Source organism: Pipistrellus hanaki (genome assembly GCF_964339955.1).
Source record: "Pipistrellus hanaki genome assembly, chromosome: 1".
In the NCBI taxonomy this organism is placed as follows: domain Eukaryota; kingdom Metazoa; phylum Chordata; class Mammalia; order Chiroptera; family Vespertilionidae; genus Pipistrellus; species Pipistrellus hanaki.
This window is the reverse complement of record NC_140503.1, coordinates 8820418-8964596: the sequence shown is the minus strand read 5'-3', so window position 1 is coordinate 8964596 and position 144179 is coordinate 8820418. Positions and strand designations below refer to the sequence as shown.

General features: G+C 44.2%; 2 protein-coding genes across 7 annotated transcripts in view; both read left to right on the top strand.

The window, feature by feature from the left end:
- The window catches only part of FBLN5 (fibulin 5), a 69898-nt gene extending 26981 nt beyond the window's left edge, over positions 1-42917 (top strand). For both annotated transcript variants that reach the window (XM_084879326.1, XM_084879327.1), the window contains exons 5-11: positions 20130-20252; positions 23787-23903; positions 27486-27605; positions 31462-31584; positions 32917-33043; positions 35726-35921; positions 42108-42917. In XM_084879326.1, the coding sequence (XP_084735452.1) occupies positions 20130-20252; positions 23787-23903; positions 27486-27605; positions 31462-31584; positions 32917-33043; positions 35726-35921; positions 42108-42269 (968 nt within the window). In that variant the 3' untranslated portion in view covers positions 42270-42917. The remainder of the gene's footprint in view (positions 1-20129; positions 20253-23786; positions 23904-27485; positions 27606-31461; positions 31585-32916; positions 33044-35725; positions 35922-42107) is intronic.
- A 21857-nt stretch (positions 42918-64774) lies between these two features.
- On the top strand, positions 64775-143856 carry TC2N (tandem C2 domains, nuclear). 5 transcript variants are annotated; one of them, XM_084873807.1, is made up of 14 exons: positions 64793-64961; positions 76433-76506; positions 80247-80369; positions 81280-81507; positions 88992-89159; positions 91176-91267; positions 92435-92510; positions 94039-94139; positions 94349-94465; positions 98442-98633; positions 101305-101419; positions 102625-102824; positions 105079-106553; positions 106618-109139. In XM_084873807.1, exons 3-13 carry the CDS (start codon positions 80303-80305, stop codon positions 105187-105189), a joined length of 1467 nt encoding a protein of 488 aa, XP_084729933.1. In that variant the 5' UTR covers positions 64793-64961; positions 76433-76506; positions 80247-80302; the 3' UTR covers positions 105190-106553; positions 106618-109139. The 5 variants fall into 5 exon arrangements, with proteins under 5 accessions (XP_084729934.1, XP_084729932.1, XP_084729936.1 ...); XM_084873808.1 differs by lacking the exon at positions 76433-76506 and having other exon boundaries at positions 64775-64893; XM_084873806.1 differs by lacking the exon at positions 76433-76506 and having other exon boundaries at positions 64790-64961.
- Positions 143857-144179: the final 323 nt, after the last annotated feature.

The following is a 144179-nucleotide window of genomic DNA, read 5'->3' as shown; positions in this document are numbered from 1 at the left end:
CTCTCCGGGTAAGTGAATTAAATTTTTATGACTGGCTTGCACTTCTCATAATCCCCCGAGTGATATTTTCAGAACTCTGGAGTGTCTGAGGCCTCTGGCGCCTAGTCCGACTCTTTGGTTTTGAAAGAACAAAGTTGAGACTTTTGCCGGACTGGAATTGGGTTTTAGCTGTAAAATTTCATCTCTCCTGGCAAGGGGGAGTTGAAGATAAAATCTGGGGTGATTATAGGTCCCCCGCAGCTATTACCGTGGCCAAGGAGTGTTGAGGGTGAGCTTAGACAAAACCAGTTGACACGGCCTTCTCCAGTTGGGGATACAGCTCCCTCAAGGACTCATAGGATATGGAGCATGTGTGTACATGTGTGTACATGTGTGAGGGTGTGGGGGGGGGCAAGGTGCCAACTCTTGTGGAGACCACCTCATGGCCACCATGGACTAAGTATCATGGGAGCAACCAATTCTGCCCATGAGAGTGAGGGCAGCCCACACAGAGAAGGGACAGTCACAGTTCAGTTGGGAAAGCTGATGAGATGTAATTTGCCCAAGGTCACCTCAGAGGTCATTTGCAGAGCTGGGATCCCGCTCACAGTCTCTGGATTCTTAATCCCAAGAAGACAGGCTGGATTCAGAAGCAAGTCACGGCTTCGCTGTGGGCTTTGCAGAGGAGGACGGTTCATCAGATTAGCTTAGAGACTCATCCGGGTGAGGTAAGGTGAGGCTACAGATGAACAGCACAGGATCTCAGATTGGCAATTCTGAGATCTTTGCTTCTGTTGCCCATGTGCATTTTTATTGATTCTAAGCAGCTTGGTCAGGCTGGTGATGGTCAGGATAAGGGGAGTCCGGGCAGTCAGCGGAGGTGTCTTTTTAAAGTGGACTCAGGTCTTCAAGGAGGCTCTGGTTTTACAGGAATCCTCCCCAAACCCAGCCACGGGGCCAGGCCACCTTCGGTCTTCTCTCCAGTCAGAGCTCTGTCTTCCCACACTTAAGCCCCAGGAAGAGCTGTAAGCAGAATCAATTTGGCTGCTAGCATTACCGCTTTCTGAGGATGAGAAATAAGCAAACAAACAAAACCGAGGCAGACCCTGGTACTTCAGCCGGCAGACGAGCCACAGAAGGGTTAATAAGACAGGAAGTGGAGGAGACCATAGGAGCTGGTGCACCTTGGCTTCTAGCTGTGAGGGGGAGGGCAGGCTGGCCACCACCCAGGACAGTGTTCCAGGCAGGCTGCTGACCCTCCGGATCTGAGGAAGCGTGTGTGTGGTTCTAGAATCAGGCGCATGAGCCACACACATGCTAATAACGGCGCTGAGTCCAGATGGGGGTGGTGGGAGGTCAGGGTGTTCACTCCCCCCTGGAAGGTTGGGTGGCCGTCCCCAGGGTGGCAGGTGCGGGGTGGGGGGGGGGGCACCCAGAAGGTGTAAGTCTACGTGGGTTGCCATAACAAGCACTGCAGACACAGGGCTTAGACAAGACATTCATTGTCTCAGAGGACTGGGGGGCTGGAAGCATAGAGATCAAGGAGTCAGCGAAGCTGGAGCTTCTGAGGGCCGCGAGGGAGGGAGCTGTTCCCAGCTTCCTCCTTGGCTGTGGAAGGCTGTCTGCACGTGGTCTTCCCTTGAAGCATCTGTGTGTCTGAACTTCCTCTTAGGAGAATACCAGTCCCATTGGATGCAGATACAACTACTCACCTCACTTCAACTCAAGTACCTTATCAAAGGTGTCTAACTATCTCTAAAGAATCACATTCTGCGGTACTAGAGATCTGACTTCAACATATGAATTTGGGGGGAGGATACAGTTCAGCCCACAGCGAGGACACAGTCCTGTTCCTCCAGCAGGGACCCTTCTAAGTCCTGAGACACGGGAAATGCCATTCTTTTTTCTCATCCTTAACAACCCAGGCCATGTGCGATGTCTCCTTGGAGGCCTTCTTAGATCTTCATCACCCCATCCCAAGCTCGTTGGAATTCTCTCCTCGCCCCTCACCCAGTTCCCCAAACACTTGGCTTGTTCCTTTGCTGGCCACTTACCATCTACCTTAGACTTAATGAGAAACATGTCTGTGCTCCGGCACATGAGAGCTTCATGTCTTAGGTGCTTGTATCTCTCTCTCACTTCCCTTACCTCCTGGGCGCACATAGAGAAGCAGGTTTGATGCTTGTTGGCTTGTTGATGGGCCGGCCACCTAGGAAAGTTGGGTGATAGGTGCCAGGTAACCAGGGGGAGGCAGCTGTTAATAAGATGGCAATAACAAGGTGCCTGTCCTTCAGTTCTCTGTACCCACCACCGACAGCGTTCACCTCCTGGCTTTATAGAGCAGAGAAGCTCTTTTTCATCGTCTATCCTTGTTTGACCACAACGGGTCAATGGAAGAATCTGCACACTGGACGCTCAGCATTCTTCCACCCCCCAGAGTTCAAAGAGAATGACTCCCTTGGCCAGTCTTGAAGAAACTCCTCAATCATTTCTTGAATAATGGCATTCTCTTGGCGCAGCTCTATGGCTGCTCCTCCCTCCACCCCCAGTCCGGTGACCTTCCGCCCCTTTGTTTCTTGGCTGGAAGTCTGGGTCTGCTGCAGAGAGCAAAAGCAGTTTCAGCCAAGCGAGGGGTCCTTCCCACAGAGCCAGAGCCACCCGCCCCAGAAAGCCTGACTGTGCAGAAACAGCTGGCTCTTGGCAGACCGATTTTGAGAAACAATGCTAACAATGTACAAGCACTTCGTTCCAGCCTGGTGTATGGAGCATAAAGAACGCACTGTCGGGTAGAGCAGGTCACCCATCTTGTTAAGAGGAGACCCACTTGAGGATTTGCTCCCAAACACATCCCCTCACCTTCCCCTTCCTCTAGTAACGCCACTCACCCGGCACCTGGGAGAGAGGTATGGCTGGGGATTGGTTGGCTCTTGGGATGGTTGGTAGGGCCCTGGGATGCCTGAGTCCTTGAACCAATCACCTCTGCTCTCTCCATTGTGCCTTACACACTTCTAGAATTTTCTGTGTGTTTGCCTCGACGTGGGAAAGGTTGGGAAAGACTATTTTAGACTGATGTGTTCTGTGGAGATTCCTAGGAGCACAGAGCAGGTTTCTCGATATTTACCTTTTAAAATGAAACATATTCACTTATTGCTCTTGGTGCTCTGACTTGGGCCAAGTGAAGGCCACCATCAGGACGCTAGGTTTCAATAAAACTGTGGGGTGCTTCTCTTACACTCAGCATATTTATCATTAGGACTCTAAGTTGCAAGTAATGGAGACCCAGCTCAAAGCAAAAATTAAGACTAAAACAACAAAACACAAGAGTTAAGAAAAACGACATGCCCACATTATTTATTTTTATAACTGAAAAGTCCATGAGTGGAATTAGCTTTAGCTATGGCTGGATGCAAGGGCTCCAGTGGTATCGTTTGGACTTGTTTTTCTCTCTCTCCATCTGGTACCGACGGTGTCTTCATTCTCAAGGCAGGCTCTCTCAAGAAATGGCCCTGGCAGCTCCAGGAGGATTTCTCTTACCAGTTGACCATCCCGGAGAGAATGTCTCGGTCGCTAGAGCTCCAGCAAAAGGCTGTGTTCGGGTTCTGGTAGCCAGCTCAGGTCATAGGCCCATCCCTGAGCTCATGGGTTGGCCACATGGGGTTTTTGACTTAGCAAGCCTATGTCACAAGTCCATGCCTGGAGCTAATAGTGGTTCTAACACCACCTGGAACACATGCACTCCGTGTGGGGAAAGGTGTTCCCTCGAAGGAAAATTGGGTGCTGTTACCGAGTGGAGGAAGTTTAGATGTTGAATGGGTAAGAGCTATACCTGGGATCCCCCTCCACATGGAAAAGGAAGAAACAGAAGCACCCGAGTTTATTCTGAGTCAGCAGCCAGATGACAATGGACGTGCTCACTGCCAATCCAGTGCACATGGTGTACACGCCCTCCCTGACATCGGAGGATCACCAGCACGACAGGAAGAGCCTGGAGCCTTCATCTCTGCTGCACACCTGTCCTCAGGTGTGCCGGTACCCACACTGCACCAAGACAACGAATACTGTTTTTCATTATACACCGAGTGGCCAGATTATTATGCATTCAGAGATTATAATCATCTGGCCACTCAGTGTATTTGTATCTCCAATGGGTACCAAAAATATTCTAGACTTTTGCTGGAGATCAACCACCTATTTGCCCTGAGCTTTCTATCAGCCAGTGCAAAGGAGAAAACTGATCAGGTGCACAATTTATAGTATCTTTGATATCAAATAAATGAGGTACTCAAGAGAAGTACACTGAGTGGCCAGATTATTATGCATTCAGAGATCATAATAATCTGGCCACTCAGTGGAAATTGTCAGGGGAATAATACCATGAATTCTCTTTATAGAAATATTAAGCTGTTAAAATGAAGAAATGTCTAGCCCGGATGGTGTGGCTCAGTGGTTGAGTGTTGACCTATGAACCAGTAGATCACGGTTTGATTCTCAGTCAGGGCACATGTCTGGTTTTTTGAGCTTGATCCCCAGTAGGGGATATGCAGGAGCTAGCCAATAGAAGATTCTCTCTCATCTTTGATGTTTCTATTTCTTTTTCCTTCTCCCTTGCTCTCTGAAATCAATTTTTTTAAAAAGAAGAAAGGTCTAGTGTCTTGCTTGAATCTTTTGTGCTGCTGTCTTTCTCATTCTGCCTTAGGAAAAGCAAAAAATGGTAGGTTGTTACCAAGTATAGCCACCATCATCACTATCATCCCCACACCAAAGAACCTGTGCTTATCTGCTCCCATTTTATTGTACTGTGTTTCCCCTGGTCATGCCCTCTGACTGCCTCCACTCACATGTGCAGAGCTGTTGGTCCTTCTTTGTCTCCTGGCCCTTTATCATAGTGAATCTTGGAAATGGCCTTGGTTTTATTATCTGTAATATGAGGATAATGCCTATCTCATAAATATTTCTATGAGGATTAAAAGAATGTGTACGACGCATGTGACCTTAGAAGGTGCTCAGTAAAATGTATAGCTATATATATATCACCCTAAGACATGTGCCATGAAAGTAAGTAACTTCTTTCCTTAAAAAAAAAAAGTCCCATTGGTCACTTACAAAGTGAATGAGAGCTAGTTCTAAGAGCTTGTGAACTGGAATGATAGTCCAGAGGTACACCACTCCCCTAGGCCCAAGAAAGAAAATCTTAAGCAATTGGATAACACTATTCTGAAAATTGACCAGATATCATTCTAGACCACATTAGACTCTACCCTGCAAGTATTTAATAGAGGAACGTCTATAGAAAATCCTCCGGCCCAGGCCCAGGATCTCAGAGTTGGATGCCAGCTCAGCCTCTCACTAACTGTGTGATCTTGGACAGATGTCTTAATCTATGAATCTCAGTGTTCTCATCTCTTAAAGGGGATAACAATTCATTGTCTGCTGACTCCACAGGATTATTAGGGATGCAGTAGAGCCTTTAGTGCCTATAAAGTCTGCAGGACTAATTGTTTCCAGAGCTTTTTAAAGATTGCTCCATTCTGTTATTTATGAGTATGTTGTAGCTGTTGTCAGTCTGCCTTAGTCAACCAGGCGCTGAACTGTGGAAAGGATTTGTGCAATATTTGGTATATACCAAAATGATATGTAACATATGCAAGCAGAAGCTTATTAATGATGCACATGGGAGAACCCAGCACCCAACCCAAGAACCCGTGACTTCTCCATGGTGGCACCGTGTTTTTCCAACATCTTCTGAGACTTGCTCATCCCATTCAACATTATGTTTCTAAGATTCTGACCCATGTTGTTGTGTTTAGCTGTAGTTCATTTTTTCAAGTACTTTCCCACTCTGAGACTACACTATAGCACAATTTATTGATTCATTATTTTGACAAAAGACATTGGATTGCTTTAGGTGTTTGGCTGTTAGAAAGAACAATGCTATAAATATTCTCTCGAGTGCCATAGAGCTGTGCTATAGGTAGGGAAATGTCAATTTCCCAAAATAATGTTTTTTTAATTTTCCAGAATACCAGTTTGCACTCTAATCAGCAATGATTAAGAGTTTCTGTTGGTCTACAATCTCTCTAGCATTTGGTATCGGTGGAATTCTTAATTTTTGCTAATCTAGTAATTAAAATGTTTTTTTTTTCTCATTCTTTTTTTAAAATGTATTTTTATTGATTTCAGAGAGGAAGGAAGAGGGAAAGATATAAATATCAATGATGAGAGAATCATTGATCTGCTGCCTCCTGCATGCCCCCTACTGGGGATCAAGTCCACAACATGGGCATGTGTCTTTGACTGGAATTGAACCTGGGACCCTTCAGTCCAATTGAACCTGTTGCTCTATCCACTGAGCCAAACCAGCCAGGGTCGGGGCCCTTTTTAAACAATTACTCTTGCTAGGTTTGGTATCAGTGTCACTCAGTGTTCACTATCCCAGGCTTATAATAAGTCTTATTAAATAAGCCAGGGTTCTTTATTTTCTTCTCCGGGAATGTCTTGGATATTCTTGGGCCAAGTGCCTTTGAAAAACAATAAACAAAACAAACCTTGTTGGGATTTTGATTATAATTCCTTGAGTATTTAGATAAATGTGAAGAAAACTGACATCATCATTTTATTGATTTTTTTTACATCCTTGAACATTAAATTTCTCCCCCTTTTAAGGTCTTCTTTAAATATCTTTCAATAAGGTTTCATTATTTTCTCCAAACAAGTCTTGCAGTATTTGTCTAGATTCATTCCTAGAAAGCTTATATATTTTTTGTTTCTATATTAATAGCATTTAAAAAAAATTTAGTGTTCCTTTTGTTGCTGGTTTATAGAAATGCAATTTATTTTGAATATTGATCTTGTATCCTGATGGCTTGTGAAATTCTCTTATTATTTCCAATACTTAGTCTGTAGAATCTTTTTAAAAAAATATATTTTATTGATTTTTTACAGAGAGGAAGGGAGAGATATAGAGAGCTAGAAACATCGATGAGAGAGAAACATCGACCAGCTGCCTCTTGCACACCCCCTACTGGGGATGTGCCCGCAACCCAAGTACATGCCTTTGACTGGAATCGAACCCGGGACCTTTCAGTCCGCAGACCGACGCTCTACCACTGAGCCAAACCGGTTTTGGCAGTCTGTAGAATCTTTTGGGTTATTCTGACAGTCACACTATCTGTGAATAGTGAGATTTTTGTTCTCTAATTTTTGTACCTCTTATTCATTTCTCTTGTTTTACCATATTGGCTAATATCCATAAAATAATATTGAATATAGGTGGTGAGAGTAGGCATCCTTGTCTTTTTCCTGATGGCAAAAGAACTGTGTCTAATGTTACCTCATTAAGAATGAGTTTTGCTAAGTTTTCTTTCTTTTTTTTTTTAATATTAGCTAGTATTGAATTTTATCAAATGCTTTTTATACAACTATTGAGATAATGATATGTCTAAAAAATCTGCTTATGTGGGAAATTACATTGACAGATTTTTCTTATTAAACCATCTTTCATTCATTCCTAGGATAACCAACTTGGTCATGATGTAGTCTAATTTGTTTGGATAATATATTTTTTTTTTTTTAGATTTTTGACTTTGTTGATCTCTCTTGTTTTATTTTTTATTTTATTAATTTTTGTTCTTATCTTTATTATTCTTTCTAATTTTTTAAATTTTTGTATCTTTCCTAATTTCTTAAGCAGAATGCTTAGCTCATTCATCGCAAAGCTTTCTTTTTTCTTAACATTAGCATTTAAGACTATACGTTTCTCTCTGTGTCCTACAAGTTTGGATATGTAGCCTTTTCACTGTCATTAAGTCTTAAGAATTGTCTGATTTATTGTGGTTATTTCTATGGCCCATGATTTATTTAGTGACGAGTTTAAAATTGTACACATTAATGGAAGTTTATCTTTCTGTTATTGACTTCTATTTAATTGCCTTATCACCAAGGGATACCGATTCTATGAAATTTGATTGGAACATGATTTGTTCCCTTTGGTATCCACATCGCCTAGCATAAATGCCAAGAATGTAGAAGCAGTTTGGTACGGGTTTGCCAATCTAATGAATGACAGATGAATGAATGTCTAGTGACCAGACATCAGAGGAATTGTCTCTTTCTGTCCAGCCAAGTTGTCCAATCTTTCCAGCTACATCATATTCCAAAATTGCCTTGCAAATGAACACCAGTAATAAAGTGGTTCTCCAAAATTGTCTTCTTGCCTGCTCACCCCATTCCTCCTTTTGGCCTGGGAAGCAGACACTGAGTGTGTGGGTGAGAGGCTAGTTACAAAACCGGTAGGTGAGACCATCAGGCCCAGTCTCACTAGGACACGTAATAGAATTAGATCATTGTTTTCCAGTACTTCTGTGTGACCTGGAGAATGCTGATAGTTTCTAAGAATACATGAGGGTGGCATTTCTTCCAAAGGAAACTCTTATCTCATTGAATCCCTGAAAGGAACCAGGCACGAGGCCTTTCCCCCACCCCCTTTCAAAAAAGTGGGAAACTTGACTTAAACCTATTTAGTGGTGACGTTGGTGGAGTTCCTGATCTGTGCTTTATATTCTGTACACGAACCTTCTTCACCTCATTTTTGTCACTTACCATAGCAGGGTGGTTAGTAACATCGTAGACTTGCCCAAGAGAATATAAAGGTAGGTAAACACATTTGACTGATTTCTGCTTGTAAAGGGCATTTGAAGACAAAGAATGAAAAACATATCCCTTCTGCATGAGTCAATGCATATTGATTAAGTGAGGGGGTGACTGAATGACCGGCCCTTATTTTGATGAGTATATTTTCTCCTTTTTGAATCAATACCATGTGGGCACGTGAAGGAGAAAAGAGTGACTTGTTAGCTCCTCTGTCTTTTCCTACGCCCCTGAGAAGCGCCTTTGGGAGATGCCTGTTACATAGGACATGGAAGAGATCCAGGTCATTCTTATTTCCGAGTCCCAGGAGAGGTGGCAGCGTTTATACATTATAACAGCATTTAATATTGCAACAACATTCATTTGGTATAACCATGTTCATAGGCTGTTCATAGGTCACTAACATAATGACCAAGTTAGTTATCCTAAGAATGAATGGAAGATGGTTTAATAAGAATGTCAATGTCTGTATGTTATAGTAGACACTGGACATGGAGTTCACCAGACAGGACGGAACTTCATGGTGCTCCATGACACTTTTTAAAGTGGTGTCAGGCAGGAAGCCCCTCCCGTTCAGGTCACCCTCTTACCTTAGGTCTTCTCCCTGCTTTGTGATGAGAGTCTCGTCTGCCAGATCATGTCCTCACTGTCATGCAGAGGCCAATTGTGGGCATCTCCCAGCCACGTTACGTCTTTTCCTCCTATGTCCTCCAGGGGGCCTCCTTGGCCCTGCCCGGGGCGGAGGTGTGGGCGGTGAGTGACGCGGGGAGGAAAGCATCTGGAGCACGAAGGATTCGGGTCCATCTACCTTCCCAGGTAGAAGAGACCCAGTCCTCGTTTTTCAGAGGAGGAAACAGGCTGCGAAGGACTTGCCTGGAGGTCACCAATGAGCTAGTAGAAGGTTCTGGATTAGAATTGGGCGTCCAGCTCCCTCCCCCCCCCCCCTTCTTTTTTTCTTTTAGGAGTGAGTTTCACACCGGCTGCCTGCCTTCTCTTCCTCTTGCTTCTTGGTATGAAGCTGTAACAGTCAGACTAGACCGAGGGCCATTTTTGTGCCCGGCGTGATCTCAAGACTTGATTTACAGGCGATCCTCATAAAACCCCATGACTTATACAACATCATGAACACCTTTTACAAATGAGGAAACCAAGGCTTTTAGTGGCTAAAACAAAAAACAACAACAAAAAACTTGCAGGAAAAAAAGTGTGTGTGAGGGGAGGGGGGCGCGGGGGGTGGGGGGTGGTGGTGGCAGGATTTGAAACAGGCCTAACTCCAAAGCTTGAGTTCCCACCAACCTGTGTGGCCTTTGAACCAAATTTCCAGAAGCTCAAGATGCCCATAGTCCAGACCTCTTCCTTCCTGCTTCCCTTCTCTCCTCCCCAACTTTCTACACCTTCCTTGTTCTCCCCACCATTCATTTTCTCCCCGATCCTCTGCTCCCATCTGGGGATCCTCGAGTCTTAATTCTGTGGTGGAGAAGGGGCAGCCGAGGAGTGCGGGCTGTTTGGGCAGACCTACACCCGTCGGGAGCTCAGGAGGTTGCTGTTCGCTTGCTCACTAGGATTTTTGCTTCAGACCTCAGGTTGATGCTGTCTCTGGGTAGGAACAATTCATAAATTTAGAAAGGAATTCGGTGACGATGTATGCTTTGACTTACATATATTAACTTTTATTATTTTGGTAAGAAAACACAGGTAACATGAAATTTATCATCTTAACCATTTTCCAGTGTTCCGCTCAGTAGTGTTAAGTACATTCATATTGTGGTGCATCCAAACTGTTTCTTCTTACAAAACTAACACTCTAAACCCATTCAACACTAATTCCCATTTTGTTCTCCCAGCCCCTGGCCACCACCATTCTTTCTGTTTCTGAGTTCGACTATTGGGGATGTCTCCTATAAGTGAAGTCATGCAAAATTTGTCTTTCTGTGACTGGCTTATTTCACTTAGTGTAATGTCTTTAAAAATTCATCCACGTGGTAGCATGTGTCAGAATCTCCTTCCTTTTTAAGGCTGAATGGCATTCCGTTGTGTATGTATGTGGTACATTGTACTTATCCATTCATCTGTTGGTGGACATGACAGAGGATGGCATCATGGAAGTCTACTGAACAGTCTTTATTTTACTTATTTATTTGTTAATCTTCACCTGAGGATATTTTTCCATTGACTTTTAGGCAGAGTAGAGGAGAGAAGGAAAGACAGAGAGAAACATTGATTGGTTTGCCTCCTGCATGAGCCCCAACCACGGCCTAAGCTGGGAAGGAGTCTGCAACCAAGGTGCATGCCCTTGACCGGAATCAAACCTGGGACCCTTTGGTCCTCAGACACTCTATTCACTGAGCCAAACCAGCTAGGATGAACAACGTTTAGGACAGCCTCCAGATGTGGGACACTCCCAGTTCCGTGTCTGCAGTGCCCTCCACACACTCACTGTGCCCACAGCTGTCTTCCCCAGGGGCCTGTGAGCCTAGGAAGGCAGGGGACGGTCGCCTCATTTCAGCCACAAGGAGGCAGGTGCAGAAAGTCAGTGGCATTCACCAGGTGACCCTGTTGCTTAGTGATGGAGTCAGAGAGGCGGCAGGGCTTTCTGACCCCGGGGGTGGGAAGAGAACAGGTGCTGATCTCGTGGGACGTTTGTTCTCGACCGTGGCCCGACTGATTGCTGGCGGTGAATTTGCACACCTGGCTCTTCTCACAGCCGGCACCAGGCTGCGGGGCTGTCCTGAGCCTGAGACATGGGCCGTGTTTCCTGGCGCTGCCCTAAGACAGTGGTTGGCAAACTCCTTAGTCAACAGAGCCAAATATCAATCGTGCGACGATTGAAGTTTCTTTTGAGAGCCACACTTTTTAAACTTCAACTATATAGGTAGGTATATTGTTATTAACTTAATTAGGGAGCTCCTAAGCTGGCCTTTGCTAAAAACTCAAGGGGCCAAAGAGCTGCATGAGGCTCGAGAGCCGCAGTTGGCCGGCCACTGTCCTAAGAGGTCCTGTGGCTGCGTTCTCAGGCCAGGCAGAGGGCGTGCCTTCCCCTCCACTGATGCCCCCTCCTGGATTGCTTCGTTTTAAAATGAAGCTTATTCCATGCCAAAACCAGTTTGGCTCAGCGGTAGAGCGTCAGTCTGCGGACTGAAGGGTCCCGGGTTCAATTCTGGTCAAGGGCATGTGCATTGGTTGTGGGCACATCCCCAGTAGGGGGTGTGCAAGAGTCAGCTGGTCGATGTTTCTCTCTCATCGACGTTTCTAGCTCTCTATCTCTCTCCCTTCCTCTCTGTAAAAAAAAAAAAAAAAAAAAAAAAAAAAAAAAAAAAAATCAATAAAATATAATTTTTTAAAAAATGAAGCTTATTCCTGATGATTATCTGGGTAGCTCTGTGCCCTAGGCATTCGTGATTTTGGATAGCTGTCTCTAAAAGTAGAAAATGCCACATTACATTGAGAGAATGTAAATAAAACATTTAAAAAGAAAAAAGAAAAAAGAAAAAAAGAGGGAGGGGGCAATGTTAAAATATGTACACAGATAATAATTTAAAAAAAAAAAAAGAATGAGCTTCGTCCTTGTCTGGGAGGAAAGAGGACGCAGCTCCTCCAGGCCCAGCACGAGGTGTGACGAGCCTCTGGGGGGAGGACCCTCACATCCGCCCAGGGATGGGAGGAAGGCCCCAGGCCCTGCAAGCTGGGGCCCGAGGCTCCTGGGGCCAGAGCTGCCTCTGTCACATCCTTCATCGCAGGGGAGCCCGATACGGGCCACGGGCCACCAAAGAGGTGGGTGGCTGAACTGCTTCCTCCAACGTCCGTGGCTTCCTCGCCTTCCCCTCTGGCTCTCAGGAAAGCCCAAGGACAAAGTACCCTCATTCCCAATGACGTTCACTTCTGCGCTCTGTCCTGCCAGGCTCCGTTCGCTGCTGAGGGTACAGGTGTGAGCATGAAGCATAGTCACCTCCATCGTGTATAAAAACCTGCTGTTTGCAACTCTCTGCTGTTGTTAGAGAGTCCCTGGTCCTGTAAACTCTTGTCATTATAAACTCCGTCACTTTAAGGCAGTCTGTTATTCTGTAAAATGTCTTTGGGTTGTTTTTTTTTTGTTTTTGTTCAAATAATAGGAAAATATTAACTTAACCGTCTGACCTTGCAAGCTAGCCATCCAATGTTATAGACTAAAATAGACTCGTACTGATAACCATTCCAAGTCCTAACCCATTATGTACTCAAGGTTACAGACTAACTGTAACAATAACGTACACGGAGGTCTTTGTGAAACCTGCAAACAAAGATGCTCAAAAGGTATAAATACAAGACACTTCCTCTATGTCAGGGCTCAGAGATTTGGAAAAAGACGCCTCCCTCTGGGCCGTGAGCAATAAACGACTCACTAAGGCATCTTGGATCTCATGCGACATTTACAATACAACAGGCAAGCCCCAGTTCCTGCGTTCTGGGAGCTCACTGTGGAGTGCGGGAGCGGAGCCGCACACCACGAGCCACATGCCATGGTGTGAAGCGCTGGGAAATGGCGTGTGCTTAGCGTGTGCGTGTATGTGCGAGTGTGAAGGCCGCCTCGACGTGCTGCGTGGCCCAGGAGCCAGAGCCCTGAGCTTCCCAAAGAGGCGACACATGGTCTGAGAGCCACACCATCTCAGATGGTTCTGTGTTTAGTGCACTTTCTGGGGGAGACACTGGAGACCAGCAGACGAGGAGCCAAGTGATTTCAATCATTTGCAGTGTTTCCCAAAGTGTGGTACGCGTACCCCCAGGGGTACGGGAAGAGTTTGGTGGGGATATGCACTGCACCGTGCTTAGCTGCACCTAATTCTACGTTCTCATGAGTATGAGGGGTACTCAGCGTTACGAAAATTATAGAAGGGTACACATATGTCAAACGTTGGGAAACACTGATTTAGAGGAAAGTCAGGCCTAGGAGTCTTTGGGGGTGGGGAGAAGAAGAGGGACATTTGCAAGGTTTTCTGAGGAACCGCATGAGGGCAGGGAGCATGGGGAGGGGCAGTGTGAGGGTGACTGAAGCGCAGTGGCGCCGTTACCTGAGACGGCATGGAGAAGAGGGTGTGGGGCCGGGGCCGGGGCCTCACAGGCCGGGACATGAGAACGGAGCCCGGCGGTCGGGCTGTGGGGGAGGCGTGGGCTCCGAGGGAAGGAGGGAGGACCCTGTAGGGAAGTGGCAAGATTGGAGAGCTGGAGCTTTGCAGACTGCAGGGCTCATGAGACTTCTAGTTCTCCCTCCAAAAGGGATGGTCTGTTTGCTCTGCAGTCACGATTCTGACCAGAGCCCCACGCCCTTTCAATAAAAAAAAAAAAAAAATGCCAGGTCTGGATCAGCACGGAGCAGCCCGTCCTCCTGCCCTCGGGGCTCTGGCGGGTGATGCTCAAGAAGGAATCTGTCTGTCAGCTCCCTCTCGCCACGCCCGCCGCGGCCGTTCACACAGCGAGGCCCAGCGGGCCAGCACGCCGCTGCCCGGCAGAGAGACAGAGAGCGCGGCAGAGTCAGCTGATGTTTACCAAGCACTCGCCGAAAACCATTACTCAGGAACCAGCAATGTGATCCCCATTAGCGGCCGCGTCTGTTCCCATAGAAGGCCAGGGCGGGAAGGGGCCCTTCAGCCCCCGCGCCAGGCTCCCCCTTTCTCACGGCGAGCTGGGGACCTGCATTCCGGCCGGGTTGTCTTGTTGTTGGTTGGAAAATGGACCCCCTACGTGCTGCCCAAATGGAGGCTCACAACCAGCAAGCTGTGTATCCCATGCGTACTGCCAGGCGCTGGGAAAACGCCGTAAACACAGAATGGTCCGGCTCCTGACGGTCGCCCGGGGCCCGCGGACACATGGAGCGCAGATGTCCCGGGAACCCATCGAGCGAGGTCTGGAACGCTGGGGTCTCCCATTAAGCAGGTGTTTGGGAAGAGGCCCTGTGTGGCTTCCAGCCTTGGCTGGGCTTGTCTCCTGAAGAATGGCCCCGACCCAGCTCAGCAGCAGGAGAGACTGGCTTCGGCTGCCTGGAGACGCAGGAATGCGCCCATTGTTATGTTCTCCTCGCTTATCAAGCCCATTAGCCGGGGCGAGGAAGGAGCCCAGGAACCGAATCAGGCTGGGAAAACATGTTGTTTCACTGGGTAAAAATTTAGTACCCAGGAAATGGTGGTTGCCGTGTCCCGAAAAGGGCCCGCGGAGGCCTTGGGAAGGGTTAGCGGGCCACATCCTCGGGGCCGTTCCTCCCAGCGCCGCCCCATGAGCATGGTTCCTTCGGGCAGACGGCAGAGATGTCCAGCCGAGGCTGCGGACATGGGCTCACACAGTCCGCCCATTGGCTGTTCCCAGGGGAAGAGGACACACGGGAACGGGGAGAGTCACAGACGGCAAAGGGCGATCCTGTTCGGCTGTGGAGTTCAGTCAGGCTTTCGGATCAGACCCTTGTGGGGCCATAGATGGATCCAGAGATGCCGCAGTGCAGTGGGGACCCCGAGACCCCGGGAGGGAATGCTCCTTCCTTTGTGCACGCCTTGTCCCAGCCTCCTGACACGTGCCTGGGCTGGTGGGGGAGATAGCTCTGGTGGAGCCACAGAGCGGATCACGTCTGTCATTGTGGTGTTTTTGGTGAATTGCAGAATAAGAGCCTGCAGGAGGCGGCAGCCCTGCTGCCCCAATCTCTCTCAGGTGCTAGAAACAGCCCCGCCCGGGGAAGGGAACACAGTTTTCCGGGCACCGCCTGTGTGCCAGGCAGTGGTGGTGGGACCTGGGAACACATTCCTGGATGACCGAAGAGGCAGGCCGCCCCGGCTCTCTCTGCGGGACGCGGGAGAGGTCAGGGGATGCCGCTGGGGAAGACGTAGTTACTGCGGGCAGGAGCCTGGCGGCACACCCAGCTCTGCCTGCCCTCGAAGTTCTGGTTTTCTCGCCCACCAGTCCTTTCTGGGGAGCCTCGGCCCTTTGTTTGTTTCCTCTTGTGCTTTGGTGCTGGGCGCGTGGCCTAGGGAGTGTTGTCTCCGGGGCCATGAGGGGACCATTCCTTCTTGCTTTGTTGTGCTTTGCCTTATAGTTTTTGAAGGACACTTTATTTCTATTAGAATTGATGCTAGGAAGTCAGTGTAAGTGTTTTCCTTTCAACTTATAGGTATAAATGATGGAATATAAATTCAGATGTGCATATATACACATTCAAATACACTGAGTGGCCAGATTATGATGATCTCTGAACGCATAATCACGTGGCCACTCAGTGTACTTATGGATAAGGGAAAGGTTGCAAATTTTGATGTCAAGGGACCAGGAAATAGTGGCCCCCAGCCTCTGGCTAGTAAGTCCTCTGCTTCTTTCTAACTACCCACAATGCAGTTCTTATCCATAGAAAAAACCTTATTTTAAAATCCCAACTCTGTGGTCAGTCTACATTGAGTGGCCAGATGCTTATGTGTTTAGAGATCATCATAATCTGGCCAGTCAGTGTATAATGAATAGCTGGCATACATACACAAATGATTTAAAGTCCAACATATTTATGTCAGCACATTCATTGTTACGCCTCCCTGTGGAGATGTGGATATAATAACCCACGAGTTAGCCCTGGGATTGTCCGCGGAACCCTCCGTTTTACACGGGACAGGGAAGTGGGTGGCAGGCTGTATCCTCAGAACCTGCCCACTCCCAGGAAGGACATGAGACGTGGTACCACAAGGTCCCTAGAGTTTATCCGACAGATGGATGCCTGTCACCACTCACTTCCCTCAGACACCTGTTCTGAGGTGTCTCTGTGGCCCATGGCCCTCCCCCTGCCCCTCTGGTCAGCCTGGAAGACAAGTCGTTTGTTGTCCCAGGTTGCTGGGCAGTGTGTCCTCATGACCGGAGGCCAGTCCCTCCATCTGGTGCCTCTGTGACGCCGTGACTGGACTGGAGGTTGTTCTTTATTCCCCCGCCTCCATGCACCTGCCCGCATGAAGCTGCTGTCTGGCGGGGACGTGGGACCCAGCTGGTGGCATGTCCCTGATGGGTGGCCTGCTATCCCGAGGCCCAGAGCCCACTTCTACCCGCAGCCTCCTGGGCCGTCGAGGACGAGGTGGGCCGGGGTCGATGACTCAGCCAGCAGTTGTTTTCACGGATGGGGCGTCGGCACAAGGGTGATGGCTCAGACACAGCCGCTGGGCCCTCAGAGCTGGCTGCTCGCGCCTGGAGCTTCGTTCTTGGGCGGGTGCAGTGCTGGGCGCTCGCAGCTGCAGGTTCTGGAGGAGTCAGCAGGCTCCTTCCTCCAGCGGCCTGGGGGCAGGGAGCAGGCAGAAGCGCCCTCAGCGAAGTCTGCTCTGGGGACTAGTCCAGATGGAGGGCTGTACTGGATGCCAGCTCTCCCTACTGACCTGGAGGTCTGGGAGGACACACACACACACACACACACACACACACACACACACACACATATACACACACACACACACACAGTAGAGCACGAAGACTGTGTGAGAGCCGGAGTGAGCAGATGACTGAATGAACCCAGCATGCTTTTCCCTTCGGAGACTCTTCCGAAATATCCCACAGAAAGGAAAAGGAACAGCAGGCTGACGACACTTCCTCGGGCTGCCGCCGCGTGTGCTTTTCCACTGTGAGGAGCGGACGCTTTGCCAAAGAATGTCCTTGGAGTGATCCGACGTGTTTTCCCTTCTGTTATTTAAGTCAAATGTATTTAATGTAAGTGATTCGGCTGTGAGCTGGAATGTGTGGTGGGTCCTCCAGCCCCGCGTGGAGCCCTCCGCGTGGCCGCCCCTCGGGGACGTGGCGGCCGGTGGTTTTCCGAGGGGCTGGTGGTGTTTCCAGTCCACACACCAGAACGGTCTTGTTAGCCAGTTGTCTGGGACACGTGTGTCTGGGGCTGGAGGCAGTGATGTTTGCAGGTCATGTGTTCAGTCATCCTCGCACCCAGTGGTCACCGAGTGTTTACTGTGGACACAGCGTGATACCACGTGTGTTTTGAGGATACCAAGAGGGGATGCACCTTCCACCCAAAACTCCAGGGCAAGCATGTCAAACTCATGGCTGGTGGGCTGCATACCTCATTTAAATAATGAGGCATGTGGCCCGCTGGGACCGCGAGTTTGACACCCTTGCTCCAGGGACTTCAGTTCTCAAAATACGTTTATATTGACAGTCCATTCAATCAGGTAGCGAACGTTACACGTTCGTTTCTTGAGCATGCATCAACAGAAATGAGTTAATTCTTTAACGCAGTAAAAATGGTAGAGTTTTTTTTTTTAAATGAACTTTAAAGATTTTTGTGTCTTGGTTGGATTGCCTTGCCTGTGCCTGTGCCTGTGCGTGCGTGCGTTTGTGTGTGCGCGCGCGTGTGTGTGCCTGTGCACATAACATGTACAAACACACACGTGCACTTATAGGCCCCTGCCTGCCCTTCTGAGCCCAGTCGGGTCCACTCGCATGTGTTTGGTCTCCTCTGAGGGGCCCTGCGGGCACATGGCGTGTGTGTGAGTGACACAGACAGAGCCTGGGAATGGGCGGTCACCCAGGCTCCCTAATGGCTCTGCTCGCCTTGGGTCTCTCTCACCGCGCATTCCCCTCCAGGCAGGAAAAAGCACACATTCCTAAGGCAGTGTTGTTCCCAGGGTACAATTGCCATCCATCACTCCCCTCCGGAAAAATGTAAATATGCTCGGGCCGATAGTGGCATTATTTATTATCCTAGGCCTCAGCGTGGATGGAGCAGGCGCGGCTGCTGGCCAAGCCTTGTTCGCGGTTCCCCTGGGAGGCGCGGCTAGGTGGGCAGAGCTGGGGGTGGGAGGTGGGGAGCCGGAGGCAGGAGCTCCTGCAGCTGAGAACAGAGCTGGTCCTCGCCACCGAGGCTGGAGCGGAGGCGGCCCCCGCCTTGGAACCAGGTTCTTGGAGTCTGTCCATGTTTAGAGAATGGAGGCTGGCTCCACGGGGTCCCAGACACACGGTTCCTGGAGGGTGGGAACCGATCGGCTTCTTGGTGTTTGAGTTGTGGCGGCCGGTGGATTGTGCGGGTGTCACTGGAACCCAAGACGCTGTTGCTCACCCAACCGAATGTTTCCCTGAATCAGCCATGCTCGCTCCCTGAGGTCGCAGCCGAACAGGCCTGTCATGGAAGTCCCCTGTTCTCAGGGAGCTTCCACTGCGGGGCCCCTAGTGCCCCCACTCCCACCACGGTCTGCAACAGGCAGCATTCGGAGGCAGACAGTCTTCCAGGAGAGGCAGGAGAAGGCAGCGACAGCCCAGTGCGGTCCCCCAGCCAGGTGTGCCAGCTCCCTCCCGGCCCTGCCAGGCCCAGGGGCGGAGTGACCGCTGTTATCCCAACCGGGGTGGATGTGGATCAGGGAGGCCTGGGCTAGGCTGGTGAGCTCCTTCAGTGCAGTTTTCCCGTCTGTAGGATGGGGATGACAAGCCCATCAGCAGGGCGAGTGTGAGGGTACACACACTAACGTCTGTGAGGGCCCGGCACACGACACAGCTCAGAGAACTGCTGCTTCTGATGTTATTTCCAGCTCTGCGATGGCCCGCTGCGGGAGGCAGGAGGCGGAAGGAACTGCAGTGAGGAGCGGACAGAAGGGGCAGAGGGCGAGGGCAGCATGGGCAGGAGGGAAGACGTTGGGAGCAGGCCAGGCGGAGCCAGGGCTTGAGGTCAAAGGGAGAGAGGGCAGGGTCAGGAGGTCCCATTATAGGATCTGAATGCTCTCCCTGTAACACAGCACAGGAGACAGGAAAGAAAGATTCATTTCAGTTGAAACCGTTTTGAGGCTGAATGTGTGCACTGGATGTCTTGAGAACTATGACTACAGCCTGGTCTGTATGCTTTGTCGCTCTCAATGAAGACGGGACTGCCTTGGACACAAGTGACTACAGCCAGCCAGCCAGCCAGCCAGGGATGGGCATGAAGCGGTGTAGACCAGCCCGGTGTGGGCAGTGGGCACAGAGGTCAGCCACAGGAGAGGAGGGAGCGCCGGGGGCTCCATGAAGCGTCTCTAAGGGGCAGGAACCTCAGATTGAGAGATGTTCGTGGATGGATCCAATCCAGTGACTCGATGCCAGCCTTCCTTTGGCAGGGGCACCTCTTTTCCTTCTCTTCTCTCCTCAGAGGTGCCGTAGCTCTGTGCATACAACAGAGACCCCAAAAGACCCCCCACGTAACGGGCGAAAGGAGAAACCTAAACAAAATGCATTTCTAAATCAAGTGATGGTCATTGTCAAGGTGCCCTGCTTCCAGGAAACCACGGGCTAGGGTGGCGGAACGGAGCCCACGGGTGTGAGTTCTCTTCTCGGCCACTTCCCTCGGTGGGTTTCTGGGCAGCAGTCTGGCTCCATGAAAGGCCAGTGTCCCCCAGGGGCACCCATCTGGAGGTGGCTCCGTGTCTTTGGCTAGAACCCAGGCATGCGATCGACTGCCTCCCAGCCAGACAAGCAAGCCGCTGGCACCTCTGGTGGCTCCGGGGCCCTCTGCTGATGGAGGTGACATTCTTCGGAATATGTTTGTGTTGCAGATGTGGACGAGTGTGCGACGGATTCCCACCAGTGCAACCCCACCCAGATCTGCATCAACACCGAGGGAGGGTACACCTGCTCCTGCACCGAAGGCTACTGGCTCCTGGAAGGCCAGTGCTTAGGTAACAGCTCTCGGGGCCGCACAGGGACTCTTGGAAGTTAATGGCTTCCAGGGTCATTGTGAAGTGGGCATCGCTGGGTGGCCTTTGCAGGGGGGCGGGGGGGGGGTACAAGGCTATGCACCTACATGTTTCAATACCTCTCTGTTTCTCCTTGTTGTTAATCCTCACCTGAGGATATTTTCCCATTTACTTTTACAGAGAATGGAAGGGAGGGAGGCCAGGGGGAGGGGGAGAAGAGAAAGAAGAGAGAGAGAGAGGGAGGGAGGGAGAGAAGCATTGATGTGTGAGAGACCCATTGATTGGTTGCCTCCTGCATGCTCCCTGACTGGGGCCAGGGAATGAACCCACAACCGAGGTAAGTACCCTTGAGCAGGAATTGAACCAGCGACCCTTTGGTGTGCAGGCCCACACTCTCACCACGGAGCACACCAGCCAGGGCCACACCACCTTTTAAAATCAGTTGTCACCATCTCCGCCATGCCATCGTCTGAATTTTTAAATTTATTTGCAAGGCTCCTGTTGGGTTTTACCTATAGCTTCTTCCCGCCTTCAGGACGCTCATCGCCAAGGCAGGGGAGGGCGGAGGTGAGAGCTAACCTGTCCTCGTTAGAACTCGTGCTGAGAGAAGGGCACGCTTTGCTCGGCCACAGAGAAGTCCCAGCTCTCCCGTGTGGGTCAGCAGATTCTGCGCTAACCCCGTCTCCTCCCAACCCCCCATCATGCCCACCCCGCAGGCTGGCTTTCTTTTTCCAGCTCAGGAGCCAGCCGTCCCAATTGAGAGTTTTGTTTCTGCAGCTGGCATCTGCTCTATGATCGCCCTGTTTATTTTCACTGGAGGGTGATTTTCCTTTCTTCCCCTGTAGTGTTCGGTCTCGCCAAGTGAATGAATTCATAGCCCTCTCTCGCTGTCAGTTCAATTTCTATTCTGGGGTGTGATTGCTGTGCTGTCTTCTCGGGGCGGCCCTGCCAGTTTCAGTTCTCTGAGACGCGGTCCCATTGCCCCAGAGTCAGCCCTGGAGGAGCTGAGAAACAAACCCACACGACATCATGGAAACATAAAAAGAAGGTTCTCTTTTCCAAGTCTCTCTGATTGAGACTGCGTTGAGGTTGGCCCCAGGGCCCTGTCTGCGGCCTCCTGGGGGCCCGATAAGCCAGCCTAGACTTGGCGCGGGTCCCCTGTCCAGACATGCACCAAAGCGCTGGCTGCACACGGGCGTTTGTGAATGTGATGGTCGCTGTGCATTTCAACCAACCTCCGCTATGATGGAAAATTTGATGCCGCTGCTTTGAACATAAGCACAGCATTGTGAGTTATTTGTGCAGGAACTTAATATGTAGGATTTCGGCACTGGAAGGGATGTTAGATATTATGTCATTCAACTTTTATGGAGTTGGAAACGGAGACTCAAAAGAGGAGGGACATTTTGGACCAAGTGAATGAGGTCTGAAACCCATCTCCTGTTCTTCGGTCCAGTTACTTCCCACCACAAGGGGGCGCAAGGGAGGATCAGGTGCGGGGGACACACAGGCTGGGCTGATTATACAGAGGAAACCCCTCTGATCCGAGGGTGGCCAGACACTGGGACATTCCTCCACCTGGGAGAGAGGTCCCTGGCTCCCAAGGGTGCAGCTTTGGGAGGGGCTTCCCTGGAGTGGAGGTGGCCCCCACCTTGGAGTCTGTCCATGGTTCCCCAGGAGGCTCCGGGTTTGCCTGGTGCCACATGCACTTTACGTCCTAACGGTGGCTGAACGCTTGCCATCCTCAGGCCAAACTTCTCTTTCTCTTTAAGAACACAGTGACTGCCGAAACCGGTTTGGCTCAGTGGTAGAGCGTTGATCTGCGGACTGAAAGGTCCCAGGTTCGATTCCGGTCAAGGGCATGTATATTGGTTGCGGGCACATCCCCGGTAGGGGGTGTGCAAGAGGCAGCTGGTCGATATTTCTCTCTCATGGACGTTTCTAACTCTCTCTCCCTCTCCCTTCCTCTCTGTAAAAAATCAATAAAATATATTAAAAAAAAAAAAAAAGAACACAGTGACCCCAGTGACCCCAGTTCCATAGCCGTGACCGCCCCCCGCTCTGGGCTCCTTTGGAGGCATTGTTTTTGGAGAAAAAGAAGGGGCTGGGGGCTGCCTTTCCTCCAAGGGCCCCTAAGATGCCCTCTCCTTTCCCTGCTGCCTCCCTGTCCTTGGTGATGTGTCCAACTGCACCCTGGGAAGAGGTGCGCCGGCCACTGTACAAGTCCGTGTGCTTGCTAAGCAGGAGCTGCCAAGCACCCAGTGGGCAGGGGGTGTGCCAGGGTGGAAGTAGCTGGGACTCAGAGGTCAAACAGAAGCACAGGGGCAAGGCACAGCCCCTGAGGAAGGTTAGACCAGTGGTCAGCAAACCGTGGCTCGAGAGCCGTGGTTTGCTGCTCTGTTGACTAATGAGTTTGCTGACCACTGGGTTGACAATGGGTGAGGTGGACGTGGGGTCCTTTCTGGCAGCAGGTGATAGGAACTAGACACAAGGACTGAGGTTCATAATTGGCCTCTGGAGTACCAGATGGACCCTGGGAACTAGGGTGCCAGGGAGGGATGTGGTTCATTTAGGGCAGCGGTGGGCAAACTCATTAGTCAACTGAGCGGCAAACCGAGGCTCGCAAGCCACAGTTTGACGACCACAGGAGCTGAGGTAAGAACCAGTTACAGCTACAGTCAGATCAGTCACAGCAGGTGCCTGTATAGGTGAGGACTCTGTCTCTACCTGTAGGCTTCGTTCAAGACATCCTATCTCAAAGGAGTGAATTTTCCAGCCCATCAACTTGGAGTGAGGGGTCGAGAAGTGCTTCCCGGGTGACCCCAGGCTCCCCATGGCTGGTCCACGTTGGCAGGGAGGTCAGATGGCTGACTCTGCTAAAAAGGATCCATTCGTTTGCAGAGCGGCTTGCTCAGGAAAGACCAGCCATGGCTTGGAAGAGGTGTGTTTAGCTGGAGTTGTATGTCCGCTCTAGTGCAAGGAGGAGATCGCCGGTGAGCTCCAGGGTCCTGGTGTTACTGGATCCGTGGGTCTCCAGACTGTAGTGTAACCGGCTCGTCCTCCTCAACACTTGTTCTTGTTCCTGACCCCTGGGCATGGGCATGGTGGACGGAGCTGATGAGGAGTCTATTGGAGCGAGGCTATAGATTCTTCTCGTACTTTGAGCTAGTCCCTTCCTAGGCAAGGAAACATTTATATACAATCGTAAACTGGACTCTCACTGTGGATAAAATCTTAGAGGCCATCTTGCCCACTCTAAGCAAAATTTTCCTCTACAACTTTCAAGATAGGTTCAGGTGTTCATGGGACCAAGATGGGTCGGGGGGGATTATAGGGAGATTGAGCCTTGGAATCCAGAGAGTATCACCAGCCCTGACACATAGTAGGTCTGGTCTTGGCGTTGGTTCTCCTTGGCTTCCCTTCGAGTTCTCTCTCCAGAAGGGATGGGCTGTACTGACGCTCGGGGGGCATTATGATGGAGAAGAACTGTCTTACCTTGCGTGTTTCTGTTTCCAGACATTGATGAATGCCGCTATGGCTACTGCCAGCAGCTGTGCGCGAATGTTCCTGGATCCTATTCCTGCACATGCAACCCCGGCTTTACCCTCAACGAGGATGGAAGGTCTTGCCAAGGTATGCGACGTGAGCGGGAACGCGAACACGCCGTGAAACACGAGAGGCTGTCCTCTGCCGAGCCTGACAGCGCCTCTGGCCGCCCTGGGAGCGCGTTCCCACCCAGTGTCCCTGCCCGAGTATCTCCTTGCTGACAGAAACCCGAGACCTGAGCTGAGGCTGCATGGTGCATGTCAAGGAGGGCTCTGGGCATCGCTGGAGTGAGAACCGCAGTCATCCGTCAGCTGGGAGCTACGGTTTCACGGGCTGGCGTCTCTGTCTGCTGTCCAGCAGCAGCCTCGCCGGCTCTCTTGGCTCCTCAGCCACGTTCTTGCATATCCTGCAGCCTCAGTCCAATTCCTGGGCCCGAGGGGGGTGGTCGGAAAGAGCGCCTGGCCTGACCCTGGATGAAGGGCGAGATAAACACGCACACGCTATGCAGGGCTTTCACGGGCACGTTCGGAGCCTCTGGTTACAGTTTCCCTCCAGCCTACGCCAGGAGGGCCTGTTACTTAGCAGAGAGTCTGGTGGTGGCGGTCACTTCCCCTACCACTCAGCATTCCTCACAGAAACAAGACGCAACGGAGGCATTTTCTGGTTTTCACATGATCGCTTCAAGCACTGATAAGTAAGGAAAACAATCCCGGTGCCTATTGTGGTTTCCATCTGCAGGTTTCTCGTGCTCAGGAAATGAATGGGGGATTTAAGATTCGAGGAATTAGCGCAGGTCCCGCCCGGCCTGGCCGCCCGCCCCAGCCCCCGGCCGGGCCTCCGGGCCCTGGCAGCTGCTCCGGCCAGGGTGGAGGCAGTGCCGGGACTCAGAATGAGGTCTTTGTCTGGAGCTGCCACCAGCGTTCGCAGGGCCCATTTCCTTGTCACACCACCAGAGGCCTGGCTGGCGGGCTCCCGGCCAGCTGGTTGGAGGATATTATGTCTCCATTTAATCGTATCTAAATCGTTGGGTAAACAGGAAGGCATCAGCCTGAAAAGAGCGCGATCCTGGCCTCTTTGGAAGGCTCCCCTCCAGAGCTGGCTCTGCTGATTGTTCCAGCAAGTCTCCTCTCGCCAGCAGAGGTCATTTTCTGCTGGGAGTGGAGACGGGGCGGTCCAGGGGCCGATAGAGCAAGGCCCTTCCTTGTCCCTGGAGCAGGAGCAGGCGCCTGGCTCCCTCGCTGCTGTGATAAGCAGCTCAGGGCAGATGCAGGCGTCTCCATGCCAAGGCTGGGGTTTGGACGTGCCAGCCCAGGTCTCCCATTCTCCCCCCCTCCTCCCCTTAGAGTCTGGCTTGGTGCACCCGACACCCCCTGAGGAACAGCCCGGCGCAGCAGAGGCCAAAGTGCCATGTGTCCTGAGCCTCTCAGGGCCGGGCCTGTGACCAGGAGCAGATAATACGCCTGGCGGTGCCAAGTCTGGCAGCAGGCACAGCACCCAGGCCTGGGCACGGGCACTGGGCCACTGGGATGTTGCATCAGCTGGGCCCGCTGGTGACACGAATGTTCCGAACTGCACGGGACATTGTCCCATCTGTTCATTTCACTGAATCCCAGCACTGGCCTTAACGAGGGAGACAGGGCAGGTGTTTGTGGCTCTCTGCACCGACAAGGAAATCAAGGAGCCAAGAGGTGAAGCAATTTGGCCGGTGCCACAGCCAGGTGGTGGCGGAGTTGAGCAGAGACCAAGGGCCCGGCCCTCCCGTCCAGCAGTGGAGCGGGTGCAGTCTGTTCCCCCGGGACCCAGAGGGCTTAGGACACATGTGGCTCCCGGGCCGGCAGGAGAGGGCAGCCAGGGCTCCGGGGCAGGATCCCTTGGGTCCTGCTGCTCCGCAGAAACAGCTGAGAGGGAGGGTGGGACTGACGCCTGCTCATCTCCATGTGCCCAGCGTCTGGCTGGAAGCCACGAGCGCCAGCCCTCGTGCTCCCCAGCGCCGTCCTGCCCGGACCTGCCCTCCACAGCCTGGCGCCACCACGTTTTCCTGGGCCCCCAGGCGGAGAGCCTCCAAACCCCCGTGGGCACCAGGGGACACGCATCTCACTGGACCCACCCTGCATGGCCAACTATTATTTTTCTTTCTCTAAAATGCTCCAAGGGGTTCCAGGAAGCAGGAAGTATCTGGGCATGGGATTATCCCTCCCCTTTAAGAAAAGCTGCTCAAAGCTACTCACTGTGAAGGCTTTTGACTCTGAAAACACTCAAATCTCTATTCAGAGTCTTAAGAGGGTTGCCGGGACGTTTGAGGAGGACAGAAGTTCCCTCGGCTGGAACTCTGGTCACTGGCGTAAGGAGGATGGGAGAGAGTGAGCTTTAAGCGGGGCAGGCAAGGCTAGTGCGGGAGGGGGCTCCCCAGTCCCCCTCCCCGACTCCATCAGCTGTGCAGAAGGAATCTCGGGTTTATGGAAAGACCTTTAACTCCTGTTCCAGTTACAATTGCACCCTTGTTAGCCTGGGTATTTGGGTACATCTCTCAGCCTTAAAACAAACGTGAGCATCTTGTATAATTGACGCACAGTGAACTGCACGGTTCGAAGAACGTGATTTTATGAACTTTGACACATGTATACACCCGTGAACCCATCACCTCACTCAAGATAATGAACATCCCATCATCCCTAACAGTTTTCTTACGCCTCTTGTGGTCCTCTCTGTAACCTACTGAACTTGTAACGCGGGGCCGTGGTCCTAAAGCAGCTTTGTTGTGAGGATTCAGTGAATGTGAGGTCCCGTTATTATCCGTGATGTTATTTATGCATCATTGTCTCAGCCGACGCGGGCGGACACAGTATCATAGATTGGGGGACTTGAACAACAGAACTTTATTTTCTCACAGGTCCCAAGGCTGGACATATAAGATCAGGGGCCAGCATGGCCAGGGGCTTTCATGGGCTTTCTTCCTGGCTTGTGGCTGGCTAACTTCTCTCTGAATCCTCACCTGGCAGAAAGAGCAAGAGCAAGAGCAAGTCTCTGGTGTCTCCTTCTATAAGGGCACTAATTCCCTCAGGAGGTCCCCACCCTTAGGGCCTCATTTACACTTAAGGACTTCCCAAAGGTCCCAGCTCCCAAAGCCATGGCATAGGAAGTTAGGGCTTCAATGTGAACTTGGCCGGAGGGAAAGGGGCAGTGGGGGGAGAGGGGAAGGGGCACAGTTTGTTCCATAGCAATAATAAGTAGAGTCATCATTAGAATTGTCACAGCCACTTGTGTGTTTACTTGAAATGTCCATGTCAGAGGGGATGAGGGGAGAGTTCTGGGAATGGAATGTGGCATGTAGTAGGAAAGAGCAGAGGTTGCCTAGAAATTCCTGTTGGTGACCTTGGAGAGTGGACTTCCTAGGAGGCATAAATATGTACATGTACACACGTGTGTAGGACATCTATATGTGTTGTTTCTATCCCTCCCTCTGCGGGACTCCAGAGGGACATATGGATGGAGCCCCTGATTCCTCAGTGAACACGTTGGGGGGGCTGACTTCTCAGCCTGACAGGTCCCAGGTGGAGAGCCTCGCTGCCTGTAGACCTGGCCTCCCAGGCACAGGAGCTTGTGTTGCCATTTGATCTGCCCTGTGTTGTGGTTTGGGAACGGTCAGTGATGCGCTCTGGCTTTCCACAGACGTGAACGAGTGTGCGTCGGAGAACCCCTGTGTGCAGACCTGCGTCAACACCTACGGCTCTTTCATCTGCCGCTGTGACCCGGGATACGAACTGGAGGATGACGGAGTGCGCTGCAGCGGTAATGGGTTTTCTTTAGTCCCGGAGGTCTCCACCTGTGCTAGGGGCGCAGGGGTCGGGGGGTGGAGGTCCAGGGCTTCCTCCCCAGCTGTTTCCTCTCCTTTCCCAGAAACATCTCCAGTTTGGGACACAACCACCCCACACAGGGATGAGTCACTTCTGGAAAGGTGGCCGTGAGGCCAAACGCAAAAACCAATGGAGCCACCTTTTAGAGTCTGAGATGGGGGTGCAGAGGGAGAGGGGGCACCCAGTTTTGAGGTCTCTGTCCTCACCCGGCACTGAACTCAAGCCCCAGGGATAGCACAGACGGTGCTGACAGAGGGCAGTGACCTGGGAACAGCAGTATATCTCATATGGTCGTGTCAGAAGGGGTGTGTGGGGAGAATGAAATCATGTATGTAAGGGCAAACACTGTGAAATTCTAAAATCTCTACAGATAGCCAGTGCCCAGCTCCAGGCCTGGCACCCAGCAAGCATGAAATAAGTAGTTGTCAAATCAATGCATGAATGACTGAAGAGTAAATGAATGAGCCTTTAACTTGTGAGAACATAGATGTGGCGGCTTAGTTGAGCCTTTTATAAATTCCTTCCAAGCTCGAGAAGCTGATTCTCTGCCCATGCTAGACTGTGGATTCTGTCCTAATTCTCTTCTTATTTCTTGTAATAAGAAACTTGTAAACTCTTGTCAACTCCTTGAAAACAGGAACCACATCGAACTCCAATTCATTAGTGTCCTGCACAGAGCCATGCACAGCTCTTCCTTTTGTTCTTCCTTCTTTTCCGTCCCCCACCCTCATTTTTGTTGTTGTTGTTTTTGTTGTTTGGTAAATGTTGAATTAAGCTCCAACACTTTTGGCATCATCATTACTTGTAAATGAGCACAGGTCGAATTCATGATGCTTCTCTGTATTTTTCAAAACAAGTGGCTGCCATGCCCTGGGGCAGTGGTCGGCAAACTGTGGCTCGTGAGCTATGTGCGGCTCTTTGGCCCCTTGAGTTTTTAGCAGAGGCCAGCTTAGGAGTACCCTAATAACTTAATTACCTAGATAGTTTAAGTTTAAAAAATGTGGCTCTCAAAAGAAATTTCAATCGTTGTACTGTTGATATTTGGCTCTGTCGATATTTGGTTTGCCAACCACTGGTCTAGGGTGTGAAAGCCTTTCTGTCTGGCAGGATGGAGCGTTTCCTAATCCTGGGTCTCACTGTGACAGGAGCTGACCCAGGTCGTGATGGGACCGTGTGAGAACTCCACTCAGACTGCAGTGTTTGGGGACAGAGTTCCCTGGAAAAACGAGTACCTCTCCCAGGGGCCAGGAAAGCCAGGGCAGGGACAGGGAGCCTTCCATGGATTAAATGTCAGCTCAGAAGTGGTAATAAAATACCCTCGGGTGTGACAAGCTGCTTTCTTCCTAGATTTCAGTTTCCCGCATGGCACTCTTTGGGGCATCAGGGCCAAGGAACTAATTGGTGGGAAGGTTAGCATCGGGAGATGGGGCCATTTGTGTCTCTAGAATTGCTTGCACGTCCACAGAGGTGTATTCCCACCCACAGAGGTGGTGTGATGGAGCCAGACAGAGCCGAGTTCAAATTTTGGCTCTATTGTGTAGTGCTTTCCCTGGCCGGGCCACTCCCTGAGCCTCAGTTTCCTCATTCATTGAAAAACAAACGCCCTCATGGGGTGGTCGCCAGGATGAGATATGTCGGTGTGGCTAAGTGTCATTACAGGTTCACGTGTTTCTCTGAGCGTCTTTTCCAGCACTTGACCCCCTCAGTGGTTTGGCAGGGATTGTCTGTTGCCTAGCTTCACCTAAAATGGCCAACTTCTTCAGACTTAGAGAGACCGTGACCCCTGGACACTGAGGGCTTTAGGGCTGGGTTCGGATAGCATGTGACATGGAATTTATGTCCCGTCTCTTCCACTTACCCCCTTTCTCTGCCAAACACTCTCCCCAGGAAACGTTACCCTCACTGTCACCACAGCTAGTGTGGCCCCTCCATGCGGCTCCAGTCCCTTCCTATCCATGTCCCTCGTCCCTCGGGGATCGGGGAAGCCCAGCTGGTCCCGGAAACCATAGTGGGTTTTCAGGTGGATGAGTGAAAAGGGCCTCATGCATGCTCCCTGCCAGAAACTGGGCTTGTATTTCAGCTCTTCGGCCTGGGGATTGCAGACCCTAAGATACCCTGAGTGTGTCTGTTACGGCCCCTTGCTGCCCCGGGGAAGCTCACCCTGCTTGTGGGATATCCTCCAACCTCAGGACTCTCCACATCCGTCCATCCTAAGTCCCCAGTATGATCGACTCAGGGAGACCTTACAGGATGGTGTTGACAAGTATAGGATCTGGAGGCTGGCTGGGTTCAGATCCTCACTACACTGGTTGGTCATTATCTGGAAATTGAGTTAAGTTACCGAACCTCCATTTTTTTTTCTCTGTAAAACATGGCTACTATAGTATCACCTTCATAGGCTGAGGTGAGGACGAAATCAGATGAGGCAGGTAAAGCATTTCATTTGGTGCCTGGTACATAATATTGTAGCAAGTCTCAGGAACCGCCAGGGGCTGCTACTGCTTCTACTGAAGGTCTGCACCAAGTCTACACACCGACCCATTTTCAGCCTCCTTGGGCCTGCCTCACCCCAACACCCCCAAGTGACAAATCTCCACAGCACTGCTGGCCATAGAGACAGAATGGGGGCCACAAATGGGAGCCATGTACGCAGTCCAGGAGCCTGTGAAGAGTGAGCACCCACTTTGTTCTGATGGGCGGGGCCAAAGACAGGACTCCACTAGGACAAGGCTCCCCGGGAGCGGGAGGGGCCATGGCAGAAGCGCATCTGCCTGCACATGCGTTAGCGTTCAGATCAGCATCCCAGTGCTGCTGGCTCCTAACCCGTCACCTGAAGATCCCGGGAGAGACTGGGAGGCCGTGAGAGGCATCAGGCATGTAACACCCGGATTCTCCGATGGTGGAGAAGGCTCCTCATTGGCTGACAGCCGCTCGGGGTGATTCCAGCCATCAGCGGCCTGGGAGTTCCAGAGCAATCCGAGGACATGTCACAGGGGGAAACGCGTGAAAGCAAGTTTTCGGGAAACAACAAATGAAATGAAAACATGTTTTCTTTGGCCTGTTGATTGAATGACGCCCAAACAGGGGCTTCGCTGCCAAACTCCGTGTGTGACCAAGAGCTGGCTGCGCTGCAGTGCCTGCGTCGGCAGCCACCGCCACCGCCTCCGGTTCAGAGGCCCGAGGCCCCCGAGGGAGGCCGGCCGGCCGCCCCCCCAAGCCACTCGAGCGTTTTCTCTCTCAAGGAGGCTTCTGGACATGGTGAAGTTTTGATATAATGGACACTCCCTGGCTTTCTGGATGTGTCCCTTTTAGTTGTGATTTTAGGAATAAAGCTATTTCTCAACTTGGGACAATTAATCAAGTTGGCCTTCTAAAGACCAGGCCCAGGGAGTGATGCTTGGGCTCTGAGGAAGAGCTCTGTAATCAGAAAACCCCTTCGAGCAGACAGAGATGGAGGGTAGATCTACCCACAGGGCACAAGGAGCCAGCCGCGTAGCGGGGCCAGAGGCAGAGGGAGTGGGAAGCTCGATGGAGAGAGAGTTCACCTCCCTGCCGGAAATCCTTTCCTAACAGAGCTGTCCGTCTATCAATGGGCCGCCTCAGTGGGTAGCCAGCTCCCCGTCACCAGAAGTATTCAAGAAGCAAATTGGCAGCTTCTTAGCAGTAAGGCTGTCATGTGTCCGGGAGTGTGGAAGCGGGAGTAGACGGCCACCGAGCTCCCACCTCCAGGGAGTCTGTGATTATAACAGCAGGTGTAACTTGTCTCTCCCCCCCCCCTCCCCCTTTCCCAGACATGGATGAGTGCAGCTTCTCCGAGTTCCTCTGCCAGCACGAGTGTGTGAACCAGCCCGGCACGTACTTCTGCTCCTGCCCGCCTGGCTACATCCTGCTGGACGACAACCGGAGCTGCCAGGGTAAGGCCGGCCAGAGGGGCCTGGTGGAGGGGGGTGTGCGGTGGGGCTGGCTCAGATGTCTTCCCCTGGGGACTTGGTGCGGCTTTGGGAAGGTGTCAGGGGTGAGAGCATGAGCGGGTGTTGGTGGCTCCCAGAGGGGCACTTTCTGGGCAGGGTGCCTGGGCTGGTGCCTTCCTGCCCTGGGACGCATCCTTTGGCCTCAGAAAGCACATGACCACTCTCACGTCTGTAAGTGAACTCTGCGGATAGAGGTGGCACCCACCAAGGGCTGGTCCTGTCTCCCTGGGCAGATCTGCGGCCCCCCCGAGGGCTGCTCCCGACCTAATGAGGACATTTTGTGACCTGAGCAGCCCGAGCCCAGGCTTTCTCACGGCCCCTGGGGGCCTCCTGGCCAACCTTTCTGTACTGACTTCCTAGAGAGTGGATGCCAGGGAGACCTCACACATCTGACTGCTAGGTCCCCAAAGGGCCAGCACCCCGTGCTGAGTCGGGAGTGGGTCTTGTTCAGATCCTGCACTTGCCCAATGTCCAGCCCCATGCTCCACCCACTGGGGCCGGTGCGGGAGGTGGGTAGCTGAGTGGCTGACCCACTTCAGCCTTCTGGAACCACCCTTGCCCCAACACCAGCAAGAACTCTCCATCGCAGTGCCAAGCAATGCAGATACATGAGCTACAAATGGGAGCCAGGCATGTGATTTAAATTTCTCCAGGAGTCACATTGAAAGAGTGAAAAGAGCCCTAACCGGTTGGGCTCAGTGGCTAGAGCATTGGCCTGCAGACTGAAGGGTCCCAGGTTCAATTCCGGTCAAGGGCTCTTTGATTGCAGGTACTTTGGTTGAAGGCACATCTCCAGTGGGGGGTGTGCAGGAGGCAGCTGGTCGATGTTTCTCTCTCATCAATGTTTCTAACTCTCTATCCCTCTCCCTCCCTCTCTATAAAAAAATCAATAAAATATATTTAAAAAAATAAAAGAGTGAACAGAAACAGGTTAAATGAATTTTAAGACTACATTTGATGTAATGCAATATATCCAAAATGTTCCCACATGTGCTCCAAATACAAGTTATTAGTAGACAGTTTACGTTCTTTTGTACTATAATAAGTTGTCGGAGTCTCGTGTTTCTTTTCCACTGACCAGGGCACATCTCCACGTGGCCCAGCCACATTCTGAGTGCTCAGTAGCCCCAGGGGGCCAGGGGCTGCCCTCCAGGCCAGGGCAGCTCTGCAGTCAGACCCAGGCAGCCCCCACCCTCAGGGACCCCTCCCCCTGGCCCAGGGCCAGCACCTGGGAACACCGCCCTGCTTCAGCCTCTCCTCCGCCCTGCCTTTCAGACATCAACGAGTGCGAGCACAGAAACCACACGTGCACCCTGCAGCAGACCTGCTACAATCTGCAAGGGGGGTTCAAGTGCATCGACCCCATCCGCTGTGAGGAGCCGTACATTCAGATCAGCGACAAGTGAGTCGTGGCTTCCCCTGGGAAATGGGGACGTGGGTGAGGGGCCTGGTCCGGGGGTGCCAGTGCGGCGGGAATGCACCTGCCAGGGGATCGGACCTGTGCCTCCCCCCGCCCCCCAGCCGCACACACAGCACACAGCCCTCACTCACTCCCCCACACATGCCAGAGCTACAGGAAGATTCCTGGGGCTGACCAAGAGGAGAGGCAGAGAACTCTCTTTCCCTTTGACAGCTTGGCTCTGGATCCACGGGATTCTTGCTTGGGCTTCTCCGATGTCTTGTGCGTTGGACCCACTGGTGGTCATGGTAGAGGGCAGGCCCCCACTCAGTGGGCTCGGGGTGGCCTGAGGGCCTGGCTTTCCAACAAGGTCCCAGGGGAGATGGGCAGTCTCCCTGGACTGTGCTGTGAGCAGCGAGGAGCAGGCCTTGTCACCAGAAAGTTCTCAGCACCCGGGTACTTAGCGTCCTTTAATCGCGTTCCCAGTGTCGTGATGTTCGCTGTTCACTAGCTCGCCAGATGCAAACACTAGAGCTGGGGCTGGAACTAAAGGGAAGACCACCTCTACAGCTGACAGCACAAGACAGCGGTTTTCTGTGTGTGTGTATTGGCTCCTCGGAGTTCCTTCTCTTTTAGTCCCCATTTAACTGTCCCAGTTCCTCCTCAGGAACACACACACACACACACACACACACACACACAGGCATGCGCATCTTCTGTCCTCCTCTCTGCTGGTGACATGTTTACCACCCTGAGCCACGCCCGGCCCTAACCCTGGGATGCCCTGGGCACGCCCATGGTGCAGCATCTCAGAGGAGGCCCTGGCTTAGCAGTGTGCTTCCCTCTCTGATCGACACTGACAAAAGAAAGAAGCCAGGCAGAGAAAGATAAATACCACATGATCTCACTCATTAGTGGAATATAATGAACAACATCCACTGATGAACCAAAACAGATCCAGAGACAGGGAAGCATCAATTAGACCGTCCAAACTCAGAGGGAAGGCAGGGGAGGGTTGGGGGAAGGGGGAGAGATCAACCAAAGGACTTGCATGCATGCGTATAAGCCTAACCATTGGACACTGACACCAGGGGGGTGAGGGCATGAGTGAGGGGCTGTGGGGGGGAGGGGGAGGAGGAGGGGATAAGGATTTGTAATACCTTAATCAATAAAGAAAAAAAAATTTTGTAAAAAGAACAAAAGAAGACAAAGCAGGGACAGGCTCCTTTCCAGCAACTGGAGAGGATTGACCACGTTCTCACATGATCCCCCTTGTTGCTCAGAGCTGTGCTTCTAAGCAGCCCTCTGCAGAGGAGTCTCGTACTTCTGGTCCCAGAGCCCTTTGCGGCAGAGCTGAGCTCGGGTTACTTACTCCTACAGCCTTCCGTTCCCGGTTCTCCCCGGGCTTCTCCAGGCTGCCCTTGTCTGTGGCCTGGAAATGGACCGGGTTCAGCTGGCCGCCCTGAGCTGGTGTGGCGGTGGGGCCCCCAGCGGGCCACCACTAATGCCCAGTGACCCCTGCCTCCACGTCCCCGCGCAGTCAGACCCCGGCCACCTCTTCCAGGTCCTTTCCTTGCCCAGGCGTCCTGTTCTCCTGCCAGCCTGAACAGGGCACGCTCTCACCTCTGCCCCGGCTTTCCCGCCTCCCGGCCTTCACGCACACATTGTCTGCACACGGAAGGCGTCGCTGCCATTGCCACGCAGACGGATCTGCCCCGCCTGTCAGATCTCCGCTCCGTGCCGCCGCTCCCAGCTGTTTGTGGTTCTCTTCAGCTGGGACCCATCCCTTCCTCCTCCCAGCGTCTTCCAGGAAACCGTTCTTCGTGTGACACGTGACATTTTAATGTGGCCGTGAGGCACCGGGGACACTTGACTTGGCAATTTCGATGCAGCCTCAAAGAACAAAACGTTAAAAATGCTTCCACACATTCATTTAGGTGCTAGTTGAGATCCTGTTGTGAGCCAGACAGAGCGCTGGGTGCCCTGGGTTTTGCTCTTCGCGTAGAGGAGGAGAGAGACGTTAGACGACTTATCACACAGGCGTGCACTATTGCAGGCTGCGACAGGTGCTATGACGGGGAGGGGAGACAGTGGGGAAATGGAAGACCAGGTTGGACCCGGTCTAGACTGGGAGCTTACACGCCCTTCTGAGGAAATGACGTTGGAGTTGGAATGGGAAGGTGAGGGGATGTTCACGGGACAGAGAGTGGAAGAGCAGAAGGAACAGCATGTGCAGAGGCTACAAGGCTGGAGTGGCCTTGGTTTCTTCACTATGAGAATTCCTTGTTTTCTGTACAGAAACAAGAAGTAACATTCCCAGTGAGTGTTATGGCTGGGACGTGAAGGGCTGTGCCATGGTGGCACATTTCCCTGACCGAACACATTGACAGATGCGAGTTGCATTTGAGAATGGTCCAGTACTCCGAAAACCAGACACCTCCGGGTTATACCGCCCGTCACAAGACTATCTGATTGGCCAGAACGGGCCATTCTCTAGGAAACAGAGCGCTCGCCTACACGCCGGAGAGGTTTTAAATGCGAGGCAGGGACAGCGGCGTCTACAGTTACCACGTTTGGGAGACAAAGACGGGGCGGCCTCCTTTTCGCGTTTTAAATGGGGAAGTAGTTCCAACCAGCCCCGGGGAAGGATTGGCCGCGTTCTCACACGATCCACCCTCTCCACAGCCGCTGCATGTGTCCCGCCGAGAACACCGGCTGCAGAGACCAGCCCTTCACCATCCTGTACCGGGACATGGACGTGGTGTCCGTGCGCTCCGTTCCTGCCGACATCTTCCAAATGCAAGCCACGACCCGCTACCCCGGCGCTTACTACATTTTCCAGATCAAGTCTGGGAATGAGGGCAGAGAATTCTATATGCGGGTAAGAGGGGTGGTGAGCCAAGGTCACTATCTATTTAAAATACATATATATATTTATTTTTATTGATTTCAGAGAGGAAGAGAGAGAGAGAGAGAAACATCAATGAGGAGAGAGAAACATGGATCCGTTACCTCCTGCACATGCCATACTGGGGATCGAGCCCACAACCCGGGCATGGGCCCCAACTGGGAATCAAACCGTGACCTCCTGGTTCATGGGTTGATGCTCAATGCCAGCCGGGCAGATGGTCACTGTCTTCAGCCATACAACCTGTCATCTAGCCTGGCACGTGCTTCTAGAGACAGGTCAGCGTGCAGCTAGGAGGGGCTGGGGTAGAGGGGGAAGAGGAGAGGGGAGTGGAGTTAGGCCTTCAAGGTGCTGTTCCAGTAGCTTTCTGTATGGCCTCGCGAGAGCCACTTCTCCCCCGTGAGCCTCAGCATCCTCATCTGGGCCACGAGAAACTAGGCCACGATGCAACCTTCCGCCTCTTTCCTCCCACAATTCCATGGAAGAGGCATTTGCATATCCTCTTATCCATCTCATTTGACAAACGCTTATCAAGTGCCCACTACGCACAACTAGAAACTGGGAATAGGGGAGTTTGTAAAGCATCCCGCCTTCTGCTACCTACGCTGCAGTGAATAGAAAGGCATGCCCAGCGGAGGTGGGCTCTGCCTGCGTCTCCGGCACAGTAGCCACTGTCTCTTTAAATTTAAACCCATGAAGATGAAATAAGATGATAAATCAGGTTCTTCCATGGCAGTAGCCGTATTTCAAGTGCCCAGTAACCCCATGGGGCTGCCGTATTAGCTGAGAGAGAGAGAGAGAGAGAGAGAGAGAGAGAGAGAGAGAGAGAGCAGCTCTACCTCCGGCCACCTGGGGTGGCACCTCTTAGAGCCCACGGCTCAGCTGTTTTTCTCATTTCTGTGATAATTGGGACACTGGCCCAAAAAGTGGGTTCCAGAAAATCTGGAATCACCTGAATTATCCAGAATAATCCGAAATATGGTGGCCGAGGCCTGGAAGGCCAGTTTCCAGTGGCTGCTTTAAGAAATTGCCAAAAACTTGGTGGCCCAAAACAATAGAAATTTATTTGCACTCTGTTCAGGAGCCAAAAGCCTGAAACCGCTTCCACTGAGCAGACAGGGCGTGTTGGCCAAGCCGTGTTCCCTCCGGGGCTCCAGGCGAGAATGTCTTCCGTCCCTCCTCCAGTGTCCGGTGGCTGCTGGCATCGCTGATCTCGCAGCCACATCACTCCAGCCTCTGGGTAACACTCTGTCTCTCACAGAGACACTTGTGTTTGGGTTTAGGGCTACCCAGCGAATCCAGGATAATCGCTCTGTGGCAAGATCCTTATCTTCATCACACCCGCAGTTTCCTTTTCCTTATACAGTAATATTTACAGGTTCCAGGGCTTAGCACCTGATATCATTTTTTTTTTTTGGGGGGGGGGGGAGCAGCACCCCCCAGGTATCTGCATTTCTTTTTTAAAAAAATATATTTTATTGATTTTTCACAGAAAGGAAGGGAGAGGGATAGAGAGTTAGAAACATCCATGAGAGAGAAACATTGATCAGCTGCCTCCTGCACACCTCCTACTGGGGATGTGCCTGCAACCAAGGTACATGCCCTTGACCGGAATCGAACCTGGGACCCTTCAGTCTGCAGGCCAACGCGCTATCCACTGAGCCAAATCGGTTTCGGCAGGAATCTGCATTTCTAACAGATACAGCAGGTGGTCCCCCAGAGTCACTGTGGGCAGCGATCCTCAGAAAGAGAGGCCGTGAGAGCTTACCCACTTTTAGGCCAGATGGTCCAGGGCCTGCAAGAGGGCCATGTGCCTGAGCTCTCTCCCTCTCCTCTCCCGAGTCCTGGCAGCCCCTCCCAATCCTTGCCTCTGGGGATGCGACAACGAAAGCAGGGAGGCCTCAGACACAGAGGCTACAACCAACCGACCAACCGATTAGAAAAGGTCCCAGGTCCTGGCGTCCTGCCTGCCTCCTCACTCACATGATTTTGGCAAGACCCTAAGAGGGCCAGGTCACGTGAGATCACAGGGCCTGTGAAGCCAACATCTGTAGTCCCGTGTAGCAAGGTCAAGGGGAGGAGGGGAGGAGAGAGGCGCTTCTGCAAGGTGAAAAAGACGGAGCTGTGTTTATGTCTGCCCTTCCCCGGCAACCGTGAGCTACAGCTGCCCACCAGAAACCACAGCTGTGAGCTTCCGTGGGCAGCCTCGCCCACGGGCATTCTCCAGCCTGGCCTCTCTCATCTGGACAGACACCGGGGCCCCAATCAGAGGACACACCGATGCTTCTCTTGGGGAGTTAAAATACCTTCGTGGACACCACCTGCCTCCCTATTTCCTTTCCCAACAGAACAGCAGACCTGCAGAAGGCGGTCTTGTCTAGGCCAGATTGGGCTCCCCAGGATGCCGCCCCCTGAAACCCCCCTAGACCCAGAGGTTCCTTGTGGCTGACTTGTGAGCCTGATGGTGGGAAGAAGGTTATCCTGCAGGCGGAGTGGACAGGGGGGAGGGCTTCTTCCCGGCAGCCCCCTCTGCTGCCTGGTTTGTCGCAGTAACTAAGGGCCCCTTGGAACTCACTCAGCTGAGCTGTACGGAGCTGTGCCCTCTCGGAGGACGTTGAGAAGGGCCCTCGTTCTTTAGTATTTACTCAGAGGGTGCTGAGGGGAGGAGGGGACGCAGGCCTGCTCTGAGAGTGGCTGGAAGCGCTGAGGGCCTGGGAGGTGGCTCTTGGCTGGGAAGGTCCCGAGGGCTGAATACAGGCTCAGTGCAGGGAGCCTGTGCCGAGGCCGCGGGCGTGGGAGGAGGAAGACGGACAAGGCGGCTTACTCGTGTCCAAGCTGTCCAGCAGGTAGCTCCCTCCTCAGGAGGCCACGCGCTGCTGCTCTCTTTAAAACTTTGTTTTCATTTTTATATGACTTTGTTTTTACATATTTATGGAAGAAAAACGAGAGTATACGGACAAACCAGAAAGTGACAGCGTAGTCACTCCAGCGCGGGCTCTGGAGCCAGGCCGACCGCCTCCTTGGCGTCCTGCACTTGGCCACCCTCATGACCTTGGGCCTGTTACCTAACCTGCTGGGCCTCCGCTTCCTCGTCTGGGAAGACGGACGACGGCAGTGTTTACTCTGGGATCAGATGAGATCATGCACTTAGCGCGGGGCCTGGGACACGGGGTGACGGTTTTTTATCAGACAGCTGGGCTGGGCGAGGGTGAAACGGCCGGGAGCGCTCTCTTCTCGCCCCGCTGTCTGGAGCCCGGCTCCCCGGGGCCACCTCTCGGGTGGATCGGGGGATTCCCAGGTGCTCTCGGTTCCTGTGGATCCTGTGGAACCGTCTCCTCCTCCCGCAGCAGAAGTCCGAGCTGGTTTAAGGGGAACCTTCAGCCGCTCAGCCTCTCATTCAGTGTCCAGGGCCAACTCCGTTCTGTAACTCGCTCCTTCTTCTCCCGACACCAACATTAATTCAGCACCACCATGCGTGTGGCTTTGTGTCAGGCTGGACAGCTCAGGAGCAAACAGGATGTAGCCTCTGCCCTTGAGGAGCCCACACTGAGGGGGAGGCACAACGAGGCAAACATTTACAATGCCAAGTGGCGATTCTCAAGTAGGGTAAGTGCTGTGAGGCGGCAGGAAATGGAGAGGTCCCGAGACCTCATCACTGAGCAGAGTGGCCAGAGAAGGACTTGGTGAGTCAGGCTCTCCAGTGCCATGTGCAAGTTTTGTAACCTTAATTAGTGTACTTGACCTACTTACACTGCAGGGTTAGGAGGACCAAATAAGAGATGTATGAAAGGTCATAGCCTGATCTGCATAGTATCAACCAAATAAGAGATGTATGAAAGGTCATAGCCTGATCTGCATAGTACCACCTCTACCCACCACCACCTCCACCCACCACCCCCTTTACCATTGTCACCATTATCACCACCACCACCACCACCACCCCCATCATCATTTTCCAGTGACCACCAAGCCCATCGATAACCTGAGGCTTTCAGAGGGCCTGACTCTGCCCTAAAAGCCTACAGGGGAGTGTAGGGGGCTGTTCTCTGCTCTCCTGGCAGGCCCTTGAGTCCTCCCTTGTCCTGGAGGCTGGCCTTTCTCAGGCTGCTGCAGGTCTGAGCTGGGGGCAGATAGGACTTGCTGATCTCTATAGTTACTTCCAAATTGGAGGCTTTGCCTGGGAAAGCCCCAAGGAACAACTTAAGGGTCCAGTAGTTCCATTCCCCCTCCCAGGCTCTGCAGCTCTCCCTCCAGATAGCTCAGGGCTCTCAGCCCTCGGCCTTTGTTCATGCAAACAATAAAAGCCAGTGAGATATTTGCGTATGTAAAGGCTGCATTTCCCTGTGTGGCTGTGCCGGCTGAAGTCCTGGCCCAGGGCACCCAGGTTTTGCAAGAGCTGACAAGGAAGTCTGAGCCATCCTCTGCATGAGCAGGTGCCAGTTGTGCCGAGATGCTGACGTGAACAGAGGGAGCTGATGCCAAGAGGAAGTTGCACAGTAGACAGTGGAGGTCCCAGTACCCAGCTGGCACCGGTCTGCCAGCCCCACCCTTGACATGCCTGTGGAGCGCTTGGAGATGTCCAGAACTTTATAGGAGACCGATAAAACGCCGGGTGTGGCCAAGCTTCTTGGTTTTGCAGAGACGGTTGCTTTCAGTTGCTGGGCTCTGCAGCTCGCAGGAAGCGATTGTCCAGCATATCCTTGCGTCCTCCCAGGGGCCCACCGTGTGGCCATTCACTGACTCCTGAGCATCTTTCCTGCAGGGGAGACAAAGTGGTACCCACCAGTCTCTTCTGTGATTGTGCAGTGAAACAGGTCTGGAGATGGCAGTCAGAAGCACCTGAGTGAAATCCCTCAGCTCTGCCCCTGACTAGTTGGGTGACCCTGAGCAATCATTTAACCTCACTGGGCCTCAGTTTGCTTTTTATAAAATGGGGAAATAATGAGACCCCTTTAATATGGTAGCCAGGGTCTGTGCCTTCAGATGGGCACTTCCCAGTTGGTGTGCCCGTGAGTCACCTGGGGGTTGTGGGAAGCTACAGATCCTGGCTCAGGAGGTCACCGGTGGGACCCGAGGTCCTGCCTCTCTAACAAGCTCCTGGAGGATGCCGATGCTGCTGGTCCAGGGACCACCACCCTCTGAGGAGCAAGGCCTGTCAGGGTTCCCATGAGGGTTACATAAGCACATGTGCATCTAAGTGGCCTCACGCATGGTGAGTGCTCGATTGATGTGGGGCTGCTGTCCCTCCCTCCTCAGGACTTTCAGAAAAAGATTCAGTGGAGGAGAACAGTTCAGGTGACATTTTTAGGACCACAGCAAGAGTCCCCGAATGGTAAAGCTGGGGGTGAGGACGGTGTCTAGACAGGAGCCACAGCAGGGCTGTGCACGGAAACCACCCCGAGGCTCATAAACAGATGACAGGTGCCCCAGGCAACATGGACAGTCCACGGAGGCAGAAGACCTGAGAGTCCAAGGTGCTCTGGGGGCTATTGACTTAGGAGCTGGGCCCCAAGAGGTGAAGTGACAGCTTTGGATCACTCTGTTTCATCAATCACCTGTTCTTACATTCAAGACATGTTTACTGAACACCTACCGTGTGGCCGGCACCACAGTGGCGGTTAGGGGATTCAGTGGTGACAAACCTAGCCCTGTAGATCTGAACTCTACAGAGCTCCTGGTCTAATGGGGACCTGGACGTCGGAGGTGGTCCAAGGAAAGAGTGTGGATGATGACGCGTGGTGATGAATACTTCCCATTCTATGCAAAGTAGCAGGTGCAATGGCAGAGGGTCCAGAGGGTGAGTAGGAGGGGTGACTTCGATTGAGGAAAGCAGGCAAGGCTTCTCCCAGGAAGAGATGTTTCTCGGTGAGACCCTAAGAGTTAGCAGGAAAGAGCCAGGTGGCGCGTGGGCAAAGCCAGGCAGAGCGTGGGGGTTCCAGTGTGACAGGAGCGGGCGAGGGGAGCACCCTGATTGGGGCTGCAGGATCGAGCTGCGGCCAGACCACCCAGCCTTCTGTGGGGATCATGTGGGAAGCCACGTGTCCCAACGGACAGCTCTGCTTTCCTCACCACCTCTGCTGTGTCTGAGGACCAGCTCTCCCAGCCCCCTTTAGGCTGGCCAGGGCCTTCTCTAACAAATGTCCCCAATTCTGTCCGCAGCAAACAGGCCCCATCAGTGCCACCTTGGTGATGACACGCCCCATCAAAGGACCCCGGGACATACAGCTGGACTTGGAAATGATCACTGTCAACACCGTCATCAACTTCAGAGGCAGTTCCGTGATCCGGCTGCGGATATACGTGTCGCAGTACCCGTTCTGAGCCGGGGCCGGAGCCTCCGACACCGCCTCTCCACAGCGCCGCGGGCCAGGAGACGGGGAGCGACGAGAGGGAGAATGAGAGGGAGACCGCCGCCCGCCTTTCCTGCTGAACGTCCCCCGGAGTCAGCCCCGCCGGCCTGGCCACGCCGATGGGAGGACACGCTTCCTACAATTCCCCAGTTCCTACAACGCAGTTATCCCAAAGTATTATCCTGGGCACCCTGGCCCGGGGTGCACGGCGATTTTCCCAGGCCTTCAGTTTATCTCCCTATCTTTCAAAGAAATAGATTAGGGTCGCTGGGGTCTGGGTCCATGTTCAAAGACTGGGAACAGAGTTCTCCCCCCTCCTCCGTGCCTTCTCTCCCCCGCACGCTGCTGACTGCCGCTTTGCAAAGGCCCGAGGGCTCCTGGGGGCGCTGTGTGTAGCTAGCCCGCTTCCCGTGTGCACGGAGACGGCCACGGGGAGAAGCCACTGCAGGGCCGAAGGGTTCCTCAAGAGTCCGTGCCCAAACCATGGTATCTGCCGCCTAAAAGGAGTTTTAGAGTTGTCCTGAAACTTGTATAACTGTTTCACCCTTTTATTTTTGTGCATTTTGAGTTTTCGTGTTTTGTTTTGTTTTTAATTAAAAAAAAAAAAAAAAAAAAAAAAGAGTAAGTGGTAGAATTCCTTCCAAAGGCCTTCAGGCACCTGATCTGTTCTGTCTTCCCAAGCCCAGTCTCCTCCCCATGGGAGCCCCAGGTGTCATTTGAGGACCCCTGAGTCACTGCTTGCTTTCCAATTTTTACCTACCTGGGTTGGAAGGCAGAGGTCTCCAAACCCATTGAATGTCTGAGGAGAGTCTGAGTTTGGTTCATGTGGACACAGTAGGGCATTCGGGAGCTTGGTCATCATCCTTCAGGCACCTGGTGGGGAGCAAAAATGAGGAGAAGAAGTCGGGAGAAGCATAATCCCCAATCCTATTCATTCAATTAGAAAACTACCAAGTCCTCTGTTCCGGGGATTATTTCCAGGGACTCTTCCAGAACAGGAATCTACTCAAGTCACTTTAAATCAGTGGCCCTCACCCTGGACTGCCTGGGAGAATCAGAAGGGGGCTTTTAAGAAAAAGACTGGTTCCTGGGTGGCCCTTCCAGAGATTCTGATTAGGTTGGGCCCAGGCACGGCAAATTTTAAGAACTCTAATAAGCGGTCAGAGTTGAGAACACCTGGTTAGAAACCCTGTAAAGAGAGGGAGACAAATGTGGCCCATGTCCTGGCCGCCTGGCCCTCAGTACCTTTTTCAGTTCCTTTTCCTGATCAAGGGCTCTGCATTTCCCCGGGTGTCAGAAGCCCAGGCAGGGGCAGAGAGGCAGCAGTGCCTGTTCCCGGTGAGAGGACAGGTGGGGGCCGCTGGCCTGGGGTCCCACCTGCAGGAGCTTCAGGAGAAAGAGGTGTGCGGGGATCCCTGGTGTCCCAAGATGCATCTGTAGGGTAGATCTGTGGTGCTCCCATCCTACCCATTAGGATATATTTATTAAAACCCTACTGCATGCCGCGAACTGTGCCCTGGGTTCTTAGGGTGGAGAGGGGTTTCATAGAGCCTTAGGAGCTGGTGCTTCAGTGGAAGGAATAGCATGTTGGGCTTCCGTACCCAGAGAGCATTTCTCCTATTTTTCACACCCCCATCGCACACCTAGCTCTGTTTTATTCTCCCAAACCAATCCCATTTAAACCATTTCCCACTGCGCTCCCTCAGGTTCACGTGATTTTAATAACATTCACAACAAATGGCTCAGAACACCGTCCTTCAGCTGGAGAGAAAGGGCGATTTCCTGCAGGCTTGTGGGCTCAGGGGCCCAGCTTAGCTCTCGCCCCTGAGCAACCACCAGAAGGGGCCCTGAGCCGGGCCGTGCTTGCTCCTGCGCTGGGTCGGAGGCTGAGGCCTCGGGAATGGGCGAGGAGTCGGGGCTGCTGAAGGTTGATGTGAGTGAGCTCTGCATGGAGCAGCTCTGAATTCCTGCTCCACGTTCACCCCTGCACACGGTAAGGCTTCCTTGAACTTCTGCAAGACAGAGAAGGGAAGCTCTGTCTTGGTGACTCGAGGAACCCTTGGTTTCAGAGGTGCCACATTTGGAACTAGACCGAGACACTTGTCTGGGATGGCATTTTGTTTGTCTGTGTTCAAAGGTGGCTGCCTGCTCCTAAGGAAACAAGCCCAGCGACTCATAGAAGCCGGCTCCTTGGGGAAAGTGACCAGACAGTCCCGATTTTTAACAATTTATCCCGCGTCTCGCGGCGTCTTGAAAAAGTCCCGATTTTAATCTTTCAAAAAAAAAAAAAAATTGGGACTTTTTTTAAAATGCCACAGGACGCAGGACAAATTGTTAAAAATCAGGACTGTCCCGCCAAAAGCAGGATGTCTGGTCACCTTATCCTTGGGCCCCAGGTCGCTCTTTCCAAACGTGACCTGATGAATTTCGTGTCCATGAGTCAGAAGCATGTGGGATCCATTTACCTTAAAATACCCTTGGGCCTAAACATCAAGGGGGAAACACTCAGGGGCAAAACATGTACCCGAAGGCCAGACCCCAGACATTTGGGAAGCAGTTCCAGAGGCTTCCAAAACCCGAAAAGCTGTTTGCTTCACCCACCCCTTGAGAAGAGACAAATGTTAATTCTTTTTGCAAGATTGCGGCTAAGCCTGCTCTGAGCCACACGGCATCACGCTCCCCCCGCCAGCGTCTATGGGGCTGGCTGTTGTACGGACACTCAAAATATTATATTTGGGCATTCGGCACCTGTCCCTTCTCAGCTGGGTGAGGGCTTGTCCTAGACCCCTGCTCTGTCTGCTCCAGCAGGTCCTGCAGGATGAAGGGTTCTCTGGTGGATGAAGAGCAGGGACACCTGCAAATGTCCCCTTGTTACCGCCTGATCCGGGTTCACTAAGGACCCACACTTCCACTCAGCGCCCTCTCATTCTCAAGTTCTGTGATTCCCTGAGACGCGCTCTGGGCACGGCAGCCAGCATTTCCTTTAAACCGTGCTTTGCCAATCACAACTCTCTCTGACCGGTGTGGGATCCGTGCACCTGTGGCCTCTCAGGCCTGGGTAACGTCTTAGAGGTTCTCTTAGGTAACTGGCTTGGCCCTTGCGACGGTGTTTTTCCAGACGGGGGAACATTTCAATAGGTGTGATGACCTCATTTTCAGTGGTTTCAATGTGGTTTTGTGGGCTGTTTATTGTAAGGTGCACAAGTTCTTCCTGAACCATGAGAGAGACAGAACATGACAAAGGAGCAACTGTCCTTGACTCCCCTCTCCGCTCATGCAATCCTGTTGGCAAAGCTTTTGTCCTGGGGGGGGGGGGGGGAGAGGGGGGAACGCGCCGTGGTTGAAGGCTCTCCCACCCACCCAGCTTTGGCTGAGCCAGATTCTGGATTCAGAGAAATAACCAAGATGGATTCCGGTTTGTTGGCAAAGACATGTATCCAGGGTGTATGCAGCCTGTGAGACAAAACTAGGATACAGTGTGATAGGAGCATGTTAGGCGCGCAAAGAAATGATGTGAGTTAGATTTTAATAGTCATTGATCTTACACTACAAAATCCTTATGAACCTCCATAGACACATTCTTAAAATTTAGAATAAGATGCCTCTTGCTTAGAACTATTAAATGCATTGAAAGGGAACACAAAACCAACGTGAGATGAAAAGTTTCACTCTTTTTGGCCGAAGCCGGTTTGGCTCAGTGGTAGAGCGTCGGACTGCAGACTGAAAAGTCCCAGGTTCGATTCCGGTCAAGGGCATGTACATTGGTTGCGGGCACATCCCCGGTAGTGGGTGTGCAAGAGGCAGCTGGTCGATGTTTCTCTCTCATTGACGTTTCTAGCTCTCTATCTCTCTCCCTTCCTCCTCTCTGTGAAATATAAATAAAATATATTTAAAAAAAAAAGAAAAGTTTCACTCTTTTTGATACAGTATGTATGTACTGGTAATGCATTCTTTTCTAGGAAAAAAAAAGTCCACGTTTAGTAAAGCTCATTATATTGAAATTGCCAGTGCTCATCAACTATAAACCAATATACAAATCGTTCCTTGTTGATATTTTTGTTTTCAAATCTTTGGATCTTTACTCAGCATATGACTATCTCCATTAGAATTCCAGAAAACTAACATATATTCAAAAAGATAACTAAGAGGCTTCAGGACAAGGGGGATAAATGCATAGAAGTGAGATGTATTACCTGGGCAGCCCTGAGTTAGAATCTTTGACTTTCTAATAATGAACCTTCCCCAGTAGCCACCGGTGAAGTATGCCATCAGGGAGAGAAAAGAGTTGTCAACATAGGAATGATCTATTAATTTTTCATTAATGGTGTTCTCTCACCGTGGTAATTACATGTATATTACATGGTGATTATAGGCAGTGACAAACAGGCCATGACAAACTTTTATTTGGGAATTTGGAATATTCTTGAACAATAATGTAAAAAAAGGCAAGAGTAGATTGTATATCTAGATAAACACCAAGGTCATTAGGATACTCATTTATCAAGGTCTCATAGATTATTAATTAACTAATACCGATTTAGGGCCAAAGAGTCATTGGATAGCTTGATGCCACTTAAGGGTAGGTTTTGTTTGGGGAGGATTGGTTTGGTTTCAACCTAGCCTTTTTTTCCACATTCTTACTATCTACCCTGCTATGTGAAAGGCATTCGACGTTGCAGAACTGGCTTGTATCACACGGTAGTGGCTGTACCTGAAAACAGGTGCCTTGGGTTCTTCTGAAGTTTTTTTCTTTAAAATTAAATTTGTTGGGCCCAGCCAGTGTGGCTCAGTGGTTGAGTGAGACCCCCTTCCCTCCTGCTTGTTTTCCTGTCGGAACTTTGGAATCTACTAGGGCAACTGTGGAGATGGAGCAGCACCTGGAGGAGCAGTTGTTGTTCTTCCCAGCCAATACTCAGCTGACACTCTGCTAATACTCAGCTCATACATACTTTGCCCTTTACGCTCATTCCCTTCAGCCCCATGCTTCCATCTTGGGAGAATCCCCTCAAGGCTGCCCTTCTTAGTTTTCACCACATCCCACTCAGCCCCACGCTACTCCTTTGTTGGTTCTTCAACCACCTGTGGAGGGCTGAGGAGGGAGAGGAGGAGGGGGGGAGCTGAGGCTAGAGTTGGTGCTCTTGATGCCTCCACCCCCTGCCGAGGTGGAACTCTGCTTCCTCACTTCTGAGCAAGGTCATGGGCTTGAGAGAGTCCTTCACCCCCTCCTCTTCCTCTTCTTATGTCTTCCCTTTCTTCTCTTCTCTAGCTTCTTTCCTTCTCTGCACTGTCTCCCCAACCCCACCTGATCTCCATCCCAAGACTGGAAGCCAGTAGTTGGGGATGGGACCTGTCCAGTGAAGGCAGAGCTGGGTCCATGGGACAAAGTACAAGCTGTTTGTGAGCTTTGACCCCTTCTCCCTCCAGCTCCTCTTCTCTCCTAGGCATCATTCTTCTCCTGTTGTCCCTGCTCAAAAAGAAAGCATCTGTCTATAGTCACTGACACCGGTATTCCCGGTGGCTGTTCATGAGGACTCTCCCAGGGTTCCTTCTGATCTCATCTCTCCATTCCAGGTCGGCTTCTATCATCCCAACCCCCTGACTCCCCGGGCCAGGCTACCCCCGCTCATTCCCCAAATGCACTTTAATAATCTGTCCAGCACTCCCTTTGTCCCTTGTCCTTCATGGTATTGTTATGCCCAGACTTCGTGATCCTCAAGGACCACCAGGGAGCCAAGGCCAATGCAATAAACAAAAGAGCCTTTTCCATGCTACCATGGGCTCTGTCCCACTCACGCCGGCAGCATGGCGGAAGAGAGAGCGAATTTCGCCCAGTCCAGGGGTTTTACTCCGGTCGGTGGTGATGTCACTGCCTCAGCTAACCCCGATTGGGCTGAGTCCAGTTACAAAATGGAGGATAACTCCACCCTGCCCCACAGTGGAGTCAGGAGCTCATCCTCGCCCCGCCCTGCCCTCTCAGTATCTAGTGGCTTGCCGTGCTATAGATATCCTTCTCGTAATCTGGATCAGACAGGTTGGGTAAAACTGGGGTCCCTTTAAATACGGACAGTGCTCAGTCTCTAGAGACCAGATTCTCTTTGGCAGTAACAATCCTTACCCTTTCTTTGTAAACTGTAGGCTTGCACGCTCCACAGATTACAGAGTTATTCACCCAGATGATTCCCAAACAGTGCATACACTGTAGCCTTCATTCAGCTTAACCTATAACTGCAACTTTCACCCATGCACAACCTGGCACAGTTGATATCTGGCCCTGATTTCAAGGATGGTTAGGAATTCCTGGAGCCTCAGGAGGGAAGGGCATGGAGAAGGCCAGCGTGGTGGGGCAGAGGACACAGGGCATGCGTGTAGCAGGGAGGGACAGAAGTCAAGGCCAGGTTTCAGGGGAGGGTCACAGAACTGAGTTGGGACTGTATTGCAGAGGCCGCCATTTCACAGAACACCAGCCCCGGGGAGATGCGGAAGTGCTCCAAGAGCAAAGAGCTCACTTACGTCATAGATTGGGGAATCTGAATTCAGAATCCCCTTTTTAAAGATCCACAACTGGCATTAGACAATTAAAGCCTCTGAGAAGTCCTTCGATGAAAAGGAAGCCTGTTTAATTTTGCATAAATGTTAAACTTATTTGCAAGGGAAATTCTCTAGCCCCCCTCTCTCCTCCCCCGCCCCGCCCCGCCCAAGAACAAAAGAATTATCAGCATCGCCAGCAGTAGTTTTCCTTAGAGTCTGGGAATTGCTGCTGTCCGCTCAGAGGAGTTATGGTAGGGCTGTTATTTTGTTGTGTTTTGTTTTTTAATTAAAGAAGAGACATGGCCTTATTTTTAGGAAGACCCCTTCGGAAGTGGTGTGTGAAAATGGGAGCCAAGAAAAGTATTGCAGTTGTTCACATGAGAGATAATTCTCCCTAAACAGAGTAAGGCCCACTAGCTCCCTCTTAAAGCTCTCCTAACATCCCCTCTGCCTACCGGTTAAGGTTCAAACTCCCAAACACGATTGACAAAGCCTTCCTCGGTCTGGTTCTTGTCTACTGCTCCAGCCCCAGCTCCAACCCTTTCCCCTGCTTTATAATGAATTCTCAAACAACTCCCCCACCTGAAAGGCTTATATATTCCCTTCAGGTGTTCTTGCTGGAGCTCTTCTCATTGGCAGTTCTTCTCTGTGTCCACCAGGCAATGCCCATTCACTCACAACATTTCTCTGGGAGGGCAGCACCTCTAGGAGCCTTCCGGAACCACCCTTGACACCCTCCGCCTGCGTTGCCCACCCTGTTTCCCACTCCCATGTACAGCGATTTGCTCCTTCTGTGGTACCTGTGCTTCTGTGATTGTGGTGACCACGTGGAGTTCTAAAATGCTACCTCCTTCAAGACACTATTTATCTGTTGCTCATACTATAGACTTAAGGACTCATATAGGGCCTGTCATGAAGTACATGGTCATTTGAGTGACTGTGATGATGGGGAGTGACAAGAGAAGATGGAGGGAAGGGGAAAGATTCAAGAGAGCTGTCGGAGAGGGAATCAGTAGATCTTGGGGATTTATTGGGTGTGGAGGCTTAGGGAACTAAGGGCACCCTAAACTGAGCTGAAGAATACTTCAGAAGGATGAGTTTTAGTAGCGGGGGAAATGAATTTCATTCTAAATGTGCACTCCTTTTTAAAAAATATATATTTTATTGATTTTTTATAGAGAGGAAGTAAGAGGAATAGAGAATTAGAACCATCGATGAGAGAGAAACATCTATCAGCTGCCTCCTGCACACTCCCTACTGGGTATGTGCCCACAACCAAGGTACATACCCTTGACTGGAATTGTACCTGGAACCCTTCAGTCCGCATGCTGACACTCTATCCACTGAGTCATACTGGTTAGGGCAATGTACACCTCATAAAACATTTTTTGAGGTATAATTTACATATAGTGAAATGCGTAGATTTAATTACACAGTTCCATACCTTTGGGCAAAGAGAATATCTGAATTGGAGGCAACGGTGAGACATTGGGTGGGTTGGGTAGTGAGGATGGTCAGCAGCATGAGTTCAGTGGGAGAGTTTGGGGCCAGGAACCGAGCCCTGGGGATCCTTGTGAGAAGTGGATCTGTGGAAGCAGACCTGGTGGTTACTTGGGGCTGCGGAACTGGAGGACGCAATCTTTGATCAAAATGACCAAATATACTCACCAGAGCAGTCATCCCTTCTGAGGGAGTCAGCCAATTGCTTCCTGACTGCCAGGGATCCTATCCCCACTGATTGTGATCAGCAAACACCACACATAAAGAAAAAATGCTAAGATAAACAAAAATGACTCAGAGCCTAATATGAAAACCGAAAATTGCATTAACCATGCTCTCTATTAGCTTCCTGAAACAGCAAAGTCTTTTTCTAATTAACCCACTAGGCAAATAGATGATCTTGGTTGGAGGCTAGCATTCATTCCCCTCCAAGGATACTGCATTGACCTAAATGTATAAGGAGATTTCTGGTCACCTTAGGAGGCATGGTGACACAATGGGAAGATCTCTAGTCTGGGAGCCTATGCATCTCTGGTTCTTTTTCCCTCTCTCTCTGGAGAAGGAGAGACGTTTTTTAGTCTCTTGACCTTGGGCAAGTCACTTGGCCTTGCTGAGCCTCAGGTCCTTTTTTTGTAACCTGAATCCGGTATTTACTCAACTCTTGAACAAGTATTTTTCAAGTTTCTACTCTGTTCCTGGCTCTGGGCTGGTGAAGAATCCCTGCTCTGAAAATACTTTGCTCTGGACGTTGGCCAGGTAGCCATCACTCTCAATTCCAAAGCATGCCTGTGTTCCCTAAGCTGGAGATCAGAAAAATGAGCTGTGCACCCTCTGGTCCCTTAAAGGAATTCTGTTCTGGCTCAGACAACGGGGCTATTAGTGCCAATCTGGGGAGGCAGAGGGAACACTGGGATTGGAGTTGGATAGTCCTGGATTTGGATCCCAGTTCTGCCATTTACTAGTTTGTGATCTGGAATAAGTTGGTTAGGTTCTCTGAGCTCATTTTTCCTCATCTATCAAATGGGGTAAAGATAGCCCTTCGTTGTTTTGAGAAATAAGATGTGTGTGGAAATGCTCTCTTTCCCTATTATCCTGGCAAGTAGCAATGGCCCCGGGCCTTTCTCAACCTCAAATGTTCCAAACAACAAAGCCATTCACCTGAGTCACAGCTCGGTTTATAAATAGTTCCTGGAACTTGCAGAACCCAAGTGGCCCCACTTCCCTCAGCACATTCTCAGCAATTTCCTTCTCACTCCATTCCATTTCATTTCATTGTGTTTTGTTTCACTGAGACTTGAAATTAGGTCATTTCCTCTCCACTTTCTACAAACTGGGAATGTGGCTCCGAGCCACATTTTCACTCTTCCAGCACGCTATGGCTGTACCAGGGAGGTCGTTGTAATGGAATTTTATTGATAATGCCTCCATATAGACCATGATAGATCAAAGGATCTAAAATTATGTCACAAGGTCCAATCACCTGTTTATAATGAGGAATCTGAGGCTGGGGAGAGGGAGTGGACTAGCTACAGGTCACCCGGTGGTAGACTGACATATAGGTTTCTTGATTCCTGGTCTAGCTCACTTTCCTCTAAACCACAGAATCTTTCCAGTTCTAAACCCTATTAGCTGTTTGCATCTCAAGTGGTCGGAGAACTATTTGCTCAATCTTTGCCCTTTTGTGCAGAAGGACACCCATCAATTTAGAACACTTCCATGGAAATTCAGTAAGGTCACCCATGGCACTAAGATGAACACCAAAAACCACAAAGAGGCCAGAAGTATGTGGCAAGTCAAAGCAGAGTAGAGAGAGAATGTCCATTATTGGAAAAGGGAAGACTTCAGAGGTTGTAGGGGGAAATGAATTGCTGCCTCTGCAATCTAAAGACCTGGGAGAGAAGTAGAAAGGGTTCCCACATGGTGCTCCAGTCTTTGAAGTTCATTAGGATCATGAGGAAGCACTCATAGGATGGATAGCTCTGGGTGAGAGTAGAGGCAATTTTTGGTGACACTGCATGGATAACTACTGTTCACCCCACCACTAGAATGCTCGAGGTATGGATTGTGGAGATTGAGAGGAATGTGTCCATCTGTCAGTCAGTGGATGCTGCCCTTTGGGGAGATAATAAAGGAGTACAAGAGGTCTTCCCACCCTTGAGGAACATTCCAGAAGACCATCCTTAGCTTTTCTTTAAAAGTTTTGTTCAGGCTACCAATGAATGCATGAATAAGTGAAACAATCTCTCTCTCTCTCTCTCTCTCTCTCTCTCTCTCTCTCTCTCTCTCTCTCTCTCTCTCTCTTTTCTTTCTTCTCTCTCTAAAATCCATGGGGGTGGGAGGACTTTGTTCAGGCCCTGTCCAGGTAGTTCAGTTGGTAAGAGTGTTGTCTCAATATACCAAGGTTGTGACTTCTATCTTTGGTCAGGGCACATACAAGAAGCAACCAATGAATGTATAAATAAGTGGAACAGCAAATCAATGTTCTTCTCTCTCCAATCAATCAATAAAAAGAATTAAAAAAATTTAAAAGCCTTATTCAGCTTGTTTGGTCTTTCCCGTCTTGCAATAACAATCTCTTCCATTCCAATCCTCCTCCTCCCTCCTTGTATTTCCTCCTCTTCTATATGTCTATAGGTGCAGAGCTTTTAAACATTCTGTCACCTTATTTCTATTTTCTATGCTTGTGAATTCCTAAGACCTGTGGAGCAATATTGTTCTTTCCATCTTTTATAGGTAAAAAGCAAATCAAACCCAGAGATACATGAAATTGCTGAAGATCATCTACATTGAAGTGACAGAGCTTGTCCTAAACTGCAGGCAGCGCCCTGCCTGCAAATCCAAGGCCTCTCTTGGAGGGGCTGGGAGCGTCAGCCCGTAGCCTGGAAAAATCCACTTCATTTGGACTCACTGTCTTGTCAGAGTACACGCTCTGGCTACTTAAGTTCATTCCATTTAGATACCACTTTGGTTTTAGGGCCTGATTTTGAGCCTGGTAATTGTTTACTAACGGGTTTGAAGAACTCTGGATATTTACTCTGGCCTCAGAGAAATGTTCTTACTAGGTTACACGACTATTTTGAAACCCAGTCCTTACTCTTTTTTTTTTTTAACTTAATAAAAGTTTGCGCAAACAATGCATCCCACAGGAGAAACTTGTGCCAGATTCCAGATGTTTAACACGTTTGCTTCAGATATTGGAGTTCATGGCCTCTTGCATTTGTTAAACCAAAAAATGTACGACCATAGAAATAATCTTTCATATCTGGGAGTTCTGTGAGGTCAGGCTGGATTCTGGGCACCTGTGGCCTTTCAACAAACTTTTTGATCACAGGCTTTCCTGTGTGTGGTGTGTGTGTTGGTGGTGGTGGTGTGTGTGTATGTGTGTAATTTTTAAAATAGCCCAAACAGACAGTTCAATGAGGGGGAGCATTGAGCTCTTTCATTTTGCCTCAATTCCAGTTCATTTTGTTTGATGTATGCCAAATGTTCAAAAAGTTTCTTTTCTAATCCTGATGTTGACTCTCCACCTTGTAATCACTCACCTGGGTCTGCCATTCCACCAACCAATCAGTTCTTTAAATATATATATATATATATATATATATATATATATATATATATATATATATTATTGATTTTTCACAGATAGGAAGGGCGAGAAATAGAGTTAGAAACATCGATGAGAGAGATACATCGACCAGCTTCCCAACCAATGTACATGCCCTTGACGGAATCGAACCTGGGACCTTCTGGCTCTATCCACTGAGCCAAACTGGTTTCGGCCAACCAATCAATTCTTGATGAGTCTTGGGATTCAGAATGCTGGACCTCCAATACGAGCCAGCATCTACTGGGGATGATGGTTTCTTTGCATTCGTTATATCATTGAACCTGTCACCTTTACTACCACCATCTTGGTCCCAGCCACCCTTCTCTCTGCCTCCATTATGGGCAGTGGCTAGCCAGTGGCTTCCACATTTGCTGCTCCCAGCAGTTTATCCTCAATGCAACATGTTAAATCGGTTCAGGCCATTCCTCTACTCCATACCTTCTAACAGCTTCTCGGCCTGTTAGTAAAAGCAAATAACAATGGCCTACACTATCTCCTTCACCCTGACCCCCATTCTGTGCTCCTCTGGCCTCAATTTCTACCCCTCCCCCTCTCTTTCTTTTGCTCCTGTTGTTCTGACCCTCTTATCATTCCTCAAGTGTGCCAGGCAGACTGGCCAGCATGGCTCAGTGGTTGAGTGTCGACCTATGGACCAGGAGGCCACGGTTCGATTCCCAGTCTGGGCACATGCCTGGGTTGTGGGCTCGATCCTCAGTAGGAATCAGTAGCCAATGATGTTTCTATCTCTCCTACCTCCTTCGTGATCTATACAAAGTTAAATCCTGTACAGCTTAAGCAGGATAGTCCCAATCTTGTGAATCTTCTCCCACTTATTATATACCCAGGCTGGTCACACGCTGAGGGTTTTCCCATTCACCTGACTTTCTTTTCAAATGTCTTTCACCAGTGAAGTGTCTTTTCCAATATCTATTCTATCCCATAAGCAGCAATATTGTTTGGTAAATTAATCTCAACTGAAGGGTTAGGTAGGCCTGATTAGTCAAAACATGATCTAATCCTCTTTGCCAGTTATTTATTCAAGAATGAGCATGTGACCCAGTTCTGGCCAAAAAGATATGAGGAGAGGTTTGCTGGCTTTTGGAAAAGTTTCTCTCTTGAGAATAGTCCAGGGGAATTCATTCTAACCCCTCACCTGAACTGAAAGAGGCAGTTGTGACAGCCCCTGGTCACCATTCTACAAAGACAAGGCAACTAGATTTAGGATGAAGCTTGCATAACCTGGGACAGAGCAAAAGGAAGGAAACATTCCACAATAAAGTGGTTGAACTGCTGGATCAATGACTCTGAAATCTCATCTACTTGGGACTTCCTTTTAGACTAGTCATGTCAGTTATCAGTTGCTGTAATAACAAACCTTCCCTAAAACTAGTAGCTTAAAACAACATTTTGTCTTAGTTCAGGAATCTGCAATATGGGCAGGGCTCAGTGGGGAAGGCTTGTCTCTGTTCCACAAGGTGTCATCTGGGGTCTGGAGGATCCACTTCCCAGATGGCTCACCCGCAAATGGGGAAAGTTGGCACGGACGGGCTCAGTCAGATCTCAGAGTCATTACCCTTGGTTCCTCTTCATGTGGGCCTCTCCACAAACTGCTTACGCTTCCTCAGAGCATGGTGGCTGGATTCCCAGCGTGAGCATCCAAAGAGAACCAAGCAGAAATGGTATTGTTTTTTTATGACCTGGCCTTGGATGTCATATTCCAATAGTTCCACATTCTGTCATTTCCACAGCACTCTCCTGGTCAACCAGGCACAATGGTTAGCCTACATACAGGAGAGGGGACATCCCAATCTTTGAAGAGAGGAAATTCCAAGAATTATGAACATGATTGAAACCACCACACTTCCTAATACATGTTCTTACTTTTATGACCGTTTGAGTTGGGCATTTTATTTGTGGCTGAAAACATCCTTATTGATGTAGTTGGTGTCATCTCGGCTGTGGGCAACAAGAATGTCATAAATGAACAGTTTTCAACAACAATGCCAATAGTAACAGGGTTGCTAGTAATTTCCTAGTATATTAAATTCCCAAGGTATTGTAACTATTTACTTTTTTTTTCTCTTGAAAATGAGAACAGAATCAAGCTTCCCACTATAATAGCATACAAGTCATTTATCTTAATACTAGTAGATTTCTCTAAATGGGTAATAAAGGGATGGGATCAGAGCAAGAATATGGTGTCTAGGAATATGTGTCCAGGTTTGGAGCTTTTGGCTGGATGCTTCTTTTAGTAAGAGCTGGAAGGTACTTCAGAGTTCATGTGCTCAGGGTCAAATTCTTTTCCTTCTCACATATGAGGTTAAAGACTTGTGGATCACATGCGACGTTCTCTTTGTAGTTCTGCTGGTCTTTCTGTGGACGAGGGAAAGAATAAAGAAATTCTTCTTGATCGTCTGCATTGTCCTGCCCCATGATGAACTTTGTCTAGTAAAACAAGTCATTTGTAAATGACCACTGTGTTCTTAGCACTCAGCCAAGCATTGCAGAAATAATGACCTGAATATGTGGTTCTCTAAGAACCTAGAAAATAAATAAAAATGCAGTTGAAGAGCAGTTGGGGCTACTTAAAATGAAGGGCTACACCAGGTATATAAATCAGCCCTCTAAAGGAAAGGGGAGTGAATGAGAGCTGAATATTGACTAGAATTTCAAGGTGCTTCCCCACCCACAGGGACAGCAGCAGATCACTTGATCCTCTCCTTCCCAGCTACCTCTGTCTGGCCCACGGTGGACTTCGGGGAGCCCAACCATAGACCAGACCAGCAACTGTGCCTCTTGTGGTCCAACTAAAAAATATAAGCTGAGCCCGTTGGATTCTGCTCCTAGGAGTCTGGAAAGTGACAGCAGTTATTACCCTTAGGTAGAAGGCCCTGAGCTCAAAGGTCCGGTAGATTTGCAGTAGAGGAAGTCATTGCAGAATTGGGGGCAGACTGCTGCTCTGAGGGACCAGGGACTCAGAGAAGCTGGTTGAGATGTGCAGGTGTGCAGAGAAATGTGGCGCCTTTGAGATGAGAGGCTGGGAGGTGCCTGGGCTGCCTCCGGGGCTGTGCCCTTCCTAATGCCCACTTGTTCAAATTCCTGCATTCCTGGATGCTGGACTGCTTCCCCTCCCATGTCAGGGCTGGGATGAGAATGCCATGCTGTGCCTTTTACTTGAACTCATTTCAGTAGGTTTCTGTTACTTATAACCATCAGAGTTCCGTTCAGAACAAGCCAAGAATTCACAGGAGAGATGATTTCAATCAGCCCTGAGAAATGAATTGAGTTTATGTAGTAACAACTGCTGTGATTCAACGAAAGAAGCTTGACCTTGAGAGTCACACAGGGCCTTGGGTTCAAATCCTGGCTCCTTGATCGTTACTCCTCTGTAAAGTTTATCACTATCTGGTAGATAATGATATCTACCAGAATTAAAGAAGTACGTATGTATGGACCATGAACGCAGTGCTTGGCATGTGATAGGCCAATGAAGAATGAATGCCGTTATCATGCCAAGCATATTTGGATGGGAGGAAGGAAGTAATTCTCAACCCTGTTTCCAGTAAAGTGAAATGGTTTTGATTGAGGCATTTCGTATTTCTCAACACTTTGAAAGTGGCTCTGTGTGTTTGGGGTGTGGGGGATGTGGGGGTGTGCGCATGCGTGTTGTTTGGCGAGGGTATTGTTTGTCTCTCCTAGCCCCCTTTCCTCTAGAAGCTGTATTCACTCTGTTCTTGGACTCGCTGTTGTTATTAATCAGGCATGCAGTGTGAGATGAACAGGGGTGATGAGTTGGTCAGACTGCCAAGCAAGTCCATGTTGTGCAGGAAAAGCCAAATTGTTTCCTGAGGGGATGTTTTTCAGAAATGAAAGGGTGTGCTTCGCTGGCCCCCATCGACCCTGTCCCATCCCTGGAGCGCTGTCACCTTGGAGGGTGATGCGACAGCTCATTCAACGCCAGGGCATGGGGTGCTGTGGAGTGGAGCTGGGAGAGGGCTGCACTGTTGTTGTTGGTTTGTTCTTCTCGTAAATGAAGCCCATGTCGAGTAGGAAATGGACTGCAGACTTCCCACATTTCCTGAAAAAAATATCCCAACATCATCAATCCCTCGCAAACTGGAAGGGTGGGGGAAGCCAGGGAAAGGCAGGGAGCGGTGGGGGAAAGAAGGAATGTCTAAACAAACAGGATTATACAATGTTTTGAGGACCCCACTCCCAACAATGCCTCTAATTCCTATAAAGACCAATGCGTACTTCAAACTAACAGATTAAGATACAATTGTCATAAAACTATGTCTTTAGACATTTGATTCATCTGCCAACCACATGTATCCATGACTTCTCCTGATGGGCTTGGAGCAGATTTGAAGAGAGGGGAAGAACATCTTGGCATCCTAAGCTGCCTGGGGATTTTGTTGGGTGTATTAGTTTTTCTAAAACTCTGATAAAAGCAAAAAGCACCAATGATAGATTTCAGATTTATGTGCGTGTGTTTTTTCAGATAGTGATTTAGAATTGTATTTGCCAATGGCCCTTAATATTCAGAAGTAGCCTTCTGAAGAGTTGTGTGTTTTTTTAAAAATCTTTCCTCTGCTGCAACAATATTTAGATTTTATATCTAATCAAAAAGGATAGAAAAGCTCAACCAGAATTTTACTGAGGTTCCAAAGATGACCCTCTAACTTACCATTGGTGCCTCCTAGTGATTCGGCGGGAGAATCCTGGGCCACAAACTCTGGGGCCACAGTGGGGTAAGAGCACCTCTCCCATCATCCCAGAAAATCATAATTGGAGAGTATCTCTGGTTAGCTACCACTGCATATCAAACAGTCCCAAAATACCATGGCATAAAATAATACTCATCTATTCCTTCTCACCTGTGTGCTGATCAGCTGCGGTCATGCTGATCTAGTCTGGGCTGATCTGGGATGACACTGTTCCATGCCCCTCATCCTTCCTGGACCAGCTGGCTGGCCCAGGCAAACTCTTCTTACGGCGTTGGCAAAAGCACAGGAGGGCAAGCAGAGATATGTGAGGCCCAAGCTCAGAACTTTAACACTGTTCCTTCTATCTCATTCTATTGGCCAAAGCAAGTCACATGTCTGAAGTCATAATCAAGGGGTAGAGGAATACACTCCATTTCTTGAGTGAAAGAAATTTCAAAGTCATGGCAAAGGGTATGGATACAGTAAGAGATGAAGCACTGGGCCAATACTGTAATCTACTTCAGAGAAGAAGGCCTATGGCTATGACTGTACCTTTGGTGAATGGAGCCACACACTTGTCTACATCTGTGACAGGCCAGTTTGTTCTGTGGGGTTGATATGTCTATCATAACTTGATGCTATTCATCACTCAGTATTCCTCTTAACTCTTCTAATTTTGATAACATATTCCTCCTCAGCAACCTGATTATCATTTAGCTTCCTGTATGGTTATTTCTACATGTGTAGGGCTTTGAAGAGACAAATGTCTGGGACCTGCAACAATTCTTTTTCTCATGCTATATTAACAGGCCCTGTTAATAGACCTTATTGTCTCCTTCAGTGTCTACTGAGCCTGACTGAGTCTTCTTCAATAGAGTTTAACTAGTATGCTAAAGGGGGGGAGGAAGCAAGTTTCTTAGCTTGGAAAGCTGAGAATCAGTTTTCATTCTATAGTAAGTTCACAGTAGGAAGCCACCCCCTCTTGGAGAGACCTCTATCAAGTAGTACTTGGAGCTCACATTTCTGTAGTTCTCATCTATAACCTTTTCCTTTATTAGTAGAAGGGAAGAAAGGTAGAGGTCACCTAATCTTCCTTTTGGGCATCCAAGCACATGCAAGGTGAATCCGAGGGCTTTGATCAGAGAAGATGAACCATTAGAGTATTCCTGACATAAGAATATAAAAATTGTGGTAGAAACTGGGAAAGTAAAGTCCTGGAAGTTGGACTGACGGATCAGAGAAAAGTCACTACCCAGCTCCCATCAAGCCCTGGTAGATGGATCTACAGGGTCAGAACTTGGGTTGGATCTAGGAAGCCGGGCAGCTGTAGGTGCTGGAGTGGCATCCAGGAGAGCTGTGGAAAGTCTATGGATCACTCACCTCTGTATGCCTTTAGTCAGCTCAGGATGCAGGCCTGGTGCTCTAGTGCTCTGCAGGACCAGCGATTGGGAGGAAGAGCTAGACACAAGAGGCAAGGACACACTAGAATCTGGCAGTGTGTCTGTGTTTGTGCGCCACTGTGCATGGTTATGAGGATTTTCAGAGAGCAATAGCTCTGTTTCACGTCTACCTTCCAAGTCTTGTCCAAATTCCTCTTTTTGGTCAACCCAACATAGAACCACACAGGGAAAGAAATGTTGGGAAGGGTTGTTCCGGCTTAAGCAAGTTGACACAGTTTAAACCCCTGTAAAAGGAGTCCAGAAAAATGCAGTTGTTTATTTCAGATTTGAATCATTTCTTCCAATTCAGGAATTCTGTGCTTTATTCATTGAGTTGGGGGGTCTTTGTTCTAAAATCCTGGGACAGTTTTACACTGTGTGCTCCATGTAGGTCTCATCCTCTTTGGACCAGCTTCCCGGCCTGGGTGAGTTGATTTTGTACTTGGTAGAAAACACTCTTTTTCTTTCTTACTTTCTTCCCCCTTTCCCCCCCAAATTCTCTCTTTCTCCTTTACAACCTTCCTTTGATCCTACTGGTGCTATTGCCTCCTGTTCTAGGGGCTGAATGTTTTTCGTTTAGATCTCCATGAAGCTATCTGCCTTTTGGTGCTATGAAGTTTCATTGATTAATGGGGTTTGGAGCAGGGAAGATATTGTGGGGTGAGGGCATTGAGAAATGAGGCCCTTGGTGAAGTATCTATGACCAACCATTTTTCCATTGTTACCTTAGCTTTAGTGGGTTCTAGTCACTTAGGAAAGAATATGGTGGAGAAGGGGAGGGGGAGGGAGGGAGAGAGAGAGAGAGAACTCATCTCACCACAAATAGTCTCTAGTTTATTCAACTTCTGTGTCCTGTAGACTCCTTAGTAAGACATTCACGAGCCTATAGGGCCTCTCTTCTCACTCCTAGTACTTGGTTTGGTGCATCATGATTCTGCTGAAATGTCACGTTCTCTCTGAAGCAAGTGCTTAGGACTGTACCTGGTATACTATGGACACTCAGAAATGTTTGTTGAGCAAGTAAATGAATGAATGAATAAATGCCTATGCATAAATTTGGCTGTTGTTTTTCTGAGACAGAAAATGGGCAGGGGATCATTTGAGGGGACTCTGTCTCTCCCCCACTCCCTGCATTGTGGTCACACAACCATTTATATTTGCGGAATTATCCCCATTTTACAAGCACTCCAGGAATTCATATTCTTTTTGTTTGTCCTTCATTCAATAAATGTTTTAGTGGTTTCTATGTGTCAGGTGCTAAGCTATGTGTCCAGGAAACAGGTGGAAATTATGGCTCCTGTCTGTGGGTAACTCACATGGAGTGAGTTTAGTGGCAAGATGGGCAAGAAGGCAATCACCACAGTTATTGTACAGGTGGCATGATTGAGATATGGATGGATTGTGGTGGGAACATTGAGGAAGGACACTTAATTCATCCTGGGATGAGTGTTGTAGAATTTCATCTTCAGAAGAAGAGATACTTCAATTGAATAAACATGAATTTGCCTGTTGGTACCCATAAAATAGGAGTTAAGGGGAACAGTAGTACAAATTTGGCAATTTAAGGAGCTACAGTTGATTCAAAATGTGTGGTGGGGAGTAGTGGCAGGGCTGGACTGAGCCACAAATCATTTACAAACTGCACCAAGTGAAGGAAGAAAGACAAGGGATTAGAATGGGGATTAAGTGATTTGTGTCTACCAAATGAAAGAATCAATATGCACAACAAAATCTAAGCAGCACTGTTACCCACAGCATCCCAAGTCTTTTTTTTTTTTTTTTGCCTTAGATCTGCCTCAAATAATATGACATTACTATTAAAACATTAATGTTTAACATTAAAAACCCAACAAACAAAAAACAAAAGCCTATGCAGAATGTTGCACAACCGTCTTTTTGTGGGAAGAGATCACACACTGGGACACAAAGAAAGGTGTATGTACAAAACCACCATTTCTACCCATGTGGCTGCACCTCTGAACGCGGAACAGGAAGGAGGCCCTTTTCAAGGAAAATAAAAGAAGTGGTTTCACTGTTTCCAAAGAACTATTTCTGCCAACAGAGTGGATTCTTCTGAGGAATCCTTTTTAGACGGAAGATGGAAGAAAACTGAGAACAATTGGGGAGCTCTTGCTCTTGGGACTTCTGCATTATGAAGGCTGTCCAGTTAGGGCAGAGGTTGGCAAACTGTGGCTCTCCAGCCACATGCGGCTCTTTGGCCCCTTGAGTTTTTAGCAAAGGCCAGGTTAGAAGTTCCCTAATTAAGTTAATAACAATGTACCTACCTATATAGTTTAAGTTTAAAATTGGCTCTCAAAAGAAATTTCAATTGTTGTGTTGTTGATATTTGGCTCTGTTGACTAATGGAGTTAGGGCACTGAGTTAGGGCACCAAGGACTCAGTCCCACTCAGTAAGCATCGTTAGGCATTCATGCATTCATTCATTTATTCATTCATTCTTCAGCACATTGGCATGACACTTTTGAGTGAACTATGATGTCCGGTGCCATTGCGAGTAAAAGATAAAGGTTCTTGTCCTTTTCTCTCCCCCCGCCCCCTTCTGCCCCCCACCTTCTGACACTTAAACAGAGCCCATCGTACACCTTTCAAAGGCCTTCCAGTCTGAAGCCCAGAGTCAATCTTGACTCTGTACATTGGGCAGCCACTGTTTGATCCTCAATACCTACAACTGTGAAATGAGGATAATCACAGTTACAGTATACCATCCGTGTGAGGATAAGATGAGATGACTTAGGCAAATATTTGTAATAAGGTGAAAATTTATTCAAGGTGAATGTCCTTGGGCTTTAAAGAAGAATGGATCAAAGTGTGTTGGTTGGAACACTAATACCCCGGGATTGTAACAGGCATTTCTCAAGAAGAGAGTTGTGTGGTCTCTTGGGAAGGTACAACTCAACCCTCTTAGGGTTCCTGACTAGGAATTAGAATTAAATTTAAACAGACAGATGAGCGAGAGCAAAGCATACAGGTCTTTATGTACAGGGGAGCAGCCATAGGAAATTGGAGGCCCAAAGAAGCAGTTAGAGCTGGACATTTATATACTAAGGTGGACAAAGAGTAGTACGTAGTGAAAATGCAACAAGAAAGGGGCTTCAGTTCTGGTAGTTAACACATTGCGGACCAATAGTTTCATTGCTAGCTTTACCCAGTGGCCGGGTAAGTTTCTATCGAAAAACGTTTTACATAAATGTTAAAGGCATGCTTTAAAATTAAGCACCCACTGCATTTGAAGTTATTTATTACATGTCCTTACAAGCTAATATCTTTTTAAAGTATGATACTTTGTAAAACACTGTGTAATAGGAAGCGAGAATCTCGTGATTTGTCCGCAATGTGTTAATTGTGAAGTGGCTAGGAATATAAGGGTCAGTTTAACAAGGTCTCTATAGATTTCCTTCATCCTTGACTTCCTTCTCCGGCGGTCAGATGTTTCTCTCCTTCAGGTGTATGGAGGCCATCATTCACACAGGAGTCTCAGTTGCCTTCAGGAAGAAAAAGGAAGCATCTGAAGTTTCATAAGTGCTTTTAACTCCAAGTAATTCTTGTGCCACCGTGGCATGCTTTGGGTTGGCACGCTCTGCCACCCTTCAGGCCAAATACATTTGGGAAACGCAGGATGACACAAAGTCAGACACAGTTTTCAGTCCTGTAAATGCTTCATCTGTTTCAAGGAGAGCAACTATATTGTGTTTTTTTCCCCCCTTGGTCAGTGGTCAGCAAACTCATTAGTCAACAGAACCAAATATCAACAGGACAACGATTGAAATTCCTTTTGAGAGCCAAATTTTTTAAACTGAAACTTCTTCTAACGCCACTTCTTCAAAATAGACTCGCCCAGGCCGTGGTATTTTGTGGAAGAGCCACACTCAAGGGGCCAAAAAGCCGCATGTGGCTCACGAGCCACAGTTTGCCGACCACTGCCCTGGGTCAATCTGACTTTGGATTCTATACCCACCCCACCTCACCCCACCCCAGCATCTCTAGGACCTCGAGATGAACAGAACCCACTTTGGAAAAGCCTGCTGCTCAGGGAGAAAAGTATTACCTTTACTTCAAGTTATAATCCATTGGCCTCTCAAAGAGCTGAGCTTTTCGCCTACAGATAATCTAGGAATTCCTTCACCAACGTTACAGGTAGAGTTAAGATCCCCACTACGGGAGGCAAAAAGGACAAGGGCCAGTCAGTTCCTCACCAGGGCGCTAGAGTCCAGCGTAGAATGGGGGACAGGGCCATTGTAGGGGAGACCTTTAGTATTCCGTTCAGCGTACCCCCCTGCTGAAACCACAAAACCACACAAGCGAAGAGATGCGGCGGATCCTCCAGACTTTATAGTTGGGAATAAACACTAAGTCTAGTAACTGAGAACAGGTTCTGGGCTCCCAAGAAAAAGGTGCAGAAGCATCTCTGACAAGAGAGACTGCTCCTCCCTTCACTTTTCAAAGAGGTTCATCAGGCCAGTGCGGTGCCTCTAGTCCCCTCCAGGCTTTTCTCTTGGTCCTGACCCCTCAAAACTCTCCCAGCTCTGCCTGGCTTCCTCTTAGACCTTCCCAAAGGGAGTGGCTGGGAGTTGGGGCTTGAAGAGGCCAAGAGGTAATGAGTGGACAGCGCAGGCGCAGCGCTCAGGTGCCCGGGCCGCACCTCCCGGCCCCGCCCCCGGCGCACCTCGCAGGGGAGGGAGGGGAGGGAGGAGAGGGGAGAGGAAGGGAGGGGAGCACCGGGGAACCGCCGGGACCTGGGGCGCTGGGTGACCGGAGTCACAGTCCCTCCAGGCGGAGCCCACGCCGGAGCAGGTAACGGCCGGGGCGGCGGAGAGGGCGCCCGAGCCTCCGGAGACGCCGCGGCGGAGGGAGCGGCGCAGGTGCGCTTCGCGGGGAGCGGCGGGGTCCCCGGGGCGGGCTCGCGGGGTTTGGGGGCCCACGGCCCAGCGGGCAGACCCCTCGCCCCCTGCCCCGCCGGCTGAGTGTGCCGCCACGGCTGTTGTGCACGTTTTCTTCCGTCTCTAACTTTTCCCCCCTTTCAATGTCGCCTTCTTTGGGGGCCGGTGACTGTTCCTGAGTCTCCAGCGGAGGCCGGGGTTGGGGTTCAGGGGGAAGCGGGGAGCCGGGATCACGTGGCCTGGCGGCACCGGCTCCGGGAGCGGGGTGAGCCGTGGGGTCCCCGGGCTGGGGGGAGGGAGGGAGGAAGGGAGACCCCAGCCCGGCCCTTTCTGAAGCCGAGAAGGGGTGTTGAAATGCCACTTTCCTATGGTTTTTGCAAAACAGGAGTTATCTACCCAGCCAGGGTTTAGATTTGTCTGCCAGTTCTTCGCCTGGTTTTCTTTGCTGACACTGTGGATGGGTTGTGGGGTGTAACACAGACGTCAGGTACAGTAGGTAAGATAGATGCCAAGTCAAAAAAAGTTTAGGATATTTAAAATACAGCACGAGAAAGGACTGCATTTGTATCTAAACTATTACACCGATTCTAACTCCAGGTGTCAGTTAATGGAGTTGGGGGGGTGGGGGCAGCTTGAAAATATTGAGAGTTAATAACAACACTCCTATTTACCAATTTAATATTTTGTGATGTTACATTATAATTGTTTAAGAAAAATTTTTAGGAGGAAATGTTGATTTTATTTGCTTTTGAGAGCGGGAATTCGACATTTGCTTTTTAAATTATCTTGTATTTTGTAGTGTTTGCTAATGGCAATGAGTTGCCTTCATAACCGAAGGAAAAGACATCATAAAAAATTTGCTCTTTGTTAACCCTTTAAGAAAAAAATTTTAAGTGTCTTTTTTTTTTTTGGCTCCTCTTGAGTTATAATAAATAATTAATTTTATAAATTTAATTTACAAATAAGCCTACCACATTAATTCAGGTTGAGAGACAATGAGTTTGAGGTTCTTGCAAGATATCTGGTATTGCTGTCCAGCGGGCATCCTATATAACAAAGAGCTAAGGAGCTGATTAGACAGAACAGCAGGACCACCAGCCAGACAACCTTCCCAACAAAGCCAGGGCTGTGAGGGCCCAGCCCCTCGCATAAATTCGTGCACTGGGCATCTAGTTTTAATAGGTTGGTGTGGGGGTTTTCTGAATCCAGGAGCAGAGCTGTAGAAGTTGGAAGCATCTGGATTGTGGATATTAATTCTGTGGGAGTGGAAGAAAGCATTCAAATAAGCAGAAGTAAGAAGAGAGGAAGATCGAGGAGGGGGAGGTATTGAGATTTAAGTGATAGACAGACAGTGGAGGAAACTGAGGAGCCGTCAGGGAAGGAGTGAAACTAGCCACAGAGGCGTCATAGAAACCGGGAGAGGGACGAGGTTTAATGAGAGGAATCTCAGAGTCAAATGAAAAGAATCAGGGAGATAGGAGCTGATAAAGGGCCCTTTGGCTTTGCTAGGAAGGAGGGGGTCACCGACCTCAGCAAACACAATTTCAATGAGACGATGCGGATGGAAGCCGCATTTGAATGAATTTGAGGAGTAAATAGAAGATGAAATAAAGATAGAGAATATCAAGTCCTTATGTTGAGAAACAAAGATTAGAAGTGACGGAGTGGTAGAAGGCAGTTTATAGTCAGATTGGACAGAATAGAAGGAAAATGCCTTTATGTTAACGTGTGCCTCACAGCACTGTTCCTCTCTCATGGCGAAGTAGCGAGCACACTGATAGAACTGCAGTGCTTATAAGACCCTGTTTTATTTCATGTGGTGAACACTATGTTAGTGGTGTTTTGGTCTGTTGGGTGCAAATGCTGTTGTCAGTGTTCAAGTCATATTGTAGCCAACTATTGGGTACTATTTCACCTGAGCACATGGATACTCCCAATTACTTTTTTAAATGTTATTGTTGACATTGTTACAGATGTCCACCATTTTCCCCTCCTTTGCCCAACTTACTTTTAAAAAAATATTATGCCCTAGCCAGTTTGGCTCAGTCGATAGAGAGTCGGCCTTTGGACTCAGGGGTCCCAGGTTCAATTCCGGTCAAGGGCATGTACCTTGGTTGCAGGCATATCCCCAGAGAGGAAGGCAGAGGGATAGAGAGAGATAGGAACATCAGTAATGAGAGAGAATCATTGATCAGCTGCCTCTTGCACGCCCCTTACTGAGGATTGAGCCCACAACTCAGGCACGCCCCGACCAGGATCGAACCATAAACTTCCAGTTCATAGATCAGTGCTCGACCACTGAGCCATGCCAGCTGAGCTGCCCAACTAACTTTTAACTCATGTGACTCTTCCATGTATATCTCAGTGACTCTCCTAAAATTCTTAACGAAGAAATCATGTTTTTACTAAGTCAGAATCCATGAGGTATACATCAGTTAGGGCCCTTGCTTCAATAATTATTATATTATACATTCAAGAGAAAAATGCTCTCTGATTAAAATGTCTTTGTAAAGGGTTCCACTTCAGTCTCCTGTGAACGTTTAATTTTTTTTGTTATTCAGACAGGTAGTTTGATGAGTATCTTACTTAGGAAGATGAAAAAAGTGGTTCAAGTGGAAAAGGCCAATAATGAAGGGTCACAACAAGGTTGTAGAGCAACTGGAACGCTCAGACTCTGCCAGTAGCAGTGTGAATTGGTACAGCCATTTTACAGAACTTTCTGGCAGAGTCTACTAAAGCGAAATATATGCATAAATGATGCCCAAAATATACCTGGTCAAATGCCAATTAATGTAAAGTATAGAAAACAGACCAGTGGTTACTCAGGTACAGGGGTAAGGGAAAGGGAGGCGGAATGGGTAGAAAAGGGGCGTGAGGAAACGGGGACAGTGGATGTATTCATTTTCTTGATTGTGAAGATGCCTTCATCAATGTATACGTAATGTCTGACTCACGTAATTGTACATTTTAAATGTGTGCAATTTACTGTAAGTCCATTGTACCTCAATAAAGCTATAAAGAAGAGTAAATAAAAAGAAGAGAATGGAAGAAAACACACCATTTAAGAAGAAATAGACAGTTGGCCCATGAACAAAGTGGGGCTTAGCAGGGCCCACGGCTCCTGCAGTTAAAAATCCAGATATAAATTTGACCCCTCCAAAACTTACCTGCTAATAGCCTACTGTTGCCTTATTGGTAACATAAACAGTAAATTAACAAACACATGTATGTTATGTGTATTAGATACTGTATTCTTATACTAAAGTTAGCTGGAAAACAAATTTTATGAAGAAAATCATAAGGAAAATACATTACAGTATTATTGAAAAAAATCCACGTATAAGTGAACTCACGCCATTCAAAACCGGTGTTGTTCAAGGGTCAGTTGTCTTTATTTCTTTTAAATATTGTAGTCATTTCAGAATAATGGAATTACTGATATTTTTCATTTCCTTTATATAGTCCTCTATATTTTTCATATTTTCTACCACAGCCATGTATCTACTTAATTTTTAAATGAGAACTTTCACCCACGGACTTAGAGAATACAAATAAAATAAAATTCCTTGTACCCATATTATACTTTAGAAATAATGCAGAGTTGATATTTTTAAAGAACTGATTGTCTCTTTCCACGCTCCCTGATGTAGTATTTAGTTGTCTATTCTACCACTTTGGGGGGGCACACATTTGTGAGATTCATCTATGTTGATGTGTTTGTTTACTTTTTACTGCTGCATGTCATTCATTGTATGACTGCACCACTGTTTTATCCATCCTCCTGTTATGGAGATTTGGGGGGAGTTCTCGGCGGAGGTCTTTTTTAAATTTAATTTTTTTTTGTCGTTAAAAGCTGACTTGTCATTACCATTCTAATTCATGTCTCTGTGTCCACCCACAAGCATTTCCCTCGCTTTTTGCCTAGGAGTGGAGTCGTGGCTCCCCAGTTTTGCTAGATAATACCGGACTGTTTTATAAAGTGGCTGTGCCAGTTTACCCTCCCTCAGCGGGGTAAGTGCTTGCTTTGTTCCCTTTCTCAGCCACACTGAGACAATGCGCAGTTTGTGCAGTATTTGTACTTAACCTGCTTTTTCTTCTTCTCAGCAACCTGGTGGGTAAGAAATGGTACCAATTGGGAGTTTAATTTATATTTCTTTAATTACTAACGATACTGATCCTTTTGTAATTCCTCTCCTGTGGGACATCCATATAGGTCTTTTGCGTAGTTTTTAAAAATCTTTTAAAAATTGATTTCTAGAAGTCTCTTTATATGTATATTTTTTATATAGATGCCAGAGGCCCGATGCACAAAATTGGTGCAAGAGTAGGCCTGCCTTCCCCGGCTGCTAGCACGGGCTTCCCTCGGCACCAGGCTTCCCTCACAGCCCGGCTTCGTCCAGTCCAATTAGCATATCACCCTTTTATTATTATAGATTCTAGGTACTTATTATAGATTCTAGGTACTAATCCCTTGTCACTTATACATGTGGCAAATACCTCTTTCCTAGTAAGTGGCCTGTCTTCCTTCTTTCTTTATATTGGTTTTCGATGGGCATATTCAGTGGTTTCATGGAGCTGAATATGTCGTCTTTCTCCTTACGTTTAGTGCTCTTGGCATCTTAACACACCTTTCCTTTCCCTGAGGTCATAAAAAATACTCTGATATTTTCTTCTAAAAGCTTTAAAATGTTCCTGTTCATATTCATGTCCTTAATTGTGTGAACATGATTTTTATATAATGTGAAGTGGAGGGATCTAGTTTACTTAATTTTTATTTTTTGCCATATGGCTAATCTTTTTACCAGTATTTTTAAATTGAATATTTTTTTAATTGATCTTTGTCATATGTCAAGTTTCCATATGTGTGTATGTTTCTGCTGGTTTTCCCCCTTAGGTTTCCTTGTGTACCTTTGCTGCAGTCTTACTTACTTTAGTTGTATAAAGATCCTCGCTACCTAAGAGAACAAATCACCTACCCATACCTCTTTTAAACTTTTTATCGTAGTATAATGTGTTATTTAAGTCTTAAGTATCCCTACAGTAATCCCCCAGAGCTCACAAGTAATACTGAAGTTATTCTATCAGACTGTCTTTAGTTTTTGCAAATCCTGTCCTAACTCATGAGAGTTAATTTTAACTTGAAAAGGATTTTCACTTTTGGGGGCATATAGTTAAGATACTTGGAAAAACGTTCTTACTGGTAATAGCCAAGAATGCTGTATTTTAAAAAAATGTAAATGGTAGTTAGGAAATGATCTCTCAAAACCTAAGAGAAAGCTGAAACTCTGAAAGACTAGAGGGTGTTTGCTGAACTGGGTGGCTTTGGGGAGCAGGTGGTGGTGGTGGTGGGGAATAACTTGAGAAGAACTTGGTGGATTTGCAGGATCGGAGGCATACTTAGAAGTCAGCACAGGGCTCAGTCAAGGTTCGCTAACCAGAGACTGTCTGCCCATAATCCTAGGGCCCCAATTGTCTGTGCTTTCATGGAAAGGATGAAAACTCAGCCTACCTCCTTCAAGGATTTCAGTGAAAGCTGCCTTGATGCCCAGCAAATCAGAGGGATAAGAAGCCCGTCCTTAGGAAATTGCAACCACCAGACCATGGGAGACATTTACAGCCCAGTGGTGGTCATAAAAACTGTCAAAATGTGAATTTTTAAAATTCATGTTTTTGGGAGATAAAATGTCCATACCATAGAATTCATACCATAAAAGTGTACAATTTAGTGGATTTTCTACCCATAAACCTGTGCAGACATCACCGCTATCTGATTCCAAAACATTTTCATCACCCTGGAAAGAAACCATGTACCCATGAGCAGTCACTCATTTCTTCCCTTCCCCCAAGCCCCAGGCAGTCACTGATCAACATTCTGTCTCTGGATTCGCTCATTCTGGGCATCTCCTATGAATGAAATCATACAATACGTGGTCTTTTGTTTCTTGCTTTGTTCACTTAGTGTAATGTTTTTGAGGTTTATTCATGTTGTTGCATGAATCAGTACTTTATTCCTTTTTATACCTGAATAATATTCCATTGTATAAATATACTACTTTTTTTCCCTCTATTCATTAGAAATGGACAGTTGGGTTGTATCTACTCTTTGGCTATTATGAGTAATGTGCTGTGAACATTTCTGTGGAAATACATTTTTCAATCTCATAGGTATATTTAGGAGTGGAATTCCTGGGTCAAATGGTAACACTGTGTTTAAGTTTTAGAGACACTATCAAACTGTTTTTCTTTTATTATGTATTTAAAATTTCTACTTAATTTTATTTTCAAATCTTGAATTTCTTCCAATTCCTCAGAATTATTTTTTCCTTTTAATTGAATTTATTGGGGTGACACTGGCTAACAAAAGTATACAAGCTTCAGGTGCACAATTCTACAACATGTCCTCTGTACACTGTTCTGTGTGTTCACCACCCCAAGCCAAGCCTCCATCCATCACCAGCTACCAAATTGTTTTTCCAAAGCAGCTGCACCAGTTTTCATTCCCACCAACAATGTGTGAGGGTTCCAGTTTCCGCACATCCTTGCCAACACTATCTTTTTTAATATATCCATCCTGGCATGTGTCAAGAGATATCTCATTGTGTTTCTGATTTGTATTTTCCTAATGACCAATAATGTTGAGACCTTTTCGTGTGTTTGTTGGCCATTTGTCCATCTTCTTTGAAGAAAAGTCTATTCACATCCTTTGCCCATTTTAAAACTGGGTTATTTGTGAAATCATGAAGTTAAAATCATCTGTAACCAAAGGCAAATATTCTCTATAGGAGTATACTTGCATTTTTTATTTAAAGTTTTGAAGTCAATGAATAATTTATTGTCAAAGATAACCAAGTACACAAGGAAATAAGACAACCTGAGCAAGAATCAGCAGAAACAATAGGTAATTAGAAGTAAACTTTAGGTATTGGAATTACCATTCACAGATTATTAAAACAACTACAGTGGCTATTTTATATATATAATAGACAAGTTTAAAAAAACAGATGCAGGGAGCAGGAGGCTTAAAAGTGACAGAGATGCAGAGATGGTTAAAAAAAGAACAGTGTAATTGCTATTCATGAAAAAATGCAATAATAAAAAATCAAAATTCATTTGTCAAGTTTAACCATTGATTAGGCAATTAATCAAACCCCAAGAACCAATGAACTAGAATATAGGTCAGAATAAATAATTCAGAATACAGCTCAAAAAGACAAATGGAAAAGAGAAAAATTAAGAGACATGGAAATTAGAATGATCAGAATGAGAAACTATAGTGAGAAAGTCTAATAAGTTGGGAGTAGGCAAAGCAATATTTAAAAAGAGAATGAATGAAGATTTTTAGTATTGGAAAATCTACCAGTACTGGTGGAAAGACATCAATCCACAGATAGGTTATTCCTTGGTTACTGAGTAGCATTTCATTGGATAGATTTTATATAATTTGTTTATCACCTGTTGATGGAGATGTGATAGCTTTTTACTATTTCAAATAGAGCTGCTATATGAGCAGCAGTGTACACGTCTTTGTGTGGATATAGGATTTCTTTTCCATTGAGTATATTTACTCAAGGAATTGAATGCCCAGATCATATGGTAGATGTATGTTTAAGTTAAGAAACTGCCAAACCATTTTATATTGCCACCCTTGGAATATGAGAGTTTGCTTGTTCTGCACAGTTGTAAGCATTTGAAAGCATAGCTAGGCTTTGCAATTTTATCCTTTTTAATAAGGGTATGGCACTATCTCATTGTAGTTTTAATTTGCATTTTCCTAATGACTAAGAAGTGTTGAACATACTTTCTTGAGCTATTTGGTGCTATTTTGTCTACTTATATATTTCTTTGGAGAAGTGTCTATTTAAATTCTTTGCCTATTTAAAAATTTTGATTTTTTAAAATTAGTATTGAGTTGTATTAGGCCTTTATATATTCTGGATATAAGCTCGTTCTTGGATTTATGATTTGCAAGTATTTTCTCCCAGTCTTTGAGTTGCTTTTCTCTTCCTTGATGGTGTTGTTTGAAGCACAAAGTTTTAAATTCTGATTACATTTAATATATCAAAATTTTCTTTTATTGCTGTGCTTTTGGTGTCATATCTAAGAAATCAGTGCTTAATCTATGTTTACAAAGAATAATTACTTCTGTGTTTTCTTCTAGGAATTTTGTAATTGTAGCTCATATATATAGGCAATCAGTTTTTTTAAAATAAATTTTTATTGTTCAGATTATTACAATTGTTCCTCTTTTTTCCCCCCATAACTCCCCTCCACCAGGTTCCCACCCCACCTTCTGCCCTTACCCCCTCCCACTGTTCTCATCCATAGGTGTATGATTTTTGTCCAGTTTCTTCCCACACCCTCCACACCCTTTTCCCCCTGAGAATTGTCAATCCACTCCCTTTCTATGCCCCTGATTCTGTTATATTCACCAGTTTATTCTGTTCATCAGATTTTTTTATTCCCTTGATTTTTAGATTCACTTGTTGATAGATATGTATTTGTTGTTCATAATTTTTATCTTTACCTTTTTCTTCTCCCTCTTCTTTTTTTTTCTTTTTTTTTTTCTTCCTCTTCTTAAAGAATACCTTTCAGCATTTCATATAATACAGGTTTGGCGGTGATGAACTCCTTTAGCTTTTTCTTATCTGTGAAGCTCTTTATCTGACCTTCAATTCTGAATGATAGCTTTGCTGGGTAGAGTAATCTTGGTTGTAGGTTCTTGCTATTCATCACTTTGAATATATTTCTTGCCACTCCCATCTGGCCTGCATAGTTTCTGTTGAGAAATCAGCTGACAATCATATGGGTGCTCCCTTGTAGGTAACTAACTGTTTTTCTCTTGCTGCTTTTAATATTCTCTCTTTGTCTTTTGCTCTTAGCATTTTAATTATGATGTGTCTTGGTGTGGTCCTCTTTGGATTTTTTTTATTTGGGGTTCTGTGTACTTCCTGGACTTGTAAGTTTATTTCTTTCACCTGGTGGGGAAGTTTTCTGTCATTTCTTCAAATAGATTTTCAGTATCTTGCTCTCTCTCTTCTTTTGGCACCCCCATAATTTGGATGTTGGTAGACTTGAAGTTGTCCCAGAGCCTCCTTACACTATCTTCATATTTTTGGATTCTCTTTTTTCTTTTTGCGTTTCTGTTTGGGTGTTTTTGCTTGTTCATATTTCAAATCTTTGACTTGATTCTTGCAATCCACTAGTCTGCTGTTGGACCTCTGTATATTATTTTTAATTTCAGTCAGTGGGTGCTTAATTTCTAGTTGGTTCTTTTTCATATCCTTGAGGGTCTCACTAAATTTATTGGTGGTTTCTAGAAACTCCTTGAAAAACCTCATAACTGTGGTTTTGAACTCTATATCCAGTAGTTTGCTTTCCTCCATTTCTGTCTTTTGTGACCTGTTTCTTTAGTCTCCGCATTTTGGCTGCTTCCCTGAGTTGATAGAGTGGCTTTGTATGCTAGGTGTCCTATAGGGCCCAGAGGCTCAGCCTCCTCAGTTACCTGAGCTGGACACTCCTGATGTACCCCTTTCTGGGTTGTGTGAACAGTCTTGTAGTTAAGCCTTGATTGTTGTCGGTATCACTGGGAGGAAATGACCTCCAGGCCAATTGGCTGTGAGAATCAGCTGTATCTACAATGGGAGAACTTCTGTGCTGGAGACACCCTTATGAGACAAGACTTGCTTCAGTGGGGCTTTGGTGCTCACTGAGTCTGCTTCCTGAGTGTGTCCCTTATGAATCTGAGGAGTTGCAATCTGGATGGTCCCACTCTGACTCCTGGGTACACTTGCTCTTGGATCTCCAGGGAAGTGCTAATTTAGCTCTGCCTGAGGCCACTCCACAGGAGCTATGGAGAGATCTTCAGATTCCTCTTTTTGTTTGGGTTTTGGAGGTGCTCAGATGAGGCCCAGCTATGAAACAATGCAAGCTGCAGTGGGGTCTTGGGGCTTCTTTTGGATGTTCTGGGTTTCACTGACTCCGCTGCAGTTTGTTATGTAAGTTTTGAATTCAAAGGACCAGACCATTCATATGCAAAAGTCTCTGCGCTCAGCTTGGATGGGGCGGAGTCTCAGGGCAGAGCAAATAGCAATGGCTTCGTGGGGCAGGATCTCAAGCTGGAGCAAACAGCAATGGCTTCTTATCAGCCCTGCCCTAAGAGGCCCCCTGGATCTCAGTGTCCAGTGGTAATTGCTGCAAGCACCTCTGAGAGAAAGCTGCCCTCGAGTTTCACCCACTGCCAGACAGCCCAGTTTCTCCCCATATGAATCTGGGTCCCCAGAGTCTCGCCCAGAACTGGAGTTCAGAGCAGTCGGGAGCTTGTGTCTTCCTCCTTCTTGAAAAAGACAGCCACATACTCAGTTGCCAGCCCTCTTTGTGCATGTGTGCCTCTGTACCTCTGCCTTCTGCAGCTCCTGTGAGTCTCTGTGTGCTTTTCTTTTTCCTTCTAGTTGTAGAATTTCCACTCAGCCAGCCTTCCTGTGGTTCTGGATGATGTCCGTTTGTCTTTTAGTTGTAGTTTTGAAAAGTTTGTGTGAGGCAGCAGTTCAGGTGTTTACCTATGCCGCCATCTTGGTTTCGTCTAGGCAATCAGTTTTGAGTTAATTTTTATGTGCAGTATGTGGTAGTTATCCAGTTTCTTTCTTTACTTTTTTTGTTGTTTGCCAGCACCATCTGTTATAAAGACTCTTCTTTTCTCTTTAAAATTTCTTGGCATCTTGTTAAAAATTGATTGACCATAAATGTAAGGGTTTATTTTTAGGCTCTCATTTTTATTTCATTGATTCATATGTCCTCCTTATTCCAATATCACAGCCTTAGTTATTTTAGCTTTGTAGTAAATTTTGAGAAATATATCTTCCAAATTTGTTCTTTTTTCCCCCCCAAGATTGTTTTGGCTGCTCTGTGTCTTTTGCATTTCCATATGAATTTTAGGATCTCTTTCTAGAAAGAAGCTGGCAGGGATTGTGTTAAATCTGTAGAAAATTTGGGGAGTGTTGCCATCTTTGGGTTACCAACCTGTGAACATGGGGTATCTTTTCATTTATTGATGGCTTCTTTAATATCTTTCAATAATATTTTATATTTTTCAGTGTACAAGTTTTTCACTTCTCTTTTTAACACATTCCTAAATATATTCCTAAATGTTTTTATGATTGGAATGGGTTTCTTCATTTCAATTTTAGATTGTTCATTTTTAGTATATAGAAATACAGGTTGGGGCAAAAGTAGGTTTACAGTTCATATGGAAAATAATACAATAAATAATAATACAAGAATAAATTTTGTGTTTCACAAACAAATGTAAGCCTACTTTTGCCTCACCCTTATGCTTTGAAAACTACAAGTAACTTGTTTATTGCTTCTACTAGTTTTTGGTGGATTCCTTTGCTCTTTTTATTTGCAAGGTCAAGTTGTCTGTAAATAAAGAATTTTATTTCTTTGTTTATTTCTAGTATGTATGCTCTTTACATCTCTCTAGTCTAATTGTGCTGGCTGTAATCCACAGGACAGTGTGGAACAGAAGTTGGTGAGTAGACATCCTTGTCTTGTGCCTAGGCTCAGAGGGAAAGCATTCAGTCTTTCAGCAGCTACTGTGATGTTAGCTGTAGGTTTTTCATAGATGCTCTTTATTTTGTTGAAAAGATTCTCTTCTGTTCCTTGTTTGACCAGTGTGCATTTGTTCGTCCTTCCTTCCTTCCTTCCTTCCTTCCTTCCTTCCTTCCTTCCTTCCTTCCTTCCTTCCTTCTTTCCTTCCTTCCTTCCTTCCAGCATGAAAGAGTATTGGAATTTTCAGATTTTTTTTTAATCTGTTGAAATGATCATGTAGTTTTTGTTGATTACTTTATAATGTAACTAGAGACTGGTGCATGCAATTCATGCATGGGGGGATGGGTCCCTCAGGCCAACCTGCACCCTCTCCAATCCAGGACCCCTGATGGCTTAGGCCCACTCCCTGAGATTCTCTGCTCTCTGCAGGTCCTGGCCACTCTGTACCTGCTGCCCAGAGGCTCTCCATGGCCCAGAGGTCCTCTGCGACTGGGGCAGGACGCTTCCTGCTCTCAGTGGCTGCCTCCCTCCTCCCCCCCAGGATTTGTGGCTATGGGCACCACCATATTTATGATGGAGTGATGGTTAATTTGCATATTACCCTTTTATTAGATAGTATGTATTACATGAATTGATATTCAGATGTTAAGACAGCCTTGCAATCATAGGATAAGTCTTGCTTGGTTATGATGTATAATTTTACTTATAGTAGAGGCCTGGTGCACGAAATTTCATGCACAGGTATGGTCCCTAGGCCTGGCCTGCGATTAGGGCCATCTTCCCTGGCTGCTGGCAGCTGGCCCCCTCCTGCCACCCTGACCCCTGGTTTCCCGTTCATCATCAGGCGATTGGAGCCTGCTGGCTGGGGGAAGGGACTGAGAGATTGGCCAGTAGCTCCTGTGTTGAGGGTGTGCCTCCTGGTGGTCAGTGTGCATCATAGAAACCAGTCATTCTGCCATTCGGTCAGTTTGCATATTACCCTTTTATTACCGTATTTTTCGGACCATAAGATGCACTTTTTTTCCCCCAGAAGTGGGGGGAAAAGTCCCTGCGTCTTATGGTCCAAATATAGCCTACACATATACTGTAAAAAAAAAGTTTTTTTACTTGCCCGGCTCTGTGTGGTCTCTGTGTGCTTGCCCGGCTCTAAAATGGTTCTAAATGCTGCTGTTTACTTTACAGGGTTGATTACATGTGTTTATGACTGTGATGTTGCGTTTTAATGCACATAAAATATTTTAGGACACTATTTGTTTCAGAATCTTTTTTTCTTCATTTCCCTTCTCTAAAAACTGGTGCATCTTATGGTCCGGTGCGTCTTATGGTCCAAAAAATACGGTATATAGGATGTTTCTGGATTCAGTTTGCTAGTATTTTGTTGAGAATTTTTGTGTCTATATTCATGAGGGATATCCATCCTTTTACTATAAAATTATTTTTGTCTATATTTAAAGTATATTTCTTAAAGAATATACTTGGGTCATGCTTTTTGATCCAGTCTTAACAATCTCTGCCTTTTAATTGGCATATTTAAAGCATTTACACTTAATGTGATTATTGACAGTTAGGTTTAAATGTATCATTTTGCTATTTCCTATTCATCCCACGTGTTTTTGTGTTCCACCTGCTGTATAATCTTGCTATTTGTTTACTGTTCACCCCAGTTAATTTTTGACTCCTCCCCTTTTTTCTGCTTTCTGTTACATTTCAAAATATATTTTATTGATTTTATACAGAGAGGAAGGGAGAGAGATAGAGAGTTAGAAACATCGATGAGAGAGAGTCATCAATCAGCTGCCTCTTGCACACCCCCTACTGGGGATATGCCCGCAACCACGGTACATGCCCTTGACCGGAATTAAACCTGGGACCCTTCAGTCCCCAAGCCGACGCTCTATCCATTGACCCAAACCGGTCCCGGCTGCTTTCTGTTACATTTAAAAAAATTTTCTATAATTCCATTTGATCAGCTTTTTGGCTTACTAGTTAAACCACTCTTTTCTTATTTAGTGGTTGCTTTACGGCAGTGTTTTTCAACCTTTTTTGGGCAAAGGCACACTTATTTCATGAAAAAAATCATGAGGCACACCACCATTAGAAAATGTTAAAAAATTTAACTCTGTGCCTATATTGACTATATATAAAGTAATTCTCTTGAATAGGAATCAAATAAACACAAAGAAAGTATTTTATAATTATTTTATTATGAAATATTAAGTAAACAAAATAGTGAAAAATTATAAAATTCTTGTCTTGTCTGCACCTACGGCACACCAGGCAACATCTCGCGGCACACAAAACGCTGCTTTACGGTTTGCAGGGCATATCTTCAGCTTTGCAGACTGTTGTAGACATACTGTGTGCACAGATGCTGGCTGAGGCCGCCCACAGGTGTGGCAGGGCAGAATCAGCTTTGGAGAGGTCATCAGGGAGATGCTGGGGGACGAACAGTATTCGGAAGGTTAACGGAGAGGCAGAAATGGCGCCTGCCAGCATCAGACCAGTTAGATGGAAAGAGAGCAAAAAAATGGGGGGGAGTGGCCCCCACCAGCACTTCGGACTCCGGGGAAAAATGCCTGCCCCTCCAGCACATGCCTTAAAGCTGGTGAATGTTATCTATCATTTTCGTATATGACACAGGTGCTTTTCAAACTGCTGCCTCTGTGCAGGATCTCAGAAAGAGCACACATGGGTTTCCCACAGCCCTGTGGCTCACCCAGAATAAGTCTTTCCGGTTTGCAAAGCCAGATGCTATAGCAGCTCCTCTTACTGGTGCGGTCCCCCAGGCTGAGGCGTGGACCCCTCGCTCCTGGTGGGAGACCTCTGTAGCTGTGATATCCCTCCCACTGGGAGCCACCACACGGGGAAGGGGATGAGGGTGGGCCCTGACTAGACTGAGCCTCTGCCCCTCCTACCCGTCTCAGTGTGGCTTTTCCTTTATATGCGTCCGGAGGAAATCTGTTCTGCTAGTCCTCAGGTCATTTTCCGAGATAGCTGTTCTGTGTGTAGTTGTAGTTTTGGTGTCAATGAGAGGAGGTGAGCTCAGGATCTTCCTGATTTGCCATCTAGGAGCCAAAAGCCAGAGGGAGTCTTGTTCTTGAATGCCAACTTAACTTGTCCATGAAATGTGTCTTGTGATTGGTGCACTGTTCCTACAACAAATGTGTCTCCTTATTCCGCTTACATGTCTGGTACATTTAACAGACTCCCTTTACTTTCAACATACCTTATTTGTGACTTAGATGGTTGCATGTATGTGTTACAGTGTGTAAGGTATATTTTCCTGTTAGGGTAATCCTGAGCATTAAGCTAACTCATAAAGTATGAAATTATTTGTTTATTGGCCCCCATTATAAAGTCTTTGGGTTACTAAAAGAATTGATTTGCAGCAAGTGAATTTTTTTTTCACACTTTTTTTTTTTTTTATGAGGGCCATTTTATGTTTCAAATTTTGCTTGGGCATCACTTTAGATATATGAGGCTTAAAGAGAAAATTGAGAGTGGGGATTTTCTTTTCTTTTTTTTTCATATTTAACATTGAGACAATTCCATTTTTATTAACTTATAAGGAGTCCAGGTTATAAAAGTTACAAATAGGAAGAAAAATCTGCCTTCCTCTAAATATTTGATCATCTTAGAAGACAGATAATTTGATTTATTTAGTGATACCTAATGGCATTATGCACGATTATTTTAACTTGTTTTCTTTTCTACCAACAGATTAATATTAAAGTTGGAAGTGTGCATCTTTTGCTGGATATTGGAAATTGAGTGTAATGGCAACAGAATTTATAAAGAGTTGCTGTAGAGGATGTTTCTATGGTGAAACAGAAAAGCACAACTGTGAGTTTCGTTTTATGACTTCAACAAACACTTATTTAATGTCTCCTTACTTGTGGAATTTTGTAATATAAAAATAAATGAGACATATTTCCTAACTGCAGAGGGAGGTAGAAACAGAAATATAAGGCACGCTAGGTAAATATTAAAATACCCGGGCAAAGAGGGGAGAGATGAATTCAACCCAGGAGGCACTCAGGGACAGTCCCACAAAGGTGGCGGCATTTGGTATGGGAGTATGGAGAGGGTGTTAGCAAGCTGAGTGGGAAGAAGGAAGTAAGGGAAGAGGAGGGTTGGACATGAGTATCACCATTGGATTAACTCTGGGTGTCCCTTACCTCCCTCCTAACTCACTCGTTTTAGGAATCAAGTATCGTTCTGTCGAACAGAGTGGGTCAGAGAAGCTAGCACCAGGAGAGTTGCTGACATGTTAGGGTCAGTGTACTGGCATATTTTATTTTGTGATTTGGTGAAGAGACCTACATTTAGGCTTTTCAGAATTGCTATATGTATTTAAGACTGCTGTAACCATTAGTATTGACAAGAAGAATTGCTTTGTTGAGAGTAGTTTTAAATGACTAGATTTTACTTGAAAGTATTGTGCAATTAACTTCAGAATAAACTTGTTTTTCCATTATGACTCTCATGGGAACGAGTCTTTAAAACCTCCTTTAACCATTCCAATGTTAATATACTTTGGCAGTAGTATATTAATTGCTTAAATATTGGCTGGACAGAATTTAATGTAGAGTCCAGAAGTGCTTGGTAGGACCCAAGAGTAGTTTATGTATCAGCCGTTTCTTCTGAAATGATTGAATGAGTACCAAAGCATGTTAGGTTTAGATTTTGATATATAAATCTGAATACATATTTGTGATTATTTTCCTTTTTCCTTCCCTTCTTTTCTCTGCAGTGGAAACTGACTTTAAAACAGGAGTCTCTAATAGTCAAAATGCTACCATCTGTGTACCTCCACTGGCTTCTGTATGTGTAAAGCCGCAGGTTGGCTGTACTGAGGATTATTTACTTTCCAAGTTACCATCTGATGGCAAACAAGTACCATTTGTGGTGCCCAAGTTCAAGTTATCTTATATTCAGCCCAGGACGCAAGGAACTCCTTCACATCTAGAAGAACTTGAAGGTAAACAAGAAAATGCCAGGGTTTAAAAATCAGCATGTAACCGTTCAATGTTGTTATTGCTCTATTTAACATAAAGGTATATCTTTTACACGCAAATTTTACATTTTGCTTTTTGTGTTTTGCTCTTTCTGTAGAGGAATTTAATGTATAGTGTTTTTGAAAGCTTTCATTATGAAATCTGACCATAGTACAACACATTTGTATCTATAATTGGCCTTTTTTAAAGGAGTAATTTCTATATATAAAAGGCTAAGTGACCAACTCTACATACATCCAACCAACCAACTTGGACACGCTCTAGACATATAAAGTTCTCACTGGCTCCAATTGCACATGACTGACCTGACCATCTGGTACATATGGTGCACAATGGCAATTTAAAAATAAATGTTGACTTGTGCATACGCGATATATATTAAAATATTTTGTATTTTAATTTTATAATACTACTAGAGGCCTGGTGCACTAAATTTGTGCATGGGGGTGGGGGGGTCCCTCAGCCCAGCCTGCACCGTCTCCAATCTGGGACCCCTTGAAGGATGTCCGACTGCCCATTTAGGCCTGATCCTGGCTCCCAACTGCTCACTTGCCTGCCTGCCTGCCTGCCTGCCTGATTGCCCCTAAACACTTCTGCCTGCCTGCCTGATCACCCCCTAACATTACCCTGCCAGCCTGATTGACACCTAACTGTTCCCCTGCCAGCCCAATTGCCCCTAACTGCCCTCCCCTGCCAGCCTGGTCACCCCTAACTGCCCTCCCTTGCTGGATTGGTTACCCCTAATTGTCCACTCCTGCAGGCCTGGTACTGCCCCAGTTGCCCCCCCCCCCCCCCCCGCAAGTCTGGTCACTCCCAACTGCCCTCCCCTGAAGACCTGGGTCCCCCGCAACTGTCCTCCTCTGCAGGCCTGGTCTCCCCCAACTTCTCTCCTCTGCCAGCCCAGTCACCCCTAACTGCCCTCCTCTGCAGGCCTGATTGCCCCCAAATGCCCTCCCTTGTAGGCCTGATCCTTCCCAACTACCCATCCCTGCTGGCTTGATCGCCCACAACTGCCCTCCCCTGCTGGCCATCTGTGGCAGCCATCTTGTGTCCACATTGGGGCGGCCATCTTGTATGTTGGAATGATGATCAATTTGCATATTACCTCTTTATTATATAGGATATTATGTATACTATTTTGACATGTAATTTTTTGCAGTAATGTAATTTCCACACGAATCTTTCTTTCTAATTAATTTCCTTTCAATGTGTACAAATCGTGCACTGGGCCACTAGTATAATCATAATCAGATGTCCTTCATATGTCTAGAAGGAAAAATATAGAGGAATTATTCTGGATTTGATCAGTAAATAGAGAAAACATTCTGTCTACTGTTTCCTGAAGTTTGGTGTAAAGAGAAATAAGGAAGCAATGAAATAATCTTTCTTCCTTCCCATTGTTCTTCACCACTGTGCTCCCCAGTCTATAAATAACACTTGCCAGTCTAAATAGCTGCTGAATGAGGTAGATTCATTGGCTTGAATTTTGGCTGATATTGTAGAGGTCAATGGACTAATGAAGAGGAAACAACATGTAACTCTTGTATTTTAAAAATAATTTGTTCTAGTGGATTGAAACAGTCACAATGATTATTTTTTTCTCAAAATTTTATGAAAAGTTTTCAAACATACAGAAAAATTGAAAGAATGTAATGCTAAAAACCTCTACTTATATACCACATAGATTTTTACATTTTAGTATACTTCCTGTCACATATATTCATCTATTCATTTCTCTGAGCATTATTAATACTTGTGGAGGAGGATGCATGTCAGAGTAAATTATGGACATTAGTAGACTTTCCTCTAAATATTTAAGCATTTATATCATTTACTAGAGTTCAGTATTCTTCTTTCAACATAAACTTTACATTCAGTGAGCTGCCCAAGTTTTAAGTGTGTAATTTTTGAGTTTGACAAATGCATATACTAATGTAATAAATACTCCTATCAAGACCTAGAATAGCCGGGACCGGTTTGGCTCAATGGATAGAGCGTCAGCTTGGGGACTGAAGGGTCCCGGGTTCGATTCCGGTCAAGGGCATGTACCTTGGTTGCGGGCATATCCCCAGTAGGGGATGTGCAAGAGGCAGCTGATCGATGACTCTCTCTCATCGATGTTTCTAACTCTCTATCTCTCTCCCTTCCTCTCTGTATAAAATCAATAAAATATATTAAAAAAAAAAAAAAAGACCTAGAATATTTCCTCAAATATTTTTTCTCTTCCTGTTTTCCAATTACACACGTGTAGGACTCTTTGATGTTGTTTTATGTGTTTCTGAGACTTCTTCTCCTCCGCCCCCCGATCTTTTTTCTCTCTTTCTAGTCTTAATATTGGGATAATATTGATCTACCTTCAAGTTATTTGTCTCTTTCCTTTGTTATCTCCATTCAGTTGTTAAGCCTATCCACTGAATTTTCTGTTTTAGACATATATTTTTCATTATTGTGAGCCATTTTCTTTTATATTTTTGAATTTCACGTTTGTCTAAAAATTCTCACATAGAGGTCATCTAGGTTTGAGTTCGGTGTATTGTCTTTTTGTTTGAGAATGGGTCATATTCTCCCGTTTCTTTGTGTTTGGTAACTTTGGATTGTATTCCGGATGTTGGATATTATATTTTAGGGATTCAAATCTGTTATATTACTCAGAGGGTTATTTTTTTTTCTTTCCTTTCCTTTTTTTTTCAGCAGGCAATTAACTTTGTTGGATTCAGCAACTTGGTAGTGGCAGCTCTTACCTCAGCTTAGTTTTATTATCCTTAGCTGGAGTCTGTCCCACACATGTGTGGTTCAGGGATCAGCCAGGTATTTGAGCAGACTTTATTCACATAATCTGGGGTTTTCGCCTTTCCAAGATTCCCACCTTACCTTCTAGCTGCTGTGATTGCTCTGAACTTTGCCTTCTGGTTCTTTAGGCCGGAAAGACTGGATTTTCTATTGGAGTTTTACCCGCCCTGCTCAGCGCCAACTTTGGCCTGCCCTGAGGCTAAAAGTTATTAAAAACAGATAACTAATTTCATACTGTTCTCTTTTTATTCCAACAGTCAAATCCTGTCCAGAATCTGCATTGCTTTTATTCACGCTCCAGTGCCTTTGGGTTTTTAGTGTTATCTATAAGCAAAGAAGGTCTAGTAGGAGTGATTTTTTTTTTTTTTTTTAAAGAAACAAAGAAAGATGAACTTTGTCTTGTTTTTCGTATATCTTAAAAAAATAGTTTTTAAAATCTCTGGCTCACAGGATACCATGATTAATTGATTTTTCTCTTTTCTCATACCTGTTCAACAATATTGGGATTAAGCCATGTAAACAGCCTTGCAATTTATAATATTCGCATCATATATTATGAACATGTTTTCATATCCATTACTTTTTAATGGCTTTATAGTATTAAATTATATGGATGTACCACAATTTATAAATTATCTATTCTTAGACATTTAAAGTATTTTCTGGGGGTGGGAGAGACGGTTGTAATCAGAAAATAAGTAAGAAATACCTAACCTGGCAATATGTGGTTATTTTTCTTTTCATTGTGTCGTTAATAAATATTACATTTTTAGTTGACTAAGAAATTGACTTACACTTAGATTATAGGCTCACTGAGTATGTGGTGAAGCCATCTGATTTTTAGCATATTGGAGAGAGAATTACTTTATATAACGAAAGTCAGGAAAGTATTCTCGGTACCTAATTATAGAAATAAAATATGTGTAAGCTGTATGTGCAAACACATGTGTGAGTGATGGGCTGATATGGAGATTTTGAGAAGATAGAGCAGGCCAATATCAATTGTGACTTAAATTATGTTTCAAATATTTGAAATTTGTTTTGTTGCTTTACTCACTTGCTAGTAAGTCTGATTACAACTATAGCTTCCTGCTTTGATAGAAGACAGATTTATCATTAAATTTTTACTGTGCTGGCTTTTTCACCTACCTACCTATCGATTCAGAGGTTACAATTTGAATTAATATTGAAATTTCAAATAGGGCTTTTGAGATGTGTTGGCAATTATGTAACCTTACAACAGTATGGCTCTATAAATTGAGAGAAATTCCTCTTGAACTTAAAAACTGATATCACTGTGTACTGTTTGAGGGGAAAATTGGAATTCTGAAGTGGCTTACTTATAAAGGAAAAATGGAATCAGAATATTCCTTTTTAGGTATAGCCTATAAAGGTAGTGAGTGAGTCATACTCCGGACAGTGCCGTTCTGTTACCACAGACGTTCGTGGTTGTTTATGTGTTGAAGGAGTCAAGTGTTAGCTCACGGGCTGCACGCTCTTTAGCTCTCTGGCGTCCTCGCTCCCTCTTGGCGCCCCTCTGACCATGCGCTGTGCTAGGATTGTATACGTAGTGTTTTTGGAAACAGGATGAGGATAGAATCTCACCTCATAACCTCTTATTTTTCTTTTCTGAACTCAATGTCAAGCTACCTGTTTTATTGTTTAGCTTAATTCAGAAAATACTACTCTATACTGTGGGTTCTGTTTTAAATGGAACAAGAAGAGTGAAAACATGGTGATAATTTAAACATTTAAAACACTTTATGTGTTTATATTATTTCCAATGTGATTATGAGCTCTGAATAAAATTTCATCTAAATATAAAACACATGTAGAAAACAGGAACAAAGAAATCCATAGTGCAGTGATTTATTACAAAGCAAATTGTGTGCCTAGTCACCACTCAAAAACATGTGTCTAGTCACCACCCAAAGCTTCCATCTTTCCCTTTCCAGTCACTTCAGAATAATCAGTATCGGTTTTTTGCTTTTCTTACTTTTTACCACTTAAGTGCATATCCCTAAATGTTATGGTTAGTTTTTTGTATGTTTTCTGACCTTTATATAAATGAAATAACATATTCAGTGTATATTCTTTTGTTTGTGGGTTCTTTCAGTCTGCATTATGTTTGTGAAATTTACTCAAATTATTGTTATTAAGGTTCAGTTTGTTTTTATATCCGTACAGAGAGTGTATTTATCTATTGTTTTCTAATGGATGAGATACAGAAGTGTTTCTGTGTAGCATACTATAAGACACCGGTCACCAACCTTTCAGACTCGACGGACTACTGGTGGTCTGTGGACCACCGATTGGTGACCACTGCATAAGGTATTTTCATGTAACAAGTATATACTCCAGTTCATCTATTTTTACTGTTGATGGGCATTTGAGTCTTTTCCAGTTTTTGGCAATAATGTATGATGAACATTCTTGACTTACCTCTCGGTGCACATGTACAAGCATTTCAGTTGTGTATATGTCCCAGAATGGCATTTTGGGATTGTAGGTTATAAATATTGTTAGCTTTAGTAGAAGTTAGCAAACTTATCAGTTTACATTTTCATCAGCAGAGTATGATCATTCGCATTGCTCTGCTCTCTTGTCAGCACTTGCTATTGTCAGCTTTTTAATTTTAACCATTCTGATGAGCATGTAGTGGTATCTTATTAAAGTTTTAATTTCCCTCATGGCCAATAAGATTGAGCACCAGATCATGTTTATTGACTGTTTGAATAGACTCTCTTCTGAAGTGTCTGCTTCAGTCTTAAGCTAATTTACATATAGGCTTGCTTGTTTTTTCCGTATTGATTTGTGGGAGTTCCTCATAAGTTCTGGATATAAGCCCTTTGTTAGTTATATTCATTGCACACATCTTCTCCCCTCTGTCCGTTACCTCTTTACTTTTTAAAATAGTCTTTTGACAAATGGAAAATTTCAAATTTAATGTAGTTGAGTTTATTAAAAATTTGTAATGATTAAGGCTATGTTCCCTTTAAGAAGTGCTTCTCTGCCCTAAGGCTGTGAAGACTTTCTGATAAATGTACTTAATGTAGAAGTTTTATTGGTTTGCCTTTAACATTATTTTAGAGCTATAACCCACAATAAATTAATTTTTGTGAATATACTTAGCTGGGATGAAGGTTGTTGTCTTCTCTATATTAATATTTAGTTGTCTTACCCCTTTTCTATTGTGCAGTGCCACACTGATTATAAATCCAGCATCCATAAAATGCATGTCTCTTTTTGGACCTTCTATTTTGCTCCACTGATCTTATCATTGGTGCCCGTATTCCTTTCTTAATACTCAGTAGAGCAAATCTTTCAATCTTGTTTTTTTTTTAAAAAAAATATTACCTTTTTTATTTTATTATTTTTGGTCCTTTATGTTTCAATATAAATATTTCCTATCTGTTTCGCTATTTGATTTCTAACTTTGTAGCGTTGGTGTTAGAGAACATACTCTATGATTTCAGTCCTTTATAATTTGTTGAGACCGGCTCTGTGTATCTCAGCATATGGTCAGTTTCTTTTCTTATTTAATAACGTTTTATTTTTCAAAATGTGCAGTTTGCTCGTGCATCTTCTCCAGCAGTTGGGCTATCCCCCCGCTTGGTGTTTCCGGGGTAAATTACTCGAGCCAGTTTAGAAAGTCCCTGGCTGAGGAAGCTCTGTCTTCAATCTCTCAGCGACAGCAGCTGGGCTCATCAGCTTATAGTTGGGAACTTCTTTACAGAGTTTGTCCTGTGATGCTTGTCAAACAAGACTAGGCTATCGAGCTTTCCAGAGTTTGCCTTTGGACCACGACTTCTTTTTGGTCTTGCCTCCAGATTTGTTTGCTGGGTCTTTGTCTTTCTTAGCTGACTTTCTGGCATCATTCTTCTTCCTGTCATGCTTGGGCAGTGTAGTGACCTTGAAGAGCAGCTGCTACCACTGATGTCTTGATAAGATGTCATACAAAGCCCTGACTGCTGTCCTCAGTGGTTAGATTATTGGCCTGCACACTGAAGAGTCAATTCCTGGTCTAGGGAGTGTGCCTGGGTTGCAGATTCAATCCCCGGCCCCCGTCAGGGTGTGGGGGGGAGACAGTCAATTGATATGTCTCTCTTTCACATTGATGTTTCTCTCTCTCTCTCCCTCTCCCTTCTCCTCTCCTCCTCTCCCCACCCCCCCCCCCCCATCCCTTCCACTCTCTCTGAAAAACAATGAGGATTAACAACAACAAAAAGATGCCAGACAAAAAGTAGCTGGTGGTCAGTTTTTATAAATGTTATGGTCTTCATGAAAAGAGCACATTTCTAAAAGGAGATCATTTTTTTTACTTAAAAGATGTTCTTGTAAGTAGAAAAATAAAAGGAAACTCCAATCACAAAATACTGAATTGTCCACAACATTTTGGAATAGTGTTCTTAGGGGCAAAGAAAAATGTCAAAAATTTACCAGACTGTGTTGAGAGCAGGGTTCATGGCTGATCCCTGGCAGAATACTCCATATGCTTAGAGTTTAGGAAAAGTGTGCTTATTTTTTTAGATATCAAACACATGTGAGTTAATATTACTCGAAACAAATTTTTTTTCTTTTGCCTTGAATGCACCAGTTGTTGGCTAATAACTCCAAGGAAAGGATGTCATAAAACTTTAGAAACATTTGCTTTCAGGATCTGCCAGAGCATCTTTTGGGGATCGCAAGGCAGAACTTTCCGGCTCCTCCCACCCGGGGTCCAGCTATGACGTATACAACCCGTTCTACATGTATCAGCACATTTCACCAGATTTGAGTCGGCGCTTTCCTCCTACTTCAGAAGTGACAAGACTATATGGATCAGGTTTGAAATTTTTTTATATGTTTTCCTCCTTGTAGCTTTCTTTTTTTCAGAGTTCAGCTTTTTATTGAACATGTTACAAAAGAGGTTTAGTCAAAAAGACCAAAGCCCAGCCGAGACCGGTTTGGCTGAATGGATAGAGCGTCTGCTTGGGGATTGAAGGGTCCTGGATTTTATTCCGGTCAAGGGCATGTACCTTGGTTGCGGGCATATACCCAGTAGGGGGTGTGCAAGAGGCAGCTGATCGATGACTCTCTCTCATCGATGTTTCTAACTCTCTCTCTCCCTTCCTCTCTGTACAAAATCAATAAAAAATATATATATATAAAAAAAAAAGTCCAAAGCCCATCAGACTCCCCAAATCCTTCTTTCTTTGCTCCTACTTTCTCCTCCTCAGCTGGGGCAGCAGTGCCGGCTCTCTGTGTTTCTCTTTTAGCAAATGTACAAGTCAGATTAGACCAGAGATCCTGGAAGAGATGATTCTTATTATGGAAAACAATCTATATATATAAAAGCCTAAGTGACCGTTCCACCAGTAGCTATGATGCACACTGACCACCAGGAGGCAGACACAAACCAGTAGGTTAGCTTGCTGCTGGGGTCCAGCCTATTGGGACTGGGCAAGTCAGGCTGGACATGCCCTGGAGCCCTCCCGTGATCCCTCTCTGGCTCCGATTGTGCACCAGTGGGGTCCCTCGGCCTGGCCTGCGCCCTCTTGCAACCCGGGGCCCCTTGGGGGATATCGGGGAGCTGGTTTTGGCCCAATCCCCACAGTCCAGGCTGAGGGACCGCACCAGTGCATGAATCCATACACTGGGCCTCTAGTTTACAAATAAGGAAAAAGTGATGAGATAAGCATCCTGACCTCTTTGTGGCATTATATCTAATATAAAAATGGAAAGACTAAAAGTTGTATGTGTTAGTGAGTTCTAAATTCCATTTTATTTGTCCTTTTTTGAAAAAATTTTTTATTTACAGATTATTTTTATATATTTTATATATAATTTATCCATTCATAAATTTTACAACAGATATTTACCAGCTTTTTCCTTTTCTGCTTTATTTGGTAAAAATGATATATTTAGAAACATGATATGTTTACAAATGTAAACAAAGAAAATAGAAAATGCCTAAATGATTTTTAGAACATTCTTAGTTTCATAGTTGAAACTGCATCAGTTATAGTCTATCTAGTACATATCTGATTCACAAATTTATCACTGTTCTTCTGGTCATGTATTTGTCTCAACCTTGAATTCAGGTACTAAAAATAAAGCAGAAATATTCATTTAAGTATTTATTTATTGCAGTTCTGGACTAGCATACACATTGAAAAAAGAGTTCTATTCTTCCCGGACCTTACAGTTCAGGAGGGAAACTAGCAATACAGGATCAACTGGGACTCCGTATTGATTTTTAAAAAATAAGTGCTCATGCCAAACGGCTCAGTGGTAGAGCGTCGGTCTGCAGACTGAAAGGTCCCAGGTTCGATTCCAGTCAAGGGCATGTACATTGGTTGCGGGCACATCCCTGGTAGGGGGTGTGCAGGAGGCAGCTGGTCGATGTTTCTCTCTCATTGACGTTTCTAGCTCTCTATTCCTCTCTCCTCCTCTCTGTAAAAAATCAATAAAATATATTTTTTTAAAAATAAATAAAAATAAAAATAAAAAATAAAAAATAAGTGCTCATTAAAAAGTTGAATTGCATTTAGTGCAGAGTACTTACCTCTTCTTTGATGATTCTTACGAGATGAAGAATTGAGGAATGTAGCAAAAAGAATGAATTTTTCCCTGCTTGATATTTGATGTGGATGTAAAAATGTATTGTTTGATTTTTATTGGTTTCTGTTTCAAACAAAGTAAAATAATGGAAAAAAATTTGTTATAAAGTTTTATCTTGTAAGTAGGTTTGTGCATAATATTCTTGATGTATTCCTAAAAAGATTTAATTCATTGTAATTAAGTAGAATTTCTTCTTTTTTACTATAAGAATAAGTAATTTACTCACATCTTTTTATAGTTTGTGATTTAAGGACCAACAAACTCCCTGGCTCCCCTGGGCTAAGCAAGTCTATGTTTGATCTTACAAGTTCATCTCAGAAGTTCATGCAGGTAAATTATTTATATAAATTTAATTATATTCCATAATTTCTTTTCAAGCTAAAAATTAAGAAGCGTGTACGTTACATTAGGAACAACATGTTTTGCATCTTATGTAGATATATCTATTCTCATACTTCTTAGGATAAACACTTGATATTTCCCATTTGCATTATTTTAGCTTTCAAGTGAATAAAAAAGGCAGCAGTTGTTTTTTGTTTTGTTTTGTTGTTTTTTTTATGAATCTTACATCTCTCATTTGACATGCACTCAGATACTTGGAATTTAAATGGTATGTATTTAGAAGTGCTTATTGATTTTACTTTCTTTAATAAACATAACTAGTTAATAAAAAGTAGTATTTCTATTGAGATGTGGAACTTTATTCATTTATATTAAAATACTGTCCTATGTTTCAAATAAAATTGACAAATTTCTGACAATTAAAAAGATGTTTATTTTTTTTAATACAAGTGAACTGTGATTATTACTTAAAACGTAGGAAGTAGAATTAAGCAAAGTAAAAAGACAAATCACCTATATTCCTATAACTGAGTGAAAATATCGTTTTTACATATTTGTGGACTTTTTTCATGTGAATATATATTAATTAAAATGAAGTGTATTCTAAATAATCTTTAATAATCCCAGTTGAATTAAGTCTTTGCAAACTTAATTCTTTACAGCACCAGTTCTTTAACACGCACTGGAATTGTGTAGAGAGCTTGTTAGAATACAGGATGCCAGGCCTCACCCCCAGAGCTTCTGCTTTAGTAGCTCTGCAGTGAGTTTGTATTTCTAAAGGTTTCCCAGGTGATGCTGCACCTCCCGGTCCAGAGGGAACATGCTGTAATAACTTGCTTTACAGGTTGTTAGGTATCAGGGCACTTGCAAATATATTCAGATTTTTATTAGTACCTTTAAATCTGAAACGTAGCCATATCTCTTCATCCTTATTACCAAACCAAACCGAACAGCAAAGGCTTTCCCCTATATTATCTAGTAAGATATGTGAGATTTTCCTGATAACACACACAGAAATCTTTTCCATCTAAACGTGGGAAGTTCTGATCAGTAACTGGCCAAATAGTTAGCATGCATTTGGGTAGTAGGGTAGGTATTATTTCAGACTCCTTCAAGTTTGATATGTAGTTTCTGACTAAAGCATTCTATTTGTAGAGACATGACTCACTGTCCAGTGTGCCTAGCAGCTCTTCCTCGAGGAAAAATTCTCAGGGGAGCAACAGAAGCTTGGGTAAGGAACAAAGTGCCCTATTTTTATATTCTGAAGGGAATCATTTCTACCCAATAGTAATGTTAAAGCATATATGCTACAGGGAGAGAATCCATGGGTCCTCGGGTTACTCTGGAGATCCATCCCTCCAATGTGACGTAATGCAATTTTTACTGTAAGTCAGAACCCACCTATATAAGCAGCTATGTCACTCACGTGTAGTAAGGAAGTGAAACAGTAAAAAAAATTTATAAAGAACAATTCCTGACCTTTACTTGTGGTAAATACAGTAAATAATAAAAGACATAAAGTACATATGTACATACATAAAAATGATTGAACTTTTTTTATATAAATAAATGGGAAATGGCGACGTAACTACAAAAAGACATACCTGAGGACTGCCTGTGTGTGTGTGTGTGTGTGTGTGTGTGTGTATAGTATTTATATTATTATTACAATATTTTGTATATATAAAAGCCTAACAACTGGAATGACTGGTTGATCAGTCGCTATGATGCACACTGACCACCAGGGAACAGACGCTCAATGCAGGAGCTGCCCCCTGGTGGTCAGTGCGCTCCTGCAGCGGAACGTAGCTCAGCCAGAAGCCGGGCTCATAGCCGGCAAGCACAGCTGCAGCATTGTGAGCCTCTCCTGCCTCCACGAGGCAGCAGGTGTAGCAAGGCCAGGGTGAGACGCCCTGGCTGGGGCTCCTTCCCGGCCGCTTGCCGCGTTGGCACTGCCACATGCCCCCAGGGGTTCAGGATTGCAAGAAGGGCACAGACCAGGCTGAGGGACCCCATCAGTGCAGGAATCCATGCACCAGGCCTCTAGTTACATATGTGTTGGCAGTATTACCTATGTATAAATATACATATCAGATGGACTCTGTTTTAGTGTTCAGACATGAATACATCTTTTTAAAAGTGGAGCAGTTAAATAGCCATTGTTGGTTTGTTTTAAAGTATATTAATAAGGACCTTGCTGAAGTATAGAGTATTAAGGCCATATTAATATTATTTGGGAAAGTTTTTGTTTTAACTTAAATTTCTCAGGTTATAATTGGGTTACTTCTCTGTTTGTTGCATTACTTTTCTGTTTGTTTGTTAATCCTCACCCAAGGATATTTTGTTTTTTAGAGAGAGTGGAAGGACAGGAAGAAGGGGAAGAGGGAGATGGAGGGAGGGAGGGAGAGAGAGAGAGGCATACAGAAAGAAAGAGAGAGACACACACATCAGTTGGTTGCCTGCCACACTAGCCCCTAACAGGGGTCCGGGGATCAAACCTGCAACTCTGCGGTGCATGGGTGACACTCTAACCACTAACCCACATGAGCCAGGGCCCATGTATTATTTTTTTATAGTTTATCTTCCCCTAGCGCTTTAGTAAAGCATTAAAGGGTGATGTTTGTTTTATTAAATTGTCAACTTTAAAAAATAATTATAGCATTTTTCTATTTTGTCTTTAAAATTGAATTGTATCAAAGCTTAATTGGGTTAGAAAGATTGCATAGTATCTCAAACATCTTTGTCCTTTTACACTTCAGATACTATCACTCTGTCAGGAGATGAAAGAGATTTGGGGAGATTGAATGTGAAGGTGTTTTATAATTCTTCAGCAGAGCAAATCTGGATCACAGTATTACAGGTACATTATTACAGTGAATGCCAAGTTTTCTTAGAGATATTGATGTGATGTTTAGAACATTAAATGTCAAATTATTTTAATGTAGATGAAACAGGAGGTTTCAGTAAGTTTACAGTTTGAATCTAAAGTCATTAACTCAAAAAATACATAAAATGTTTGTATTGTCAGTGTCCTTTGTAAAATTCAAGCTGTATTTTTAATTATTTTAGTGCAAAGATTTAAGTTGGCCCTCCAGTTGCGGTAACACGCCTGCTGTCTCTATAAAAGGAGTCCTGACATTGCCCAAACCAGTGCATTTCAAATCTTTGGCCAAGGAAGGCTCCAGTGTAAGTGGCTGTTTGTGTTTGAATTTCTTTTTATGTTTTTCTCATGTTTGTCACTTTAACTCATGTGAGGAATTGGAATAAAAAAGTGTTTTATTTTAGGAAAACTACAAATTATGTACCCCTTGTTTTTTAATGATGATTTTGAGTCTTACTAGTAAAAGTACTTGATATTTCATTGTCCAATATTAAGGTGCATTTAAAAAGGAAATTTTAATTGCTAAAATACATAGAAGATGAACAATATATAAGAAAACTATTTGTATTTCTCTTATGACAGGGAAATAAATGTCTATTTTTTCATCCTCTCCCCCCATATGGCTTTGAGAAATAATTGTATTATTGCAATTGATTCCTTTTAAATATTTTCCTTTATTATCCTGAATTTGGTTTATAGGCTCTAGATTTCACATTAACTTATCTTCATCTTTGTCTTTGGATATGGGTTCAAAGGTTAGTGTTTTCCCATGCAAGTGAAAGGTAACTACTGCAAAAACATCATTTAAAAATAAGGTAATTCAGATGTCTAAAGAACATGAAATTACATATTGGTTTCTCTTTATTTTCTGTCTTTTTTGTTATTATAAGTAGAAAAAATTTTACAAGACTCTAGAACATAAAACTTTCTGAAAGTTATTTTAATGACAATACACATCAAACCTTAAGTTATGTATACTTTTTAATATAGTTATTCTACTTGGAATCTGTTCCATAGAAATAATCTAATATACATGTAAAATACATATATAGGGTGGGGCAAAAGTAGGCTTACAATTGTTTATATGGAAGAAGACATGTGGGCTATGATTATTACAATAGCTTTTCTAACTCAAAAGCATGTCACAATGGCACAGTGCACTTGAGTACAATCTTGTAAGAGCTCAAATTGCCAATCTTCATTATTTACACACTAGAGGCCCAGTGCACAAAAATTCACGCACTCGGGGAAGGAGAAATGTCCCTCAGCCCAGCCTGTGCCTCCTCACAGTCCAGGACCGCTCGGATGTGCTGGCTTCAGCCCATCCCCAGGGGATTGAGTCTAAGCTGACAGTCAGACATCCCTCTGGCAGCCTGGGACCCGTAGGGGGATGTCCAATTGATGACTTACTACCATTCCTGGGGAGCAGGCCTGAGCCGCCATAGGACATCCTTAGCGCTGCCACCATTCCTGCGCTCAGAGCTGTTAGCCCGCTTGTGGCTGAGCAGAGCTCCTGCATTGAGCATCTGCCCCCTGATGATGGTCAGTGCACGTCACAGTAACCGGTGGTTCCTGGCCGTTCTGCTGTTAGGGTCAATTTGCATATTGCCCTTTTATTATATAGGATTATATAGGATTCTTGTACTCTACTTGCTATACTCAACCACACTTTGGCACAGAGTTCTTTATTGTCATCAATTTGTCAACACGCTTCTCCAGCATTGCCTAAAAGATAAAGCATATGAAATAATAGCAATAATAATAAGAAGAAAACAAATGATACAAATAAATAATAGAATAATCTAGAATAATAAAAGGATAATATGCTAATTAGACCAGATATCCTCTGGACAAAGCTGGGTCCCGGGTGCCTGCTGGCAGCTGGAGCAAAGTCCGGGTCCTGGGTACTGAGGGAAGCCAGCGCCAGCAGCCGAGGGGAGGAAAGCCTACTCTTGCACAAATTTCGTGCATCAGGCCTCTAGTTAATAAGCAATAGAATCAATTCTGTTTCATGTACTCATAACTGTAAACCTACTTTTGCCTATCCTGTGTGTGTGTGTGTGTGTGTGTGTGTGTGTGTGTGTGTGTAGTATCCATAGTGGAAAAGTTGGAAACAATCTCAATATCTCATATAGGGGAACGACTGAGAAAACTCATGGAATACCATATGTTATTACATTTGGGGGGGGGGGGGTTTTGCTTAGAACAATAGAAATTGATCTCTCACAGTTTGGAGGAAGTCTATCTCAGGATCTCAGCAGCGTTGGTTCCTTTTCTGGGAGAAGATCTGTCCCAGGCTCTCTTAGTTCTGGTGATGGCCAGCAATCCCTGGCATTCCTTGCCTTCACTCTGATCGCAGCTTCCATCTGCATATGGCATCCTCCCTGCCTCTCTGTGTCTTTTCACGGCCATTTCCTCACAAGGATACCAGTCAGTCTCTCTACTCTAGTATGACCTCATCTTAATTTCACTAATTACATCCTCAATGACCTTATTTCCAAATAAGCTCACATTCTGAGTCACATTCAGAGTTAGGACTTCAACATACTTTTTTGGGAGGACACAGTTCAAACCATAATGCCATGTGATAGAATACTAGAAAGCTGTGAGAAATAATGTTTAGGGAGAGTTTTTAAGGTTATGGGAAAATGTTCTTAATAAGTGAGAAGGCAGAAATCAAAAGTGATATATATGTAGTAGGATATTCCTTTATGAAAATATAGATTATAGGACGTCTAAATGAAAATGACTTATCTCTGGCTATAATCCTGACACTTACCGTGTTTCCCCGAAAATAAGACATTCCCTGAAAATAAGACCTAGCACAACTTTGGGAGAAAAAATTAATATAAGACAATGTCTTATTTTGGGGGAAACATGGTACTTATTTCACATTTTAATTTTCAAATAAAATGAAGTAAACTTAGGAAAAATTAGGGGGGAAAAGAAAGCTTAAGTGGTTCAGAGGTTCTCAGAAACACAATTCTGATACATAAACATAAAAATTACAATAAAAGAGAAAAGTTGAGCATAATATATAAAATATATTGTTAGTTGCCCAGATATCTTGCCTTTTCTTTTTAAAAAAAATATATTTTATTGATTTTTATACAGAGAGGAAGGGAGAGAGTTAGAGAGTTAGAAACATCGATGAGAGAGAGTCATCGATCAGCTGCCTCTTGCACACCCCCTACCGGGGATATGCCCGCAACCAAGGTACATGCCCTTGACTGGAATCGAACCCGGGACCCTTCAGTCCCCAAGCCGACGCTCTATCCATTGAGCCAAACCGGTCCTGGCATATCTTGCCTTTTCAAAAGAACAAAAACAACTCGTTTTTCAAAGGGATGCATTAAAAATGGAAAGAAGGGAGTGTGAACAGTCTAGTGTCAAGAAAATGTTAGCCCATGGTAAGACAAGGTTTAAAAATATTAAAAGTAAGTGGGAGATAATCAACCAAAGACCTTGGATGCATATATACATAACCATGGACAGCAGACAGTGAGGTGGTGAGGGCCTGGGTGGGGGTTGAGGATGGGCTGGAAGGGGCCAATGGGGGACATATGTAATACTCTCAACAATAAAGATTAAAAAACACATATTAAAAGTAACGAACATTTGACATTTTTTCAAGCATGGAAAACACGGGCTTGCTGCACAGGGTAAATGCTTAGTGAGAAGGTATAACTTAACCCTCACGTTTTTCTTTGTCTTCTCTGTTAAGGAGATTGATTTTCAGATTGGAAAGATTGGAACAAACATTACCAAAAGAGGAATTGGATCCCAATAGATGGGAAGAACATTAGACAAACAATCGCTCCCTTAAAGAAATAATTCAAGCCTTGTAATGTGAGCCAGTTAGATTTTGGGTACCGAGAGAGCTCACCTGAGATTCTTAAGCCACTCTTACTTGCTGTGGAAGAATTGTAAAGAGCAGAACCAAAGATGAAAAACAACCCCATTTTCAAAAAGGGAAAAAGCTATATATATATATATTCTGGTATGCTTGGTGTTGATATTGACCTGAATTACTGACTAAGTAATTAAAAGGATGATTTGGGAAAATTAAGAAAGGCAGTATCTAGGATAAATTCTGGAAAAGCAAGTCATGGTCATTCTCATTTTTGTTTGCATTAAAAAATATTTTTAATTGTTGTAAAAAATCAAATCTACCTTTCCTAAATTAAAATATGTTATTTTTATTTATTTTATGTTGGCATATCACCCTTTTTCAGTCCTTTTATTTATATACTTTATATTTTCTTTTTTTTTTTTTTTTAGACAATTGAGTTTATGGAAACTTTTGTGTTTGCTATTAAACTCCAGAGTCTGCAAAGTGTAAGGCTTGTGTTTAAGGTTCAAATCCAGACTCCCAGGAAGAAGACCATTGGCGAATGCTCACTGTCACTCAGGACTCTGAGCACACAGGAAATGGATTACTCTTTGGATATAGCACCACCTTCAAAAATTTCTGTAAGTGACAATAATACATAAATAACCCTTAAGTATGAGTAACTTTAAATTATCAATTTTATAAAAAGTTTTGTTAGTAGCTGATAAGAAAAGCAGGAAAGAATCATAAACTGTAAGCTCAATCAGAGATTGCCTTCAGATAGATTGGGAAAGTTGTTTTTAATCCTCAGTAAGCTATATATCTGTCCATAAATTTGGCAGAAACAAGGTTCTGACAGCTGGTGTTTTTTGTAAAGAACTTGATTATCTTTGAAACTTGACATTTGCTTCTCTCAACTAGCCAGCTGGACACTTAGAGTGTTTAGAAATCTCTAATAATTTAATTATATAGTTTCTATGTCAGGATAACATTTATAGAAATCAGCCATAAGCTTTTAAAAGGTCAAACCTTATATGATTTTAAATTTATGTAAGTCTTATATTTCTCCTACTTTTCAAAAATATTTACGATGACATAAAGTGGCTCTTAACCCTGAGTACACATTAGAATCACCTAGGGAGCTTTAAAAACATGCCCACACCTCAACCAATTAAATCAGGATATTTGGGGGGCCAGAGGCATCTGTACTTATTTATTCCATGTCTATTATTTTCTGTTCCAGCCCCAATGTGTTTTTTACAGTATTTATTACAACTAAGCATTATTTAAGTTACTTGTTTTGAACAAAACAAGGCTTGAGTTTTCATCTGTTTTCTTTATATTTTACAGTGCTCTTAGCAACAGCCTGTCATGTTCTTTGAATTGCATACTTGCATGTAGATGGATATGAGAGAATAAATGATGAATGAAAGAGTGCAAAATTAGATTATTGTGTTAAAATATGTTTAAATACATTTGTTTTATAGCTGTGATGGGAGTTCATTAATTGCATTTTTGAAACTAGCTTAGTAGACAATAATATGCAACCCTGGTTTAAAGAAGGCTCAGTTATTCAAAATGATAATTCACATATTAAAACTTAAATTAGTGAGACTAGGAGAGTACATCAGACTCAGCAAAAGTATTTTCTGGGGAATGAGACATTGGAATCTTACCTGCCTGGGAGAACCTGGATGAACGATTATGGTTCCATTTCTACCAAATTATGTATCGGAGGTCTTGTATCAGCAAAGGTGTCATTTTATGTCTGGCTACAGATTTAGTTCATGTGAAAAGGTTTATTAATCCAATTTTATTCTGATTGAAAGCAAAAGCAGTACATTCACTTATTTATTAAAATCTGTTTCTTTCTGCCAAAATAGACAAGTTTTATCATCACTTCATTCATTTCACAGGGGAGTTTAACTTCTCAACAGTTGAGTTTATGCTTTTAAGTGATTCACATTTCAATGTTTATCTCTTGATTTCTTAGAGCATGACCAGTTTCTTTCTATTTATTTTTGTTGTTCCTCACCTGAGGATATTTTTCCCATTGATTTCTATAGAGAAATGGGTGCTAGAGGCAGAGAAACATCAATGTGAGAGAGACACACAGCGATTGGTGCCTCCCGAGGCACCCCAACCAGAGCGAGTGATAGAACCTGCTACCCAGGTAGATGCCCTTGCCTGGGAATCAAACCCGTGACCCTTTGGTGCGAGGGCTGAGCACCACCGGCCAGGGCGTGGCATTACGAAGTTCTAAAACGGGAATCACGTTTCAAGAAAATGCCCAGGATTCAGCCAATGGAATGTCCTTTTTCAGTGAGCCAGGAGCCAATCATTGCTGGGCGATCAGATAGAAAGCTCATCACCAAGCCTCACAGGCTATAGCTTTGTTGGCATTAATATCAGCGAAGACCTTTGTGTCTGTCTGTGCTGAGCCCTGTGAGATCTCTTAACGTTACGTTCTCGCTTCATTTCCATACCCACTCTTTTCAGCATGTGAAGAGAAATGTTTTTGTGTTTGGACAACTTCATGTTTCTCTTTTTTCACTCCAAGGATGTTGGAAGCCAGAGAAGTAGGCTGGGCCGCGCTCTGTTTCACAAACAAGTTACCAGCTTCATTCTGCTGTTAGTCAGCAATACTGCAGAGCACATTCTTTCTCCCCGTCTCCACTTATTGTTTGCCTCAGGTTTTCTTTGACCTTTCCCTTATTATTTACTGCCTCGTAACTTTCACCAGCTCCCTTCCTGCCAGCGCTGTCCCTGGCTGGCTTCCATACAGCAGAGTAATTCAGCTCCCAACCCACAAATCTCTTCATTGTAGCAATCCGTTGTCTTCTGATTTTGCTAGCACCTACTCTGATTTCTACATTGAGAAGAAAAAGAATGATGATTCTCATATATAGCACTTTCAAATCATGTTTCCTATGTTCTCAAAAAACAATTCAAATGACTACATTTAAGTCTTTGGACATATGCTTGTTCTTTCGGTGTTTATTTCACTGACATTGTCTCTAGTAAAACTGCTTAGGATTTAAGTTGCTTTTGATGTGAATTGTCTTTTGGTCTCCCTGACTTGGGAGAATCAGTATGTCGCTGTAACTTGCTGTTTCAGAATCCATGAAAGTGAATAGCTCATATGTACAGAACCCATGACACTTACGTCCAAACCTTCTCCTCTGACATGTAATTCTGTGTGTCGATAAAAGCAGTGATGATAAGATTACTCATCTTAGTTCTTTAATTTTGAATTTTTGAAATATCCCAGAACTATTCTTTATTACCAAATGACACTTTTGTGCCATGCAGGTGTGCCATGCAGAACTGGAGCTGGGGACTTGTTTCCAAGCCGTGAACAGCAGGATTCAGTTACAAATTCTAGAGGCACAGTGCCTTCCAAGCTCATCAACACCTCTGACTTTGAGTAAGTATATAGTGGCCCAAAGTGGAATCTAAAGACTGTATTAGCAAAAGATCAGTTTTTCCCTACATTTCCTACAGTGGAGATTTAAATTCTAGTAACTTTTATTACTTAATGCGAATACTTACCTTTTAACTTAGAATCACTTTATTGGGTTTCAAATGTTAACCCTTGTGACTACCTGAATCCATTGGTCTCTTGATTCATATCCAGTTGTGACCTCTGCATTTGAGGCTGTTCCTTAGTCGGCTCCTTAGTTACTGTAGCTTGAGTGTCCAGAAGACTGCCAGATGTTTCTTCAGCCTAGATGATTTGTCTTATGCAAGCTTTGTTGGATACTCTGCTAATGGGAAACTTAATTTAAAAAAACAACACCACACACACAAAAATGTCAAACACAACCCTTGCCACTGGTTTTCCTCCCACCCTTTGGACCCAGCCAGGGATTCTGATACTTTGGGTGCATAGGCCAGGTTCACAGGGCCGCCCCGAGAGCTGGAGGTTGAGGTCAGTCCCACCCAAAGGGCTAAGAGTGGGGTCAGAGTACTCCTTGTTTCTACTGGAAGAAGAGGAGATATCTGAAGCAGACACAAGTAATGAATGTCCACTGTAAGCAATGAGACTAAAAAACTACAGCCACGCATTCAACTCACAAAGCTAAAAAAACAGCACACGCCAAGGAAAGAAGTAAGGAATTGGAGCCAAAGTTGAAGTTGATCATAAATATTGAGGCAACAATAAGTAATAAAACGGAAAGCTTTTTCTTCGAAAAGATCATTAAAATTGACAAACCTATGGTAGGTTGGATCAAGCAACAAATAGAACATAAACAAGGGGGAGAATGTAATTTCAAATTCAGAACAGATTCAACAACAATAAGACAGTACCATTTATAATAACGTATTCATTTGAACATCTATGTAAAATAAATGATTTTCTAAGGAAAATTGTTCAAGTTCCCCAAAGAAGAGTGAAAATCGGAATAAAACAATAACTGTGTAAAGGCAGTTGAAGAACCTTATCTAATACAAGCACAGGCCAAGATGATTTCACCGGCAGATTGTACCAGAAGATGCTTTCTGTTATGGCAGTAGCTCATCGGATCTTGAAAAGCGGCTTCTTTATATTTTTTACAACAAACGTATAGGTACAGATTTTTATATGGTGTTTTAAATACAATTTTATATATCAAACATTCTATGCTTCAGGTTTTTTTGTGAAGGTGGCGATGTTCAGCTCAGGAGAGCTGGTTTATAAGAAGAAGACACGCCTACTGAAGGCCTCCAACGGAAGAGTAAAGTGGGGAGAGACTATGATTTTCCCACTGGTACAGAGCGAAAGGGGAATTGTTTTTCTCGTTAAGCTTTATAGTCGAAGCTCTGTGAGAAGAAGACACTTCGTGGGGCAGGTTAGTAGGAGATTTTATCTTGAATTCTTGCCTTGCACTTTTCTATGCGTTTAAACAGTTGGTTAACAGAAAGAATATAGGATAAAATGGAAGTTTAATAGAGTACAATTCTTTAGCATCATAAATTAAAATTAAGTGCTGCCTCAAAAATTAAATTTTATCACAATTTTTGCTTTAATTCTAGTAGGTGGAATTTCTGAGTAGTCAGCTTATCTTAATATAAGACTTTTTTTCTAAATGAACTTTACATTTTTAAAGGGGGAAATAAGTATTTTTCTGAGCTTTTCAACTTTAAAAAGTATGAGAACGATGAGTTTTTTCAGTAGTGCTCATTCCTTATGAAGAGGGAACACTTTAAGTAATTAAATTTCTCAAGGCTTCAGCTATTCATCTTTATTCTTTTTCATGTTCAACTTAATGTTTACCTCTGTCTGCTATTAACTGAAATATGTTAGATTTGAATTGTAGAAAACATCAATATTAATAGTGGTTGTGATAGTATTTAGATAGTCAATATGGGCTTCTGGGTAAATCTACTTAAAAATTCTCAGTAACTTGTCTAAAGCAACATAGCACTTGCCTGCTTGCCAATCCTTTAGGAACTTCTTTTATCATTTTGTTCTTTACCGTACTCTGAGTGGATCAGTGGGAGCTGTCTATTGTGTTCTACCTTAATTATAATCATGCGACTCATATTTAAATTCCTAAATCTATATTATTGGTTTAAAAGCTTCCATTTGACAAGATGTAACTAGCAGTTTACATGAAATCCTAAAGTTATATGTGAATTTTCAAAGATTGATATTAACTCTTTGATTTACTTCATATATTTTACCTACAATATTTGTTTAAAAATTATAGTTTTGTTCCTCACTTTTTCTTATTCAAAAAGCTTAAACTTGAGAATTCTTACAACTAGCATACTTCTCAAAGCCATAAGATCCATGAAGTGAATTCAGTTAAAGCTTCCCTGTATCATCAAGCCTCAACTACCATGTACGAAGGGAATAGATTTATTTGACAGATGATTTTCAAAAAACTTTTTGCTAATTCTAGTTTCTTGGTTGAGATTCTAGTTAAGAATAAGAATTCTGGAAAGGTTCTTGCTGGCCCTCTGTTCCCTGCAGCTTCTCCAGTAGTTTTGGGAGCCACCATGATAGAGAAGCCAAGCGTGGAGTCAAGATCACCCGCTCCCATATCAACCAGAGCACTCTTACATAATATGTTTTTATATCGGGGTGTTTTTGTAGGATTTTATGTGAAGGAAAGTTCTTCAGATCATGAAATGAAAGGGAAACATTCAAGTGCTGAAACCAATGGGTGACCTGCACTAATGTTTTTATTTAAAAGAATTAGAAACAGTCTCAGAGAAGTTAATTTCAAAGCAGCAGCATTTGTTAGTGGTAGAGCTGAGGTGAAAATTCAGGTTCTTTCATTCCTTGCCCACCTTACCTCCATGATGCTTTACATAATGCTTTACAGTTTTCCCAAATTCATCACATCTGTTATCTGATATTACATAAGTGAAGAGTACTGTTTACTGTGGATTATTATGAAATTGTTTATGGTGGATCAAGAATGACTAAAGATTAGATTTCAATTAAAATTACAGGGGTTTTTTTTGTGTGTGTTTTTAAAAATATATTTTATTGATTTTTTACAGAGAGGAAGGGAGAGAGATAGAGAGCTAGAAACGTCGATAAGAGAGAAACATCGACCAGCTGCCTCTTGCACACCCCCTACCGGGAATATGCCCGCAACCAAATCGAACCTGGGACCTTTCAGTCCGCAGTCCGACGCTCTATTGCTGAGCCAAACCGGTTTCAGCAAAATTACAGTTTTATATAACAGATACAATGCTTGAAAATGCACATTCCTTATCAATCTAATTTAAATCAATAGTCAAAATTAATCTTTATAAAAAAATTTTTTGAGTGACTGGGATCAGTTTTAAGTTGAGCTCCTACATTTATTGAATAAGAAAGGATACTCATTATTTTGGGGGAAATTATTATGTAATATCTCACATTGAATTTTTAAATCGAATTGGATCATACAAAATAGTCCTCAGAGTGACTTAAAAAGTTAAATATTTTCACATTTAAGTTTCAAAGAGAGAAAACTTTTGGAAAAGTGGAGAGATGTTTAATTGAAAATATGTTAACTAAATTTCCTATTGTTTTTCATCAATAAGAGTAATTGACTGAACTCATCGTTCCTGTGTTAAGTAAATGGTTGTATTGTTCCTTTACAGATTTGGATAAGTGAAGATAGTAATAACATTGAAGCCAAAAACCAGTGGAAAGAGACAATTACAAATCCAGAAAAGGTTGTTATCCAGTGGCACAAATTAAACCCATCTTGAAGACTTCACACGTTACTTGGTGAAGAATTGGACATTATTTTAGAAGACTTAAGATTTCAATCTGCTACCAATAAGAAGAGGCAAATCAATACATTTCTTAAGTCTTTCATGGAGGTCATAATTATAGTACATAAAGGATCTGTTAGAAAACTAAACGTGATAAAACATGGTATGAATTGCATCAGGTATCCAAAGTAAAGGAACTGTTTAAAAACTGTGCCAAATAGACAATAAAATAAAAGGCTTGTATTAATAGGGCAACGAAATAAATCATAAAACCAATGTGGATATCAACCATGGGTAGTTACAGCCATATTATGTTTATAGGGTTTTTGTTTTTGTTTTTGTTTTTAAAGGTTTACCTAGATATTCAAAATCTACCATATCATTCTTGTTAGAACTATTAGACATTTAGAAGACTTTACTACTGACCATTTCAGTGCTAATTATTACTGGTTATATCTTGACTTTATTGTTTACTTTTTGCTACATATTTTCTCCCAGAAAGCAAAAAAAAAAATGAATTGATCTTCTTAAACTCCTGGGGAAAGTTTGTGCCCTGTGTTTATAATTTCCTATCCGCAAGGTATCACATTGCTAGTTTGTTTCCAAGAAATGTCAGATATAGACAACTACATTTTGGTAAGAATAATGAAAACACGAGAGGTTAAAGATTAATTGGAAACCCAGTATACACACTTTTTGCTGTCTTTTTCTATCAAATACTTTACTCCTTGCTTTATTAGGAGTTGAAATAAGATGATTATGCATATAGCCCATCCTAATTAGCAGAATTAAATGAATTTAAGTAGCAAAATCAGTATCCTATATAATAAAAGAGTGTATGTAGGAGCTCAACTTAAAACTGATCCCAGTCACTCAATGTGCAAATTGACAATCACTCCAACACACAAGATAGCTGCCCCTATGTGGTCCAAGATCCTGCCCCCATGTAGACACAAGATGGCTGCCACAAGATGGCCAGCAGGGGAGGGCAGTTGCAAGGGACTTAGGCCTTCAGGGGAAAGCAGTTGGGGTGGACCAGGCCTGCAGGGGAGGGCAATTGGATGGGACTAGACCTGCAGAGGAAGGCAAATAGGGGTGACCAGGCTTGCAAGAGAGGGCAGTTAGGGGTGACCAGGCCTGCAGGAGTGGGCAGTTAGGGGTGATCAGGCCTTCAGAGGAGGGCAGTTAGGGGTGACCAGGCCTGCAGGAGTGGGCAGTTAGGGGTGATCAGGCCTTCAGGGGAGGGCAGTTAGGGGTGACCAGGCTTGCAGGGGAGGAAAATTAGGGGCGATCAGCCTGGCAGGGAAGTGGTTATGGGGTGATCAGGCTGGCAGGCAAAAGTGGTTAGGGGCAATCAGGCTGGCAGGCAAAAGTGGTTAGGGGCAATCAGGCTGGCAGGCAAAAGTGGTTAGGGGCAATCAGGAAGGCAGGCAGGTGAGCAGTTGGGAGCCAGCAGTCCTGGATTGTGAGAGGGATGTCCGACTGCCCGTTTAGGCCCGATCCTACGTGGATCGGGCCTAAACAGGCAGTTGGACGGACATCCCTCAAGGGGTCCCAGATTAGAGAGGGTACAGGTTGGGCTGAGGGACACACACCCCCATGCATGAATTTCGTGCACCAGACCTCTAGTTTTATGATAATCTTATTCTTGTTTTTAGCTCTTTTAAATATAAATTACTTATTCTATAATTCACAGCATTAGAGTATTTTTCCATTTTTTAAAATAACCATACCTGATAATACCATGTAGCAAATAATTTCTATTGCAGTGTCTCTCAGGTACTCATTAGAACTCAGTGTGTATGGATAATTTCAGTTTAGTTGGCCATGCACATTGGCCCAAAAGAGCAGCTCTTTGGAGAAATAAATAAGGCTGCCCTTGATCTTGGAAATTTTTATTTTATTTTTGCTGATGAGTAGACCACGTGCTCTGTGTTCATGGTCTTTCATTTTCTTTCTAACTTTTTTCCTACACATGCCAAGATATAGATGGTGATATTTTAGGCCAGAAGTATACTTTGCTATAGCTTAAGCATGCCCTCCTTATTCCAGTTCTTATGTTCTGTGTATCTTACTAAGATTTTCCCAGAGAAACACTTATTTCCCTTATCCTAGGTATTACCTTGCCTCAAACTGTAAGATGTACATACTTTACATGCCCTTTGCTCCTCCTGCTTAGAGTTTACACAGCAGCAGTGGTGGTGTCAAGTCTCTGTGCATGTTAAAATATTTATGTTTTAGATTTGTGAAAAGTGGCATATTGATCAATACTCACAAGGACTTTGAAGATAAATCACTTTGTGTGGTAGTCTTTTGAATCTTTGTGACAAATGGCAACAATTGGGAAAAAAATTTTAAATAATTTTTTAAAATCCTTATCTGAGGAACATTTTTTTTAAAAATTGGTTTTAGAGAGAGGTGAAGGGCGAGGAAGAGAGAGAAAAAAATACTGATTGGTTTCCTCCTCTATGTGCCCTGACCCAGATTGAACCCACAACCCGAGTATGTGCCCTGACCAGGAGCAGAACCCACAACCCTTGGTACAAGGATGATGTTCCAAACAACTTAGCCACACCAGTCAGGGCTAAAAAATATTTTTAATAGACTTTATTTTGTAGAGCAGTTCTAGGGTCACACCAGAGTTGAGAAGAAAGTACAGAGATTCCCTTGTAATTTCTGCTCCCATATATGCACAGCATCTTGCACCAGAGTGGGACGTCTGTTAAAACTAATGCACCTTGCCAAAACCGGTTTGGCTCAGTGGATAGAGGTTGGCATGGGGACTGAAAGGTCCCAGGTTTGATTCTGGTCAAGGGCATGTACATTGGTTGCGGGCACATCCCCAGTACGGGGTGTGTAGGAGGCAGCTGGTCGATGTTTCTAACTCTCTATCCCTCTCCCTTCTCTGTAAAAAAATCAATAAAATATATTTTAAACAAACTAAAAAAGAAAAAAAGCACCTATATTAACACATCATTATCACCCTATGTTCATAGTTTACATTAGGGTTCACTCTTGAATCTTCTGTGAGTTTTGACTTGCATAAGGACATGTACCCACCACTGTAGTAGAGTAGCTTCACTGCCCTAGAAGTCCTCTGCAAATGCAACAATTTTAATAGCCACCAAAAAAGAAGTTATTGTCTTTTAGCTAATAAGTAACAGATCTTGTTGTTTTAAGAAATTTAGGATTTTATTTAAGCAGTTTTTTCTTGTGTTCTGTTATTGCTTTCAGTTCCTAAATTTATCACATGTGGTTATGTATTTAACTCAATTTTTAATTATTTTATTTAATTTTCAGTATTTTTATAATACGTGTATATTGTATAATTTGAGGGAAAACTATAATTTCTTGTATGTCTTAGAATCTGAGGTAAATAAAACAATAAAAAGAGAACATTTTCATTTAAGAGTCCTTTCAGTTAGAGAAATATTGACATAACTAAGATCCCAGAGATTTTAATTAGTGTATACTTAAGCCTTTGTCAGGAAAAAGAGGTACTGAATAGAGGTATCCTGGTTGTGTCTTTGAAGCTTTATGTAGAAATATAAAAACAAACACTTTTCTGTTAATAGCTACTCACGTTATGAGAAAAACATTAGAAGCTGGTAATAAAGCGTGAGATACTGTGCAAAAATCACTTCTCTTTGTATTTACTTAGGTATTTCTTGACCTTTGCTCACTTCTAATCAGGAGAAGGGAACCAAGGCCATGCAGCCAGAGGAAGCCAGGGACAGGTCCATGTTGCTAGCTGACAGCTTGCACGCTATTTCCTAACAGTGTGTTTACTTGTAAGCTTGCAAATCAACACAACTAAATGCCTGTAGCCCATGTCAAAACATCATATCACCATCTGGCTGTCCTTTATTTATGCATGATGTTTTTAGCATAATGCCTACAGAAATTACCACTGAAGTGTATTAATTCCAGCTCTTATCAGACCGTTAAGCAGGGATCAGTGGGATTTTAAACATATGGTATGTACTTGTGGTCTGAAAATAACCTAAACTGAACTTTTGTGTCAATTCAGGTATGTGAATTTGTCTGATACTAATATACTGATATTGTATTTCCCAGCAGAAATTTCCATGGTTTAATCAAATAATTTGCTTACTTATGAAGGATTTCAGAAATTTGCAGTCAATTTCAACTTTTCATATTATGGCAGTTCTGGATATTTCAAAGATATATATTTCTTCTCTTCTCACTCTTCATTATGTCTGGGCAATCTCATCTGTCCCCATAGCTTCAAGTGCCATTAACTGGCTAAAGGCTGTAAATTTGTATCTTTCCCAAATCCTGCTGATGAGGTCCAGTCAGGCAATGTGGACATCATTTCTTGAACATGTCTCACACCAAACTTTTGATTTGCCACTTCCCCCACAAACCTGTTCCCCATCTTAGTAAAGGCAACCATCACCCACCTGGTTGGCCAGTGAGTGGAACCCCTCTTTCATCTTCCATAACTCAGTCAGTTACTCTATTCAGAAATGTACGTCCTAAGTAGAAGCCACAGTAGCTCCCCTAGTCAGAGACAACATCATCTCCCACCTATAGTGCTGTGCACTCCCCATCACTGGTGTTCCTGCTTCCCTCTAACTTCCCTCTAATCCATCTCCATCAGCAGCCAGAGTGATAGTTTTAAAATGCAAGTATGGCCCAGCAGGCATGGCTTAGTGTTTGAGCATCACCTATGAACCAGGAGGTCACAGCTTGATTCCTGGTCAGGGCACATGCCTGAGTTGCGGACTCAATCCCCAGTAAGGGACATGCAGGAGGCAGCCAATCAGTGATTCTCTTCTATCATTGATGTTTCTACTTCTCCCTCTCTCTGCCTTTCTGAAGTAAAGAAAAAAATAAAAAATTTATATACATAAAAGCCTAAGTGACCGTTCAACCGGTAGCTATGACACACACTGACCACCAGGAGGCAGATGCTTCGACCAGTAGGTTAGTTTTGCTGCTGGGGTCTGGCTGATTGGGACTGGTTGAGAAGGACTAGACACACCCTGGAGCCCTTCCACGGTCCCTCTCCTGCTCTGATTATGCACCAGTACGGTTCCTCAACCTGGCCTGCATCCTCTCCCAATCCGGCGACCCCTCAGGGGATGTTGGAGAGCTGGTTTCAGCCTGATCCCCACAGGCCAGGCTGAGGGACCCCACTAGTGCATGAATATGTGTACCAGGCTTCTAGTGTATATATAAAATGTAAATATAACGATCATTCCTTTGTTTTGACCGCAATTTGGTATGAAATCCAAAATCCATAATGTGGTCTATAAGGCCCCATCATGGCCTGAGCTCAGCTTTTCAGTCCAGCCTCATCTTGAACTGTTCCCTCTGGTCTGTCATCAGTTCTTTTTTGTTATTGTTGTTAATTCTCATCTGAAGATATTTTTTCCATTGATTTTTAGAGAGACAGGATGCAAGGGGAGAGACAGAAAGAAACATCAATGTGAGAGAGACACATCCATTGGTTGACCAGAATCAAACCCACAGCCCTTCAGTCCACAGGCTGATACTCCAACACTGAGGCAGATCAGCCAGGACGTATCTTCAGTTCTTGGAAGACAGTACACCCCTAGCTTCCTCAGCATCTTACACATGTTTTGGCTGTGTGAAATTGTTTTCCTCTTTATTCTCCCTGTTCCTAAATCCTGACCTTTTTTTTTTTTAGATGCTGGCTTAAATGCTTGTTCCTCAGAAAATCTTTTTTTTTTTTTTTACATATTAGCAGTGGAAGTCCTATTTTCATTGTTTATTTTCCTTTATAACTTTTTATCATAATAGCAATTAAATCATTATATAACTTTTGTCTAACATCTCTTCTATACTGCAATTCATGGAAGCTAGGCACAGTATGTGGCACATAAAAGGTACATAGTAAATATTCTTTTATTCATTCATTTAACTGATAGGCAGTGTTTGGGGTGTTAGGTATATAACAATGAGTAAACAAATGAATGAGCACGCTGAGTCATGTTTTATTGTTCAGTATAGTTGTAAAGGCCATGTTGATTATACTTCATTAGTACATTTACTCTTTAAAGATAATGTTGATTATACTTCATTAGTACATTTACTCTTTAAAACTCATTGACGTATTTCTTTCTTTTTTTTTTTGTAAATATATTTTATTGATTTTTTTACAGAGAGGAAGGGAGAGAGATAGAGAGCTAGAAACGTCGATGAGAGAGAAACATCGACCAGCTGCCTCCTGCACACCCCCTACCGGGGATGTGCCCACAACCAACGTACATGCCCCTGACCGGAATCGAACCTGGGACCTTTCAGTCCGCAGACTGACGCTCTATCCACTGAGCCAAACCAGTTTCGGCATCATTGACGTGTTTCTTGATTGTAGAAAAGAGAGAGATGATAAGCCTCACACTAGGAGACATGGCCTAAGGAAAAATTGACCTAGAAAAAAATTTTTTTCTGAAATTCTGGGCAGTGTTGATAACCTAACTAGCGATAAATGTTGTAGATTGCTGAGATATTCATCTGATTTTACCTTATTGTGTGTTCACAGCTTCATAAGTATCATAACCAAGCACAAAAATTGTTTTAATTTATTTAAAATATTTGTGTTTTGCAAAGAGCCAGGTTAAGTTTGATTCCCCTATAAAACTGGAAAGATACTTAAATTGTGTCCAGCTTTGAAAATTTCCTGTAAGATGTGAATAACCTTGTGTTTGAGTTACTTAGCAGCCTAACCAGGATTCATAAGACTTCTGTAGAAAAGAAGATTGTTAGGTGACAATGCTATCTGGAAGGACAGAATGAGAATTTTTGGAGACCTTTTCTGATAGAAGTTAAGCAAGGGCTTCAGGGAAGAGGCTGTGAAAGAGGTAAGCCTGGCCCCCTGCACACCTCAGCATTGAAGCCGTTCCCTCAGACAAGTCTGGAGATAAGGGACGGGGGGAGGTTCGCTGAGCAATGCTTTCTTACTCATACTGAAAAGGGACCCTGGGAAGAAGAACAGATTGGCCACCAGAATGAAGAGAGGCCTGTGAGAGGAAGGGAAGCTTATGGAGAGCAGGTAAGGAGGAAACGTAGCAAGGTAAGGGTGCAGTTGTACAGTGACTCTCATAGTGTGCTGCCTATGAGCTTCCTGATACTGTACACTTCCTTTTTTACATAAGTCACCTTGTCATAACTGAGCTTCCCTTCAGAGGAATGTATACAAAATTCTTATATTATTCCCTCTCCTTTCTTCCATCCTTCCTCCTCTCCCTCTCTCCCTGCTGTTTATCAAAATGCATGCTCAATTTTTGCTTTCTTCATAGAAAATCGGAAAAACTAGTTTGGCCTATCATAATAAAACTAGGGGCCCAGTGCATGAATTTGTGCACCTTGAAAGGAACTGTGGGCTGCGAGGTTGAGGTGGGCACAGGGGCGGGTCTCAACCCATCCTCCACACACCCCCTGCCCCTCCCACCCCCATCTGCCAACAGCCCTGCTCCTGCAGCTGCTGCTCCCATGCACTGACAGCGATGGCCCCACTCACACCACTGATGGCGTGGAGCGATTGGGGCCGGTGCCATCAGTGGGTGCGAGCAGCAGCTACTGCCCTGATGGCCCCTCAGGAGCAGGGGAAGATGGAGAAGCCCTCAGGAGTGATTGTGGCTGGTAGCCACCACTTGCACCCACTGAAGGCGCCAAGTGATCAGGATCAGTGCCAGGTGCCAGCAGTGAGTGTGAGTGGTGGCTGTCTGCCCCAATCACCCCTCAGGAGCAGGAGGAGGTGGAAAAGCCCTGAGGGGCAATCGGGGCTGGCAGCTGCCATTCATACCCACTAACGGCGCAGAGCAATCGGGGCGATGCCAGGTACTGGCAGCTGGTGCAAGAGGCGGTTCCAGTGCAGGCAACAGATGCAAACAGGGCCAGCTCTGGCAGCAGGTGGAAGCACCCGGCGGGACCATGGCGCATGGAAGAAAATCATTTTCAGTAACCACCAGAGGCTCGCCCCAATGACAGTGACCGTCATTGGTCTGGTGCACCTGCTCACCCGCTCCATCCGATGCCTGCCATGTGCTCTGCCTCCTGCTGCTGATGCCTGCCATGTTCTGTGCACGCCCCTGGTGGTCAGTGCACGTCATAGCAACTGGTTGTTTGGTTGTTCCCTCCATTCAATCTACTTACATATTAGGGATATATATATATATATATATATATATATATATATATATATCCCTAATATATATATCTTTGATTCTTATGTCTGGAAAAAACCTGGAGAGTCCTCTAGTATAAATGCCCATCTACTCAGAACATAGGAATATTTATTCAATAGCTACTATGTGCCACTCATTTTAGGTACTGGGGAAACACCTAAGAAGCAGAAACTCTGCCCTCATAGAGCTTATATAATAGTGAATATAACAGAACACACAGAACATTGTTGAATACATTTTGATGGGATTCATGCAATGGATGAGCGAATAGAAGATCAGAAAATATGTTCCTGGTCTTCTGTGTGACTGTTCTGTTTACTAATCATTGTTTAATTTCCTTCTCTCTTAATTTACTTCAAAAATTCATATTGAGAATATCTTGATGAGTTATCTCAGTATGTTTTTTCTTCCAAACAATACATTTAAAGATATTATTTTCCTTGAGTTACTCTCAGCTAAAACTATTTTAAGAACAACCCCTTGTAAGTCCATTTTTGGCTGGTTTTAAAAGATAGTAGAGATAAGATTGACTTTCTAAATGTGATTTATTTTTATTGACTTTAGACAAAAAAAAAAAAAAGAAAGAAAGAATACAATGGGCATCCTTGTATTGCAGTGAGTTATTATTATAGTATTTGGGAAAGCCAAAGAGAAAATATGTCCAATTTTCTACATTTGCTTTCTTCGTGTGTGTACTCATATTTATGCTTCTTAGTTTAGTCACATATATTAAACCTTTTCTATCCTTTAAGGCTGGAAGAAACACAGAAGACAAAAGGCACCAGAGACATGGTCTTAAAATGTCAAAACTAGATTCTTTATTAAATAAGTAGTGTTTTTTCTCTGGGATCCTGAAAAAGTACTTGAGTTCTTCTAAAAACATTTCATTTATTTTTCCTTAAAGATTTTTTTTTTTGAAGCATATGAGCAAGGTAAAAAGAAGGGTGGGCTAGAGATAGTGGGCTTTTTCAGGAAAATGGTGACATCAGAGGTCAAGAAAGTCACATTCAGTGGTAGAATTTGGTTTGTGATGCGTGTGTGTGTGTGCGCGCGTGCGCGCATGCACATGTACGTGCACTGTGCCCATCCATGCACTCAACACACATGTCCTTTATCTTGTAGAGTTAGAAAAATAACATCTGTTTTCTTGAAAGTGAGGGGAATAAATGGTTCCAACAGGGTTGGAAGAGTGATGGAAATATTGTGACAGATCCCATCACAGTCAAGTTTGTTTCTTTTCCCAATCTAGAAAAAACTAACCTTGAGAAATAACAAAGGGGAACGCTTTCCCTTTTCGAGTCCAAAAGAAAGTAAGCTGCAGAAAAAATAACAAAAACAACAGGGAAATGTTTGGAATGACGGCTTTGCTCTCTTGGCCTGGAGCCTGCAGCCCTCTAATGGGAGGAGTTGCTCAACGTGTCTGAGCGTTCACTCCTCTCTGCTGGGTAGATGGTCAGTGCTCTGGGGGTTCCTCTTCCTGGTTTTGGAAAGCTGAGCTTAAAAAAAAACACAACTACTTTTTCCCCTAATGATATTACCTAGGATATTACCAAGGTAACAGTTTTTGACTTCTTTCTTCCCCAATATACCTGAAGATATGTGAGCCACAGTGATAATAATTTGTACCCAGGTTGTGGATCTTTGAAAAAACAGCAACCCAAGGTGACTTTGTTATGCTCCTTAAGAATTAAAGAAGTAGGTTAGCCTGGTGGTCGGCAAACTGCAGCTTGAGAGCCATATGCGGCTCTTTGGCCCCTAAAGTGTGGCTCTTCCACAAAATACCACGGCCTGGGCGAGTCTATTTTGAAGAATTGACATTAGAAGTTTAAGTTTAAAAAATTTGGCTCTCAAAAGAAATTTCAATCGTTGTACTGTTGATATTAGGCTCTGTTGACTAACAAGTTTGCCGACCTATAGACTGGGTTAGCCCATAGTGAAATTAACATACATGCCTAGGCCATGTAGTTTTGTGGGGGAGAGGGGGTCAATCTTTTTTTTTTTAAATATATATTTTATTGATTTTTTACAGAGAGGAAGGGAGAAGGATAGAGAGCTAGAAACATCGATGAAAGAGAAACATCGACCAGCTGCCTCCTGCACACCCCCCACTGGAGTTGTGCCCGCAACCAATGCACATGCCCTTGACTGGAATCGAACCTGGGACCCTTCAGTCCGCAGGCAGACGCTCTATCCACTGAGCAAAACTGGCCTCGGCTGGGTGGGAGGAGTCAATCTTTTTATGGTAAAATACACATAACATAAAATTTACTATCTTAACCATTTTTTAAAAATATATATATTATTGATTTTTTACAGAGAAGAAGAGAGAGGGATAGAGAGTTAGAAACATCGATGAGAGAGAATCATCAATCAGCTGCCTCTTGCACACCCCCTACTGGGGATGTGCCTGCAACCAAGGTACATGCCCTTGACTGGAATCGAACTTGGGACCTTTCAGTCCACAGGCTGACACTCTAACCATTGAACCAAACCAGTTTCAGCTATCTTAACCATTTTTAAGTGTATAGTTCAGTGGTATTAAATATATTAATTAATCACCTTCCCATCTCCATAACTTTTCCATCTTGTAAAACCCAGACTCTATACCCATTAAAAATAACCCCTCTCCCCAGCCCCTGGCTGCATCTGTGATTTGGACTACTCTGGGTCTCATGTTTAAGTAGAATCCTACAGAGTTTGTCTTTTTGTGACTGGTTTACTTTACTTAGCATATGTCAAAAGTCACCCATGTTATAGCATATGTCAGAATTTTCTTTTTAAGGCTGAATGATATTCTATCATATGCATTTACCACATTTTTGCTTATCCATTCATCCAATCCTTTTGTGTATGTGTGCAGAAGTGGGATTTCTGGGTGCTATGGTAATTCCATTTTTAATGTTTTGAGGAAACACCATCCTGTTTTTCATACTTGCCATTCCATTTTACATTCCCACCGACAGGATGGGAACAATGAGGGTTCCCGTTTCTCCATATCCTCACCAACACTCATAATTTTATCTATTTATTTTTTTTATAATTGCTATCCTATAATAATTGTGAGGCGGTATCTCCTTATGAGTAGTGATGGTGAACATCTCTTCATGTGCTTATTGGCCATCAGTATATCTTCTTTGGAGGAATGTCTACTTAAGTTCTTTGTGTTCTTTTTTGAATTTGGTTTTATTGTTGTGATTGAGTTTTGGGAATTCTCTCTACGTTCGGGATAATCATCTACCAAATCATCTACCAGTATGATTTGCAAATATACTCTCATTCTGTGGCTGCCTTTTCACTCTGTTGATGCTGTCATTTGATGCACAAAATGTTTTAAATTTTATGAAGTCCACTTTGGCTATTTTTACTTTTGTTGCCTGTGCCTTTGTTCTTATATCCAAGAAGCACTGTCCACCCTTGGCCATGTAGTTTTATCTTCAGGCAGATCATACATTAAAATGTCATTTGTCCTTTTGGGTTTCTGGAGTGTTTGTTCCTTATAAATACACTGAGTGGCCAGATTATTATGAGTTCTGAACGCATAATAATCTGGCCACTCAGTGTATATCCTATATAATAAAAGGCTAATATGCAAATTGTCCCCTTGACCAGGAGTTCAACCAGCAGGCAGGCCGGCCAACCACCCATGTCCCCTCCCCCTGGCCAGGCTGGCTGGACCCCACCCATGCACGAATTCATGCACCGGACCTCTAATATATCTATTGTATATACCTATATATCTAAATACACTGAGTGGCCAGATTATTATGCATTCAGAGATCATAATAATCTGGCCACTCAGTGTATTATTGCATAGATATTTTTCACGGCCAGGAGTGAGAAAAGTAAACTAGGTACAATTTTCTCCCCCAACCATTGTTCCCCTGCTTGTCCTTGTTCACTGGCTCAGCCACACATGTGTGCAGGGATAAACAGAGACCAGTTTGGACCTGCCTCTGCTCTTGCTGTCCCTCTCTCTCTGTGGCCTTTCCTCGGCTGCATCAGATGCCAGAGACAGGGTGCCTGAAGCTGAGTGTAAAGTGGATGGGCTGAGTCTGGAACACCAGGAAGCACCATGAGGGAAATATCCTCCGTGCTGCCCACACCCTCCTAGGGGAGCCTCCCCAGGGGAACCTCACCCTGCCTTGTATTCCCATCAATCAGCCAAAATAGACCACTGACATTAAGTTGGGGGGGGCGGGAGGGGGAGGGGCAGCGCTTCTAACAAATATTCAGGTGACAGAGGGCAGCCACTGAGTTTGAAATAACAACCACCAGACTACAAACGTTGGCTCTGGGTATTTTTAGCTGGATGAGTTTAGACAAGTTATTTAATTCTGAGTCTCTATTTCCTCTATAGTAAATTAGAGATGAAAATACCTCCTTGTCTACCTCAAATTTGTGGGGGAAATGAACAATTTTTAGAACTGCACATATCACAATGTGCCACAAAGGAAATAGTCAAGGGCTACTGCAGAGTTGGGCATTGCTAGCAAGTGCCTACCACCATGCCAGGCAGGGGAATGACAGTATTTTTTAAGATTCTGTGTCCGTCTAAAATAAGCTCACCATCTAGTTGGGAGGAAATATGTGGTACAAATATGCTCTGTTAGGTCTCCACTTTATGTATTGCTAACAGCAAGTAACACTTCACCCTACGAAGCTGGCTCTGATATTAGTCCCGTGTTACACACGAGGTGATGGCATGCAGTGATCTTCAATAACTTCTGCTGGTCACGTAGCTCTGGGAAAATGGCAGGACCAAAACATGAAACCTATGAAGTCTAACTCCAGGGCTCAAACTTCACCTTGACACATCCAATCTCCTGTTATCTTACTGAATAGTTAGTACGGACAATAATTAAGCGGACATAGTTATGGAAGAGATCAATGTGGCAATTTTCTCAAAGACCCTATGTGGGTATCTTTCCCTCAGAACTCTACTCTTAGCTGTATGATAAGCCATAGTAATAGCCTAAGAAGTATTAAAACCAAGCCTTCCTAACGTGTCCTCGGAAAGTTCTCAAAATCTGTGGGTCTATTGAAAATTAGCACTCCTGATGAATGTCTTTATGGAACACAGAACTGGAAGGTCCTACAGGTGCCAACATCTCTGTCCACACGGGAGCCAGCTCCACCAGCGGACACCATATTTACTAGCATATGTTATTAGGACTCTCATTGCGTCCCACATACTTTGTCTTTCAAATAGGATGTTGGAAGGTGTTAATCTTTTGGTCTTTGGGCCGCATTTGCAAAACGATGATTCACATCATTCCTTTGTAAAGAAGAAATAACTCTTTCGGGACGTTGTGTGATTGTTGTTGCTTGCTGTCAGGCAGGAGATGAACTTGGTCGTTGCTTGAGAAGAAAGTGGGGAGACCAAGGCTGCTCGGAACAGCTGCGCCTGAATGAAGTCTGCGAGGGCAGTGTCTGGGCCCATGGTTTTGCAAGGCCTGAATTTTCATTCCGTCCGGACACTAATAAATTAGGGGAATTGGCTCCGCTAACAAAGCTTTCCCAAGTCTGATGTCCAAACCACAACGCTAGTTTCCTAATTTATAAAGGGAGGAGAGTCGCTTCCCAGGCAGAAACGGTTGTGTCTGCCTTTGCAGTTCATCTCTGTTTTGTGTCAAGGCACCTACGAAATTGAATTTTAAGAGCCAGATATTTGTTTGGAGTGTTAAATCAAAGCCAAGGGGAGTGGATTGTAGGCAGCGTTTGCCAGGCTTTGGTACAGACGGTTCAGCAACCTGCCCTAAGCAGGACGTGGCTGACGATCCTTACTGTCCGGCGCCTTTATTTAGTGTCTTCCTCCCAGAGAGGACCCGCCTTGCTCAGTGTATCTGCCTCTTCGGCTTTTGCTTTTGCTGTTTCATTCTAATCGTCTCCACCTATGTGCAGACTCCTTGTCTCGGCGCTATCACTGAGACGTCTCAGCTTGCTAAGTTATGATCACATTTTAAGATGCCTTCCCGGCATCCCCTGGTCACGTTGAAGGGCAGTTTTAGGGGCTCCTTCACTCTTAGGTAATATATGGATGGATGTCTGTTAACATATAAGTAAAGCCTCTAGGTTTGTAGCTTTTGTTCTACTAATGGCATTCGAAGTATTTGATGACTCCCTCCTTTTAAAAAACACTTTTCTTCATTTTTCGATTCATTTATTCCTGCATTGGCTGGGAGAGCTGAAAGCGCTGTAGGCGACGGGAAGGAGAATGTGGCTGTCCTTAGAAGGGTGAGGAAACCAGACAGGGTTTATAATGTGCTTGGTTGGGAGGCTGCATAGCAGAGGAGGGGAAGGGAAATTTATCAGCGCAGAATTCCTGGCCGGCTCGCCAAGGCACGTCTCAGGCCATCGTCATCCTCACGTGAACCTGTAACCTGAGAAGATGTCTGTTTGGGCTTTGGATGGCTGGAGCTCAGAGTTTCCAAAAAGTGATCTGTTTTCCAAAGATACAGGGGACTTGTTGTTGTAAAACACCTGCCTATTGCCAGGGGGCATGGCTCAGGGGTTGAGCATTCACCTATGAACCAGGAGGTCACGGCTCGATTCCCAGTCAGGACACATGCCCGGGTTGTGGGCTTGATCCCCAGTGTGGAGTGTGCAGGAGGCAGCCTATCAATGATTCTCTCTCATCATTGATGTTTCTTTCTCTCTCTCTCTCTCCCCTTCTCTTTCTCTCTGAAATCAATAAAAGTATATTTTAAAAACACACACACAAAACACCTTCCTATCTTAGTGTACTCCTCAACTCTCTAGCAAGATCTCCATTTTTTATCAGAGGACCATTTGAAAGCATCAGAAGTATACTGTTGATACTGACTGGCATCTTAGTTTACTTCTCTGAAAGTGACAATGTTTTATTTTTCTGCCTTAGGAAGAAAATAATGAGAAACAGCTTTTTCATTCCAAGTATGATATACAGCTGTTTTGAAAGAAATGCAGTCTTATATTGGTACTAGAGGCCCAGTGCATGTAATTCGTGGGGGGTGGGGGGGATCTCTCAGCCAGGCCTGCACCCTCTCCAATCCAGGACCCTGTGGGATGTCCAACTCCTCTTCCTGCCTGCCTGCCTGATCTCCCCTAACTGCCTCTGCCTGCCTGCCTGATTGCCCCTAACCCTTTTGCCTGCTGGCCTGATCACCCCTAACTGCCCTCCCCTGCTGGCATGATCACCCCTAGCTGCTTCCCTGCCAGCCTGATCTCCCCTAACCTCCTCTATCTTGGCTCTCGCTACCTTGGCTTTGTCCAGAAGGAGGACTGGATGACCAGAGATGTCTGGTCAACCTGATCTAATTAGCATATTACCTTTTTTATAGTATAGATTATGTTTTAAAGATTTACTGGTATTCCCTATACTACCTCAATATTTTCTGCACATTTCAGAAGTAGAGTTTCTTCATGATGAGAACATTACTTAGTTCCTACTGTTATTAAATATTAAGAAGAGATAATCCTTCACTCAGTGCTGTCTTTACCCCTTTTGTGGGGTTGGGGTTGCTAAGCTGCCTGCAAGCAATTAATCATGTGCATTATTAACCAACATAACAAGGGTGATTGTCATTAGTTTAGCACAGTGGTTGGCAAACTCATTAGTCAACAGGGCCAAATATCAATAGTACAACGATTGAAATTTCTTTTGAGAGCCGAAAACTGACTTCTGTGCATGGGCCACAAAGTTTCAATCGCACTGTATGTGCACGCCCACACGTGATATTTTGTGGAAAAGCCACACTCAAGGGGCCAAAGAGCCGCATGTGGCTTGTGTGCGGCAGTTTGCCGACCACTGGTTTAGCATGTTAGAGCTGCGTTTATTAGAGAAGTTACAAGTTCTTAGAGATAAAGCTACTGAGGAATTTACATAACCTGAGGTTAACCTTTCTGCTTAGTGTCTTTAGGATATGGTCATAATTACAGAAACTATCAATGATTTTTTTGTTGGTGGGGGGAAAATGGTTGCTATAGTATACCTATTAAAAAAACAGCAAGAAAGTTACTTGCATTTATGGAAAAGGTAGATCTGTTAAGATTTCAAATAATTTCATTATGGCGATGGAGTAATAATAATGAGGAAATAAATATATATACCATAGTCTAGGCATGGGGATAAAATAGGAGTAAAACATCACTTACCATCACCAAGCCAATTTGGTCACAAGTCCAATCATGCCCATTTTAAGAGGCTAATTAATGTCCATACCCAAAGAAGATGATAAGCACATGCGAAGTAGTTTATTTTATACAGGTAAACGACTTCACATTTTACTCCAGGTAAATGCAACTTTCAAGTCAACTGATGGATCCTGAGTATCTACTATATGTGGGATCCAGAGAAGCCTGTATTTCTGTATTATTTTTCTGTTTTATAATTAAGTCTATGTACCAATCATTTAAACTTTTCACTTTTCGTGTATTTGGCCACTATTTATCCTGCCTCACAGGCATGTCTATGAGAGAGTGGTGGGAAAAAGTGCTCAGCTGATTTTTGTGTCACAGAATGACCATAAATGGCTGTATATCTTCCAGTTTGATCTGACTCAAGTTAAATAGCAATAGTTAATATTAACTAAGAGAGATTAATTACATGCCAGAAGTCTCTTGAAAGAGCCTGTCCTAAGGAAAAAAAAAAGAGAGAGAGAGAGAAGTAATTTGATGACATGTAAATTGTATTCCCTGGGAATGCTCATTTCTCCTTTTCTCAGGACACAGAATGAGACGCAGACTGTGATAAAATCTCAGTCCCTGGTATCTTTGCTTAGGCCTTGGGCTTTGTCTGTGAGTGTCTCAGACACATTCTTGCCCTTTGGGGCTGTGCTTATTGTGTTTTCCTTTTCCTAAAACTCTTTAGTCAGTGCTTTCCTTTCTCTCCCCCATTTTACCGACCTGATTTCTATGTGAGAGTCTCAGTTAGAATCACTTTCTCCAGGAAGCACTTCTGCATTAGAGTTCTCTAGAGCAGTGTTTCCCAACCTTCTCTCATGATGAGAATCACCTGGTGGAGTTGTTAAAACACAGATTCCTGAATCCCAACTAAGAAGTGCTAAACTAGAATTTTTGAGAACATATAGGTAAAATTGTATACTTAACTAGTGCTCTGTATATAACATCTGTGTTAGAGCACTAGTTAAGTATACAATTTTACCTATATGTTCCCAAAAATTCTAGTTTAGCACTTCTTAGTTGGGATTCAGGAATCTGTGTTTTAACAACTCCACCAGGTGATTCTCATCATGAGAGAAGGTTGGGAAACACTGCTCTAGAGAACAGACCCAACAGGATATATAATATTTAATGATATATTTAGCTAGAGGCCCGATGCATGAAGATTCATGCAGGAATGGGCCTTCCTTCCCCTGGCTGCTGGCTGGAGCTGCCTTTCTGCCTCCCCACGCTGCCCAGAGGCCCAGAGCGGCTGTGGCATTGGAGAACACCTGGGTTGTCACCATCTTTGTTGGGTTAATTTACATACTGCTCCTGATTGGCTGGTGGGTGGCCCAAAGATAGGTCAATTTGCATCTTTCTCTTTTATTAGTGTAGATACAATTAATAACATATCTTATTACTATACTTACTAATTAATACATTAATATATAATTAAAAGATCTATTATAAATGTATAAATGATAAGAAATTGGCTCACCCCACTATGGAACCTGGAATCCCAGCATCTGCAGTGGGACTGGCTGTCTCTAGACCCATAAGAGCAGGTGGTGCAGGTGGTACAGGTCTAGTCCAAAGGCCGGCAGGGGAAGGCCCAGGAGAGTCGGTGTGACAGATGAAGGCTGAATTCAGCCTGCTGGAGAATTCCCTCTTTATTTTTCTCTGCTCAGGCCTTTAACAGATCAGGTGAAGTCCACCTACATTATGAAGGGCAATCTGCTCGACCCAAAGTCCACCCATTTAAATGTTACTCTTATCCAAAAAAGCTTCTGAGGTGACATGTAAACTCACCATCGCACCATCCCTCTTCTCACCCTAATCCCATTTTGGATTTCGGATCCTGGATGCCTCCATTGATCTTGTCAGTGTGATGCCACTTTTGCTTTTGAAGAAGCATTAGAAATAATTTATTTTATAAAATTAAGACATTTCTGGTTTGCAATTATACTGAATGTTCTGGATGTGATTTGGCCAGCTCCTAGCACTGGCAACAAAATTATTCTTTTCTGTAGTCCAGCTGCTATACTTTTATTTTGTAAAAAATTTTATTGTTGAGAGTATAACAAATGTCTCCCATTTTTTCCATTTTTGCCCCCCCCCCTCCACCCAACCCCCACCCCAACCCAGGCCATCGCCGAGCTATTGTCTGTGTCCATGGATTATGTATAGATGCATATATGTTCTTTGGTTAATCTCTTCCTGTCCCGTACCTCCTCCCCCCACATTGAGATCTGTTTTTCTGTTCCATGCATCCATACCTATGGACCAATATGATCCAGGGTTTCATTCATTTAACCCTTTTCATCACTCTTGGAAACTGCAATTAGATCGCTACATCTTTAACTCTACATAAACTATTGTTAGGCCAATTTTTTTTGTCTTCTTCCAATCCTGTTTTTCAGCAATTGATAACATATGTGTAGATTTTCACATTATAATTCTTATCCTATATAATAAAAACCTAACATGCTAAGTGTCCGGTCATCCGGTAGTTCATTCGACCACTCAAAGTGTAATATGCTAATGATATGCTAAGAACACTCAACCGCTCACTATGATGTGCACTGACCATCAGGGGGCAGATGCTCTGACCGGTAGGTTAGCTTGTTGCTGGGATCTGGCTGATCGGGACTGAGCGAGATGGACCGGACATACCTGGAGGCCTCCTGCAGTCCCTCCTGGGCTGGCCAACTTCGTGTGTCCCTCCCTGGCCCTGATTGTGCACCAGTGGGGTCCCTCGGCCTGGCCTGTGTGCCCTCTCACAATCCAGGCTGAGGGACACCCCCCCCCAAGTGCACAAATTTCGTGCACTGGACATCTAGTTTTAAAATATTAATAGTGATTTAACTTATCTGATTGATCTCAGAATCATAGAATCTTAAAGAGCATTTTATAACAAAAACTGGGATCCAATGTAAATGTATAGATTTACCAGCTAATTAGTAACTGCTTAATCAAAGATTCATGCTTCCTGGTGTTTGGTGATCTTTGACTTGACAAACATCAAGCACCTGTTATATCTCCAGGTAATGTGTTAAATGCTATATTTTTGTTAAAATCATCTTAGAATGTATAAAAGCTTTATAACATAAGTCACTGCCCATTACAGTTGTAAAAAAGGAAATGTTGAGATATCAGGTAATAAGCCTATGTTTTTCTAGAATTCACATTTAATAGCCATTTTGTTATATTGTTGCCTTAGTTATTGATAAAACTCGTAAAGCAGCCAAGGTAAGGATGTTGCTCTACTGTCTGTGACTAGAACTTGTTCCTTTAATAAATATGTTTTAGATCATTTATTTAACCATTATTTAATCAATTAGAGAGGTGCCTAGTTAAATTATATTTATTCCTTCTCTGTCTCTTCTTTTTGAGTAATGAAAGGAGGCAATTTTGATATAACTGAAAAGGAAACATCTCGCTATGAGTGTGCGCCTTGCCTTGACTTTTTGTTATTTCTAAGTCAAAATAGATATTGACATGTCAAACTGTGAAGAAATAAAGGAAATCTTGAGTGTGTATGCATATATATATATATATATATATATATATATATATATAATTCTTAAATGCTGTGAGTGGCAATAAAATAGCCTTCATTTGAAGCAGTATGCTCAGTTGCCTCTCCCGCTTAAGAATAAGTACATGTCACTTAAACATGTTGGAAAATTGGAGTTGAATCTCAGGAAATGTCAATTCCATTCTCTTGGATGGCATGCAGTGTTCCCAGGACACAAAAGGCATGATGACACAGGTTTAAAAAAAATCATTGATAGTTAGTTTTGCATTTTACCACTTAGGCACCATAAGCAGTGTGAATCACAGCTTAAAATGTTTGCTGTTGACTAAAATAGGGGCAGTTGTATTATTGAGAGCAAATACTCAATTTTGACATCTCGGATCTGAAAAATCAAATCTCCATGTTTCTGTTAAACATGTATTGGTTTGTCAACTGATAACAGGTGGCCAAAGTGCCGGTGGTGTTAGATGTAGAAGATGGTGTCTGGACCCTTCTCTTAACGAGGGGTCTGCCCGAGATACCAGAGAGAGAGGAGAATAGACCTGGGGAGGTGCAGAGAGCAAGTCATTCATCTCAGGAACCAAATGAAAACTTTTGGCTCCATCTTCGCTGTCACCCTGCCTTCATTGAGAACAGTAAGTAGTCTTTCAAAATTTTAAGTACCTCAGATTTTCTGACTCACATTTCAATATATCATCATCATACACATCATGAGAGAGAGAATTCATTAAGTCAGACCTTCTTCAAAAATTATAAGGTTGGCCCTAGCTGGTTTGGCTCAGTGGATAGAGCATTGGCCTGTGGACTGAAGGGTCTCAGGTTTGATTCCCATCAAGGACACATGCCCAGGTTGTAGGCTCGATCCCCAATTGGGGGCATGCAGGAGGCAGCCAATCAATGATATCTCTCTCTCCTTCTCTGAAATCAATTAAAAAAATTTTTTTTTAATTGTAAGTTTATTCTTAATCTCTTTGAAAGAAATCAGCAATCCAGGAATGTAAGTTTTCATTTTGGCCTACCTGGTATGGTTACTGGAACAGGGTACCTTTCTGATAATGAAACTGAGAATCTTTTCATTCCTAGAATTTCCTGTTGGGAGTGTAGGGTTTTCTGAGCAATATGTAACATTGGCTAGTTATGTAACATGTTGGATTTTACTGCCAGCTCTTTGTTTAATAAGGGTGGGAGAGGTTGGGGCCAAACAGGAACGTAAAGACAAAGTTAAGTATGGCGTCATCTTACCACCTGCCGCACGAATGAACCCGGATTCCTAAGCAAATAGGTTGTACATTTAAATGTTTTATCAATTCAGATAAGCCAGCTACAAATAATCAGTCTTCTCTAACTCCTACCTCCATATGATTTGGGGAAACGTTTACCTTTCTGCTTCAGGAAAATGTTTAGAGGAGAAAACTTAGCCCTGGTACCATTTTTGTATTCTATTTTTCGAAGTTGGCAGTCTTCTGCATTTGTGTCTACTCTCAGATATCTTATACTGCCACCACCACTCCATAGAGCGGCTGACTCTCCATCAAGCCTTCTCCCCCCGCCCTCCCTCCCCAACCACCCCCCCCACCCCCGCCAGAGTAGGTTCAACATCAGTAGGCTGGGTGTACTGATCTGAGGTGGATTGAGCCCGTTAAAATTGAATGGTGTTAACAGATCAGCAACTGTAGAATCAAACAGTAAGCTGCAGAAGACTAGCGATGCATCATGTTTAACAGCAAGCACTAGAAGCACTCCCATTAAAGTCAGGACTAAGGGTGAATTGAATTCATCATAATCACCTTTGTTCCGGAGGGACTGTCGATTGGACTGAAGTAAAAATAAACAGTAACTGGAATGATCAAATGAAGGAGATTGACCCACTATTTGCAGACCCCTGGAATCAACAGAAAGGCTGTGGTGGGGTGGTTCAGTAGGATCACTGAGACAAGAGGCACAGAACTAGAGCTTCCTGTGTTCAAACAACCCGTTAGAAGTAAAGCCGGAAGAAATCCGGTTGCATAGGTTTGAAAAGATGAAAAGAAAGGCACTAACCGCATGAAACATGCAGAATCTGTACGGAAAGAATTGTAAGACACCACAGGGAGAGCAAAAAAGAAGGCTTAGAGAGTAAAGGCCTTGCCACACCTGGATAGGAAAATTCAACATCATAGCATCACTCCTCCTCAAGTTCATCTAAGTGTCCCCAACGGGGCATTTGTTGGTTTTGTTTGGACTTGGACAAGCTGCTTCTAAATATATGGACAAAGAAAGAAATAATTACCACGAAAAGTGTGAAAAACGGGTACTAACTATATTGAATGCATTAAATGAAAGGGTGCTAACTACTAAATATAAAAACTTACTCTACAGTAATGAAAATAATGAGATACTGACACGTGAATGGATTAAGAATTCAAAGGAACAGACTAGAAAACCCAGAAATATACAATGTATATAGGTGCAAATATACACAGCCATTAAATAAATGTCTTTGTTCAAAACAGTAGAGAAAGAAGTTAGTAAATGTTTTTGGGACAACTGAGTAGCCACCTTAAAAAAAAAAAAAGAGTTGGATCTCTACTTCACAGATTATACCAAAATGATTTCCAGATGAATCAAAGAAGTCGCATTAAAAGTGAAACTATAAATTACCAAAGATAAAAGAGAAAATCCATTGTTTTAACTATTTAAAAAAATCACATCATAAAAAAGTCAAATGACAAAGGACAGATGGAGGAAACTTTTTATAACTCATCTCACAGACAAAGGGCTACTTGCCTTAAATACAAAAATGCTTAGCCCTGGCTGGTGTTGCTAAGTGGTTAGAGCATCTGCCCCCACCCCAAAGGGTTGCAGGTTTGATTCCCCATCAAGGGCATGTACCTGGGTTGCAGGTTCGATACCCACCCCAAGTTGGACCTCTTGTAGGAGTCTATGTATGTCTCTCACCTCTCTCTCTCTCTCTCTCTCTCTCTCTCTCTCTCTCTCTCTCTCTCTCTCTCTCTTTTTTCTCTCTCTTTCCTAACCTCCTTTCCACTCTCTCTGAAAAGCAATGGGAAAAAATATCCTCAGATGAGGTTTTAAAAAAAATGCTTACAAATCAATCAGAAAAAATCAACAATCCAGAAAAGAATGGGCACACTATGAATCAGGACTTCAAGAAAAAGGAAGTATACAGTAGGAGGCATCCTGATAATAATATTTCTGTTGGTGGGAGTGGATGTTTCTACAACAGCAGCGGTGAGCACTTACAGAAAAGCAACACTTTAAAAGCACTTTTCCTTTAACCTAGCAATTTCATTCCCAGAAATTTATATTATAGTTATATTTACTCATGTGTGAAACGGCATATGGATGAGAATATTCTTTGGGGCCCTGGCTGTATAGCTCAGTTGGTTAGAGTGTCCTACTGATACGCCGATGTTGCAAGTTCAATCCCCAGTCAGGGCACAGACAAGAATCAACCAATGAATGCATAAATAAGTGGAACAACAAATTATGTTTCTTCCTCTAAAAATGAATAAGTAAAACTAGAATATTCTTTGTGATAAACAAAGATTGGAAATGGCTGATATGTCTATCAATACAAGTGGCTGGTTATATAAATTATGATACATCCATATAGTGGAATAAGAGGCAGCCACTAAAAAAGAATGAGGTAGTTATAAGAAAAAAGCTTCAAGATGAATTGTTATGTTAAAAAATATAGAGATAACAGACTGTATAATAAGCTACTTTATTTTTTAATATATTTGTATTGATTTTAGAGAGGAAAGGAGATGGAGGGAGAGATAGAAACATCAAGGATGAGAGGGAATCATTAATCAACTGCCTCCTGCACACCCTGTACTGGGATCAAGCCCACAACCCAGGCATGTGTCCTGACTGGGATTTGAACTGTGACCTCCTGATTCATAGGTCGACGCTCAACCACTGAGCTTTGCTGGCCAGGCAATAAAACATTATCTAAAAATCTCAATAAACCAGTGACTTGGGAAGAAATTGAAACAGTCATCAAAAAGCTTCCAGCAAACAAAAGCCCAGGGCCAGATGGCTTCACAGGAGAGTTTTACCAAACATTCAAGGAAGAACTAAAAACTATCCTCCTCAGACTATTCCAAAAAATCCAAGAGGAAGGAACACTTCCAAATTCCTTCTATGAAGCCAGCATCACCCTAATACCAAAACCAGATAAAGACAACTCAATGAAAGAGAATTACAGACCAATATCCCTCATGAACATAGATGCTAAAATCCTCAACAAAATTCTAGCAAATCGACTCCAGAAGAGCATCACAAAGATCATACACCACGACCAAGTAGGATTTATTCCAGGAATGCAAGGATGGTACAATATCCGCAAGTCAATAAACGTGATACATCACATAAACAAATTGAAAGATAAAAATCATATAGTCATATCAATTGATGCAGAAAAAGCATTCGATAAAATCCAACACCCTTTTCTGATAAAAACTCTTAACAAGGTGGGAGTACAAGGATCATACCTCAACATAATAAAAGCTATATATGATAAACCCACAGCCAACATTATACTCAATGGGCAAAAACTAAAACCATTCCCTCTAAGAACAGGAACAAGACAGGGATGCCCACTCTCGCCACTCCTGTTTGACATAGTACTGGAAGTACTAGCCATTGCAATTAGACAAGAGGAGGAAATAAAAGGCATCCAAATTGGAAAAGAAGAAGTAAAGTTATCCTTATTTGCCGATGACATGATATTGTACATAAAAAACCCAAAAGACTCCATTAAAAAACTAATTGACTTAATAAATGAATTTGGTAATGTAGCAGGATACAAAATTAATGCCAAGAAATCCATGGCTTTTCTATACACCAACAGAGAAACTGCAGAAACAGAGACTAAAAAAGCAATTCCATTTACCATCGCACCAAAAAAATTAAGATACCTAGGAATAACTTTAACTAAGGAAGTAAAGGACCTATATGGGGAAAACTACACGACACTGAAAAAAGAGATAGAGGAAGATGTAAGGAGATGGAAGAACATACCATGTTCATGGATTGGTAGGATCAACATCATCAAAATGTCCATACTTCCTAAAGCAATCTATAGGTTCAATGCACTCCCCATTAAAATACCAACGACATATTTCACCGACCTAGAAAGAACTCTCCAAAAGTTCATTTGGAACAATAAAAGACCCCGAATAGCCACAGCAATCCTGAGAAAGAAGAGTAAAGTAGGAGGGATCTCAATACCAGACTTCAAACTATATTACAAAGCCACTGTTCTCAAAACAGCCTGGTACTGGCACAAGAACAGACATATAGATCAATGGAATAGAATCGAGAACCCAGATATCAACCCAAATCACTATGCTCAACTAATATTTGACAAAGGAGGCACGAATATACAATGGAGTCAAGACAGTTTCTTCAATAAATGGTGTTGGGAAAATTGGACAGACACATGCAAAAGAATGAAACTAGATCACCAACTTTCACCATTCACAAAAATAAACTCAAAATGGATACAGGACTTAAACATCAGACGGGAAACCATAAAAATACTAGAAGCATCCACAGGCAGCAAAATCTCAGATGTATGCCAAAAGAACTTCTTCACTGATACTACCCCTAGGGCAATGGAAGCTAAAGAGAAAATAAACAAATGGGACTACATCAAAATAAAAAGCTTTTTTACAGCAAAAGAAACCATCAACAAAACAACAAGAAAGCCCACAGTGTGGGAGAACATATTTGCAAATGATACCACTGATAAAGGTTTAATCTCCAACATCTACAAACAGCTTATACAACTAAATAAAAGGAAGATAAATAATCCAATTAAAAAATGGGCAATGGACCTAAATAGAACATTTTCAAAAGAAGACAGAAGGAAGGCCAAAAGGCACATGAAAACATGCTCAAAGTCACTAATTGTCCGAGAGATGCAAATCAAAACAACAATGCGGTACCATCTCACACCTGTCAGAATGGCCAACATCAACAAATCAACAAACGACAAGTGTTGGCGAGGTTGCGGAGAAAAAGGAACCCTCGTGCACTGCTGGTGGGAATGTAGACTGGTGCAACCACTGTGGAGAACAGTGTGGAGTTTCCTCAAAAAACTGAAAATGGAACTCCCATTTGACCCAGTAATCCCACTTCTAGGAATATATCCCAAGAAACTAGAAACACCAATCAGAAAGGATATATGCACCCCTATGTTCATAGCAGCACAATCTACAATAGCCAGAATTTGGAAACAGCCTAAGTGTCCGTCAGCAGATGATTGGATCCAAAAACTTTGGTACATCTACACAATGGAATACTATGCGGCCATAAAAAATAAGGAATTCTCATCATTTGCAGCAAACTGGATGGAACTGGAGAACATCATGCTGAGTGAAATAAGCCAATCAATGAAAGAGAAACACCACATGACCTCACTCATTTGTGGATAACAAAGAGCATTATAAACTGATGAACCAAAAGATAGATATAGAGACAGTAAATCAACAAGTAGACTGTCAAATTACAGCGGGGAGGGGAGGAAGATCTGGGGGAGATAATAGATCAACCGAAGGACTTTTATACATGCATATAAGTATAACCAATGGACACAAAACTCTGGGGAGGGAGGGGATGTGTGGGAGGGAGGGTGGGGGGCAAAAAAAAAAAAAAATCAATAAAATATATTTTAAAAAAAAATAAAATAAATAAGCACAGAAAAAAAAAAAAAAAAAAAAAAAAAAAAAAAAAAAAAAGATAGTCTTATTTTAATAAAAGCAAACCAGAAAAATAAAGTAAAAGATGGAACATTACTTCATTATAGAGTATTTTGTTTTTCTTAATTTCTTATCGCCTTTCGTTTTTTTCTTGTTGATAAGATAATGATGCGCCTCTTCAAGCTTTTATGTTTTCTCAGTCATGCTTCACACTGCATGAGGTTTTTTTCCTTCCTATTCCCTCTCCCCCAGCCGGAGCCCTCTGTCACTCTGCTCAGGTCTGGACTGCTTACTCTCCAGGCTCGCTGCCCACGTGTCATCCGCAGACTCACCTTCTCCCAGACTGGCTCCGAGTGCTTCTGCATCCCATGGCTTCTACTCTGCTCACGTACCTCCTCAAGAAACTCCCCAAGCATGAAGCATGGGACATACGTGTTTTATTCCCAGGTGTATCAGTCAGATACTGCGTAGGCCAACCGTGTGTACCTTCCACATTGTGCAGGCGTTTCTGTTTTGTTGCCTTTTAGGGAAACAACTTATCTCAGAGCCGCTACACAGACCGAAAACCACAACGTGCTCCCATTAATACGCTTGGTCACCTTCTCTAGTGGGAAACTAGCAGCAAAAGGGAGAGTCCCAGGTCCCCGGGAAATGAGCCCTCATTAGGAGAGCTATTTTGTTGAGTTTGGCACCTTAGTTCAGATTGAGGAGTCACTTTCTTTTTGGGGGCAAGGTCACCAGAACAAGCGAGAGGATGGTATTTCTTACGCAGGCCCTTCCAGGAACAGACTAAACCCAGGTGCCAACTTCCTTTCATGACCTGAGTGTGAGGCAGTTTCTATGTGGCCACGTGAAGGGACTTCTGAAGGAGAACATGAGTGTGAAACAGGTTTTATCAACATCTAAGATATTCATCTGATAGCCTCTGCGACCGTTCATGACTAGTCAAGGCGCTGAGTTAGAAAGGTGTAGTCTGTGCTCACTAGTCAAAGACAGTCTGAGGGGTAATCAGCCCACAGGCAGTCACACAATGAATCTGGACAGCAGATTGGCATTTTATCCATCTTACTGCTCCCTATGAATCCACAGCTCATTCTTATTTTGGTGCTTCGTGTATTTATTAATCTCATTTACCCTATCAATAGGGTCTTCTCTAGTTTTTAAAGGCCCGCTCTTCCTACAAAACACAGCTATGAAGCTCTCTCTGATTTTCTTCCCTTAAACCTCACTGCATCATCTTTCAATGTCTCTGTTTTCCTCAGGCACTCAATAATCCTGTGATGATTGAATTATGTTATGGATGGTCTCAGGTAGGTTTCTGAACCTTCCTAGGTGGATGTTGTACAAAAGATGGTAGGTTTTGAGAACCTTTACCTCTTGTACATTTTTTTTTTTAAGAAAGTGACCTTGGCCCTCAGAAAGAGGCAGTTGGTTAGAAATTCTAACTGCCTGTTTCAGATTTTCTGAGCAGGCTTCTGCACAGAGCGGTAGCTGATTGGCTGTTACCAAAGTGAAGTGGACTACTAAACCAGTAAACTGAAAATTCGGCTTTCTAGGTCTTCTTTCTTGACTTTTGTGGAAGAAAGCTTGGGAAAACACAAAAAATAAAAGAGCAACCAGACGGGCATCCCATTTGGAGGGGATTACAGTAAGAAATAAGGACCCCCTGTAGTATGAGTTACAATGTATAACTGTTCCGTGTTAGTGGAGTAACTGCAAATGGTGGAGGAGGTAGGTTCTTTCTTTGGGGACAATTCCCAATATTACCTAGTGCCAGAGAAGAAAAAATGCCCAGATATTTAACTTATATCTGACAATTGTGTAAAACTCATAATAATTATATGGGAATGATAACCGGAGGTAATTTAACTGCTAAGAGGCCAGTAGGGCTGTGTGATGAGGAGTAAAGAAGTTGCTTTGGTGTATAAAGATATGGATTCTGAGCTAGTATTTATTAAGTGCTTATTCAGTGTAAAGTAGCAATTAGATGTTTTTAATACGTTATATTCATTTATTTTTTTCTTTTTAAATATATTTTTATTGTTGATAGAATTACAGATATTTCCCTTTTCCCCTTTCCTCCCAGCCCCTACCCACCTCACCCCGGGTCTACAATATCCTAATTCTCACAATAACCCTGTGAAGTGTTATCCCTATTTTACTGAATAGAAAATGAGCTTGTAGAAGTAAAGTAACTTTCCAAAAATCAAACATGTCAATGGGCAGAGCTGATCATAAGCCAAAGGCTGTGCCTTTTCTTTACCATGAGATGATTATTGAAAGAAGATAGTACCACACTGAGAAAAGCTGTAATATTGAAGAATGAGACTGATGTGTGTGTGGAGCAGAATTATGGTGAATGAATTTTGCTGTTTTGGTGAGAATTCAACTTTAATCATTTATTTTATATTTCCACTTTTAAAAATTTTCACTTTGTGGCATCTTTGTATGTTGACTAGATATAATGAATCTGGAGAAGTTGGTTCTAAACCACCTTTGTCACTAGCTAGTAACAGACTTTGAACATGTTACTTCATGCCTCATGTATCAACTCTATATCCCATCTCTAAATGTACTTGGTATATCTGTGTGTGTGTGTTTGTGTGTGTGTGTGTGTGTGTGTGTACGTAGCTATTATAATAAGAGCATTATATGCTACTGTAATTAGGCTGGATGTCCTTTGGACGACCTTCTGGACGAAGCCGGGGCTGAAGAACAGCCTGGGTCCCCAGTGCCAGAGGAAAGCCGGTGCCAGCGGCCAGGGAAAGGAAGGCCTACTCTTGCACAAATTCCGTGCATCAGGCCTCTAATATGGCTGAGTTGCTAGAATAAGGGGACATGAAGCTGGTAGCAAAACCATAAAAAGCCTAAAGATTGCACCTTAATTGTCTCTTGAATTATGTTCTCTCAGGTTTCCCTTTCCTTAATAAAAATATTTTTAAAAAAAATTTTTCAAAGTAAGTTTTTAGTTTTTTGGTCAAAGATAGATACAACTAAATCCATGCAAATAAAATTAGAGATTTTAAAAATATGTGAGAGAATTGATGTGGAACAACTTTGAGGATAACTTAATAACAGATCATCCAGCCCAGCCGGTGTGGCTCAGTGATTGAGCATCGACCCATTAACCAAGTCACTGGTTCAATTCCCAGTCAGGGCACATGCCCTGGTGTGGGCTTGATCCCCAGTGAGGGATCATGAAGGAGGCAGCCAATTGATGTTTTTCTCACATCGATGTTTCTATCTCTCCCTCTAAAACAAACAAACAAACAAACACATGTTTTTAAAAAAGAAAAGATTTTTTAAAAATTAAATAAAATAGCCGAAACCGGTTTGGCTCAGTGGTAGAGTGTCGGTCGGCGGACTGAAAGGTCCCAGGTTTGATTCCGGTCAGGGGCATGTACGTTGGTTGCGGGCACATCCCCGGTAGGGGTTGTGCAGGAGGCAGCTGGTCGATGTTTCTCTCTCATCGACGTTTCTAACTCTCTCTCCCTCTCCCTTCCTCTCTGTAAAAAATCAATAAAATATATTTAAAAAAAAATTAAATAAAATAATAAAATAAAATTATTCATACTACAGTGCTGGATCATAATACATTTTAGTCAGTTTTCCAGGGGTGAGGAATTCTGAGGGGTTCTAATGGTGTTGTATCACTGAACTTGAATGTTTAGCAAAAGAATACAAGATTGTCCTGGTAAGGGCACTATTTCAAAGTCTGACTGTGGTAACCTCTCCATTTAATGTTAATTTTATTCCTACACCCAAAATATAATTAAATATAGCACCATGCTGATATAATTTTGATGAACCATTTATTTCCTCTTAGCTTGTGAAAATAAATTGTTTTTCTTTTAGGTATAAAAAATGCACTTCAAAAAAAAACCTCTCTCCTTTGAGGATAAGTGGTGATGGAAGGATATTTGACTTAGGGTGGTAAATACACAGTACAATATACAAATAATGTATGATAGAATTTTATACCTGAAACCTGTATAATTTTATTTTATTTTATTTTTTTAAATATATTTTATTGATTTTTTACAGAGAGGAGGAGAGAGGGATAGAGAGTTAGAAACATCGATGATAGAGAGTCATCGGTCAGCTGCCTCTTGCACACCCCCTACTGGGGATATGCCCGCAACCAAGGTACATGCCTTTAACTGGAATCGAACCTGGGACCCTTCAGTCTCCAAGCCAACGCTTTATCATTGAGCCAAACTGGTCCCGACAACCTGTATAATTTTATTAAACAACTAGAGGCCTGATGCACAAAATTCGTGCAAGAGTAGGCCTTCTCCCCCAGCTGCCGGCACTGACTTCCCTCTGACACCCAGGACTAGCAGCCCCAGCTTCATCCAGAAGGTCATCTGGAAGGATGTCTGGTCTAATTAGCATATTACACTTCTATTATTATAGATGTCACCCCAAGAAATTAAATAAAAAATTCTTCCCTGACTATATGGTAAGGATCATGAATTTCAAAATCCAACATTTGAGCTTTTATTGTCAATTAAAAGCACATCAATTTTGAGGGAGGAGAAAACATCCGTTACATTTAATTTGCTCGGCAGTTGTCTGGAGCCGCACAGGATCTGGATTTTCCTCTCCCCACAGCTGTTAACATTAAGTCAGCGTGTCACCTTTTCTTGGATGCTGGCAAAAGACAGAAGACACCCTCCGTCACAGACAAGGTCTTTATCACTCACAGCAAAAGCAATAGCCAGGCATCAGCACGATGCCCACTCCAGTTCTCCATGCCCCTGAGGCCCATGGAGAGGATCTATATTATGGGTGGCACATTAGTTTACCAGGGCCACTAAGCAAAACACCACAGAAATCCATTGTCTCACAGTTCTGGAGGCTCCGAATTTGAGATCAAGGTGTTGGGGGGTGGATTCCTTCTGAGGGACATGAGGGAAGGATCTGTCCAGCCTCTCTCCTTGGCTTGTCGATGGCTACCTTCTCCCTGTGTCTTCACATCGCCTCCCCAGCATCCAAGCTTCCCCTTCTTCGAAGGACGCCAGTCGTATTGGAGGAGAGCCCACCCTAATGTCCTCGTTTTAACTTGACCACCTCTATCACGACCTGTTCTCCAGATACAGCCACATTGTCAGGCGCTGGGCTTTCGGACTTCCATATGAATTTTTGAAGGGGCACAGTTCAGCCCATAGCAGATGCTCGCTTACACACATAGTGGGCGCATTACAGGAGAGGAACACTAACCTTGGGAGATTCACCATGGAAACCAGCCTGCTCTCGTCCAGGGAAGAGAGCCTCACCCCTCAAGGTTTCTCACTACAAACACAACTCAGAAAAGGCCTGAGTCAAGAGTGGCTAGGGCCTTGCATTTCTGGCACATGTGGATTGTCTCTCCCCAAAACACTGCCGTCGGAATCTCAGATTAAGGTACAGCTATGCTGCCCTCCGCGACTTTAAGTCTGGTTCTGTTTTTATGCAGAACTGATCACACCTCTCCAGAAGCTGTCTGCATTGAAGAAAAACCTGAGCCATACCTCTTCAGTTTGCAATAATTATATATTTATAAATATCTTTAATACCAATTAGGGAGTAAATGTAGAGCTCAGTCAACTGTTATGTTATCTGCTTTTGTCACATAAGAAATGCTTTTAACTTAAAGGAAGAGGTGTTTCTTATCTATGTCGTTGTTTAGAGCAAAGGAACTCAAGAATATGTTCATAGTTATCACATGGAAATAATCCCTATTTCTTCCAACAGATGGAACTGCTACTTTTATATGGTACAATTTCGCTTTTGAACATGTTTGCTTTTTCATCAGGAATTATATATAATAATGAAGGTAAGTTTAAGACTCTCTTACTCTCTATTTTCTTCTCAGGATTTATTTATATCCCTCCCTTGCTAACAGTTACAATATTTTTCTTTTAGTACTTCTTCATTGCCCTATCTTCCACTGTTCCGAGGTATTATCTATTGTACTTTGGTGCAGAGGTTTCTAACAATACTACTGTGAATGTATTGTTAGGTTGTGTACATAGAGACTTTTCTTTCGTTATAGTATTTCGTTACTCAGAAGTCATAGGCTCCTTAAAATTTAAGAAGTATTTTATATATTCGGAACTTTATTTGAATAGATCTTTTGAAATAGATCTTTTTTATTTTCCTTCCATGAATAGTAGCTTATAGTCTGAATTATATACTGAATTATAAGGCTAATTGATTAGGATTGAGAAATTTTCTGATATACAATGACCTTTGAACAACATGAGGTTAAGGAGCTGAGCCCCTGCGATCCAAAATCTGTGAGTAGCTTCTGGCTCCCCCAAATTTAACCCCAGTGGCGCCTCGGTATCTACAGGGGTTTGGTTCTAGAAACCCCATGGACACCAAAGGAGAGCAGGGACTCAAGTTTCTTCTATGAAATGATATAGCTCGTAAAAGAATACATACAGTTGGCCCATACCCCAGTGGCAGATCAAAAGCACTATTTGAATTGGATCATAAAATGTGTTAAAAGATGGGGCAGAGAATGGAAATAGAGAGGATTACTGCTGTAGGCTCTAGCAGGATCGCCTAAAACCATTGCAAAACACAGATATTTACATTATGATTCATTTACAGGAGTAAAATTACAGTTATGAAGTAGCAACAAAAATAATTTTATGGTTGGGGGTCACCACAACATGAGGAGCTGTATTAAAGGGTCGCGGCATTAGAAAGGTTGAGAACCACTGCTTTAAAGAGTTTATTCATCAGGTGATGGAATGTCAGTAAAGATTTTTTTAAAGCAGATAAGTGGTTTGGACTTTAGAATCAAATTATAGCTTTAAAAAATAGATCTGGCAGCATTGTCAGGTGTGGGCAAAGTAAATATATGGGATGACCTTGAAAACTGTTTAACAGTATAACCTCAAAATTTACTTTAAGCCGTATCTGTGATGCTAGTATTAGGTCTTCCAGAGCCCCCTCCCTTTCATTAAACTGCTGGAGGCCTGGTGCATGGTGTTCGTGCACTCAGAGGAGGGGGTTCCCTCAGCCCGGCCTGCGCCCTCTTGCAGTCCAAAAGCCCTCAGGGGATGTCTGACTGATGGCTTAGGCCCACTCCCCCCGGGGCCTAGTGTTCTTGGAACAATGGATTATAACTCTACCTTTTTTAAATATATGATTTAATAAATATGTTTTTGTAAATGTATTAGATAAAAGCTAGTATTATTGTAACTCCAGATCCTGTTTTCTCATAATCTAAGAGGTTACTGTATTTAAGAAAGTATTAATTTATGTTTTGGGGCACACAGTGTATAAAGTTGTAAATTTGTGGCATCAATAACTGAAAGGGGTGGTGATAAAACTGTAAAGGAGCAGTTTTTTTTTTTATGTTATTGAAGTTAAACTGCTAAATATTCAAATTAGAGTGTTTGCCTTTAGGATGTTAAATGTAATCCCATGGAAACCACAAAGAAAATAGCTAAAGAACATATACAAAGAAAATTAGAAAGGAATTTAAATATTTAACTTTTAAAAAAGTAACTCTATAAGAGACAGTAATACAGGAAATAAGGAAAATATGTTAAAAGGTATATAGAAAATTAACAGCAAAATGACAGAAGTCTCCCTTAATCAGTAATTGTGTCAAATGTAAGTAGATTAAACTCTTCAATCAAAAGATAGAGGCTGGCAGGATGGATAAAAACACACATGATCTGTCCTTGCTGTGTTGTTCAATGGTTAGAGCGCCAGGCTGCCCTCCGTTGGTCACAGGTTCAGTTCCCAGAATATTAATGTTTCTCTCTTTTTCTCTCTTCCCCTCACCTCTCCCTCCCTTCCACTCTCTGTAAAAATCAGTGGGGGGAGAGGGGGAATATAACCTCAGGTGAGGGTTAACGAAAGCAAACAAACAAAAAAACACGTGATCCAACTTTGTTGTGTATAAGAAATTTACTTTCCATCCAGATAAGAAGGGCTCTTCCACCCACCCACCCCCCTTTTTGGGAGAGGAGTCACCTTCATATTAATAGCTCTCTATTAAAACAGTTTTTTTTTTTTCCAATCTCCAAATCCTCTCCCTTTCATATGCTCACAAGGTTGAGAAGCTTAAGAATCAAAAACTATTTTTTGACCGTCTCTGAAAAATTTGCACTGTGGCCTCGTATGTGATATATTTTATTTTAGCGTTTAGTCAAACCTTCCCTTTACTATCCTGAGTTTGCATCTCCAAAAGGAAAAGTGGTAGAAGATTTAGAATTTTATCTAGAGATATATGAGTTTATAGCACACAATTATAATTGTTATTCTTTTAAAACTATTTTGTCAGTTTATAAGTATAATTTTATTGGAAATTATTCTATCAGTAACCCAAGATATATATGCATATGTATTTGTATTGTTTAGTTGATGCCCTGAACAACTTTGATTGTGCCACCCAAGGATTACCCTCAAAGGATAAAATAATCAAGTTGTATCTCACCTCAGACGACTTGGTAAGGCCCACTAATGGCACATAGCAACCTTTCACATTCCTTTTAGTAACTCCATGTGTAAAATCAGTAGCACCGGACTGTTGAATAACTTCCCACTGTGTTCAGACTTAGGGAGGTAAAGTTCTATCTAAATAATAATGACAACTGGATCGGTGAGCCGAGATGTTTTTCCCTGGGCTCGCATCTCACCACACGGAAAGAAAAGCTGCTCAGACAAGAAGAGTTAAGAAAAAGTATGAAAAAAAAATTTTTTTAAATATATTTTATTGATTTTTTACAGAGAGGAAGGGACAGAGATAGAGAGCCAGAGACGTCGATGAGAGAGAAACATCGACCAGCTGCCTCTTGCACACCCCCTACCCGAGATGTGCCCGCAACCAATGTACATGCCCTTGCCCGAAATCGAACCTGGGACCTTTCAGTCCACAGACTGACGCTCTTATCACTGAGCCAAACGGCAAAAAGTATGAAAATTTATTACAAGCAGATTCAGACACTCTGCAAAAGGTGGGAGACTCAATAATGGGCTGCGCATTCAAGCCTGGTAGTCCAGGCGTATACACTGAGTGGCCAGATTATGATGATCTCTGAACACATAATAACCTGACCACTCAGTGTATATCCTATATAATTAAAGGCTAATATGCAAATTGTCCCCTCGACCAGGAGTTTGACTAGCAGACAGGCTAGCCAACTGCCCATGTCCCCTCCCCCTGGTCAGGCTGTCCAGACCCCACCCATGCACGAATTCATGCACCAAGTCTCTAAAACACACACACACACACACACACACACACACACACACACACACTAGAGGCCCAATGCACAAAATTTGCACATGGAGGGTGTATTCCACAGCCCAGCCTGCACCCTCTCCAATCCGGGACCCCTTGGTGGGATCAGGCCTAAATGGACAGTCAGACATCCCTCTCCAAATACAGGACTGCTGGCTCCCAACTGCCACCTGCCTGCCTTCCTGATTGCCCCTAACCGCTTCTGCCTGTCAGCCTGATCACCCCCTAACCTCTCCCCTGACAGCCTGATTGATACCTAACTGCTCCCCTGCCAGCCTGATTGCCCCTAACTCCCTCCCCTGCTGGCCTGGTCCCCCCCAACTGCTCTCTCCTGCAGGCCCAGGTTCCCCTCCAACTGCAGGCCCAGTCACCCCCAACTTCCCTCCTCTGCTGGCCTGGTACCTCCTAAATGCCCTCCCCTACTGGCCAGATTGCCCACAACTGCCCTCCCTTGCAGGCCTGGTCCCTCCCAACTGCCCTCTCCTGCTGGCTATCTGGTGGTGGCCATTTTGTGTCCACATGGAGCAGCCATCTTTGACCACATGGGGGCAGCCATCTTTTGTGTTGGAGTGATGGTCAGTTTGCATATTACTCTTTTATTAGATAGGATAGAGGCCTGGTGTGTGGGTGGGAGCCAGGTGGTTTGCCCTGAAAGGTTTCCTGGATCAGGGTGGGGGTTCCCATGAGGCATTGGGGCATGATGCAGCCTGGGCGAGGGGCCTGTGGTGGTTTGCAGGCCAGCCACACACCCCAGCAACCCAAGTGGTGGCCCTGGGATCTGGGATTTATTTATCTTCTACAATTGAAACTTTGTAGCCTGGAGTGGAACCAAGCCTTCTGCTTGCTTCATGGTGGCAGCCATTTCTGTTGGGATTTTTTTTTTTAATCTTCAATAATTGAAACTTTGTAGCCTTAAGCAGAGGCCAAGACAGACCTGGGCTGCAGAAGCTTGGCTTCCTCCATCGCCAGGGAAACCTAAGCCTTCCTCCAGCTTGTTCCGTGGCTGCAGCCATCTTGATTGGAGTTAATTTGCATACTTGCTCCTGATTGGCTGGTGGGCATGGCTTGTGGGTGTAGTGGAGTGATGATTAACTTGCATGTTACTCTTTTATTATATAGGATACACACACACACACACACACACACTTGAGTGGCCAGATGATTATATGTTCAGAGATCATAATCATCTGGCCACTCAGTGTATATTTTCTACAAGCCTGCTACTATGTCTGTCTGTGTAGTCACCTGATGATTCCCTCAATTGTTTTACCCAGGAATGGACCTGTCCTTTCCCTGTTTCTGTTTCTTTCTCTGTGCCTATGCTGGACTTCCTCTGTCCCTATGTGCTGCAGGCCCTCCCTTGTTTTCCCATGCCTCCTGCTTTGAGTCCAGAAACATTTTATTATTTCTGCTTGGTTGGTTTCTGTGATCAGGCTGCTCAAACTTCCATGTCTGCCCCTGCCTATGTGCCACCTGCCTTTGTTTTCCCCTGCACCCCATCTGTGTCTGCCTGCATTTCAAGTTTACCCTCTCAATAATACTTTCTAGTCTATTCCACTTGGCTTACATAAAACACTTTATTTAGCCATTGAATGCCCTGGGTGGTTTTGCTTTTTTTTTTTTTTTTTAAGAGCAGCTATAATGATCTTCATTTTTTTGGATGTGATTTGTACTTTTGAAGTTTGATAGATGTAACCTGGTAGACAAAGACAAATATCTCACTGACCTTGAGAAATAATCCTTTCTTTTTATATAACAAATGCCACATTGCAATTGTTTTGGATAAGAGATGATTTTATCCCTTTGATTTAAATAATGGCAGACTTAAAACACATACACCCACATCAAAATAAAATAAAATATACTACTAAGGTAGCCATGCAGCAAATGCTACCTAAAGTGTAAGTTAATAAATAATGCACATATTGTTTAAAACTCTATGATAAATTTAATAAAACAAGGACAGATATATTTAGCCCAAAGTCTGCTTTGTTGTAGTTCCCAGTTTTTTCTTCATATGCCAAACATATATTAGGACTTTTAATTATTTTTTTATAAATATTGTGAAGCTCATGCCCTTTGAGTCAAAAAATGCCTTTCCTATTTGTGATTATATATTAGTAGAGGCCTGGTGCATGAAATTCATGCCTGGGTAGGGTACCTTGATCTGGCCAGCGATCAGGGCTGATCATGGCCTTCTAGCTGCCAGCTGGGGCCTTCCTTTCCCACTTGCTGGCTGTGGGCCGGGGCCTTCCTTTGTTCTGTGCTGCCTCCTGGTGGTCAGTGTATGTCATAGTAAGTGATCAAACTCCCAGTCTCCCAGTCGAACTCCCTAGGGGACACTTTGCATATTAGCCTTTTATATACACTGAGTGGCCAGATTATTATGATCTCTGAACGCATAATAATCTAGCCACTCAGTATATATCCTATATAATAAAAGGCTAATATGCAAACTGTCCCCTTGACCAGGAGTTAGACCAACAGGCAGGCCAGCCAACTGCCCATGTTCCCTCCCCCTGGCCAGGCTGGCTAGACCCCACCCATGCACGAATACATGCAATGGGCCTCTAATATATATATCTATATATCTATATATCTATATACCTATATATCTAAATACACTGAAACTAGAATGACTAGAGATAGTCATCTTTAGCAGCATCTACTTTTCATAGATTTCTTCTTATTTTTAAATTAATGTAATATGCTTTCTTCATTGAATTGTCATTACTTGTTTGTTTGTGTTTTCTCTTTCCTAAAGAGAATCGAGTGTGCTTTCCAATCTGACATTAACTTCCCTTCAAAGGACTTTCTAAGCGTGTTCACATCAGGAGGAGTTACTCCTAGCTTGAGAATCATAAATAGTACATTTTCTGGCATCTTCCACTTTCATTTAAAGCTGGTAATTACATTTACTTTATTCTGTGATATATTATTTACAAGAAGCATACTCTTCTTAATAGGATGTGGGTTTAAAAAAAAAAGAAAGAAATCGCTAGTCCAATAATATTACATATATATATATTTTAAAACTCAACAATAATGTTATGCTTTTTGCTTTAAACAGTCATATTTTTAAAAAGAAATGAAGAGAAGAAAAACTATACATGGTTGTTTGCCATTTACCTACATATTTACTATTCCCAGTGCTCTTCACTCTTTTCTGT

What these genes read in the sequence shown, in the direction of transcription:
- TC2N (XM_084873808.1), top strand. Translation starts at nt 80,303, where the DNA reads ATGGCAACAGAATTTATAAAGAGTTGCTGTAGAGGATGTTTCTATGGT. An exon ending in GGGGAGCAACAGAAGCTTGG is followed by an intron (nt 92,511 to 94,038) that starts GTAAGGAACAAA and finishes TTTACACTTCAG; the next exon opens with ATACTATCACTCTGTCAGGA. An exon ending in TGGCCAAGGAAGGCTCCAGT is followed by an intron (nt 94,466 to 98,441) that starts GTAAGTGGCTGT and finishes TTTTTTTTTTAG; the next exon opens with ACAATTGAGTTTATGGAAAC.